Consider the following 123,712-nt stretch of genomic DNA (forward strand, 5'->3'; position numbering starts at 1 on the left):
TAAAGCACATGAATGAACTGAATGTATACGTGTTAGACGTATGTGAAAGCGAAGCGCTTTTATGACGTGACCTTTGGTTTTAACTTGTTCGGCTTTGATTACACTGATGATTCATTTTACTCGATAACTTTTAATAGAACTTCTGGATGTGATCCAATTTTAAATGACCCGCCTTAATGTGCACAAAGTGCGCAGGACAGAAACAACGTCTCCTAAACAAAGTAAATCTGAACAGCTTCAGCAGCATAACATCTAACAAATGCTTACAGTGCTTATTGCCATGAATGAAGGTGTCACAAGATGCTGTTCCAGTTTGTTTTACTACTGATGTTGAGGAAAAAAATAAACAACAACAAACGTCTGATACTAAGATTATTTTTATACATAAACACAAGTTCTTAAACTGATATATAGAAAAACACCTGCTTTATTTAAAAGGCTAGTGGTCTTAAGAAAAACAAGGAAGGGTGAAAGCCAGTCCAAACAATAAGGCCAGCTAAATTGCATAGAACTTGAATAGTGCACTGATGCATCAAAAGGCTGTGCTCCTTTCCTCTGTCAGCTTTGGCAAACCCTGCAGAGTTCCCTCAGAAACCAACAGAAAACCCAACACAATTTGTCTCCACTTCTTTTTGTCTCCCCAGCAGAAGACACTTAAATTCCCCAAAACCCCAGTTTAATTTGGATTGCAAGTAGCCCAGCTGGGCTCAAATAATAATATAAAATGTTCAAATTAAGAAGACCCAACATTTTGGAATCTAAAATAAATATTCAAAAATGTAAAAGGTGGATATATTTTTGGTGAATAATGTATTCGTTCTCGACTAAACAAGGAGCACAATATGTACTGTTGTCAATTCCTTTAGAAATAAAGGATCGTAATAGGGTAGAAAAAAACTTCTCGGTCCATTTAAAATATTTCTTCTTCTTATCCCAAAAATGATTTAAAGCTCTGGACGAGGATCCAGCGAGGCAGCAGTGAGGAAGAGAGCACAGCATGGTTTCTTTACGCACTCATTATCTCTTTGCCAAGCAAAGACGTTCCCCCCACCACCACCACTTTCTAAACAACAGAAATAGTATAAAAGCACCAGTTCTGGGTCTGCACCAGTGAGGACGACCGAGAGAACTTTAATTACTAGGTCAAACGGGCCCAGATTTAGATTGGTCCGCCTTTCTAGCCGGGCCTTTAAATCCTGTGATAACCAGGGACGGGGAGACAAGTGGAGATGGGACAAAGCCCAGCAATGCAGTCATCAACTAACGGCGACTTCAGCTTCTGCGTCCTTGTCCGAAATCTCATCCTGGATCTCGTCTGTGTTCCCTGAGTCGCTGCTGGCCACAGAGCTGACAGAGGGAGAGTTCCTTCCGCCTTTAATCATCCGTCGACAGGTCTCCATCTGAACGTCAAGGCCTCTCTTCATGCTGCACATCTCCATGTACTCATGCAGATGTCTGTTCATGTCACTCTTTGCTGTGGCCAGTTCCATCTGAAAGCATAAAAAACAAGATTCAACACAGAGAAGAAAGAAGTAGAGTAAGGACGAGGCCAAACTAAATGTTTATAGGTGGGTAGAAACCTCTTGAATCATCACCTTGGATTAGCATGTTAAGATGCTAAACCTTGCTAATGACTGTAAAAACAAAGCTGAACTCTCTGGAAATACAATTAAAAATGTCACATTTTCTACTGTTGATGGGGGCAATAAGAAACAGCTACTGCAGTTCGTTCTAAGGCAGGTCCAATTCCAAAGAAGAATGACTTGAAATAATAAAATTAATCAAATCAAAAACTTAGCAAACATTTTTCACCAAGTTTATATGTCTTCACCTCATTTGGTCTCAATCAGTCATAACATGCAAGAGCATAAGTTTATAATTATCTGGTAGCTAAATAAATCAAAGCCAAAGGAATCTTTGCACTTTACTTATCAGGCATGACATTTATGCCTGATAAGGCATGAATCAGCCTTATTCCAAGAATGAATCAGAACTGGGCTGATTCATTCTCTGGGAACCCTGATTGTGCAGATGTGGTGTGTTGCAGTTTTTTATCACATTTTAGACATTTTTTATGTATTTGTAACCTTTCAGTGTCTCATTTAAAGGTAATTTAAGAGAAATTTAGCCACATTTGACTTATTTTGTATCTCTCTTGATTGTTGCCTGCTACCATTTGGTCTAACATACAAAATAAGGCTCCTTTGAGTCACGCTGTCTCTTTCTAGGATATAAATTTAGATCACCACCCAGTGTAAGGTTCATGCAACAGCTGCCCTAAATTAACAGTATTGCTTATTAATAAAATATATTTGAATGTTTCTGTAATGGTTAATCTATTAATGGTTACTGGTTAGGATGTACAAGTTCTTGAAATGAAATGCCATTTTAATGCTAAATTATTATAAATTTTTCTTAATCCTTGAATTTTCCAATTTATTCTTTTAGAAAAACAAGGATAAGAAAAAAAACCTCATTATTATTTTTTGATTAAGATGCCAAATTAAAGTTTTTTCCTTTCATTCCTGAGGAGAAAAAATGTTTTAGTGGTTGAATGAGCATGTGTTGTGTGGTCGCTGGTAGGTCCGCCTACCTCGATCTGGCCGATGGTCTCCTGGTACTCCTGCTCTCTGGTCTTAAATAGTGACTCTGTTTCGTCAATGAGGCTGCCAAGGCTTCCATCCTGGGAGTCCTTAGAGAGCACAGACAGAAACCTCATTCATCATGCATGAGTAAATGTCTTATACAGCAGCCACAGCAATGATCTATACTGTGAATTGCATGACTTTAAAAACCCCATGCTGTCAAATCATCTAAATGCACACAGGACTCACTGGATCCGCAGCTTCGCTGGTGCCCTCACGGGGGCAGGTGGTTGTGCTCGTCGGCGCCGCGAGGGTGTATGGCATGTTGTAGTTCGCGAAGTCTTCCCACAGCAAGAGAGTCTCCTCGTTTTCCTCCCACGTCAGACTGTCGCAGTCGTCGTCGATTTCGAACGTCTCACGCCTGGCAACAAAGGAGTTATCTGAACAATGTCTGTGTAGGACAAGGTCAGAGAATGGAAAGGAAAAGAAAGAGAAAGATGGAGGAAAGCATAAAAGCCAACATATTCAGCAAAGGTCATTGGAAACAAAAGAAGTGCTCTTAGGGTAGCCAAAAAAGGGAAGTAGAAGGAACACAGAAGTAGCAAAGGAAAGAGGCAGAAACTGTAATGTTTCTTAAATATTCTAAGTGTTGGTGGTAAATAAATGGCCATATATTTATATCTGTTGTGTTCTGCTGAAGGAGCACACTGACTGTTAGCTGCAAAACTGTGAACACCAGAGGGAGATGAAGGAACATGCCAGAAACTATACTGGCATGCTGAAGGTGCAGAGCTCATTTAATTTGATTCAAAACAAAATACCAGCTTTACTTTTGGTGCATGTATCCATGAAAAGTGTCGCTTACAGCTGGTTAAGCATGCGTTTCATTTCATCCGTGATGTTGAGAGACCCGGGGACCTCCTCCTCTGAAGTACTTGGCTCGGCATCCATCTCTGAATTCTCCTCATCGGACACGGCTTTGCGTTCTTTTCTCTTGCAGCAGGCCATGGCACCCTGAAAAACACAAAGACCGTTTGCATCTACAGAGAACCTAATATATCTCATTAAGCATAATAATGGCAATTTAGAGCACGCAGAAGTCTGTCAAATACTGAGCAAAAGGCCTCATTTTCAGTCATGAGCCTGCACTCATCAGAAGCCAGAAAGACGCAGTGCAAGACATGTATGCTTAAAGTTAATATACAGCTAATAAAATAACGTAGAAATTGATATTTTATAAAAAAAAAACTACAGAACAGACTGTGTTTTTCTGCACATGTGCATGTATCTCTTATTCGCATGCATTTTACAAACATGCATAAATATTTTACGCTGACAGCAGGCTTCATAAACTCATCTACAGATCAATATTTATTGGCATATAAAAATTGTAAATTGACAAATTTCATTAAAGGTAGGATCGTATATAACATGTGGTACATGAGAAGTCACCAGCTTGGTTCACGGAGGATTTATTCTTGGGCTTCAGCCAGCAATGTCGGCGCAATGTGATAACCTTGTGTGCAGCGAAAAGTTGGCAGGTCAGCATTTCATCTTTTGTTTATGTGTGTCTGTGTGTGTGCGCGTGCATTCTGTACATAAGTCTTCTCCATGTCTATTTTTACGTGTTTGCATGAGAGCATATTTGCGAACATGCAGCTATGGACTGATGCCCATTTAGGGCGGGGGGTGTCATTCAGTGCATGATCAGCTGAGAAGGAAAGTAACAGTCACCACACAGCGAGCACCTGGCAGATTTCATCTCATCAGTGCCGAATTTCTCCTTCACAATACAATTTAGCTTCTTCCTGCATTTACTATCGGCTCATCTAAGAAACTGGGAGAGAGCAAATGAATCCGGGGCAGATGGACACTTGCCTTCTCAGGAAGCGACCTTGCGGGACTAACGTTGAACATTTTTGACATGTCCTCTGAGTTGCGTTGCTGAGCCACATCGCACAGTTTGGCCGTGATGTCAATCCGCCTGCAGATGTCCATGTCCACCCTCCTGGCTTTCTCCTGAATCTTGGAGTCCAGGTCAGACATTTGCTGTATGAGGACAGAGAGCGGCTCTTTAGATGACGTTCATACCGTCGTGATTATCAGCTGGTGTTAAATTGCGTCCCACATTTCCATGCCGACTCTACCCACACCAACATAACACTGTCATTTTTATCTGAATTATTCATCTCAACAAGCACTTGCAAAATAATGTTAGTGCATTCATCTATGTGCAGTTCAAAAACTATACTTTGGCCTATTTATTATCTAATAAAAAATATGCAAATTCTGGTCTGATAAGTATGCAGAGGCAGACATGGAGCATGGAAATATGGATATTTTTTTCTGAGCAATTATATCCAGAGGCACAAATACAGACTGTCTAACCATTGTAAGGCTTTAACTAATCTATGCCTCCTAAAACATCCTCTACTTCTGCATCACTTACCCTTCTCTTAATGCAAATAACAGGGAGTAATGTAAAGCACACAAAAAGAGACAAAGAATTGAAAATCCATGAAACAGAAGCAGGCTAAACAACAGTATTTTACAAAACAAAAACAGCATGTGCATATATTTATCCCCAAGCAATTGCGAGCTGTGACGTGCCCCCCTGCAGTTTATCACAAGTGAACTGTATATCAGTCTGAGCAGACTTGCCAGGGAACAATACAGTGCTGCACAGAACAGGAAGTGCTCTGGATCTACAGCTGCTGTCTGAGCTATTTCAGGAATATTGTCTTGGATGATTTATAGTATTTTATATATCACAGATATATATATAAATTTTATACCTGTATGCTACAGGAGGGGTCATGCAGGGAAGTAACTGTCAATGTTGTCAACTCTTGAACACTAACCTGATTTATTTAAGTTTGGGAGCCAACACAGTGAAAGGAAAACTGATAATGACTTCACCCTGGTGCTAAACGAACACTTACGTCACTCATGAGACTCTTGAAGACCACAAGTTCAGCCTTCAGTCTGTCCACTTTCTCATTAAGATCATCCTGAACCTCTGCTGCCTCCTGGGCGCTCTGAAAAGGATGTCACAGAGAAGAAAGTAAGACCAGGAGGTTTATATTTGCATGATCAAACATTTGCTTTCACTTGAGGCTATTTGCATTTTAGGATATTGACCACAGTGTATAAGGACAGGAAACTAGATAAACTGACTAACAATTTAAGAACCTTATTTACTCAGATAAAGGGACTGACACCATTCTCCTGCCTACAGCCAGCTTACTGGCTCAAAAAGAATCCATGAATTTACTGTACCTACAAGCACCACAAAGTTGTTATTTTATCCGGGCCTTTATGTGCTGTACTACTATTTCCCAGTCTCATCCTCACTGTATATTTTCAGGTAGAGCACAAGAAGCACACAGTGTGGGAGTAGGATAATTTTTATTTTTCATCTATCTCTCAGCAAACAAATAAATAACAGTATTTTCCAAAATGTCAACCCATCCATTTAAACTCTGCACTGGTAGTTATACCTGTTTTTGAACATTACGTTCACTACTCGTATAGTATTTTCTTAAAATCTCACAAACCCACAAAGATGACTATTTAGCAAGTAGAACTGAAAGGCTAACAGTTAAGCCCGCCTTGGTTTAATTCACCACCAGAGGAGTACCAGCTTTTGTTTCTGTGTAGCATACAGCCCTCTGGCTCTGGGCCCTGAATATAAATGGTGCTTTTGCACAGAATTTACTGCCTTTGCAGAAATCCCCACCTCTTATGCATACAGCGACATCAGCCTGTGTGCTCTAAAAGGTTAAAGCCCCTAGAGGGATACCACTCCACCTCTCTATCTGGGATTTTGCTGACCCAGAATCTAAGACATACACGGATGCTGTCCCAGATCGATTTGCGCAAAAGCCGAAAAAAGCAATGGATGCCAGCTGGTTGAGACACTAACAGTAGCTGGGACTGTGTGTGTTGCAGTGTCAATAGAGCCTCAAGGTGTGACACTTTAAATTGATTTTACCTCTACATGTATTCCTTTCAACTCCTCTGAGCAGAAACATAATGGTGGAGTGTTGGTGATATTTGACGTTCGTATCTATATCAAGGCCAGCAGGCTCTTCTTGATGGGTTTGTAATCAGGTTTTTCTAATCTGACAACCAATCAAGCATCCTCCTGGTTATAGCTGCTTCTAGTCCAGCTGTGCTCACACAGCATAACACTGTATGTTTATGGATGTGTTGTATAGCAGTTTTGCAAATGCAAATGCATGCATGCACATGCCATTTTCCAGATTATTTTATATATTCCCGTCTGCATGTACTAAATTGTCCTTACCAAGCCATCAAATAGCTGTGCATCAGTATGTTAGTAGAATATATGTTATTGTTTGTGTGTTCTTAGTGTTTCCCAACCTGCTGCAGGGATGTCACCGTTGACTCCAGCTGCTCTCGTTTGGACAGTTCCTCCTCCCATCTGCAACACAGAGCACAGAGGTGGGTCAGTTACCGTCGGCCTGTCCCCAGGGGCCCAGCAGACAGTGTAATGGTACTTTTGTGGAGTTAATACTCCCATCTCTGATTACAAAATGTCCTTGACAGACTGGGACTACACCCACAACCCACACACCATCCCACCACCCCATTTTTCGATCTTTTGTCTCCTTCTTCTTTAAACAGTGTCTTTAAAACCACGCTGCTTTAATGAAGACAATAAGGAAGAACTGAGTCCCATCCTTCTACAAACACTGCTCGTGAATAGTCTTTGAAACATGACTGACATGCCACCATGCTTCAGTGCTGTCCCAAGTCAATCCCAAGTTTGTGAAGTCAGAAATGTGTTTTAATGTTTCTAATGTTTGGTCATTATACATTTGAAGACACTTGTCAACACTTACTGAAATTCCAAAATGTATTAAAGATAAGCTGGGCTGAATTCACACCAAACAATCTAGGCCGATAAGTCATGCTTGTGCTTAGGAGAAAAAAATATGATGTTTAGCAGACATAAAAGAACATTTTGCTCAATAACAACCTCATGGTCAAATTATTTTCCACCTGTCTGCTATTAATGACTTTGCAGCATTCAGTGCCAATAAACCTACAAATGGTGACTCTACCATCACACCAACTGCCACTGCCATCTATAGAGTCACACCACCAGTGCTGCTAAAAATAAACCACCAGACCCCCCCTGTTAGCTGAAAGCTATGATTAGCAATGCAGGTCTTTCCTCCCTTCCTCTGTCTCTCTCGTCATATAACTCTTCCGCACCATGGCAGCTCTGTATAAACAAAATCAGGAGCCTGCTCAATTTGCAGTATGAAGCTATTGCACACAAAGCACAGGAGGCTCAGGCTACTGCGTCGGTCAGTTCAGCGTCCTACTAATACCCACTGTTCTTGTGCCCCAGGATGAGAGACAGCAGATATGCTGAGTCACAGATGCTTTCCAAAAGCCACTCAGAATGAACAAGACACTCATTCAGGAATATGAAGTAGCTGCACAGTATGAGACACTGTGGGCCACAGAGGAGGATAAAAACAGGAGGGGATTTCTGTGAGGTTGTGCGAGAGACCGAATAAGCCAGTGGGAAGAGCGGTGTAAGCAGCACATGCCTAACCATACATGTTTACTGTAAGAGAGAAAGCTGACATGGGATGAACACTGCTTCATTGTGGGTTAGATCATCTATAGCCTTCACAATGGAGAGGCACACCACAGCCAAAAGTCAGAACATGCGTCACTAGAGATTCACTTTTCCAACAAAATAGGCCTTGTTTCCATTCAGGATCCAGTGAACGTACACTGTCTAATTAGAGAGAAGTATTCCCTGGCAGGGCGTGCCAGCATGCTTCGTGATTGAAGCCTTGTTGTTCTAAAAAATGCTGGCAGTGGTGTTTACTGTGTCCACAACACTCTGCCCGTCTGCAGCAGAACTCTGGCTAAGGTCAGTGAGGTTCACAACTGCATCACATCCTCTGCAGACACAACAGCACCTGCATTACGCGCTGTCTTACTTGTGTTGTCACTTCCTGAATGCACACTAGAACCTTTTCATTCAGACTGTTGGTGAAATCATGGGAATATAGGATTCCCTTGATTTATAGGAGTAAATCAAGGAAATACATTTTTCAAAGCTATATATCACCTATCAAAGTTGCTTCCACATTATTTGGAGCCATTACAAATCACCAGTCCATAAAAGTACACCTCACCGACCTCAGACACCATCATTGTAAGCTTCTAGATAAAAATGGCTAACCCAAACAAAGCTGACATTCCAGCAAAGTTACTTCATCTGACCCGTCTGCCATAGCCGTGGCTCTGCTTTTCATGTTCCTTTGGCATGACTTAATCAAGATGAACACCGGGAGTCTCCTTACAAGGACAAAGACAGCAGGAGGATTAGAGTCTGTGTCAGCTCATGCACATCTGTTTACTGCCAGACACAGGCTCTGAATCACCGCCTAATAAATTAAAAGGTATGCTGTTACAGATGTGTTTATTCTGCTGAGAACGTCAGCTTGAATTTTAGCAATATATCAAAGAGATTTCATTTCTGTCATATTCTGACATCTGAGATTTGCCAGTATTATTCTGATTTTAGGACCATTCTTTGGACATATATATATATATACATATGTATATCCGGGTGTGTGTGTGTGTGTGTAGGTAGGTAGATAGATAGATAGATAGATAGATAGATAGATAGATAGATAGATAGATAGATAGATAGATAGATAGTAGGGGTGCAACGATACACAAAATTCAGGTTCGGTACTTTGGTGTCACGGTTCGATATTTTTTCGATACAAAAAAAATGTTCATGCCTTTTTAATTTGTCATTTATTAAAATTGTAAATATATAGTTTAACTCAAAAGTACAGTTTTTAAATTTAATGTTGCTGAAACAAAAGTAATTAAAAAAATAAATATATCTCAGGGCTCTCAAAATTTCAAAATCCCTGGTAGCCCTTTGGGCAGGGACTCTTCAGTTTTTGGTAAGGCAAGGCAAGGCAAGTTTATTTGTATAGCACAATTCAACAACAAGGTGATTCAAAGTGCTTTACAGAGACATTAGAAACAAGAACAAATAAAAAGCATGATTTAAAATTGATTAAAACAAGCCCACAATAAATTTAAGTAGCCCGAATAAAAAAGAGAGCAATTTTTTGATTGATGTTTTGTTTCCTTTACAATATTATACATTAAAGTATAATATTGTAAAGGAAACAAAACATTAGTCAAAAAATTGTTGAAAAACAAATTACAACATTGTATAAAAAATTACAATCATCAACTCAAATACTTGGTTCTAATTGAACAGAAATTTCTATGAACTTGTAAGAACTGTGTAGGACATGAATCAGTCTGTGTCAGATCCTGAATTTGAAATTTCCACTGAAGTCACGGGTGAGAGACAAGTGGAACCAAGATCTAGGCCATTTGCTTTTTGAAGTTTGCAAAGACGGCTAAATTTTGCCAGTGGTAGTTCACTCTTTGCAACATAGTACGCTGTTCTAAACAGATTTTTCAGGTTTATTTTTAGTATGTTATTTGCAATTGGTGTTTGTTCTGGGAAAGATATTGCAGACTGAGCAATAATGCATTTCTTGCATTTCTCATGGGTTCTAATGGGGGCCTTTCTTAAAATGACTGGTCCCAGTAACAAAGGCGCTTGTCGACTCAGAAATCGAGAGAAAACCAACAACACACCCGGCAGAACATTATGTTATTTACACGGGTGCACATAAGTGGTCCGCATGTGCGCATTCGCTGTCAAAATAAAAGACGCGCACCAGATAAGAAGTTGCAACGCGCGTTTGCGTCCATATAAAAAGCACTGTTTTTGTCCGCTAGAGTGGGATTTTCACGGCACATTCCGCACCACATCTCTGTGCGTTCATCATTTGTTTGAAGCCAGCTCACCCCCTGCAACCACTTTTCCGAGAATACGCGCTTCTTTTGTGGTTCGGACTCCTTCTGACATTTGTTTGGAGGTGGAGGAACACCAACTAATTGCTTAAAGGATCTTCTTCGACATCTTTAAGAGTTTTAAACAAATGTCTGTCCTCCTCCAGAAAATCTTATGTATGCAAACACGCGTTGCAACTTCTTATCTTGTGCGCGTTTTTTTGTTTTTGACAGCGAATGCGCAGCTGCGGACCACTTATGTGCAGCCCCGGTTATATAGCTCGTCATATTGCAGCCACAGAAATTCTTTTGTCCATGAAACCATAAAGCTGCACTTTCTTTTTGCCTTATAGTCTGATTTGTCATAACTTTTCCGTTTTGTGGTAAGCTTTTCTTTGGCTGTCACTTCTTCACCCTGACCTGTCTCATTTGGCTCAGCAGAACTAAAATATATATATCCTGCTGCTTTTACACACACACACACACACACACACACACACACACACACACACACACACATAACGGTCAGCGATTCTCTGCGCGATCAACCTCTCATATGTTTAAGCTGCGGGAGATTTTCACTTGTCATGCGCAAATTATCATCACTCACCAATCAGTGCTGTCGCTCTCTATACACAGTTCGCGCGATTGCAAAGTGAAAGCAAAAAACGAGCGCAAATTCAAACGCGATTTCAATATGTCACATATTGACAGTGGCTCATCGATGCCAATGACATAATTACCCAGCTACATTTCCGAAAGAATGCAAAAGCATTGACATATATTTTCCTTCCTACAATAGCCCGACGGGCAGGGCAGAGATAGATTTTGGTAGCCCGACTGGAAAAATCGCTAGCCCCGGGATGTCGGGCTAGCGATTTTGCAAGCCATGTATCTGATTGAGGAATCACTCATCTTTGGAAAAGAGAGTTTATTACAGAGAAATGGCTCTTTCCAAAATAAAAGCTATACTATACGCTTCTTCTGGGCTATATTCTCAGTAGCATATTTTAGCAGGTCAGGGCTGTTCGGGGTTCTGTTTGTACAGTTATGTTTTGTTTATGTTGCCATAGTGACGGGTGACGCCCTCTCGCTGCGACGGTGTGTCCTTCCGGGGTCAGAGGGCGCCCTGTGTGTTGTTGTTGTTGCTATGCGGTTGCCGCGCTGAGCAGTTAGCTAGCGGCAGTGTTCTTCTGCAGATGTCAATAAACGGCTGTGCTGCTTGGCTAGCTCACGGGAAGCAAGACCAAACGACACCTCCGTCTCCTCCTTGTCTGAGCTCGCCACATTGGTGTCAGAAGTGGGATGATGGTAGCACCCCATGTTCTGACCCGAGTGACTTTTCTCCCGCCGGTCGTGACCGGCCGGTGCGCCAAAAGAAGGCACTTGGACATTTGCAGGACTTTGTGTGGGGTAATGGGGTCGTTGGGGACGACTGACGCCTTAGGTGGGGGCTATGTAGCGGGTCAGGGCTGTTCGGGATTCTGTTTGTACAGTTATGTTTTGTTTATGTTGCCATAGTGACGGGTGACGCCCTCTCGCTGCGACGGTGTGTACTTCCGGGGTCAGAGGGCGCCCTGTGTGTTGTTGTTGTTGCTGTGCGGTTGTCGCGCTGAGCAGTTAGCTAGCGGCAGTGTTCTTCTGCAGATGTCAATAAACGGCTGTGTTCCCTGGCTAGCTCACGGGAAGCAAGACCAAACGACACCTCCGTCTCCACCTTCTCTGAGCTCGCCACAATATTAAACATATCAGGTCCCCATAAGGAGAATCATGTGCTAACGGCTGTCTAAATGACTCGGATAAAGTTTGTAGCATGCTTGTTGTTTTTGTCTGCTTCCACTTGTCTTTGCACTAGGATGATGTTGGCGTAAATGTGCAGTCATATTCGTTGTGTTCCCACTAGTGCTGTCAGCGTTAATCTCGTTGAAATGACGTTAACGCCACAACACGGCAAATCTCCGTTAACGAGCTACCCCTGATCGCCCCGTGCGTGAGGCTAGACGGCCAACACGTTAACGAGCTAACTGCGCTAACACACTAGTTCCCACCCATGTAATTGACCATTGCGTGGCACATCCAACATACTGTTTTACTTTAGTCCATGACTTGCTTACCTTCAGGGTCATACGTCACATGAAAACCAAAATAATTCCAAACGCCAGATCTGAATGAGGGTGGGGGAGGTTCAATTTGCCATTTTGCAAGGAGAGCTTAACTTCTGTCTCGCTAGCTTGCCCTGTGCTCTTCCTTCTGATGATGCTGTCTAGGGCTGCTCGATTATGGCAAAAATGATAATCACGATTATTTTCACTGAAATTGAGATCACGATTATTTGACGATATTTATTTAACCCTTTAAGACCTACTATAGAACCAAGTCCACCAGAGCTTATATTATTTTTTTTACATGCTGTAGTGCCATTTGTGGGAGCATTTCAAGTTGCTATACATCAATACAACTGTTATAGCCCATATTTTAATAATATGTATGCATTAAGTCCATAGTAATTACATAAATTGCAAAAAAGTGCAATAAACTACAAAAAAAATTGAAAATCGCTTTTGTTTTGTTTACATATATTTCTACTTGGAGAAATTTAAGAGGCTTATCCCTCAAAACTTTAAATACAATAAAGTTGCAAAAAATAGTTTCCCACCACAGGAAATTTATTTTGAGTGTCTTCATAGTTTTATTTTGGAGATACAGCAATTTTTATATACTGCAGGAAAAACAAAAAACAATCCTATGATGCAAATTTGCAAAGAAAACAGCATGTGCATCATTTCACTGTGGGAAGTGTTACGAACAGCTGATAGGAACGGCAAAGCTTGTTTCTGGAATATTATGTTTTTGTTCCTGCAAGCGCTTTTTATGCAATTTTTGCAAAGCTATATGTGGAACGAGACCGAGGACAAGCTGATGGCATCAGATGCAAGTACAACTCCTCCGGTTTCATATGCAAAACAAATTATTGCGCTAGCTTACACGGTTCAGGTTCTACAGGGATTTAAAAATAGTTACGCAAAATGGAGCGTGCTGCCCTGACTGGCTTTAAAGGGTTAACAATAACTTTAAAAAAATAATATAAAATAGTGTGCAACACCACTGAAGTTTTTTTTTTTTAAACTCTCTTTTCAACCAACGGCAGTCACTCTCCAAATAACTTCTGCTTAGCTTTCCGAGCTTCCCTCGGGTCCTCTTAATCAGCGGTCTCCAACCTTTTTTGCGCCACGGACCGGTTTATGCCCGACAATATTTTCACGGACCGGCCTTTAAGGTGTCGCGGATAAATTAGGGAGGGGCTAATAATAGATAGATAGATAGATAGATAGATAGATAGATAGATAGATAGATCTATATCTATCTATCTATCTATAATGTGAGAGTAGAAAATATTTTCTGCATGCAAGTTTCACTTCGCTTAGCCATTAAAAGCACTCTACACTGGTGCTTTGGCATCAGTGTCAAGAGTTTAATTATGTTAAGTAAGATTTCATTCAGTCCAAAGATGTGCAGTGGGGTGAATGCCCATATGGGTGAATGTGGGTGGGAATCTGAGTGTGAATGGTTGTTTGTCTCTATATGTTAGCCCTGTGACAGACTGGTGACCAGTCCTGGGTGTACCCTGCCTCTCGTCCTATGGTAGCTGGCATAGCCTCCAGCTCCCCCGCAACCCTGCAAAGGATCAGTAGAAGAGAATGAATGGATGGATGGAAGATTTCATTCTATCTAATCTAATAACATAGAGTAATATAAATCAGCACTACATGCTTTTTGCACTGGAGTAGAACATTTTTAAAAAGTTGCTTGATTCTTCGTGATTCATGTAAATCAGTGATTTAAGAGAATACTGCAGTGTGGTACTGAAAGAGGAACCTGAAGTGTATCACATCAAACAGACATTTCTCATATGTTTGTCTGTTGAACAACAGCTTGCCAAATAACCCTCCCTGCCTTGTGTGGTGTGTCTGGGAGTTACATTTGCACGCAAATTGCCTCAGTGTTTTCCCACTACAGCGCCCGAGGACACGGAGCATGCACCCATCCAAGTCTTGATCCGCACCTGATTCTTTGTAACAATAGTGCTCAAGGTGATAGTTTTATGCCACTCGTAGTGATTTACTGGTGAAACTGTCAGAGTGAAAATAATTGGAGGTGACTATCCAAAGATTATTATCTTAATGATTAAATGTTCATCAGAAAGGTCCTAAACACTTATGCAATAGGCGGTAACTATTAAAGAGAGCATGGAATATGCAGTAAACACCAAAGAGAGCACCAAAGAGAGCATAGGGAAAACTTTGAGGTGTGGTTGCATAATATGCAACCACATATTATGGTATGATATTATCATACCACAAAGCCTCCGTCGTTCATCGCAAATAAAGTTTTAGTTCAGCCAACACCCTGTTTCAAGTATGTGATATACTGGAAAGTGTTTGTGTGTGGAAGCTTTAAGAAACCAGGCAACAAATTACAGACTCAAGCACCAATTCTACATATTAGAGCAGATTAAAATCCTGCTATTCAGAATATTTTTCTGAAGTCAAAAGCGGCTTGCTCTTTTGTTTCATAATCTTTCTTCTATGTTAGGTCTATATATCACTTGAAAACTGGTATATATAAGAGGGAGACTTCGAAATTAGTAAAAATGTGTTTCTCAAAGATGCAACACATAGAAATGTGCCAGTGATTTACAAAAAGATATGTTGGTCTGACTGAATTCCTGTATGTTTAGCACAATATTATCTAAAACAATTAAGTAATTGAACTGTGAAAACTATAAATCACATTCCTTCTTTATTAATAAAGTTTAAATGTATAAGGGCACAAATCAGTGTCTGCTTTCTCAACTAACTCCGCAAAGGGGAACCTTAGGCGAAACTCTATTAAGAGATTTTAATGGCACAGTGACAATAAATTCTCACGCGAGCGGAGAGAGAAAAGCAGGAAGCCCTGCATGATAACAGAGTGAGGGATCAATACATGGGACTACGTGCAGGACAAACACTTAGCCATTTAGTTGAGCTGCTTGTATGAAATGAGGCCGCTGACAGCTTTGATAAATCATGTCTAAACGTCCTGAGTACTTGTGATTCCTCCGGTGGACAGCTAGAGGTGTCTATGCGATGTCTTCTAGATGACACAACCATTCGCCATTTTCATTAACATTGAATCAGCAGGCTAGTGTCTCTACATTACTCCCCCCCCCCCCCCCCCCCCGAAAATTGCCCTGACAGGATCAGCTTCCTGGGAAGACATGACTATATCGCAGTTATGCAAAATAGAGAGAACAATGTGATCTTCGTTACTCTGTCACTGGGATCATCGACTAAGTTTGGTGATACTCTGTAATCTATAGCTTCCCCAGACTCCACTGAGAGACATATGTGGGGTGCAAATGAAGCAGTTGCATGAAATGGATCAGGGCCAGCACGTAAAGCAGCTCAGAGGCCCACTGACGACAAGACACCACTGCAAGGTTGAGGCGCGTTTCATTTCTGTGTTCCAATTAACCACCTTCCTCTCTGACCTCAGTACATGTCAATAACACACACACACGCTTATTTGTCTTCTACTGTCATGTAAGCTGTGCACAGAGAGGCCCGTTGCTCACTGACTGGTGATTTTTCTGTTTCTGTGTCTTAAATATAGCCCTCCTAACCCAGACAGGGCACAGAAACCAGCAGGAGCCACCAGTGTTGCTAAGTGACCACAGATGAACATGCTTATGTTTTACAGGAAACACAGCATGTTTCAGTTCTTTTGATTTCTCAGAATCTTTTTTTCATAAGAGGGGTTTTGTTGTTTTCACTTTTTTTGTCACTGATTTTTTTTAATTACATGTTGTGATGGATTATCTTCTCCTCCTCCTTGAATATGTTTATATTTTTTTATAGGTAAGATTTAAAAAAATGTAAAAGTTCTAGTTTTCCACTTGTTGTCCTTGCAGGGACTATTTAATTTATTAAAGTGAATCACAGTTACAGCCCTGACAGAGGACGAAGACTCTACATCCATGATGTTGTCTTAAGCAGTGCTCTGTGCTCAAAAACAATGCCTGCTAACCTGACGATGATGCTAACAATACTGACGCTAGCATGCTGAGCTGGTATAACATACAGTGTTTCCATGCTAAGATTTTTAATTAGTACTCAATGCAAGCTATAAGATGAGCCTGAGAGGACTGCCATTATGCTGTAGTTATTAAATTAGCTGAACATTTTTAAAACCCTGAGGACCACAAATCTATGTACCAAATGTAAACGCTGGTTTATTAAAAACTAACTGACAAATAAAATCCTACAACACATATTTAATAATAATCAGCTACAAAAGCACATGGATGAATGGATGAACGATTCAAATGATTTGGGTAGGTACCCCTCATGAATCCAAAAGACATCAGATGGTGTCTTGTGGTGTCTGATCATGTAGGGTCTGATGCAGGGACACTGGTAGCAGATATTTTTGGTCCCATGGGTTTTGGTGTGGGATTGCTGGATTGAAAGGTTACGTGTTTGGAGATCTGTCTTGGGGTATTTGTCATGTTCCTTGAGCAGGGGCGTGGGAGCAGTGGGTTTCTTCTGCTTGGTTTAGATGATTTAGATGATTCTTACGCTATTTTTGTGAGCACTACGAAGTTTTTGGACATATAGTACCTCTCACTGAGATAAGCACATTTCTCTGAGTTTATTCAACTTCAAATTATGTTAATCGTCTGGCAATGATAATTTTAACACTCCATTTTCTTTTAGTACAGTTGTTTATTTTAAGTTAAATATCTTCCGGTCTGTCTGGGAATACAAAAACAGACAAAAGACAATGATGAAGCCGAAATCCACCTAAAAAATAAATAGAAACAACCTTTATGCCAAATTGGTCTTAAATGTACTTTGGAGAGAGTGAGAGGTCTGAATGATCACACCAAATTAGGGCTGCAGCTACTGATTATTTTAGTAATCAAGTAATCCATCAATTATTCCATTGATTATTTGTGTAACAGGATAAGAAATACCTTTGTCTTGTTAATAAGCAATAATAAATATTCAAAAGAGAACAAAAACACCGTTCTTTCAAAATCTAAAAATCTAAAATAGACTAAGGCATAAATGTACCTTTACTCTGTCTTCTTGAAAAGCTTTCTGACATAAACAGGAGGCACGTATTTGTGCTGCTGAAAACAGATGACATGATGGTCTAGATGTTAATAATTAATATAAATAATAATTCAGTGTTCCACCTACTAACCCTCAGGTCCGTGGCTCAGAGTTTAATGGCCCATGTACATTTTATTGGCTTGTATAAAAAAGCTTTTATTTCTATATTTTTGAAACATTTATGCAGTTGAATTAATGCAATATTTTATAGTATTTCACTTTCAATCTGAAAAATGTTACAAGAGCCTTGAAGTTAATATGGTCTAGTGCAGCGGTCCCCAACCCCCGGGCCTCGGACCGGTACTGGTCCGTGAGTCGTTTGGTACCGGGCCGTGAGAGTTGAGGCTCAGGTGTGAAATGTATGGTTTTCAGGGTTTTTATCGGTTTTCAGCGCTATTTTGTTATCATTTTTATCGTTAACTCGGTTTTCCTGGGTCTTTTCACGTGTTATGAATAAATGTTTTTTTTTTCGGTACCGGTACTAGTTTTATTTTGTTGATGCTGTCTAGGGCTGCTCGATTATGGCAAAAATGATAATCACGATTATTTTCACTGAAATTGAGATCACGATTATTTGACGATATTTATTTAACCCTTTAAGACCTACTATAGAACCAAGTCCACCAGAGCTTATATTATTTTTTTTACATGCTGTAGTGCCATTTGTGGGAGCATTTCAAGTTGCTATACATCAATACAACTGTTATAGCCCATATTTTAATAATATGTATGCATTAAGTCCATAGTAATTACATAAATTGCAAAAAAGTGCAATAAACTACAAAAAAAATTGAAAATCGCTTTTGTTTTGTTTACATATATTTCTACTTGGAGAAATTTAAGAGGCTTATCCCTCAAAACTTTAAATACAATAAAGTTGCAAAAAATAGTTTCCCACCACAGGAAATTTATTTTGAGTGTCTTCATAGTTTTATTTTGGAGATACAGCAATTTTTATATACTGCAGGAAAAACAAAAAACAATCCTATGATGCAAATTTGCAAAGAAAACAGCATGTGCATCATTTCACTGTGGGAAGTGTTACGAACAGCTGATAGGAACGGCAAAGCTTGTTTCTGGAATATTATGTTTTTGTTCCTGCAAGCGCTTTTTATGCAATTTTTGCAAAGCTATATGTGGAACGAGACCGAGGACAAGCTGATGGCATCAGATGCAAGTACAACTCCTCCGGTTTCATATGCAAAACAAATTATTGCGCTAGCTTACACGGTTCAGGTTCTACAGGGATTTAAAAATAGTTACGCAAAATGGAGCGTGCTGCCCTGACTGGCTTTAAAGGGTTAACAATAACTTTAAAAAAATAATATAAAATAGTGTGCAACACCACTGAAGTTTTTTTTTTTTAAACTCTCTTTTCAACCAACGGCAGTCACTCTCCAAATAACTTCTGCTTAGCTTTCCGAGCTTCCCTCGGGTCCTCTTAATCAGCGGTCTCCAACCTTTTTTGCGCCACGGACCGGTTTATGCCCGACAATATTTTCACGGACCGGCCTTTAAGGTGTCGCGGATAAATTAGGGAGGGGCTAATAATAGATAGATAGATAGATAGATAGATAGATAGATAGATAGATAGATCTATATCTATCTATCTATCTATAATGTGAGAGTAGAAAATATTTTCTGCATGCAAGTTTCACTTCGCTTAGCCATTAAAAGCACTCTACACTGGTGCTTTGGCATCAGTGTCAAGAGTTTAATTATGTTAAGTAAGATTTCATTCAGTCCAAAGATGTGCAGTGGGGTGAATGCCCATATGGGTGAATGTGGGTGGGAATCTGAGTGTGAATGGTTGTTTGTCTCTATATGTTAGCCCTGTGACAGACTGGTGACCAGTCCTGGGTGTACCCTGCCTCTCGTCCTATGGTAGCTGGCATAGCCTCCAGCTCCCCCGCAACCCTGCAAAGGATCAGTAGAAGAGAATGAATGGATGGATGGAAGATTTCATTCTATCTAATCTAATAACATAGAGTAATATAAATCAGCACTACATGCTTTTTGCACTGGAGTAGAACATTTTTAAAAAGTTGCTTGATTCTTCGTGATTCATGTAAATCAGTGATTTAAGAGAATACTGCAGTGTGGTACTGAAAGAGGAACCTGAAGTGTATCACATCAAACAGACATTTCTCATATGTTTGTCTGTTGAACAACAGCTTGCCAAATAACCCTCCCTGCCTTGTGTGGTGTGTCTGGGAGTTACATTTGCACGCAAATTGCCTCAGTGTTTTCCCACTACAGCGCCCGAGGACACGGAGCATGCACCCATCCAAGTCTTGATCCGCACCTGATTCTTTGTAACAATAGTGCTCAAGGTGATAGTTTTATGCCACTCGTAGTGATTTACTGGTGAAACTGTCAGAGTGAAAATAATTGGAGGTGACTATCCAAAGATTATTATCTTAATGATTAAATGTTCATCAGAAAGGTCCTAAACACTTATGCAATAGGCGGTAACTATTAAAGAGAGCATGGAATATGCAGTAAACACCAAAGAGAGCACCAAAGAGAGCATAGGGAAAACTTTGAGGTGTGGTTGCATAATATGCAACCACATATTATGGTATGATATTATCATACCACAAAGCCTCCGTCGTTCATCGCAAATAAAGTTTTAGTTCAGCCAACACCCTGTTTCAAGTATGTGATATACTGGAAAGTGTTTGTGTGTGGAAGCTTTAAGAAACCAGGCAACAAATTACAGACTCAAGCACCAATTCTACATATTAGAGCAGATTAAAATCCTGCTATTCAGAATATTTTTCTGAAGTCAAAAGCGGCTTGCTCTTTTGTTTCATAATCTTTCTTCTATGTTAGGTCTATATATCACTTGAAAACTGGTATATATAAGAGGGAGACTTCGAAATTAGTAAAAATGTGTTTCTCAAAGATGCAACACATAGAAATGTGCCAGTGATTTACAAAAAGATATGTTGGTCTGACTGAATTCCTGTATGTTTAGCACAATATTATCTAAAACAATTAAGTAATTGAACTGTGAAAACTATAAATCACATTCCTTCTTTATTAATAAAGTTTAAATGTATAAGGGCACAAATCAGTGTCTGCTTTCTCAACTAACTCCGCAAAGGGGAACCTTAGGCGAAACTCTATTAAGAGATTTTAATGGCACAGTGACAATAAATTCTCACGCGAGCGGAGAGAGAAAAGCAGGAAGCCCTGCATGATAACAGAGTGAGGGATCAATACATGGGACTACGTGCAGGACAAACACTTAGCCATTTAGTTGAGCTGCTTGTATGAAATGAGGCCGCTGACAGCTTTGATAAATCATGTCTAAACGTCCTGAGTACTTGTGATTCCTCCGGTGGACAGCTAGAGGTGTCTATGCGATGTCTTCTAGATGACACAACCATTCGCCATTTTCATTAACATTGAATCAGCAGGCTAGTGTCTCTACATTACTCCCCCCCCCCCCCCCCCCCGAAAATTGCCCTGACAGGATCAGCTTCCTGGGAAGACATGACTATATCGCAGTTATGCAAAATAGAGAGAACAATGTGATCTTCGTTACTCTGTCACTGGGATCATCGACTAAGTTTGGTGATACTCTGTAATCTATAGCTTCCCCAGACTCCACTGAGAGACATATGTGGGGTGCAAATGAAGCAGTTGCATGAAATGGATCAGGGCCAGCACGTAAAGCAGCTCAGAGGCCCACTGACGACAAGACACCACTGCAAGGTTGAGGCGCGTTTCATTTCTGTGTTCCAATTAACCACCTTCCTCTCTGACCTCAGTACATGTCAATAACACACACACACGCTTATTTGTCTTCTACTGTCATGTAAGCTGTGCACAGAGAGGCCCGTTGCTCACTGACTGGTGATTTTTCTGTTTCTGTGTCTTAAATATAGCCCTCCTAACCCAGACAGGGCACAGAAACCAGCAGGAGCCACCAGTGTTGCTAAGTGACCACAGATGAACATGCTTATGTTTTACAGGAAACACAGCATGTTTCAGTTCTTTTGATTTCTCAGAATCTTTTTTTCATAAGAGGGGTTTTGTTGTTTTCACTTTTTTTGTCACTGATTTTTTTTAATTACATGTTGTGATGGATTATCTTCTCCTCCTCCTTGAATATGTTTATATTTTTTTATAGGTAAGATTTAAAAAAATGTAAAAGTTCTAGTTTTCCACTTGTTGTCCTTGCAGGGACTATTTAATTTATTAAAGTGAATCACAGTTACAGCCCTGACAGAGGACGAAGACTCTACATCCATGATGTTGTCTTAAGCAGTGCTCTGTGCTCAAAAACAATGCCTGCTAACCTGACGATGATGCTAACAATACTGACGCTAGCATGCTGAGCTGGTATAACATACAGTGTTTCCATGCTAAGATTTTTAATTAGTACTCAATGCAAGCTATAAGATGAGCCTGAGAGGACTGCCATTATGCTGTAGTTATTAAATTAGCTGAACATTTTTAAAACCCTGAGGACCACAAATCTATGTACCAAATGTAAACGCTGGTTTATTAAAAACTAACTGACAAATAAAATCCTACAACACATATTTAATAATAATCAGCTACAAAAGCACATGGATGAATGGATGAACGATTCAAATGATTTGGGTAGGTACCCCTCATGAATCCAAAAGACATCAGATGGTGTCTTGTGGTGTCTGATCATGTAGGGTCTGATGCAGGGACACTGGTAGCAGATATTTTTGGTCCCATGGGTTTTGGTGTGGGATTGCTGGATTGAAAGGTTACGTGTTTGGAGATCTGTCTTGGGGTATTTGTCATGTTCCTTGAGCAGGGGCGTGGGAGCAGTGGGTTTCTTCTGCTTGGTTTAGATGATTTAGATGATTCTTACGCTATTTTTGTGAGCACTACGAAGTTTTTGGACATATAGTACCTCTCACTGAGATAAGCACATTTCTCTGAGTTTATTCAACTTCAAATTATGTTAATCGTCTGGCAATGATAATTTTAACACTCCATTTTCTTTTAGTACAGTTGTTTATTTTAAGTTAAATATCTTCCGGTCTGTCTGGGAATACAAAAACAGACAAAAGACAATGATGAAGCCGAAATCCACCTAAAAAATAAATAGAAACAACCTTTATGCCAAATTGGTCTTAAATGTACTTTGGAGAGAGTGAGAGGTCTGAATGATCACACCAAATTAGGGCTGCAGCTACTGATTATTTTAGTAATCAAGTAATCCATCAATTATTCCATTGATTATTTGTGTAACAGGATAAGAAATACCTTTGTCTTGTTAATAAGCAATAATAAATATTCAAAAGAGAACAAAAACACCGTTCTTTCAAAATCTAAAAATCTAAAATAGACTAAGGCATAAATGTACCTTTACTCTGTCTTCTTGAAAAGCTTTCTGACATAAACAGGAGGCACGTATTTGTGCTGCTGAAAACAGATGACATGATGGTCTAGATGTTAATAATTAATATAAATAATAATTCAGTGTTCCACCTACTAACCCTCAGGTCCGTGGCTCAGAGTTTAATGGCCCATGTACATTTTATTGGCTTGTATAAAAAAGCTTTTATTTCTATATTTTTGAAACATTTATGCAGTTGAATTAATGCAATATTTTATAGTATTTCACTTTCAATCTGAAAAATGTTACAAGAGCCTTGAAGTTAATATGGTCTAGTGCAGCGGTCCCCAACCCCCGGGCCTCGGACCGGTACTGGTCCGTGAGTCGTTTGGTACCGGGCCGTGAGAGTTGAGGCTCAGGTGTGAAATGTATGGTTTTCAGGGTTTTTATCGGTTTTCAGCGCTATTTTGTTATCATTTTTATCGTTAACTCGGTTTTCCTGGGTCTTTTCACGTGTTATGAATAAATGTTTTTTTTTTCGGTACCGGTACTAGTTTTATTTTGTTGTATTTATCCGCGACACCTTAAAGGCCGGGCATAAACCGGTCCGTGGCGCAAAAAAGGTTGGGAACCGCTGGTCTAGTACACCCGATGGCCCCCTTTAGATTCACCCCTGTTTGCTGCTGGTATCACCTCCATGGAAAATAGGACGGCCAGCGTCAGCCTTCAGCAGTCTGTATGATTTAACCAGTCTGCTATGACACTGGTTCATCTGCATATTTTCATACAACTTCTGGAGACTTACTGCAGATTTTATTCGCACGCTGCTCCTAAATACTTTTTTTATTGCAGGTCTGTTTTTAGTCGCAAATGTGGGTGAAACGCTCACGTTTACATTGTTCTTTACATCGCGTGCATCAAACGAAACATCGAATCAAAGAATTTGTATTGAGAACTTTTTATAATCAAATTATTCACCAAATTCGTATGTATTTATTATTATTAGTTTATTAGCTAAGATTATTCATGGCATTATCTAATACACACATGTGCTTGGATGGGGAAATCCAAACCAGTTATTTACTTTGCACAGTTACACATCATCACATGGTGTCTACGCACACACGTCTGTTATCTGGTAACCACAGTGCATGTGGCATCTAACATTTCAACACTTGTCTTTTTATCTTCTCTTATTTTATTTTATTATCTTGAATGCGTTGACATTTTTTTATTAAAAAAAAATTTTCATTTCAATTTTAGTACTTTTTTTTTGGTCACAGTATATTTACACTATATTGAAATATCACTACAGCAACATTTTAACATTAATTTACATTAACTGGTAAAGAAATTCACACATAACACACGTAACATTTCATCCACTATTTAATTAACTGATGCTGAAATATGTTTAGGCATTAACACGCTGCAGTTCTGTACTTGCAGACGTTTAATAAAGCATTTTTTTATTACACCGAGACTAGTCCAGAGATGTAGTACTTCTTTGGAAAAGGACTGGGAAAACAAATAACATTTAGGATTAGAGGTTAGGTACTGGAAAATATAATTAGCGAGTTTGATGGATGTTCTGCCTAAAACCAGACATCTGAGTCTTAGTTTAAATTCCTACAAAAGCAGTGAGCATCGTCATAAGCAAGCATGGTTAAAGCTTCTATAAGCTTTGTTTACGTCAGGGCAGTTTCACGGCTCATATAGCTGCTGCATGTCTTTACTCGGTGGACCAGCTTTTTCAAGATGAACTTGTTGCACCACAACAGGGCACCATGTAGCTTGTGCATAGCTCATGTTCCTGGGTTTTGTTTTTCTTGGATACTTAAAGTAATTTCCACTGATCAAAGCATCTATTTGAATAGAAGGCTTGGTGCAACTCCACTTGTCCTCCCTTCACATTAATGGACTGAAAGATAATTGGGAGCAAGTGTTGTAACATGTCTGACCTGTGCCCAAGCCTTGCTGCACTGGCTTTTCCAAGGTGTAAACTTGACTTGTTTGCACTAAGCACATGTATTATCTAATTGCTTAACTCTCAAAGCCAGTCAAGGGCCCCTTTTCCTTGCCCTGAGGCATACTACAGGAGAACAACCAATATAATGGGCGTTCACAGGTAATTATCAGCAGATTCCAACTCTTTGACCCAAGTTCACCCTGAAAAAATGAATAACTGCTGTAAAAGCGAGGTGTTTATGAAGGCAGTGATTTTATGAACTGCATGGACTTGCAAAGGTGTTGCCACTGTGAAAACACCCCAACTTAATAGTTTGTTTATGCTTACAATAGTTGGCAGTTAAATGTCTGGCGGAAAGACCGAAGAGTTTCCATGAGTAACAGTTTCATAATTACTGACATGAACCTGAAAGTGAAATTTTTACAGTGAAGTCGATTATTTTTTTCTTAATTGTTCTTATGCAATTCATTGGCCGCATTAATGTTTTTCTTCTCAGAACTCAAAAGAGGAAAGAATACAAGGATTCATCTGCCTGCGTATCATATTTGTGCAGTATGCAGGAGAGGGAGCGACAAAGCATTGTGACAGAAAATCAGTTTCCCCTGCAGTCTCCATAATCCACACTGCAAACTGACCCCACCCCACATCCTACAAAGAACACTACTCTACTGTTAAGTTGTTATGTTCCCACTGATTTATTCTTGCCCTATTATAGTGCTCTCATAATAGCTCTGGGCTCCTGTCTATTGACTTAACAGACACAAAGATGTTTCGTTGCACAAGAACTGTAAAGACTTAACTGGTAAAAACATCTCATTAAATCCATGTCCTAACAGTTTTATAACTTTGGGAAGGGGGGGGGGGTTCTGCTGTGCAAATGATGTGGATTTGTTAGAATCACTGCAAGTGCATAAGACCACAATTAACAGCTTACAAGTCTGGGCCATGTTTGGGTGGAGTACACAGGGAGTGACATCCCATCAAAGAAATAAAGAAGATCAAGATATTCACTTCTGGCACAAATCCTCACTGGCCAGGGTGTGTACAGTGAAATTATGTGACACATAATAGAACTATGAGACAAACATCATATTGTACGTCTGTGTACATACACCTGTTTCACGATCACTGTCATATTTCAATTAAATCAGTTGCAACAATCTGAATCTAACGGCCTACAGTTCATGACACTGTTTCATAATGCACTGATGCAGTTTATAATGGATGTAAATGATACACCACTTTCATTAAAGGAACTTTAAAAGCATACAACACTGACAGCATGTAGCACCTATGTTACAGTTTAACATCTCAATGTGTGCTCTAGCCGCTCTACCTCCTGAATTACAGCTGCCCTGGTATTTTATTAGAAACACACTTCAATGTTAAAAGTAATTTGCTGATTTTCTTCATTTTTCTATCCCTGTAAACTGGCTACCTTTTTACTTGGGTTGCTGCACTGATGTGTCAAATATAATCACAACTTCTGAATGACATAAACCAGCATGACTTATTCAAGAAAAAAAAAATGAAAAGATCAATCACTAATAAACTATGGTTTTCATGTATTATATAAAGTGTTTCCATGAAGAAACACAAAGACATAAGAAATAAAAGAACATTCACTTGAACACTTGGCCTCTGACCTTGAGGTCGAGATCAATGAGATTCAAATTCTTCTAAGATTTTTTTGTAGATATACCTATGGTATCAATTTAAAGCTCCTACGTCGCGTTCTTCTTGAGCTATCGCATTCACAAACGTAGGTGTCCATGCCGCTCGCCCGCACAGCGGGGTGATGACTATACTCCATCAGCCTTTCATGGCTGATGGAGTATAGTCAAAGTACAAAAAAATCAAAGGCTAGGTGTATGACCTAGTTTAAAATAGCAATAGCATAATGTACTTGTGTACCAAAATAACCTGAGAAAGGAATACCCACTGCTACTTCAATGGAAAGTCCAACAAAGGAAACAAAGAACAAAAACCAGGAATTGAAAATAAGTAAACAGAGACACAAAGAGTCTGTTAGCTGTGGGGAGCCAAAGCAAGAATAATGTATTCAGTGTCTCTCTACAAGTGGTCAGTCACCAGAAGCAAATTACAGCTATGGTTTGATAAAACACTGCTTAATACGTTGATTAGAACTGTTTTGGATTATTTAAAAGTTAAATATGGTGAGGTTGACAGCAAAATTTAGATTTCTACATCTCATTCGAAATAAAGTGGACTTACATCGCAATAATAAAGTAAGTAAGGAAATAAAATTTATTTATATTGTGCATTAAAAACCAAAGAGCTTTACAATAAAAACGGTTAAAAAAAAAGTTCATTAAGGGTTCTCTGAGTGAGTGTGTGTTTTCAAGTTTCATAAATTCAATTTTTATATTTTAAATTTTAAAATGATTTGAAAAGTAAGTAAATAATTCCTGAGACTGTAACTTTAACTCCATGTAGCTATTGTTTTCATTCACTTTCTTCACATTTTTACAAATTTCAAATGTTTGCCAAGTAGATTTCAGTTATTTTGTTGTAATCTGAATATGCAGTCCTGACTATGGTTAATTCGTTACTAACCAACCCTGCTCAAAATCTACAGAAATGAAATTGTTAGGCACTGCCTCAACCCACAAAGGGTTCCTCAATCTTTGCAAAGTTAGGGTGACAGACAGAGTACCTTATCTCCTCCAATTATAAAGGGGAAATTATATCAATGAAACATTTACATAACAAGGAGAGCATGAGATTTCAGTGCCAAATATAAGAGCCAGCTGACTTTCATATGAGAGCTGATGCTAAATTAAAGTCAGGGGTAACTTGCTTATTAAGTATTGCACTGTACTACTGAAATATCTACTGCCAGAGCTACAGCTTCAGCCTCATTCCTCCTACTCATGTGAGGGAAGTTGGGGAGACATGAAAATACCTGTTAATAGCAGCTTTAATTTAAAAAAAATAAAAAAATAAAAAATAAATGCTGCAGTGTCAAAACACATCTCTGATTTATATTTTTAATAACCCCTGATGGTCTTAGCAACAGAGAAATCAACAACAAATGAATGCTTGAATAAAAAGTTACAATATTATCAGCTGAAACGGATGTATTTAGAGATTCAATTTTCTGCGTGTTTTTTTAACAGGTCATGACTAAAAATTGGTGTTAAAATCATTAGTTTAAACAAACATTTACTTTCTTTTGCTGATAATGAAAACGTTGCCACAGAATGTCAAAGCACTTTGGCTACGTTCGCACTGCATGCGAAAGCGTATCAAATCTGACTTTTTTGACCCTATGCGACCCATATCTGATCATGGTATGACAGTGTGAACATCAGTGTGATCCGTCTTTTACGTCACTGACACAAGACAGACGAGTCTCACACTACATTAAGATTTCCACCGAGTTCAAAGGGAGGGCACATGTGGCCTTCTGTGCTGGAAGTTCAAGCGCTGAAACATATTTAACGCCGCTGTCATGCTCTGTATGTTATATATAGTGCCCAAAGTGCCCATATATGTTTTTGGAGTGCCTGGTAAACCAGCACTTCCTCTCGAATAACAAGCTTTAGAAATACAGACATTATTAAGTCAGCACGCTGTGCCAGCATATTAGGAGCTTTAGCTGCAAAAGCATTGCAAACTGAGCAGATCTGAACCGAAAGCCAAAGGCACATTATTAGGTCTATATAAAGATTAGGTCTGTTGATTAATAACTTAATCTGTCTCCTGCTTTCCCTGCAACTGTCGCAAGGCTTTCCAACCTACAAAAAAACCCTTCTGCACAGTCAGTTCAGTCTATATTTGCCATAGCTGCTTACCACCGACAGGTGCATTCCTGCACTTTTAAATATGGCAATGCGCCACTGCTCTCAGCTGTATCGATACCCATGAATAATCAACCACAGCTGCATAGCACAGCAGCAGCTCCAGACACTGAGAGAAGAAAGGCTTGTGAAGGGAGATGGGGAAACACTATAAACTAGGTTTCCTTTTTTGCAACGCCGTTGCTATAGCATTTTCACAGTAAGTGACAGTTTCAGTCAATTATTGTGAACAAATCTCATGAATAGACGAAAAACACTGACTTAAACTACATAGCAATATTATGTATCTACATAAATCTGTCAAATGTAACAAGTTACCAGTAGCAAATTACTTATTTGCAGTCCAAAATCCAAAATTATTCATGATTTTATCAAATAGGCCAGTGCTTCCATTAAAAAACATTACTCACACAGTAGAAAGTAAGGCATCCTCAGGGTGTTCAGACTGATAAACTTTTGGTACTCCTGTGTAGTGGCTACTTGACCTTTCTGGCTCATAATCTTTTACAGCCAAACAATCTCATACCTAAAATACCTCGTCACAAGCTGCATTCATCTGGGGATCTGTTGCCTTCACAGACTCTCTGTGGTGTTGAGAAGAAGGTCCCTCTTCTCTTCCTTCCCAACTTATCTGTGATTTTGGGAATCATTGATCATTAATGTACTTTTGGATAAAAGTTGAGGTGTACAGCAAAGACAAATAAGCAGTATCAGCAGCTCTTTTCCTTTACATATTTCCACTGAGTATAATCCAGGTTTGTAAAGCTTTTAGACCCAACAGAATGGATACGACCTACGATTCTAAAGTCAGCAATTTGCCTTGAAAGATAAAAAAAAACATGTTGTGAACTAAGAAGGAGCATAGACAAACAGTACAGACTCTACTCTGGAGCTCAGTAGCCTGAGAGAACTGATTTCTCTTTCTCTTGCTCTGTATCTCAGCAGCAGGGTGCCTTCCACTTTCAGAGGCCCCAGTTCAGTGCAGCGGCTGATTGCCAGGATGTGGCGCAGGGCTGGCTGGATGTTGAAGCCTTGGTGCTAGGTGACGGCTTAGAGAAAATCCCTCTCCTGAATAGACGGCCTGGATTATAAGCAGGGCAGGTCAGCACCACAGACACACACAAAGGCTCAGGAGCTCATCAGCACAGCGCTTTGCTCTTCATCAGGAAATATGATATTTGAAACGCAATGCAGGCGCTGACTTTGGAATTGCAGTTTACCTCTCCCTGTAATTTGTTAAAGTAGTTTACTGATTTTCAAAGGAGAGGCTCAGCTTCGATGTTCACCTCTTTGACGCACAGGAACCGAGATCAAAGGCTCGGGAAAAGTGTCTTTACTGAATTCTCATCGCATTGATCCACGCACGGCTAAATTCAGCAACGTGAATTATTCATGCCGGAAGAACATACCCTGGAGGCCCAGTGACTGTTCTGCCTCCCCCTGTCTCCACACTGTGATCCAGCAGGACAGTTGTTTGGCCTCAGATCACTGATGAAATAAACAACCAATTAGGAGTGGCCACCACAACGACTGGGAACCGCCGATCTCATATCTCAACTGGAGCTCAGCCTCTCACTGACATGTCCTTTAATGCTGCAGTGGGAACTACACTGGAAAAGTTGGTTATAATAATGCAAATTATACAGCTCTCAGAATTTGTATTCATCAGCTCTACTTAACATAAATGCATGCCGTCTACAGTATCATTTATGTACTTCTCTTTTATCTTATATTTTTATGCACCTATTTGAAAATGTATCAGCACGTTATTTCCAAGAATAACTGCCGTCTTTCACTCCCTGCCTGTCCTCCTGTGCGGCAATCTGCATAATGGCTAAAGCCATCTGGGGTATCTCTGTGCAAAAAATATAAAATGCAAAACTTTAAGCAAATTGCCACCGCCTATGAAGACAAGACAACTGTCACAGTGAACTGGAAACACTATCTGTTCTTAGCGTGTGTTGCCGGTTGTCAGATATGCTCATCGGCTTCAGCAACGCTTCTCATGGCCTTTCAAACATTATCACATAATGACGGCAATTACTGGGAGAGTCACACTGACACCCTCAAGTGATAAAAGCATAATGAAGAAGGAGGAATAAAAACAGTGTGAACTGGGTGTGCTGGCAATGACCTTACCCATCTTCCTTTGCACGGCTGTGACAGAAATGTAACCCCACAGTCCCGACATTGTGGCATTACGTGGATACTCATTTAAGTTGGTTGTCTGATTTGTAGCGCTTCTTCTTTGACAATAGGTGCAGTATGCTAGTGTGCGGGAGACAGACAGTGGGACTGTGTGTGTTTGAGCAGGGAGACTTTTTCACATGACAGCAATGAATTAAAAGAAAGAATCTGATAGGTTAGGTAAGACTTTGGATAAAATCCACACGAAGTTAAGAGCTTTTCCAGATGCACAAATACAGATTAGCTTTGAAAGAACATGCTGTTCTCTATACAAATAGGATTTTGAACAATGGAGAGAAACTGATTTGGATACAGGATTGAGGCCAGTTGAGATTTTTGGAACAATGAATTTTGAACATTTTATTTGTGATAGTGCATCGCACAACAACTCGATTTCTTCTTCTCTGTCTCAGTCTGCACCTGCAGCAGATCTTTCTTAAATGTAAATCATTCCTTAATGAACTCACACTTTTGGTTGCTGAACTGCACTAACTATACACTCATCGACCACCTTCGGTACACCCAGCTAGAAGTGAGTTGAAACTCTTTTGTCTTCAGAGCTGACTTAATTCTTCATGACATAGATTCAAACGGTTGCTAGAAACATCCCTCAGAGATTCTGGTCCATATTGACATGTTAGTATCACACAGTCGCTGCAGATTTGTCAGCTGCACATCCCAAACGTGCTCTACTGGACTGATGTCTGATGATTTGAGCACATTGAACTTTTTGTCATGTTAAGGATGCCAGTTTGAGATGATCTGAGCTTTGTGACATGACGCATTATTCTGCTGGAAGCATCCATCAGCAGATGATACAATGATAAAAAAAAACGATACTCACTTGGTGCTAAGGGTACCATAGAATATCAACCACACTGTATGACCACCACAAGCCTAAACCACTGATGGAAGGCAGGATGGATCCTTGTTTTTAGGTTGTTTACATCAAATTCTGACCCTACCTCTGAAATTGTAACTCATCAGACCAGGCAATGTTTTTCCAGTCTTCTATTGTCAAATTTTGGTGAGTCCATGCGAAACGTAGCCTCTACTGCTGCTAAACAGGTTGTTGTGCATTCAGAAATGTACCTCTGCATACTTTGTTTATAATGAGTGGTTACTTCAGTTACTGTTGCTCTCCTATCAGCCAGAAGTGATCTGGTCATTCTCCTCTGACATTAACAAGAGCTTTCACCTAGAGCCGCTCACTGCTTTAAAGTAGTAGATGAGCAGTTTCTGAAATACTCAGACCAGCTCGTTTGGCACCAAAACCACATCACATTCAAACTCACTTAAACCTTTCTTCCCCATTCTGATGCTTTGATGATGGTTTGAAGTTCAGCAGGCCATCTTGACCATGTCTACAAGCCCAAATTCATTGCGCTGTTACCCTGTGAATGGCTGATTAGCTATTTGCATTTAGAAGACAAACAGATGTACCTAACAAAGTGGTTATCTCTACCTCTTTTGTTGTATTTCATATATTTTCTTTGAGAAAAACATTCTTTTTCTGTGTCTTAGATGCTTTAATGGTCTCCATTAGCACTGCTCACATACATAACAGATGATGAAAAAGGATTTTTTAAAACATTATATAGTATAGTCTATAAAACAATAGAGTTACAACATCTGCAAGCAGGTTTATGGTTGTTTATATTGTAGCTGTTAACCTGTGAATATTTTTGCAAATTTATAATTACTTAAGTTCAAATTTAAGGTGAAATTTAAGTTCAAAGATTAGACAGATTGTTAAAATTTGTTACTTAAGTTTCATTTTGATGTTTCTTGGAATTCTGACCAGGGTTTTTTTTCTATTTCTGTTAATCTGGTGTTTAGCATTAATCTCCCTTCTATGTATTCAAGCAGCCTCTGCAACATAACCTCTCATGAAATTAGTTCAGAGTGCATTGTTTTACCTCTTGGTCAGAAAGAGCTTCACTGTAAAATGTCAGAAGTAAACATCTGAACAGCTCATGGTAACCATGTTGGAATGCAAGCGGCCAAATCAGAAACAAGACAACTGCCGATCCATCTTTTTGTGCGTGTCCACACTGCTAAAACTTTAATAAATCACCCTGAATGTGGGAGAGCACTGTGGTGGCCTCCATGGGGAATGAAGACGCCTTACAAAGCAGTCTGTACCACACAGAGAGGGACGAAGGGGTGGAGGGCCTGCAGAAGGGTGGAGCGAAGGAATGGCTGAACACAAAGAACACAGAACAGAAAAGGCATGGCAGGATGGGGCTCAGGGATTGAATGCTGAAACGTGACAGTAGTAAAGAGGATTTAGACTGGGAGACAGAAAGAAAAGCAGGGCAGTGAACTCAGCGATGATGCAATTATCAAGCTCAGAGCAAGGAGGGAAAGAGAGAGGCAGGCAAATCGATAACAATGATTATTGGCCCATAAAAACATGCTTGGAATGCACTTTGTTTGTCACTTATCCAGGTGTAAAAGAAATTCCACAACTCTTGTGATTTAATATACATTTTAAAAGCAAACATGTAAAGTCATTTTTGCCAAAAAAAGATCCAGATCTTGGATTTCAGCTGCAGGAATTTTAAATCTGGCCACTCTCCCAGTCACTGCACTTTATCGTCCACAGCAGAAATGCACAAAAAAGGATATGCTGGTGTTACAGGAATGACTGGACAGGATATCCAGTTTCCCAGAGGAGTGGGAGAACACACACATTCTGTGTCACTGAGTCAGTGTGCTCACACGGAAGTAAGCGTTCGTCATAGACGACCTCACCGACCAGACAGAGGCCTGTAAAAATGCCTCTCTGCTTGAATCATGACGCCAAACAGAAGCAGGCGGTTGCTTGGCAATCCCCACACCCCTCCAGTAGCCGGCCAAGACGGCCAGCAGTCACACACTCACAGTCAGCTGGGGATCCTACAGTGAGTCCACAGGCGGACACAATTAGTATGACTAAAAAGAGAACAATTGCTGAAAACTGAGCCGTGCAAAGGAATTTCCGCAGAAATGGGAAAAAAACGGGATCAGTTAAATTCATGGAAAAACGTGTTTGGTTAACTAAAGTGCCAAACAGCCACTCGGCTCTGAATACTTCATGGGATGTACTAGCTCAAGTGACACTCTGTCACTGTGATAGCTGTCATCACGCTCCTCTATACCTGTCAGATGAGCATCTGGATATATTGTCTAACCACGTCCACACGGGAGAAGAAAAGCCACAATAATAAGTTAGAAGTGACAACATGAGCCAAAATTACCAATCATGTCTCTTAATAAACTTTTTTCCCCCTTGACAGACAGATCAGTCCTCGTGTTCGGCTAACTTCAATCCAAAGTAAATGTAGAAGTTTATAAAGAGACAAATGTGTGGTTTGTCTTGTGGAAACTTTAAAGACTACTTGAAAACTGGCTGAGTTCCTGCCTAACTTCCCAAATACTGAGAAACAGTTTTGCTCAAAAGTGAACTATTTAACATGTGAGAAGTGTATTCAATAGCAATTATATTCCCAGATTTACTGTAAAGGAAAACATGTTTCCCCTTTATAAACCGCTATCAACTTGACTCATTGAATGAGTCAGACCTTTTGTGTAACTGATTACAATCTAGAGTATAATATGGAATAATTGCAGGTATTGTGTGTCTGTCCGTTACGATATGACATGTCTTTTAAACTTTTCAGTATCTTTGTGTCTGTGCATCTATGTAAATGCAAAGGAAAGAGCTTAAGGGAACAGCTTCCCTATTAGCAGCTTTTTATCAAGAAATACATTTTGGTGGTGGGGGCTTCACCATTCACTCAAGGCCTTAAATTTCTTGCTGCTCCCCTGCAAACTACAACTGGACATATCCTAGCGTGAGATTATTTGAGCATATAAAATACCTGCACACAACTTTCACATTAATAGTGTTTACTTTACTCACTTTTTCCTGTACTCGTCCCTCTCCCGCTTGACTTTGGCCAGCACGTTATACAGAGCCCTCAGTTCTGGGGTAATTGTGTCAATTTGGACACCAACTCCGTCCGGATGCGTCCATGTCACCCCGGGCCCTTGCAGGGTCTCAAAGCGCTCCCCTTGCCTCCTGACGTGGGTGAAACTCCAGATGGTGCCCGGCAGTCTCGACTCGGGACCGTCCGTCTGCACGGCGACTTCACGGGTGTAAAGGTGGCGGTACTGCGGTCTCTGCAGAGCTTGCTGCAGCTGGCTTTCCAGCAGTTTGTTTCTCCTCTCTAACTCGTGCACTTTGGCGAGGAAGCAGCGGAAACGCAGGTTGAGGGTTTTCAGCACGTGGATGTTGGAGCCCAGGTCGTTTCGCAGGGCGCTGGTCACCGCGCCCGACCCGGTGGGAGCGCTGCAGACCGGACCGGACGGAGTATCGGAGAAAAACAGCGAGCTCATGTTGGTAAATAACAAAACTCCGTTCATCCACCTATGGCTCTGTCTGGTTTAAATAAAACAGCAACACTTGTGGTTTCTTTATCGCTGCATATTGCTTGAAAATCCCTCACTCCCTCGGGGTGAGTTTCTCTTTACAATGCAGATGCAGACAGTGATTCAGTGATTGAGCAACTGGAGAAGGGTTGACCATCACTATCCCCGCTGCTGCTACTGGACGTTTAAACCCGAGATATTAACAAAGACCCCCTTCAGCGTGGCGTGGGTTCACACAACGAACCAGAAAAGTCCCTTAAGAGACACAGCGAGCATCATCTTCTGAAGGACCGAGAGGTTTGACGCAGACCGCAAGAATCTCCAGCAGCAGCAGCAGCAGCACTTCCCGTCACCCTCATGTCTCCGTCTGCCTTTGCTTTGTCAGGAGCTGCTGATGCTGTGCGAGTACATATAGCCAGCCGACAGAGGAGGAAAATGGTCCACCTTCTTTCTTTATCATGCCCAGTTTACCGCGGCTCTATCCGGTCTCCATGTGGCGCGGTGTGGCAGGATGCAGCGCCGCAAAGCCCGGCCTCTCCGCGGATCATGTTGCAAAGTGCTAAACTAGGCACTATCACCTCTAGGAGCCCCTCCCACCTCCCTACCCCTGTCTCTCTCACACACACACACACACACTGACGAGAGGGATCGACGGGCTGAGGAAGGCTTAAGTCTAATTAATAGGATAAAGTGAACTATAACCTAATTTCTTTTCTTATGCGCTTTAAAGTCAGGCCTGGCGTTTTTGTGCGTTTATTAGAATAATGAATTGTTTCTTTTATTTAAACAAGTATCAATATGAAACCTTTACCACAATAATAAACGTGTATATTTTTTATAGGGACGCACAATGTGGCAGTTTCTGTCTGCACTGTATTACTGTATTACTCTGTATGTGATATGTTTGAGTTTTAGCGAAGTCACAGTCTGATTTGTTGTTGTTTTTTCAAATTCCATAGGCCTGCAGTATATTTCCAAAATATTGTATTTGAATAATAATAATTGTATAATATTGTATAAAAACACACACACATGACCTGCATTTACAGCATCGGTGCAAAGAAGAGAAATAAGAGAGGGCTATTATGTCCTTATGAAGGAATCATTCGAACATTGTATGTTTTTTTACGTTTATTTGCTTTCGTTTTGATTTCCTTTCTTCTTGTCTTGTCCTAACATGTCTTATGCCTTTTTGATGTTACCTCTTTATTATTATGTCATACAGTATACACCTATAGTCTGTAGGATTATCAGGATCATTATGTGAAAGGGTGATATCACAGTGGATAAATCTATGATTACATCATTTCCGAAGCTGACAAAATGCCCCTCGTGCCCAAACAACTCATAAAGGCCCAAACTTGAACAAGTGGAAATCTTTTGCAAAAAAAACCCAAAGACAGACACGGTTATAAGAGCAAGTGGCTCAAGCAAGTATGCACCTTTGACCATTTTATACATTTGTCACATTCGGCTACTACACTTATGAAGTTGTTTTGCTCATGCGCCACCTAGCGGATTATTCCGTCCATTGTCCTTATTATCTTAGAATTAACTTTGCATCTTCATCCAAGTCCAAAGACATTTTAGTTCAGAAATAAGTGATGCAAACAGACCAGGTTCCTCATTAATTTTCCTTCTATTGGCTTATTATTTTTGCTACAAAGTAAGCCATTTTAAATAACTTATCTTAAATAAGTTGTGCTGCCAAATTTCATGTATTTCTAGAGGAGACGAATGTCTTGCTTATAAACTGCTATGAACACTGGTGTTAGATCTTTAGTAATTTATTTAATTCATGTATTCCATTATATACATTATTTATTCCAAAAGGTATTCAATAGCACATAACAAAATCGATGATAGATGAAGTTGCTGCAATAGGTCTAGGCTGCTGGGGATTCAGATGATGCACTGAATTTTCTTCTTCAGTCACGTTTTTCATTTACTATGCGTTTATACAGCTCTCTGTATTTAGTTATTATTAATTTCTGGCTCTCTTTCACTGCATGTTTCTGATCTGTCTTCATCTACTAACCCCTAACCGGTATAGTGGCAGATGGTTGCCTCTCCTTGGTTGGTTCTCCTGCAGGTTTCTTCCTGTTCAAAGGGACCTTTTCCTCCCTGGGTTCACATATGATTGAGGGTGGCTCGATCCCTGGCTCCTCCAGTGCGTGTATAACATGTTATCAAGCACCATCACTGTGCCTAGTTTGATGCGAAATGTATTATTTAATCCATAGGCTGTTACAAGGTGTCAAACTCTGGCCCGCGGGCCAAATTACTATCAGAGCTGGCCTACTGGTATTATACAGCAAATATATATACTGTTTAGTATTAAGCTTTGCTTGTTCCATATTCAGTTTTTTAGCAAAATGTGTTTGAGTCCATAAGAAAAGATTCATTCTTATATCTGGAGGAATAAATATATTTCAATAAATATCAACGTTAGCCTGCGACTTTGTTCCAGTTTTGAATTTTGGCCCACTGTGTTTTTGAGTTTGACACCCGGAGAGAACCCAGGCAAACACGGGGAGGACATGCAAACGTACAGACACACTGATGGTGGGATTGAACTCAGGACCTTCTTGCTGTAAAGCAACAGTGCTTACCACCGTGCTGCCCATATCATTTAATCTTACTGTGTAATTTATTTCAATTCAGTGTTATTTATATAGCAGCAAATCACAATATCTTAAGGTGACAAAATTATAGAAGTCAAGCATTTATTGTTATTAATACATATATAACGCTTTTTTTATGTCAGGCAGTACACGGTCAGCCATGCTAAACAGAAACACTTGGGGTCCTTCCACTTCACGTGTGTGTGTCTGCTGCTGTGGCATCGTGAGGAGGAATCATGCCGAAATCAAAGAGAGATAAGAAGAGTGAGTAAAGCACAGTACATCTTTTTCAAGTGTAAAAGCATATGGGCGTCGGTGAAGTGTTTTAAGTGATGTTGTATTTGTAAAACTTCTTTTTCACTAGTGAAAGCTACCAAAAGTGAGCTAACTAAAGCTAGCGTTAGCTTAACTGCCTCAGCATGGTTGTACTCCTGGCTGCTCATTGATACATGCACGTGTATACGCAAACTGCTGGCTGACATTTGTTCATCGTGAGTTTTCGCATTTTTCTCCTCAGTTTCTTTAACGAAAACAGCCAAGAAGGGGCTGGAGTCAAAACAGAAGCTAATTCAGGAGGTGAGTATTTTCAGTGCTGCAGTCACCATCTTGTACGTGTTAAGTTCAGCTAGGCTAGGTCTGTTCCAAAACACCTGAAGTACCTAAACCTCATTTCTATTCTTTAGTTGCGGGAATGTGTGGACACCTACAGAAACCTGTTCATATTCTCGGTGGCTAATATGAGGAATAACAAGCTGAAAGACATCCGGACAGCGTGGAAACACAGCAGGTAATAATGACATCTCCAAAAGTTGATTCTGTTCATCTGGACGTAGCGTTTTCAGTGGGAGAAACGTTTCGTCACTCATCCAAGTGACTTCTTCAGTCTCAGCTGACTGCCGGTTTCCCCAGTCTTATAAACAGTACATTTGCATAATGACCGAAACCAGCCCACTGAAGGAACAATGGGGTGGGAGGTCAGTTCCTTCATCATGATTATGCAAATTCTCATGACCATTGATCAACAACTACTGATCAAAGCCCACTGATCAATAGCCATGAGTACCATTCACAGAGAGTTGGGGAATGGCTGCAATCACATCATTGTACGATGGCGAAAGATATACCCCTAGGCCCCCTCCTCGATTCAGAGATGGTCTTTCCCTTTTCACTTCAGGTAATGACATCTTAGGGTTCTGATTTCAAGGCTCAGTCCTAGTACTGCACTAAGGTACAGTGGGGCAAAAAAGTATTTAGTCACAGGGCTCGCAAAATCGCTAGCCCGACGTCCCGGGGCTAGCGATTTTTCCAGTCGGGCTACCAAAATCTATCTCTGCCCTGCCCGTCGGGCTATTGTAGGAAGGAAAAATATATGTCAATGCTTTTGCATTCTTTCGGAAATGTAGCTGGGTAATTATGTCATTGGCATCGATGAGCCACTGTCAATATGTGACATATTGAAATCGCGTTTGAATTTGCGCTTGTTTTTTGCTTTCACTTTGCAATCGCGTGAACTGTGTATAGAGAGCGACAGCACTGATTGGTGAGTGACGATCATTTGCGCACCAATTCCTCTGACATCGTCTTATCAATCGTTAGCTTACTATGCAAACATGACAAGTGAAATCTCCCGCAGCTTAAACATATGAGAGGTTGATCGCGCAGAGAATCGCTGACCGTTATATGTGTGTGTGTGTGTGTGTGTGTGTGTGTGTGTGTGTGTGTGTGTGTGTGTGTGTAAAAGCAGCAGGATATATATTTTAGTTCTGCTGAGCCAAATAAGAGAGGTCAGGGTGAAGAAGTGACAGCCAAAGAAAAGCTTACCACAAAACGGAAAAGTTATGACAAATCAGACTATAAGGCAAAAAGAAAGTGCAGCTTTATGGTTTCATGGACAAAAGAATTTCTGTGGCTGCAATATGACGAGCTAAATAACCAGGGCTGCACATAAGTGGTCCGCAGGTGCGCATTCGCTGTCAAAATAAAAAGAGTGCACAAGATAAGAAGTTGCAACGCGTGTTTGGGTACATAAGATTTTCTGGAGGAAGACAGACATTTGTTTAGAACTCTTAAAGATGTCGAAGAAGCTCCTTTAAGCAATTACTTTGGTGTTCCTCCACCTACAAAGAAATATCAGGAGTCCGAACCACAAAAGAAGCGCGTATTCTCAGAAAAGTGGTTGCAGGAGGTGAGCTGGCTTCAAACAAATGATGAACGCACAGAGATGTGGTGCGGAATGTGCCGTGAAAATCCCACTCTAGCGAACAAAAACAGTGCCTTTTATATGGACGCAAACGCGCGTTGCAACTTCTTATCTGGTGCGCGTCTTTTATTTTGACAGCGAATGCGCACATGCGGACCACTTATGTGGGCGATCGTGGCTCAAGAATTGGGAGTTCGCCTCGTAATCGGAAGGTTGCCGGTTCGAGCCCCGGCTTGGACAGTCTCGGTCGTTGTGTCCTTGGGCAAGACACTTCACCCGTTGCCTACTGGTGGTGGTCAGAGGGCCCGGTGGCGCCAGTGTCCGGCAGCCTTGCCTCTGTCAGTGCGCCCCAGGGTGGCTGTGGCTACAATGTAGCTGCCATCACCAGTGTGTGAATGTGTGTGTGAATGGGTGGATGACTGGATATGTAAAGCGCTTTGGGGTCCTTAGGGACGAGTAAAAGCGCTATATAAATACAGGCCATTTAGCATTTACCATGTGCACCCGTGTAAATAACATAATGTTCTGCCGGGTGTGTTGTTGGTTTTCCCTCGATTTCTGAGTCGACAAGCGCCTTTGTTACTGGGACCAGTAATTTTAAGAAAGGCCCCATTAGAACCCATGAGAAATGCAAGAAATGCATTGCTCAGTCTGCAATATCTTTCCCAGAACAAATACCAATTGCAAATAACATACTAAAAATAAACCTGAAAATCAGTTTAGAACAGCGTACTATGTTGCAAAGAGTGAACTACCACTGGCACAATTTAGCAGTCTTTGCAAACTTCAAAAAGCAAATGGCCTCGATCTTGGTTCCACTTGCCTCTTACCCGTGACTTCAGTGGAAATTTCAAATTCAGGATCTGACACAGACTGATTCATGTCCTACACAGTTCTTACAAGTTCATAGAAATTTCTGTTTTCAATTAGAACCAAGTATTTGAGTTGATGATTGTAATTTTTATACAATGTTGTAATTTGTGTTTCAACAATTTTTTGATTAATGTTTTGTTTCCGTTACAATATTATACGGAAACAAAACAGGAAACAAAACATCAATCAAAAAATTGCTCTCTTTTTTTATTCGGGCTACTTAAATTTATTTTGGGCTACCAAAAACTGAAGAGTCCCTGCCCGAAGGGCTACCAGGGATTTTGAAATTTTGCGAGCCCTGAGTCAGCCACCGATTGTGCAAGTTCCCCCACTTACAATGATGACAGAGGTCAGTAATTTGCACCAGAGGTACACTTCAACTGTGAGAGACAGAATGTGAAAAAAAAATCCATGAATTCACATGGTAGGATTTGTAAAGAATTTATTCGTAAATTAGGGTGGAAAATAAGTATTTGGTCACCTCAAACAAGGAAAATCTCTGGCTCTCACAGACCTGTAACGTCTTTTGTAAGAAGCTTTTCTGTCCCCCACTCGTTACCTGTATGAATGGCACCTGTTTGAACCCATCATCTGTATAAAAGACACCTGTCCACAGCCTCAAACAGTCAGACTCCAAACTCCGCCATGGCCAAGACCAAAGAGCTTTCGAAGGACACCAGGAAAAGTATTGTAGACCTGCACCAGACTGGGAAGAGTGAATCTACAATAGGCAAGCAGCTTGGTGTGAAAAAATCAACTGTGGGAGCAATCATCAGAAAATGGAAGACATACAAGACCACTGATAATCTCCCTCGATCTGGGGCTCCACGCAAGATCTCATCCCGTGGGGTCAAAATGATCATGAGAACGGTGAGCAAAGATCCCAGAACCACACGGGGGGACCTGGTGAATGACCTGCAGAGAGCTGGGACCAAAGTAACAAAGGTCACCATCAGTAACACACTACAACGGCAGGGAATCAAATCCCGCAGTGCCAGACGTGTTCCGCTGCTGAAGCCAGTGCATGTCCAGGCCCGTCTGAAGTTTGCCAGAGAGCACATGGATGATACAGCAGAGGATTGGGAGAATGTCATGTGGTCAGATGAAACCAAAGTAGAACTTTTTGGTATAAACTCAACTCGTCGTGTTTGGAGGAAGAAGAATACGGAGTTGCATCCCAAGAACACCATACCTACTGTGAAGCATGGGGGTGGAAACATCATGCTATGGGGCTGTTTTTCTGCCAAGGGGACAGGACGACTGATCCGTGTTAAGGACAGAATGAATGGGGCCATGTATCGTGAGATTTTGAGCCAAAACCTCCTTCCATCAGTGAGAACTTTGAAGATGAAACGAGGCTGGGTCTTCCAACATGACAATGATCCAAAACACACCGCCCGGGCAACAAAGGAGTGGCTCCGTAAGAAGCATTTGAAAGTCCTGGAGTGGCCTAGCCAGTCTCCAGACCTCAACCCCATAGAAAATCTGTGGCGGGAGTTGAAAGTCCGTGTTGCTCGGCGACAGCCCCAAAACATCACTGCTCTCGAGAAGATCTGCATGGAGGAATGGGCCAAAATACCAGCTACTGTGTGTGCAAACCTGGTAAAGACCTATAGTAAACGTTTGACCTCTGTTATTGCCAACAAAGGTTATGTTACAAAGTATTGAGTTGTATTTTTGTTATTGACCAAATACTTATTTTCCACCCTGATTTACGAATAAATTCTTTACAAATCCTACCATGTGGATTCATGGATTTTTTTTTCACATTCTGTCTCTCACAGTTGAAGTGCACCTCTGGTGCAAATTACTGACCTCTGTCATCATTTTAAGTGGGGGAACTTGCACAATCGGTGGCTGACTAAATACTTTTTTGCCCCACTGTACGTGTGTGTGTATCAAGGATCGGGTTGCACTTGGTTTTCTTGGTGGCATTGCCACCTCTACTTATGTTGGAGCCCTTCGAGAAAGAAATTATTACATGGACAACCCCAATTTGTAAGATATTGGGATGCTGTGTAAAATATAGATATGACGTGTAAATCACCTAAACCCATATCCACAATAGAACTTAGAAAACGTATCAAATTTTTTGAACTGAAAAAAGGTAAAAATCTAGCTTAGTTTGAATTTGATAGCAGCAAAATATGGACGCCCTGTTTTCCAGACTAAAGAACTTGTTATCAGAACTTGGGTAAAAACCTGGATCAGTGTCTACATGTTTGGAAAGTACTCAGAGGTATATAAAGGTTTAAACATACTCCCATCCATCCATGTTTCAGCAAGAAAATGCTAATGCATATATTACAACAGCATGACTAATAAGTAGAACAGTCTGGGCGCTAAAGTAGACTGTCTAATATGTAGACCTATGACCAACTAAAAGCATTTGGCATGAAAAATATGACAAAGAATGTGTGAATGTTAGATAGAAAACACTTAGAGATAGAAAACAGTGCATGTATGAACGTTTATTTGAATTATATATGTTGTATAAAGCACTTTGAATGCTCAAGAAGGAGTCCATTTACCATGAAATTTGCAAAATATTGCTTTAGGTTTTTCCTTGTCTTAATTTTATTTGAGTGCAGTAGTGCGAGCAGGTATATGGCAAGGTCATAGAAACTTTAAAAAATTCAGATTTTGTGGCCAATTTCCTCTAGATTGCATGTGTTCTTCTTTAGGTGTCAGTTTTCCACTGTCGAATAGTATGAGGCATCAGTTACAGTCTCTAACGACTACATTTTCCCCCTCATCTTAAGTTGCCTGTTAGTAGGCTTGATTATTTTAACAGAGCCAGTAAGTAGGATGTACTTCTGCAGTTACAGTCAAGTGGAGGTAAAATTACATCAAAGAGAAGAGGAGGAGAAATTGAATTAAAGGCATGAAACAGAGTTTTCTATAGGTTAGTCTTTTGTGTGTAGAAGAGATACTATTTTGGGGGTTTCTTGCTTATAACTCCTTTTTAAGTATGGAAATTAAAGTTTTTGGTAAAATAGTACAATTAATATACACGTTGACTATGGGATAAGGAACATTACTGAATGGGTACAATAGTGTGGATTTTTCTAGAAGAAAAGTAACCATATTATCTCATAGTTAAACATCTTGTCTATTGATTGTTATTGGTCAGCAATCAGCTTAAATATCAATCATTTTTTAAAAAGTCAGCATCATTATGATTTGTGTTTTGTTTTTTTATGAATCCTATCTTGCAGCATGTTGATATGAACCAAAGTTCTCAAAAATGTTAAACAAGTATTTGGAAAGAGCCTATATTTATTCAACAGCGTAAATGATCTCATCTCTGTTCCACAGATTCTTCTTCGGCAAAAATAAAGTCATGATTATTGCTCTGGGGAAAAGAGATACAGATGAATACAAAGATAATTTGCACAAGGTAAGCAAGATCTCAGACAAACTTGAAAAGTTACTGCTGTGGTTTACTGCCGCCACTCAATATGTTTATTCCTTTTGATAATGTTCAGGTCGGCAAGCATCTGCGTGGAGAAGTGGGTGTACTATTCACAAATAAAACAAAGGAGGAAGTACAAGAGTAAGGCTTTGCTAAATTCATCTTTGTTGCTGTGATCCTCCAATGTCTTCATTGAATCACTAAGCGATGTTCTTTACCCACAGATATTTCAGTCATTTCAAAGAGGTGGATTATGCTCGCGCAGGAAACCAGGCTCAGATGGATGTGACGCTGGATGAGGGACCCCTTGAACAGTTTACTCACTCAATGGAACCCCAGTTGAGGCAATTAGGGCTTCCTACTGCTCTAAAGAAAGGTGAGATTAAAGGACTGTTCTCGTCACCCACTACAACACCGTGGCTCAATGGATTTTAACTTTTTAAAATTGGTATTAATTAATGGAGGTCTGTGACTTGACGAATCACAATCTGTATATAAAAGATGGTTGTAGCTTCCAGGACTGAAAAGTGTAATCAATGTGGAAGTGGCTTAAACTGACGTTCTTTATAATGATCAGCATGTGGCATCTGGTTAAAAAAAAAAAAGACTGTACAGAAGTCCAAGTAAATGCTTCCCTGTACTACAGAGCTGTTACTTGCCCTAACATTGGTAATTATGCTCAGAAGTCGCACGAAGGTGATTATCAGCTCAGTAAAGTCAGCCCAGAGTTTCCACCATCAATCCCCAAAAAAGGCAATGTTTGCAGCATATGGTCACTCACAAACATGGACAGGTATTGTTACAGCAGACTGGCATACTTTACAAATAAAAAAAGTAAAATATGTTAGATCAAAAAAGGTTCAAAAGCTCTCGAGGAATATATCTGTGCGTTAAGTGGTGTGGTTAGCAAGATTGTAAAAGTGGGAAGTAAAATCTATTTATTTTCCCAGGAGGGGAAACGTGGCAAAGACCTATCAGTAAAACTGCCCTGTCATTAAACATGGCAAGCTCTGACTGTAATTACAGTTAAATTAAAGTGTTGCCTAAGTGTAAGTAGTTTTCCCCAGTGGTTTAGCTGCAACCCCAGTGGTTTGAAACAGGCTGTATGTGTGCATAAAACAAAATCGTACTTCAAACTAGTAAGTGGACTCATTTTTCTGAAGTCAATAAGTTCAAGGTTTAGGATATTGCTGTATTAACAATTGTAGAAAATGTCAAATTACTTGCCCGTATAAAATTGTTAGTAGAAAGCAGGAGAGAAAAAATGGATGAATAAAGTTGCTCCGAGGAATTTCTTTGGACCTTCATGGAAGGACAGACTTGATATTTGCATCTGTGCTATATTCTGGAGAAATGATTGGTCACTGGTTTTGTGTGTTGATCTCTTATCTTAAACATGATCTGCTACAAAGCAGGTTAGGGCTGATGTTACCATGGCGATATACCGTAGTAAGACGTGAACAACCTTTGTAATGTAAAAACTTGAAGTTGGCTTAATAAGCCCCAAATCGTTTTTCCGTAGTATAGGTGAGTTTATAGCCTCTGTCAAATGATGTTCAGCTTGTGAATAAGATGCATGTAAGGTGAAAAAGGACGATGAGACAGAACAGGGCAGACCAAACCTGTGACTGACAAGTGGCCATCGTGTGACGGTGCTGTGTCAGTCTTTTGTTTGTTAGTTCCACCCCTCACATCTTATTTCAATACTGAAAGATGGCAACAGCAGGTTGAGGCTTCACTATAAGTGGGAGATGTATTGTAGCTACAGTATATACAGTCTATGTAAGCAATATCAGGCTTCTGCTTCAAATCAGGTCCGAGTCGGTATTAGTGTGTTCACGAAATGTGTGAATTCACTGCTTTTAAATATAAAGCCAACTTCTTTTATCTTGTGCTACAGGAGTGGTAACACTGCTGAAGGACTATGAAGTTTGTAAAGAGGGGGACACGCTCACTCCAGAGCAGGCTCGTATTCTGGTGAGTTCTTGTTTTTTACTTGATTAAAAATGTTGACTGTCACACACTAAATGTATTTCTGTTGACTGAGGGTTGTTTTTTGTCCACAGAAACTCTTTGGTATTGAGATGGCAGAATTCAAGGTGCAGATCAAGTGTATGTGGAACTCAGAAACAGGCGAGTTTGAGAACTTCGCTGGTGAGGAAGAGTCTATGCAGGATGAGGAAGATGATAACGATGATGAAGATGATGCAGAATGAAACTTCTGCAAGGCGGGAGAATTTTTAAGAAAATTCCTGCTTTCAAAAGCAGACGGACATTTCATTTAGCTTTCATCCTGACAGCCAGTGCTGCAGTCTGTAGTCTCTCTGGTCTTTTTATACCTACAAAACATGAACTTCTGTCCTTCATCTTGAATTTTAGTTTTGGACAATGTGGACTGTATTCAGAGGATTAAATCGTTTGTGATGTCATTGTTCTCCAAGTTCCCTCAGCACAGTGAGGGACTGATATTGTGTGGAAGTCCCTTTCCTTTCAAACACCAATGTAAATCACTGTTCATGTTAAACCAACACTCATGAATAATATACACGTTTTGTTGATGTGACAAATTTAATCCAGATTCTTCAGAAAGTTATTTTTCCACAAAAGAGTATTAATGGGGTTTTCTTTTTGTATAGACATGACAATGAAGTGCTCTTTGATTAAAAATGGAAAAGGTGTACTGATCTATTCCAAGGACAGAAAATGTACACTTCAGGGGAGAATTCAAAAAACCTAATTAAGTGTAATTAGGGAAAAAAAATTCTGTAAAATTAAATGACCAAGAAGGTTCTCATCTGAAGTAGTCTGGACAGTCGTGGGCTATGAGATTCCGACACTGCTATGGCAAGGGTTTCATGAGATTATAGCTCGTAGTAAGGTTATGAGCAGCTGTAGCTATTTAATATAAATACTCAAAACAGGAATTGCACAGCTGGAGTCTGTTAATTTATTAAGAGATGTATATGTGGAGGATTTGTTACAATTTAAAAATAGGAACAAAATCTTGGTCATTACAGAATATGTAGTTTACGTGCAGCATCTCCTATTCACTTGGTATTTTGTGGTATTTTCTTTCTAAAAGAATCCATTTCAAATATTACAAACCTGCAGACAATAAGAAAAACACTCGTGTTTTGTTCTACCTCCAGTAGGGGCATTTCCACTGCACTAAAACATAATTACAGTTATTAAAAACTAGTTAAAATCTTTCAGTGGAAAAACAAAGGCTGTGTAACTACTGACTCTTGGGATAGTTTTCAGAAAATAAGAGACTTCATTTCAGGCTTACTGGTACATCACAGTGTTTCAGTGGTAACTCATAGTTCTTCATTTTCAGGTTTCCAATAGTAGCAATTTGAAATGAAATTATTATTATTTTAACCGTATGGCTAATCTTTACCTGGTGAATACATAAATTACCATGAGCATAACATTTTTTGTCACTGCAACTGTCCATGTGGGTACCTTAAGCTGAGAGTGATGATGCATCCAGCGCATAGCAGCAGAAGTCAGTGAGGGTTTCTCTGACCCGTACGCTGTTTCCAAAGTATCTTCCACAGAGCAGGAGCACAATCACGGTTATGGTTAACAAAAACAACATAAAACAATTTGTTGGTACAGATCTTCACCTGTCTCTGTATGCTGCAGCCCAGCTGTTACCAAAGAATCGTCCTGCAGGCTGGGAGCCATCTTTATCTTCATAGTGATACTTCCCTGTCAGAAGGCCACCTGGCAGAGGACTAATGTCAGAACTCAGTACAGTATGTACTTAATGCTGTCACTCACCCAGGGCACATTTTAGCTCACAGGTAACGTTAACAAGGCAAAAAAAAAAAAACGAAACAACAAAAACCACTAACTAAAGCAACTACATACCTTCATCTGTGCCTTTGTTATTATATGTGCAGGAACGCTGATGTGGTGAAATTAACAGGTGACAGACAAACAGTAACATTTTTTGGACACTAATATTAGCACCAGCTGTGAGAGATCAAATCATTTTGATATCCCACATTCCTTACAGTTGGGGAAAAAGTGTTTCTTACTTTCACTTTGCACTCTGCAGCACATGTGAGTTGTGTGATAATAACGTGTGTCACTAAGACTAAACAGGAAATATTGCATATACATACAGAGCACCGTAGATCTGCATTCTTCCCCATACTAATTTGAATAGTTAGCTATACTATGAGCTTATTGCAGTTTTACTTATTGCTGATGATTTCCACTGAAAAACAATGTTATGGAATATAACACATTTTTTACAGCCTGACTATTAAATACTGTACCAATTCTAACCTCATAGCAAGACTTAACTATATGCAACTTAACCAACAAAATGATTTTAAGGAATGATGTCTTTGGTGAAGTCAGTCTTCCAACACCGGCCACATGTTACTGATTAGATCAAAAGGAATGTTGGGGTAACCAAAGGCAGCGTTTCAATGAACCAAAGAATCTGAACTACACTGTGGTTTTGTTGTGTATTACACCAAGTAATGTCTCCCTTAATTTTGGTCTATTTCTCTGCATGTGTGCAGGCTGTGACTGTTCGTGTTCAGATATGCACACAAAGTGCATATAAGTAATAGTAGTAGATTTGTATTGGTCAAGGCAACTACCAAAGACCTCCCATGGATAGACGTAAGACCATTTAGACTTTTTATGATTTATTGACTGAGTGGCTCTCCAAACATGTAAGTAGAGGAAGTCACCATCACTGAGGTAAGAGGGCTTCAGTTTGCAGTGGAAGCAAAAACTCCTTTGGAAAACTGGAAAACATTTTCAGAACATACAAAAGTCACTCAGGTTGAAGATCAAACCTCACATTCTGCCTCTACACTCCACATGCCTGAGTATTGTGAATGGAAAACATAAACCCATCGTAATTAGATGATATTAGCCTGAAACTAAAAGATATCGGAAACAAGAAGGATGGAGTCAAACTGGAACAATATGTAAAGGCAACCAAACGTTTGCTGTTCTGTGCTGTATATTTGTATAGCACAGAACAGCTGAGACAATGGGCTGCAATACTGTGCAAGGGATGGATATTAGAAACCACTGTCACATAATCCCAGTTTCCCACATATGTATTATTTTAAACAGCTGTTGTACTTCACTGGCTGATCACTGTGAAAGAAACAGTTGCTGATATAGTTAGGAATGCATTTCATGTCACACAGAGCCACATGGCACCAATATATTCATTAAAATTACACAGAGAGCACAAACAATCAAAGACCACCAAAGACCATGATGAGAGTGCACAGCAGCTAAATGATCTGAATTAATGAAATACCAATATCTGATGAGCCAAATAATTAGTAGTGACTGATACTGTTGACTGATATTGGTCTATCTGCAGTGGGTGATATTCACCTGTTGCTTCACATTGATTTTGCACTGACTAAATGTTCAAATATTGGGTGATAAAGAGCTAAAATGCTTTAAAATAGGCTACTAATTTCTTTCAAATATAGTTTTGTTTCCCTGGCTCAATAGTGGGAATAATAACTAGAAGAAAAATACAAGAACCTATGCAGGATGTGGAAGATGGTGATATAGACGGGGATGACAATGTAGAATGAAACTTTTGCAGTTTAGGACGATTTAAAAACTTTTGCCAGACATTAAATTTTGGCCATTTTATCGTAACAGCCAGCGCTGCAGTCTGTAGTCTCTCTGGTCTTTTTATCCCTTTCTTTTCAAACACCTACATCACTGTTCATGCTAAACCAGCACTGATGAATAATACACATGTATGGGAAAATGTTTTTTGATTTGACAAAATTTAATGCAAATTCTTGAAGAAGTTATTTTTCCATGAAACACTATTAATTTATTTTACATTAACAATGATGTGTTCTTTGATAAAAATACAAAGAAGGAAAAATGTACATTTCAGGGGAGAATTCAAAAACCCTAATTAGGTGTAATTAGGAGAAACATTTTTCTGCAAAATTACATATAAAGTGATGATCAAGAAGGTTCTCATCGGAAGTAGTTTGGACACTCGTGGGCTACGAGATTCCAGGCTTCTTTGAAGGCGTCGACCACTCTCTCATCCAGAGGACCCTCTTCCGCAGCGGCCATGTTTTGCTGAAGCTGCTCCATGCTCGACATGCCAATAATGACTCCATCTCCAAGATCACCCTGGAGACATGAGTTGGAGAAAATTACTCAAAACAGGAATTACACAGCTGGACGTCTGTAGATGTCTTGAGATTTGTATTTGTGGAGGATTTGTTACATTTATTTAAAAAAAAAAAAAAAAAAGGAAGAAGAAGAAAATCTGGGTGAGTAGAGAATTTGGCATTTTTTTGACAATACACGTTAATTTAATCACTTTTGGGGTACTTCTTTTCTAAAAGAATCCCTTTCATATATTACAAACCTGTAGACAACATGAAAAACATTGCTGTGCTTTGTTCTACCTCTGGTTTTGCATATGGTGAAAGTTTGGGGGCATTTTCACTGCACTTAACATAATTAAAGGAAATAAAAAATAGACCTTAAAATCTTTCAGTGAAAAACCTCAAAGGCTGTGTAACTACTGACTGTTGGGATAGCACTGAAAAAAATCAAAGGCTTCATTTCCGGCTTACTGGTACACCACAAAGCACAGTGTTTCAGTGGTAACTCACAGTTCTTAATTTTCAGGTTTCCAATAGTAGCAATTTGAAATGTTCTGTTTATTACTAAGGGTAGGGCTAATCTTTTTACTCAGTGAATACATAAATTACCATGAGCATAACATTTTTTGTCACTGCAGCTGTCCATGTGGGTACCTTAAGCTGAGAGTGATGATACATCCAGCGCATAGCAGCAGAAGTCAGCGAGGGTTTCTCTGACACGTAAGCTGTTTCCAAAGCCTGCAGAACCACCTCTATGGCCTGGAAATGACTTTTCTTCCAGTATCTTCCACAGAGCAGGAGCACAATCACGGTTATGGTTAACAAAAATCTCATTCAACAACATAAAACAATTTGTTGGTACATATTTCAACAGCAGTCAGCTGATGTTCACCTGTCTCTGTATGCTGCAGCCCAGCTGTTACCAAAGAATCGTCCTGCAGGCTGGGAGCCATCTTTATCTTCATAGTGATACTTCCCTGTCAGAAGGCCACCTGGCAGAGGACTAATGTCAGAACTCAGTACAGTATGTACTTAATGCTGTCACTCACCCAGGGCACATTTTAGCTCACAGGTAACATTAACAAGGCAACCCCCCCCCCCCCCCCCAAAAACCACTAACTAAAGCAACTACTAACTATTCAGCATCAGGTTATTGTGTGCTAGCAAAAAGGGATCACCAAAGTGAATAAAATCCATCTCCAGGGGGACATGAATGCATGTATGGAACATATTTTAATATAATATATTCATTTTGGGATAACTCGAGGATAGCTTTTATCCCTCCACATTAAGTGACATCTTTTTCACAATCACAAGTGCTTTCTTTTGAATAAAACTTTTTAAAATGGAACTGCAAGGTGTACCATGAAAGACTACCTGCCAGAGGATTGTATGCATAGAATCGCATTCCATAGTATCTCAGACATGGCAGCAACTCTGTTTCCACCTGTCTTGTTGTGGCATTGTACATTCCCTGTGAAAGATTGGAAGAATCTGAATTAGAAACAGGTGAAAAACAAGTAACAGTATAGCAGACATATAAATGTTCAGTCTACAACACCTAATGAAAGATTAAATCTTCAGTGATTTGCTGAACAAAAACCACAGAGATGAAGAAGTGTGAAAGTTTACTCTCATTCAACACAAGATGGCTAGTATGGCCCTCCTGTAATCAGTAGTCTGATTATTATAGGATGAGGCTACTGAATTTAGATAAAAGTTAAATATCCTTAGAACAGGATATATTACCTGATAAACAGTGGGAACTATCCAGTTGTTGTGCCTGCAGATGCATACTATTTCAGCCACTTCCCAGGATACATAGTTTGAAAGGCCGAGCTCCTTGAATTTTCCCTGGGGAGTTGATACTTTCCATTTAGTATTAAAACATCTCAGGACTACAGATGGACAATAAAGTTATTTTTTTCCTGTGTGTTATGTTAAAGCAAGTTATTTAGCTATATGTTTATATATTCCCTGGTCTGCTAACCTCTTTGTGGAGGTCATTGCAGGCTCTGAGAGTATCCTCGATAGGGTTTTGGTGGTCAGGGGCATGGAGGTAGAAAAGGTCCACACAGTCTGTCCGCAACCTCTGAAGGGAGGTTTCCAGCTGGGAGCGCACGCTCTCTGGCTTCAGCGTCTTTCCATCCCAGGGATTGGCCTTGGTAGCTATGCTTACTGTGAATGAGTGAGAAGTAGTCAGGTTAACACAGCACTGCTCCTTCAGTGTCTGAGACAGACTGACACTGAAAGCTAGCCAGGCTCTTATTGCAGCACTTAAACTTTGGATTCATTATTGCTAGAATGTTTCAGTGACATCAAAGCTGTATGGCCTTCATTTAAAACAAAACAAAACCAAAACACACACACAAAAACAAAACTTTAACGAGACCAAGAATGAGGTCACACCAAAGTATTTCAATTTGATATACAAGTCAAGGCTATGGACCTTGACTAAGCAGCTCCAAAACCTTCATTTTAGTTTTGAGACAATCAGAAGTGGTTTTAAAAAAACACTTTTTAAAAACGTGTTTTAATGGCTTCATTAAAACATATGTTTTAATGTTGCACAATATGTTGCACAACATATGTTTGATGTTGTGCAGCACCCTGGTCGATGTTTGTTGTATGCTTTATAAACAAACTTGGTTACCCACAATTCAAGGTGGGGAAACCAACAGGCACGCTGGTTGGTTACCCGGTTGTTGTTAGCACGCTAGGAACATGCAGCATTACTGTGTGCTTATAAAATACCTGTTTTGGGGAGATTCATGCCTCCAATGATGGTCTCTGACTTCCCATCGACGTACATGAAGGCTGTGTCCACCTGGTTGTGTCCTCTGTCCAGGAAAGCCTTCACCATTTCCAGGCTCTGCTCGGCGTCTGCTCGCCCCCCGAAGCCCATAGTTCCCAGTAAGGACACCGGCTTTTTAGCTGGAGACGACATGTTTCTGCGAGCCACACACTTCGGCAAATGTACAAGCACGTCTTTGATAGCCTTACTTTGTCGGAGTGTGCACAGAGGTCGTGTTATTACCCAGAGCATGCTACTATAGCACTGCGATCAGGCGACAGAGGGCAAAGGTCGTATGTTAAGGGAGCGTCGTAAAGTTCCTTAAACCGTTTAAAGCGGAGAGTGCTGTTCAGATGATCAATTAGTACAGCTTTTATTAGGCCGCTTTTCTTGGCTGTAGTTCAGGCAGTGCAAAGTTCGCCTTTTCTAACTACTTCCTGTTGTTGTTTTTTGGTTAATATTAACAGGACTTGTCATACTGTGTAAGTTTTAACTTAGACCACAAGGTGTCAGCAAATTACCGTCCATTCTTTTGTGTCAATCAGATAAGCTGATATAAACAGTCAGATAAAATGAGATATAATGAGTGTAGTTTTTGGTTTTTCGGTGCATCTTCATATATATATTTGTTTTCCAAATGTGCCACTTCAGGACTGGCTTAACCCACATCTTGGCCTAGGACTCTGACATACTCAAATTTACCCAGACTATTTCCCCAGTCTCAAAAGAAACTGCAATTACTGAAACACCACTTGCTGTGGTGTAATTAGATAAACGCACATTAGGATATGCAAGACGTGCACAGTGTCTCCAGATCGCATTAGTTGCCGTCTTCAGTATTTTAGTAACAAGTCATATCACCAGACAAATATTTGTCTGGCTTTCGTGCCTATAAGGATCTCAGGACCAGGGTCTATTCTGTTCTCTGTGACTTTTAATGGAAAAACAACATTTAAATCAAATCTTTGCATCTGCGCAATTTGTTTATTTTAGATATCGGCGTTTTCTTCACGGTCAACAACAGATATATCCTGGACAAGTTACGTCCCTGAAATAAACATAAGCAGAGTCATTTAATATTAGATTTGTTTTGGTTGTTGGAAAGGAAGAATGAGAACCCGTCCCAGTTTTGACAGACTTCATAGATGAGCTCTGCCTAATTCAAACAGCATGTTTTTATATAGCTTGTAGCCCCCGAGGCTGCACGTACCATCTCTGACCCCGGACTTTTTCGGGTCATGAACACATACATGCTATAAAAGCTTTGTTTAGAAAGCAGCAGGCCTGGCTGCTGACCCTTTGACCGCCCCATCAGCTGTTTGCCCTGCAGTGTGACCGCTAGCTGCTTCCCTTACCTCAACAACCTTCAACATCCTCTACTCGTGATGGTAGGCTATGTGACTTCGTTTTCAGGCACGTCCGTGGCTGTAATGAACGCGCATCTTATGTCGTGCAAATGCGCTCCTGCTCGCTCAATCTGCAAATATTATACGTATAATAAAACCATTTTCTGTGCACGTGGGTAATGTGATCATTTTGTCTTTAAGGCATTTAACCACCTATCATCATAACACATTAACGCACACATCACAAGTCCCGTGGAGACATGGTGACACTGTCCAGAGAAAGTTTGAAAGTTGTCAGTCATGAGAGAGAAAAGCTCTTACTATGATCGCACTGTGCCGGTGGCTGCAGGGTGTCTTGCAGGGGCTGCTGACGCTTTGAATAATAGATGGCTCCCTGTGAGCCCCCTCATACCCAGCCCAAATCCCTGCCATCATTACCAAGTCAATAGAGGGAGGCAGAATGCGCTCTGCCTACACGAGGTTTTTTTTTTCTTTTGCGCGTCAGTCCAACATCTGCAGCGACCTGTTGTAGGTGCGCAGGAATTTTCTGAGTCGGATAGCGGCTGCGACGGAGACGCTACACGCGTGGGATGGCTGTGTCAGTTTTGGACTGTGTTGGGCATTTTCACGAGGAAGATCTTTTAAGCGCATGTTAGGTTTCTTCAAGTTGACACGTTGGGAGTTTTTTTTTTTTGTTTTAGATTTTTTTCTCTTTTTTTAAGTCCTGGGTAGTGATGGGATACACTCATGAATGACTTTACAGTTTTGAAACTGTAGAGTGACCTAAACAGAGGAAAATGGACAGTGTTATTTTTTCCCTTGTCATCGTATTTATTATAGAGGCGCACGCATTCCGTTACGGCTTTGCCAATAACCTCCAGCCTTTTATGTAAGTAAAGTTTTGTCACATCCTTATATATTTATTTAATCACAGGTATGCATTTAGGGTGGCGCTCACTGTATCCAGCTGCAGGTACTTTTTTACAGACTCACATTTCCTTTGAACTTCGACATAACTGCCGGTTCACCTGCACATCCATAAATCTGTGACTCAACCAGAGGTAGAAAGCAGAGGCTTAGGAAGTTCTTCTTCTTTTTATTATTATCATCATTATTATTATTTAAAGTGATGAAATTGTGAAATTCTGGCACAATAACAATATTTGGTAGCATTTTCTAATAATGTTAAACTATTAAGCATTAGTAAGGTTAGTATGGTATTAGCCAATGCTTAATTCATCATTTATATATCATTACTCCTCTTTAGTATACTATTTATAAATACAGATATGTTTATCCATCTGTTACTATAACACCATGTACAGCTATCGCTGCTACTAAATCACTGCTAGTGATAATCATAGTCATTGTTATAAAAATATGTCTATGTTTATAAATAGCATACTAAGGGGAGCAATGCTATATGAATGATAAATTAAAAAAATTGCTAACACCTTATTAATACTTAAATAATGGTCAACAGTGTAACATTATTATAAAGTGCAGCACAATGTTATTTGTATGTTATGTTATTTATTACTCCCACTAGTGATCCAGGGAAATGAAACTATATCATAAAGAAATATCAGGCTATTTCTTTTAGCTATTTATCACTGACATTTATTCAGTGCACACTCAGTGTGAAGCAATAGATAAATATCACCTACTGTTCTGTAAATATAAGCTAATTTGCACACAGACCAATCCGTTAACAGTGTCAGCCACTACTGATTATTTGGCTCATCATGTATCGGTGCTTTATCAATCCAATAAATTTTGCTGCCGTGCACTTTCATCACGGTCTTTAGTGGTTTGCAGGAATGCTGCCAGTGTATTTTATATGAATGCACTGACTCCATGTGGCTCTGTGTGGCATGCAAAGCATTCCTAACTCTGTCCATGACTGTTTCTTTCACAGTGATGAGCCAGTGAAGTATAACTGCTATTTTAAACCCTAAAATAATAATAATTGTGTGACAGTGGTTTCTGTGCTGCTCCCTGCCACTAACAATAAGGTCTTTCACATTAAATTATGTGTACAGCCGAAGGTGATAGTGATCACTGTTATTTATGAGATGAGCAGCTGGATGTTGTCTTAGGATTCCCGCTGATCTCCATGTGCTGAGGCTTTCTTTCTATCCTTGGAGAGTTATGGAAAAAGTAAACGTATCAAAGATCGTTTTGGACTTTATTTTAAGAAGGCCTGTGAGGTGCAGTGAATGGTGCAGTTAACTTAAACTTAAGTTAAGTGTTTCAAGGCTTATTTTACCTGTGCTGAGATCTGTTTTGTGTTCTTTCTTTCTTTCTGTCTTGGAGCGATGCTGCTGCGTAAACACTTTAACAGTTCCACTGAATATCGAGTTTAAGTCAGAGCAGGTTTACTTTGTAGCTCATCATCCTGAAAGGTGATGCACGAGGAATTCCCCTTAAGTCTTTAGAAATACCAATAACTGGTCATCACACACCTTAGCACAGGTAATGCCCTCACAGGACTTGCATTGTTGACAACTAGAAAACGCCTCAAGCAAGTTTTTTTCTTTTTCCCGCCTGTCTTTGCTGCAACATCTCTTTAAGTGCTCATAAATTGCTCTGCTGTCGTCTGTACATCTGTGAAAACACTGCTCAACATCTTGTCATGTTAAGTATTTTTTTACCAATCTTTTTTTTTCCAGGCCCAATGTGTGTGCGGAGAAGGAGGTGACGCTGGTCGCCCAAAGGCAGCCATGTGTGCAGGCCTTCACACGCATGGTTAAAGTTTGGAAGCAAGGCTGTGTGGGGCAGTCGTGGTGCATGGGCTATGAGAGAAGGTAAGTAAGACTTGTTATTTCTCATCTGTCTGCTCCCCCCTTTCTGTACTCAAAGCCTCTGATTCTCCTCTTCTGTGAGCACTCCTGACCTCACCTGCAGGGGATGTAGTGCTTTGCTGATTAAGCTCTGGCTAGAGCAAAGCATTAATTACTTGTTTTGAAGTAGTCTCTGTGACTCATGCAACCGAAAGAATTTATCGGAGAGGCCAGGATTCTTCGTTTAAACTCCATTTCCAAACATGAGATCCACCTTCCACTTCCCTCTTCATCTCTCTCACCCCTGTTCTGTAATCACAGCTTTTCAACCTGTTATAGAGTTAAGTGCAAGGTGTAGCCCCACATCAGCAGCTATTTAACATACGGACGTCTTGGCAGCAAACATTCCTTTAAAAGAGAGACCCAATCCTAACATTTTCGTCCTTCTCTGGGAGTCTTCTGCTGTGTTGCTCACGCTTGCTTTCCCCACATTAGCTGCTGGGTTACAAATTCAAAGGCTGCTTTAAAGGCCGCTAAGCCCACAATTACCCGCTGTAAACAAAACGTTTTCACAATGCATAATAACTGTGGAGCAATGACAAGGGTCCCAAAGTACAGGGAGAGGCACTGTTCTCTGAAGTACAGTCTGCCGTTCTCACACTTTAAAACAGCGCCTTGAAGCGGATTTGTGCTGAACATTATAAGACATGATACCTCAAAGGCCCTGAGCTGTTTGATCAGTGTGCCACGCGAAAAAAATTAAAGATTACCCTCATAAATATTTGGCGAGATACTCCTGTTCGTTTGTACACGCACAAAGCAGCGCTCTGCTGTTGTGTAATGACATGTTAGTTTTAGTATCGCTCGTGGCTGCAATTCAGACTGAATGTGATTGAACGTTTTTTAACATGAAGTTTGTCGTGTTAACAGGACAGCCTACTACACTGCATACAGACAAGTGTACAAACAGGATTACCAGACTGTGTGCAAGTGTTGCCCTGGATGGTCCCAACTAAACGGAGAGGCGGGCTGTCTTTATCGTAAGTGCCATCAGTTTTTCTATCCTTTATGAGGTTTGTTTTTTTCTTTCCATTGACTTTGACCTTCTTGTGTGAAACAGCGTCTGCAGACAGGCAGGTAGAAGAGACAATATCTCTTTTCTGACTAAGCAGGAAGAAGGGAGCTTTAAACATCGCCTAACCACTCGCCCAGACTTCTCAATCAAAAGGGTTCAAGGAAAGGTCAAAAAGGTCTAGAGGTTCTTTGCCCACCCACTTTTGAGCAGATGTTATCGGTCAGTGTCATGGACTTGTGTCACTGCAGTACTCCAGCTAGGTTCAAATGTGGATACTGGGACTTCCATTGTAGTGGTTGCACTCGGCAAAAGACATTTACAGTCTCAATGAGGACATGGCTCTACAGTGCTACTTTAGTTTATGATAGATAGCCTGTCTGGCTGTCCACTCTTTCTCAGCTGGATATTTACTACAGCCTAGTTAAGCTCCACCTGGTCGAGCTGTGACCCTACATTTAATTCTTGGCTCACATCCACAGAGCTGTTGTTGTAGACATCACCTCTTTTCTCAATTAGATGTGTGACATGGTAGTGCAGGTCAAAAGCACCTGCGACCTGTCGCATTTAAGGCCTCCCGAAGATTAGAGAGACCACCTTCTGATTTGCACAAGAAGAACAAAGAAAACAAATGAATGTTCCCACCACCAAATCCATGTATGGAAAAGTAGTTCCTCTGGTCATATTGAGACTGCCAACAGCTCATCTCCTCCTGGTTAAGCTTAGCTTCACACCACTGGGACCAAGCAGTCTCCTTTGATGGGATTTTACAGCCAGTGATCCAGATCGCATAGCCTGCATACCACACAGAGACCCTTGGTAAAGCCTTCCTGTAAACAGTTAGTCCCCGTCAGGTAGACTGACAAGAAAGTTCCCACTTTCCTGTCATCCTTCCCCACCTGGAACTGAACCACGTTCTTAATGCCCAGCCCCTTACACCCACAGCACAGGCAGATTACTCTGTGGGATAGTCGTCTGATGGGAAGTGAATGGGACTGGGAGTTGGAGAAGATATCCTGGATGTTCCTTTCATCAGTGCCTTATTATGGTCTCTATGTCCTTTTCAAAGAGCCTCTTTGTTTCCAGGGAGAATGTTGCATTATTAAATTATATTAGGAGGCATTGCACAGTCGCTCCTAAATGAGCCTGGTTTGTTTTAAAACAATCCAAACGAAATGTCTTAAAGAGACATTCCTCATGACTGCACAGTGTCTCCCCTCACTTAAGTTAGACAGGGAGGGGGTTGTTTCTCTGTTTCGCGTGACAATGGCCGGTCTCTTCAACATGAGGGAGGGCTTTTATCTCGGTAACCAAAGACGAGGCAGCACTTTGAGATGGGACAAACTAATCACCCTATTCTCTGAGCCATTGAACTGGGATAAAAGGAAGCTCAGGCCACAATCCTCCCACTCCTGCACACTTTGCTATGTGCTATCTGTACTGTACCTCAGTCAGCACAATGCAATCTGTGTGTCTGTTTTCAACAGCACCTCCGACATCCAAAAGGGAAAATCTGCTTTGCGAAATGTACAGCTTTAGCAAATCCTCTGAAAACCCCAAATGAGTGGAAGATGGGAATGCTTTGACTTCAGATAGTGATTTACTGCCTGCTGCTTTTGAGGGTTTTTTAAAAAAAATGTCCTTTGTTGTCTGTCTTTTCTCTGTGTGTGTTCCCCAATAAAAATCAACCAGTCAGTCGTTGTAAGGTAATTATGCTACTGACCTCACTTTATTGTCAGACAGTTAAGGGTCTGGTTCTATCCATCCCCTGCACAGTTTTGCAGCCCATGGTCTCAGCTGTTCTGCGCTCCAGCATTCTTCACTTAACATAATTACATATTTGGAGAACGAGTATACCACAGCACAGAAAACGTTTGATTGCTTTTACGTTTTGTTCTTCCAGTTTGACTCCCTCCCTCTTGTTTTCCATATCTTTTAGTTTCAGGCTATTATCATCTAATTATGATGGGTTTATGTATTTTCCATTCACATAATAGCATTGATTCATAGTTCTTGTGCAGTTTGCAAATACCTGAGATTTGGCATTTTTGCTTTCCAAGTCTCTCCAAGGTCTGGTGTTTTCAACTATTATGGCACAAAGAATGCTCACAGGAGAGAGTCAAACTGAAAGACTAAACCTTTTTTAAAGCCACTCTTTTCACTTTATGCCCCTCTCTCTGAGATCTTAGAGCCCCCTGTCTATTTTTTTCTTAATGCATTTCATGGCTGTTCTCTACCAAAAGTCAGACAGGTGGCTTGTGGAGGCAGAACGTGCTGTTTGATCTGCAATGTTTAATAATAAAGGTACAGATTATTGTGCCTGGCTGACGTCTGTATGTTCTGAAAAGGCTCCAGTTTTCCAAATGAGTATTTGGTTCTACTGTGAACTGAAGCCCTCTTAACTCAGCGATGGTGACTTCCTCTACTTACGTGTTTGGAGAGCCACTCAGTCAGTAAATTAAACTGCTCCACAAGTAGCTACACGAGGGTTGAGGATGGACAGGGTTATCCAGCAGTGGAAACGAGCAGCTATGTTGATTGACGGCAACAAGCAGGCTTTGTGAAAGGGGCTGAGGAGCAGGGACAATGGCTTCTCCAGTTTGTTGTCCTCGTTAACTGCTGAATAGGAACTGGCCTCTTTTGTGGCCACACTGGCCAAAGTATCAACAAGTGAAAAAAACTCAGTGGCCAGAAAAAGTCAAAATGGTCTTCTGTCTACCCATGGGTGGTCTTTTTTGTTGGTCGGTGGAACTACTTTTTGGTTATCTGAACACGAACAGTCACAGACCCGCATACATGCAGAGAAATAGACCAAAATTAAGGGAGACATTACTTGGTGTAATACACAACAAAACCACAGTGTAGTTCAGATTCTTTGGTTCATTGAAATGCTGCCTTTGGTTACCCCAACATTCCTTTTGATCTAATCAGTAACATGTGGCCGGTGTTGGAAGACTGACTTCACCAAAGACATCATTCCTTAAAATCATTTTGTTGGTTAAGTTGCATATAGTTAAGTCTTGCTATGAGGTTAGAATTGGTACAGTATTTAATAGTCAGGCTGTAAAAAATGTGTTATATTCCATAACATTGTTTTTCAGTGGAAATCATCAGCAATAAGTAAAACTGCAATAAGCTCATAGTATAGCTAACTATTCAAATTAGTATGGGGAAGAATGCAGATCTACGGTGCTCTGTATGTATATGCAATATTTCCTGTTTAGTCTTAGTGACACACATGTTATTATCACACAACTCACATGTGCTGCACAGTGCAAAGTGAAAGTAAGTTTGAGTTGGCCAAATACTTCCCATTATGGGGATCTTTTTACCCTGAATGGGACTGAATGACACTCTCCTCTACGTACCAGTAAATACGAACACTAAACATTATGTCTGTCTATGTGTTTTACTGTCACACAGCTGATTACTGCATTTTTATTGTTTATTGTCAAACTGACCTGGTATCCAGCTCAAATGGGCATTATGATTCACCACGGCTGATTCTATTCTTGCTCACTATTGTGTCTTACGAGAAAAAGTGGGATGGTGCTCCCAAACAAAGCAAGAGAGAGCAGAATTGCATGATGCTGCACAGATTGCCTTCTGACTTCTCTTCCTTGACTAAATTTAAACACAGTACTTACAATGTAGTAGTAATAATAATAATAAATGATATTTAAAGTTTTTCAAAGAAACCTGTTAGAGAATATCTGGCATAGCTCTGTTTTTCACAAGAGCTCCTTGAAATGACACATCTCACTGAATAGCAAAATGGGATTTGCAGCCTCAGAATATTGTACCATTTATGGCCCCAAACTCAGGCTTATGCACAGGCCTTTGTGTCCATGAATCACCCTGACTCCAGTTTCCAACTGGGTTGCGCTCTTGGGGTCAAACAGATCGACAGAGTCTAAACAAACATAGGGGGGCCTCGGTCTTGATTCACTCAGGAGCTGTAAGGGCAACACCTGCTTGTTGGTTTTCAGCTCCTCCGTGCGAGTCGCTGACCTCCCGCTCTTTCTGTCTCTCCTTTTTTGTAAGGTGTCTGTGTAAAAGAGTGGAGGCTTTCACAGGAAAAAAGATGAGATTGGGCTAGAAGAGACACGCTGCATGCCACATTAAGGAATTATTTCAGGGAAGATTAAGCACCGTAAGGGGTTTAGGAATTGGGCTGCCCATAAATGCCCTGGTTAGCTGCCAGCAACCTCTGAAGAGGGAATGTACACTCTCCTTGTCGTCGCTTAGTCTGAAGTCTCTCTGAGAGACCTGACCTTTTCATTTGTGCTTGGTGATTTTGTACATTTAACACTTTCCCCTCCCAACTGTAATGAGGAATGTGGGATATCAAAATAATTTGATCTCTCACAGCTGGTGCTAATATCAGTGTCCAAAAAATGTTACTGCTTGTCTGTCACCTGTTAATTTCACCACATCAGAGTTCCTGCATATTATATAATAACAGAGGTACAGATGAAGGTATGTTCAGCTTTAGGAGATACTGTTGAATTATAAGATGATGTGCACAACATAGATGCATTTAGAGTGCTGGTGCATTTTGTGATATAAGCAAGAAAAAGTCATTGATGTGTTTCTGGTGTATATGTATGGGATGTGTGGTGCAAGTGATCTGGATGATCCAACTTTTAAGCAGGTGTCTGCAAACGGAGCCAGATGACAAGCGGATGTTTAGGCTGACAGAGCCATCTGAATCTGCTGAGAGACATACATGAAATTGTTCCGGCTCATCTGTGTTTATTGGAGAAACTGCTTCTTGACATCCATCGCCTTTGTCTGGAAAAGTTATGTTACTCCCCAAAGTGCAGCTAAAGCCTGATTGCAGATACACATAAGCCATCTTATATTTTCACACCCCGAGGCATCTCTCCCTTGCCTAAGCTGATCTTCTGTCTTTTTATCGTACATCTGTTGAAAGTTAGTAAATGTTATGAATGTTATTGAGTAAGGGTGCAACTACTGGCGTTCTAAATGATTGATTAAGCATTTAATGATTATTTTCTTTAAAAGAATGAGTGAGTAATTTAGTCCAATAATATTTTGAAATTCTGGAAAATGCTCAACACAGTTTCAGAGAATCAAGTAAGTAAAGAACAAAAATAAAAGGGTAATTGAAACCGGTGAGTTGGCTTTCTTGCAAATGTTATTAGGTCAGTCTCTGCTTTAATCAAAGATAAGCACTTCACTGAGAATGTAGATCTCAGAGAAAGCCAAAGTATTCAGACAGGCCGGGAACAGTCTTGCATTCCTAAGAGACATCTCGCCTTCTGGCTGCCAAACTCCTTGAGATCTTCTACAACTGGTGATGCCATTTGATTCGTGAGTAGGAGATACTGATACGTGTCTGTTATCTCACTAACTTACTTAAGAACAGGTTAAGTGTGTAGCACTTCTTACTGCTTGTTCAATCAATCAATCAATCAATCAATCTTTATTTATAAAGCACTTTTCATACAGAGAAAATGTAGCACAAAGTGCTTTACATAGTTAAAAGCAGCCCACCCCACCCTCCAACTCACTCCCCACACTCTCAATACACATATATCCCCCCACCCACACACACATACACACACGCGCACACTTAAAGAGTAAAAATTGGGCTGGGCTCGCATGAGCCAAGTGAGGAAACACTATAACAGGGAGCCGTCTGCACCGGGAGCCGGTCACAGACCGCAGCCTCCAGGCTGGGCACACAGCAGGAGGGAGGCAAAGGAGCCCCCCAGCCAGGCTGAGAGGACCCCAGAGACCCAGCAGCCACGGTCAATAACAGCCCCGGTGCAGAGAGCGCCCTCCGAGGAAACACTGGAGATATGACGCAATACAATATATATAGGGTAAAATGATAAAATAAATAAGAACAGGATACAATATAAATATAAATAGAATAAGAAGATTAAAAAATGAATAAGAATAAAATCAAACAAATATTAGGTAAATCCTAAATTAATAATAGAATAACAGGATAGAATAAATAAGCATAAAATAAATAAACGCTAAGTAAAAGCTAAATTAAAAAGGTGGGTCTTGAGCCTGTTCTTGAAAACATGTACGTTCTCTGCGGCCCTGAGCTCCTCCGGCAGGCTGTTCCACAGACGAGGACCATACCACTGAAACGCTGCCTCTCCGTGAGTATGTGTCCTGACTTTAGGGACAATCAAAAGGCCAGTACCAGAGGACCTCAGGGTCCGCGAGGGTTCGTATGGTAAAAGCAGTTTGTTGCTCAAACAGTAAGAAGTGAACCAATGCCATGACACTAAAGGACCGAGATTAAATCCAAAGTTACCTCACCATCACCCAAATCCTGTTTTTTAGTACAACCTCACATCTTCATTTTGATATTTCTGCCTGGCTGTCTGTTAAACAGAAAACAAAAGAGCGAATCTTTTGGTGTTCTGACTGTTACATTTTTTAGTTGAAATGTAAAACACAGTATGAAAGTACAGTGCATAACACAACTAAAATGTGAGTTGTCAGTTTTATTTTTTTGGAAATCATACTGATGTTTCTGTTTAAGCTGTACCGGGCATGCTGAGACCCTCACTATGACCGTATATGGCTAATAAAGGGCATCGGAACCACCAGCCTGATGATGATTGGATATGCTGTTTCTGGTTGGATTAAACAGACAAAAATGCACACGTGGCACAAGATGCTAAGTTAAACTGGCTGACCTCTTTGCAATCATCTTATGAAGGATTTCCATTTGGATTCCTTGGATGATTAGCTGGCTCGACTGTGTTTTGTTGACTCCCAGTGTCCACATGCTGCAGGAACTGCAATGATAGGCATAAGTCCTTTGAACCTGTCATCACTAAGTACTGTATTCTGCTCAGGACAGTGCAGGTCTGGCTTAAACAGCTGTGTGTGGCTTCACATAGATATTACTCTCCACACACATGAGCATACATGTAGACAGGTACACTGCAGCACCCATGTACTACATGAGTACAGGCACAGTTCGAGCTGGAGGGCTGTCATGATTAATGTGAGTGTTGTGAGAGTTTATGGAATGTGATCGTTTACCTTTGAGGTGAATTCACATGCTCAAAGCTACCTAGTGGCTCCCACTGTTTATAAGTTCTGGGATTCCTTAAATTTCTCATCTTAACAGTTTGACTCACGGGGATTTAAGGACTCGGGGTCGCTTGTCAAAGAGATGGATGAGCCTGACCTGTGCCTCTGTGAATTTCAATCGTAACTCACCACGACACATCTGTACAGTCACAGTTTACGACAATAAACAAAAGTTCAGCTCTGCGATCGATGACATTTCCAGGTGATGTTCTCTGACTGCATGAGGAAGAGGGCAGTTTCCCGTGAAAGTCATACAAGCTGTTGTGATCAATCATAGTTAAAAGTCACGGAAACTACTGTTTAGAAATTTCTTGGTGAAAAAACCTTGTTTGTCTTCTCAAAGCCAAGGGGCAGATTCCACTTACATTTGTTAGTGTGAATGGAGGAGAATTCAGGTTCCTCTTTAGTCAGACGTTAATAGGCTGGTGATACGTTTTTGATAGAAAGAGGTCAGTTTAAGAAATCGCAGATGCTGACGTGTCCTGACAACAGCCAGGTGTCTCTGCTTCTCTCATCTATTTATTCTTTCCTCTTGTCTTTCCACATACAGCGGTGTGTAGCTACGGTGTTTGCTTCAACGGGGGCCAGTGTCGGGAAGGATCCACCCAGCTCTGTGATTGTCCCGCAGGGTTCAGCGGCCCCAGCTGTCAGTACGGTGAGTACAGACATCCTTGTAGCGTTTCATATTCAGATTCTTCTCTTTTCTTCTCTTTCTTTTATGCTTGTTTTATTGCCCATTCTTTGTTGTTGTGTTTCTTACATTTGTTACATGTTTTCAGAGTTTAGTAATAAAGCAACATGTAGAGTTAAAGAACCCATTCTCAGCTCTCATTGGACGGAGGTTGGGGGTTGAAAAGTAACTACAGTAATAGCAGGAATCAAGAAAACACCTTACAGACAGATTGAAATTGATTAGTAGGTCACTATTTAATTAAAAAAACAGCAACCCCTGACTGTTTTCTGGAGCCTACATTTCTGATCCACTTCAGTCAGACTGCCAGGCCTCCCCCTGAACTCTGTTGAAGTGATAGCCTTTCTGTAGAGTGAATAGGGAATCTCCTCACATCAGCACTTGGCTTACTTACCAGAAACCTAAGTATTTTATCAGCATCTCCATTGTTAAATTTGAGCTATTGAAGTAACACAGTGGAAGATTCTGTTGTTTTTCGGATAACACCACACGGCAGGAAATTCCTTTTCGGTGTCAAGTTTTTGTTAGAATTGTCCGTGTCGCCCTCGATTCAGACCCTCCCAAATGTTACAGACTTTGTTGCACAAGTTCTAACTGCAGAGGCCGAGTAAACATCACGCTTTTGTTAGGTCTAATCTGCTTTTACGCACTCTGGACAGGATCCAGAATCCTTCACCTTCATCTCAAACTTACCCACTTCTTAATCAACACGTGATTTTCTCAAGACTTCACTGGTGGAACGTGTAGTTTTACAGCCTTCTTGGCTGTGGCTCATGATTAGCCATTGAGGAATCAAAGGTTTCGGTGGCAGCTAAGCTGACCTGTCTCACTTCTGATTACTTCATACTTGAATGAGAGATTAACCATTAAGACAAAGGGATCCGTAAATACACATGCCCACTGAGATCCTGTCCAGCAAAGCTTAGGACCACTCGGTGCCTTAAAGAGGAGGGCTTTAAGAATATTGAAACCATCTGCTTAGGATGATGTTCATCAGTGTTCATGCAAAAAAAAGTATAGGTTTGCCTAAAATGGAGCATATAAACATATTCAGAGGCATGATCGTCTCAGCATAAACAACTAGAAACCAGCTGACTCTGTTTTATAGCTCTGCATTCTCTGTGGATGTAATAATGTATCTGAATGACATGTATTTGGCTTCTTTTATGTTATGTTTATGAATGATAGGATGCTCGCCCTCTTTTGTCTCCGTAGTAGAAGCTCATCAGTCATTCTGAACAGAGCAGTAGCGTGTTTTTTAGTAACACACAATGATAAATCACAGATATGGAGTGTTGAAATGAGGGTGAGTGCGCACAGCATGGTGCAATGCACAGGTTTTGCTCCTCACTATAACAAATAGTATGAAGTTGTGGGAATGATGGTGGCAATCAGCAAGACTTAATCATGAAAAACACAGCTGATGTCTAAATAAGTCCTTAGTGGATCAGTAAGTGATCAGAACAAAAAATGCAATCAAGTAAAAACACCTCTGTTCACTGCACTAGTTGGCTTTTGAAAATATACAACACGCACAGTCTCACCCCTCCTGTTGCTACATTTTAATACTGATTTATCTACTCATTTTAAGTTATGAAATAAAACATAAATATGGGATTTAAAAAACATTAATCTGACACTCGAGTATTCTCTTATGTTTCCAATATGGGGGCTCTGGCAGTCCTTCACCTTCTAACAAGGTGCATAAAGAGGGGAAGAAACCTTCAGAGATTACCTTCAGTTTCTTTTTTTGAAGACAGACATATTTTATCCCTGTCATTGTTCCCCAAACACACTCATTCATGTACGACGTAAAATGCTAAATAGAAATGATTGTTGTGGCTTTTACACACAGGCACACACAGACACACAGTCATAGTAATAATGTTGGATGTTTTGTTTGGACCAATAAACTCTCCACATAACCTAAAAGTCACTTTTAAGGCCCATCCTGTTTTCCATCCAGCCTGTTTCTTTCCATTTCCAAACACTCTGACTCGCCACTGTTGTTTTTCATTGTGAATGATAACTGTCATCAGTGGATACCTAGGGGGCATTTGCTGGTGGGTAGCTATTTAGAGATTATTAGCCTGTAAGCACTCAGGCAGCTATATTTCTCTGTGATTGGCCCTAAATGAGCTGCTGGATGAAGGGTGTGAGGCTGTCAGTTGATTCCTCCTGTCCAGGGGCAATGCTTAAGTTGGTGGGAGGTGGACACAGGCGCTATTGGTGGTACTACATGTACCAAATACGGGTCAGGTCAAAAAGTCCAAAGGCCAAAGACAATAACTTAAGAGTACAAGGTGGATCATTGGAGACTGGTGGCTCATTAATAGGATCGCTTTAATGAATGACTCTGTTCACTGAGTGACTGCTCTGATATATTGATCAGTCCTTCCGAGCATTCCTGCGGTGGTCAAACACATAGCCTTTCGTCGTTGTCACGTTCTTGAGCTCTGGATGAATAACCCTTGTAAAGATTTGAGCGTGCTCCTCACACAAGTTGCCATTATAACGCACTTATTGCTGCGGTCCACACGCTTCTCACAGCTGTCAGCCCCTGTTTGCTCTCTGTTAAGATGTAAGAAAAGAAAAGAAAAGAAAAGAAAAAAACAACAACCTTGAAGCCACAGTGGAGGATGTGGCCAAGGATGAATGTGTGTAGCCACACTTCACTCAAAGATTCACTCATCATTTCGGACAGCTCTCAACAGCATTCCTCTGCAGCTGCACGTGGTGATTCCCCCTTGGAGAGCTTCTGATGTGGTTTGTCCGTGTTTGTGTATAGCAATTGGATTGTGTTTATGTCTTCAAAGGGGCCAATTAGTCCTCTGCTCTCAATAGTTGTCTGTAGCCGTCATCTATTTTGTTTTTAGGACAGCATTGTGTCCTGGTTGTGTGTAAGACAATAATTACTATTTTTTTGTGTTTGTGCCTCAACTATGTGGTTAAGCAGGAACTGGTGCCTAGAGGCCTTCCTAGTCCTTTGATAGATAGTAAATCACATTTTTGAAAGGGTCAGCCTCCACTTACAAAACACAGTGGATACAGTGTTATATTTAATAGTTGCATAATTTGACATGACTGATGGAGACCAGTGATATTCGCTTGCAAATCGATGTCCTGTAATTTTGTGGTTTGTTTGTTTGCGTTAAATATTTCTGAGAACCAATCAAAATTTGACAGCAGTTCTGATGAAGCAGCTGATTTATAAGGCTGTATTTACACTGCTTACAGCCACATCATTCGGCTAATTTATGAGTAAATCTTCTGTTTACTTAGACTGTTTATTTACTCCTCAATACAACACAGTTCCCAATTAAAGCAGAATGAGGTCTATAATGCAAATAAAAACTACCTATAATATAAATCTCTGTCTTTGTCCACAAGACATCAACCAAATTGGCACACGCGTACATCTTAGGCCTCCGAAGGTTGCTATCTGTATCTGATATTAGGACATCATTATGTTCCCCAGCAGCCAACCGTCCAACAGGGTAAAGTGATCCAAAAGATTTGGAATGTGTCCACCTATAACACCTTATGAAAGCATGGTATCACTTTCATTTCATGTCAATAACATGTATGAAAATGTTGGAGCGTTTCAGCAGTGAAGCGGAAACTTATAGCGTACCTTCTTTTTTGTATGAGCTAAGGTCCGTTTAAAAAAACAAAAAAACAAAAAAGAAACCCAGCTCTTCTACTCATCTTGTCTATATCCAAAGGGATTTAGTCACTTGGTCCCTGATGTACTTTATATCCCACCTGTCATCAGTAGGCAAGTGGTATCCTCTGGGATCAGCGGCGTCCAAGGCTTTCAGACCCCTGGCAAGGCAGATGTCTTCATACCAGCTGACATCTGACTCAGCTAGAAACAGACAGATAGACAGAGAGGCTGACAAACACTCTTTGTAACATGAAACTTTACTATGTTGAAGAAGCTTTAAATGTCTTGTAAAAATGCTTTTTGTATCAGATCCATCTGGTGAAAGGCGATGCAGTTATCACTGAACCAATGGCTCATGTGACAACTTGTTTTAGAGTTATTTGACACAAATATGAGGAGTCTGTGATATTAAAGTAAAACCGTTGAAAGCGAAGTAAAAGGTTTTCCAGATTTGATGGTGTTTGCTCAATTCCCACAATGTGCATAATGCCGTGTGCGGTAGACTTCTTTGCTGAGTCCAAAGAAGAGCTGAAATAGCTCTTTCTGTGTTACAGTATCAGTTTCATTTAGATTAGATTAGATTAGATTAGATTAGATTAGATAGAACTTTATTAATCCCTCGGGTGGGTTCCTCTGGGAAATTCGATTTCCAAAAAAAGCACAGCACCGACAGAAGTTACAGAGTTACAGAATATTATATATATATATATATATATATATATATATATATATATATATATATATATATATATATATATATACACACACACACACACACACACACACATATATATAAATACAGAGACAATATAAATAAAATATACGAAGGGGATAAATAGAATAAATAGGAATAAAAAATAAAAATACAAGTGAATTGCACATTTCAAGTATTGAGTCTATTGCACTGTTGACTATTTACAAAAGTATTGCACAAAAGGTATTGCACAGTGAGGTGAAGAGGCACTACAGCTTAGTTGTTCCCCCCTCCTTTGTCCTCCTGTTTCCCCTCCCTCTCCCCTCCAGAGAGGAGTTAAACAGTCTGATGGCGTGTGGGACAAAGGAGTTTTTAAGTCTGTTAGTTCTTGTCTTTGGGAGAAGCAACCTGTCACTGAACAGACTCTTCTGGTTGTTAATGGCCGTGTGCAGAGGATGTCTGGCATTGTCCATAATGTCCATCAGTTTCTTTAATGTCCTTTTCTCTGCCACTGTCACCAGAGTGTCCAGCTTCATGCCGACCACAGAGCTAGCCCTCCTGATCAGTTTCTCCAGCCTGGATGAGTCCTTCTTTGCTGTGCTGCTCCCCCAGCACACCACAGCATAGAAAAGTACTCCAGCAACCACCGACTGGTAAAACATCCTCAGGAGCTTCCTGCAGATGTTAAAAGACCTCAGCCTCCTGAGGAAGTACAGTCGGCTTTGGGCTTTTTTATACAGGTGCTCTGTGTTGCATGACCAGTCCAGTTTATTGTCCACCCACAGCCCGAGGTACTTGTACTTGTTGACCACCTCCACCTCCTCCCCCTCTATCTGAACCGGCAGTGGACCTGCTCTGGACCTCCCGAAGTCCACAACCAGTTCCTTAGTCTTTGAGGTGTTGAGTTGCAGGTGGTTTGTGTGACTCCATGCGACAAAGTTCCTCACCAGACTTCTGTACTCCTCTTCCTGATCATCCCAGATACACCCCATGATGGCTGTGTCGTCTGCAAACTTCTGAATGTGGCATAATTCAGAGTTGTAGCAGAAGTCAGAGGTGTACAGGGTGAAGAGAAGAGGGGACAGCACAGTTCCCTGTGGTGCTCCTGTGCTGCTGACCACTGTGTCAGACGTGATGTCCTTCAGCCTGACGTACTGTGGTCTGTCGGTGAGGTAGTCGGAGATCCAAGCCACCAGGCAGGGGTCCACCTCCATCCTGTTCAGTTTTTCTTGAAGCATACAGGGCCGGATGGTATTAAAGGCACTGGAAAAGTCAAGAAACAGGATCCTGACCGTGCCTTTTCCCCCATCCAGGTGTGAGTGGGCTCTGTGTAGGAGGTACAGGATGGCATCCTCCACTCCGACACCCGCCTTGTATGCAAACTGTAGTGGGTCCTGGGCATGTTGTACCTGTGGTCGGAGGAGGTTGAGGAAGAGCCGCTCTAGAGTCTTCATAAGATGTGACGTCAGTGCCACCGGTCGGAAGTCATTCAGCTCATTGGGCCGGTTCTTTTTGGGGACCGGGACGATGCAGGATGTCTTCCATAGGGCGGGCACTCTCCCCAGTCGCAGACTGAGATTGAAGACTCGTTGTAGCGGCTCCCCAAGTTCAGCAGCACACGCCTTTAGCATCCTAGGACACACCTTGTCTGGGCCTGCTGCCTTTCTGGGGCGAAGCTTCCTCAGTTGTCTCCTGACCTGATCCACTGTGACACTGGGAGATGTTTGGGAGGAGGGGAGGGGGGGAGATGTCTTGCTGCTGAGAGAGGGATTGGAGGAGGGGGGTGTCATGGTGTCAGGAAGGGGGGGAAGCGAGGGAGGTAGGAGAGTGGGGATTGGACTCTGTAGAGAAGGTGAGGGTGGGGGGGTTGTGGGCTGGTCAAACCTGTTGAAGAAGTTGTTGAGTTCGTTTGCCTTCTCCACAGTCCCCCCCACTGTGCTTTTCTTGGTGTTGTGGCCTGTGATGGTTTTCACACCATTCCAGACCTCCCTCATATTGTTCCTCTCCAACTTCTGCTCCACCTTCCTCCTGTAGGTGTCCTTTGCTTCCCTCAGGCAGCGTTTCACCTCCCGCTGTGCTGCCTTCATCTCCTCCTTCACTTTGCTCCTGAAAGCCTTCTTCTTCATGTTGAGGACAGCTTTGACTTCCTGTGTTACCCACGGTTTGTTATTAGGATAACACTGTACCGTCTTAGCAGGGGCGACCGTGTCCACACAAAAGTTGAGGTAGTCTGTAAGACAGTGTGTCGCCCCCTCTATGTCCTCACCATGTGGGCTCAGGAGCACATCCCAGTCTGTGGTGTCATAACAGTCCCTCAGAGCATCCTCCTTTTCTGGGGTCCATCTCCGGATGGAGCGCGTTGTGACCGGCTGCCTTTGGACGAGGGGTGTGTATTGTGGCTGTAGGTAAACCAGGTTGTGGTCTGACTTCCCTAGTGGGGGGAGGGGGGTGGCTCTGTATGCATCTCTCACATTAGCATACAGTAGGTCAATTGTCCTGTTGCTCCTTGTGGGACAATTCACAAACTGGTGAAAAGCAGCCAGAGTAGAGTCCAGTGTGGCATGGTTAAAGTCTCCAGATATAATAATGAAAGCCTCAGGGTTTTGTGTCTGAAGTCTTGCTGTGACTGTGTGTATTTTCTCACAGGCAGCTGTTGCGTCGGCCCTCGGAGGGCCTTGTTCTGAGCCATAAGCTCATATCTTGCCTCAGTTTGTGGTCACTGCGATGCCAGAAGCACCAGCTTGTTCTAGACATCACTCAAGAAGAACTGTACTGTACTGATAGCTATCATCGTTAACATTGTTCTCTAAGGCTCTAAGGCATGCTTTTCTCAGCCACTGCCATGTTAAGCTTTCAGTCAATCCAAATGCTTTCAGTCAATCATTCCAAGTTTCTTCGAGTAATCCATTCAGAGCGGGGTAAAGTTAAATAACAATTATTTTCTCCTTTTAATAGAACAGCAAAGGGATCAGTTAGAACAAGGAGATTTTGTAAAAAGTAATACATACAGCCTAATACTGCTAACAGAGTCTGTTTCAGTCAGAGAGCTCGCCTAGGTTTTAGTGTGGCTTATACAGTTGATTAAAGCTCTAAATAATGAGGTCAGCTATTTCTGTGGGGACTTTCGGTGCATGACGCGTCCTCCACAGTCTAGTGGCTGGTGCTGAAATACAACGGGGACACACTGAGAAGCTCACTCTAATCAGCTTATCTGACATAATTGATTATTTTTCCACTGAGTATGCTTTTCACAAGTTTTCTGAATCTTTCACTGAGATATTTTGTGATGTCATATCACATGGGTCATGATTGTATAATAAACTGGGGTGAAAAGTAACAACTCTACTGTAATCGAGTACAATTTTAATACTTTACACAGTCAAATTAAATAGCAAAACATGAAGCTTTTTTTACTTTATTATATGTTTTGGCAGTAAATACATTGTTAGGATTATCTACCTACTATAACGCTGTGCTGTATATCTGCATCTGTATTTGATGCTCAGTACTTTTTATGTACTAAAAGTTGAATTTTTCTGATAATGCTTTTGTAATTTTCCCTCAGTATTGCATTAAATGCAGGACATTTACTTCAGAGAGGAAACCAAATGGGTCAAATCCTCATTTGTTTTAATGCAGAGGTCTTCTTACCTTTACTGTTCCTTTAATCTTGTTCTGGCTTTGTGAAGTTTTTTGGTCGCATGTTTCAAGGTCGGAGCAGCAACCCTGGAGCTATTGTTGGAATTTATAGTCTTGTTAAAGGTCACTTGTTGAATTCCACACAGCTGGTGATGTACACAGACTTGAACTAAAGCCATCTGGTCAAGGGGCTATAAGCAGAAAATGTCTTAAGTGTCTTCTGGCATTTAAAGAAAGAACAATAGAAAAATAACAAGGTAACCAAAATGTCATATTTTTCATTTTTAAAGTATAAGTCATGGTACCTTGGCAGTTCAGAGGGATGTGATCGTGAGTGGAAACTTTAAATCATAGAAGGAAGAAACCTTCAGACCATATCACATACAGGCTTTTCTTTAACAAGTTATATGGTCTCCATACAGTTTATCTGCTCATGTCTTTCTTGCTGCTTCTGACCATCTCTCACTGTCTTTTTGTTAAGTCAGAAGTGTAAAACATAAGGCCCGGGGGCCAGAACAGGCTCAGCAAAACTTCCAGTCTGGCCCACTGAGAGCCTGTGGAAAATGGGAAGGAGTTCATAGATTTTGAACATTTAAGTGTAGTTTGGAAAGTTTCACTGCTTTTCCTATTGATAAAGACCTCGCCAATTTCCATTCATACTAAACAAAGTAAAGTAATAGATAAACAATTAGATAACAGAAAAGTTCCTGTTTTTCACTACCTACTATAGAAAGATCTACTGAAAATATGTCTATGCGTTGGGCTATCATAGCCTTTTCTGTAATTTTACACATTTATCATATAGAAAAAATTAAATGTACTGTTGAAATTGTAATTATTTTCCTCATATTAAGACTAAATGAGTTTCACTGGGCTCGCCCACTTAAGATCAAAGTGGGCTGAATGTGGTCCACGATGTAAAATGAGTTTGACATCCTTGTGTGAAGCTGAAGCTCTTCAGAGGGATTCATGAATCTGGTTTTCATGTAAAGTATAAGCAGTGTTGGGACTAACGCGTTATTAAGTAACGCGTTACAGTAACTACGTTATTATTGTGGTAACGAGCACGGTAACTAGTTATTATGCCAAAACCAGGAACGCGTTACTCGTTACTGGGATTTAGATAGGCTCGTTATTCGTTACTTGTGTGGTGGCTATCGCGGAGCTTCCACAGATTCAATAATATTAGCAAGTGGTGGAAGCCAGCAAGTGGATGAAGAAAAAGGGAGGCAGGAGGAGAGACCCGAAGCGGCCGCTGGTCCGAGAGTGTCAGGTGAACTGAACTTCAGGTAAGAAGTTATAACCTGCAGTCCATCTGGGTCAGATATGAACCAAGTTTAGGTGGAGTTTATTTTAGTTATGCTGACTTTTTCGTACTGCGTGCTAGCTAGCATGACGGAGTTTCTATACAGCTGGGTGGGTGCTATGATACTGATGTTGAACTTTATTTTGTTCATAAGGTTAATTATTAGAGTTGCCAACCGCCCGTAAAAAACGGAATCGTCTCGTATTCAGAGAAAATATTAAGCGTTTCGTATTGAGGTGAAAAGGAACAGTTTGTCCCGGACTTCAGCTACAATGAAAAAGACACAAAGCTGGAGTTATTCTGTGTTTACGCCGCACAGCTGCCTCTTCTTCTCTCATCCTCTCACCCTCCCTCTCCTGTTTCTACTTCAATCATGAAACTGATCAATGATCAGCTGATCGGCTTTTCTCTCTTGTTTGTTTATCGCTCACTTTGCGCCAGAAAGAGGAAACCAGCGGATGTCGCGGTAAACAACAGCAGCACTTTTAAGCTTGATCAGCTGTTGTTAGAATTTATTTAATATTAATTTCTAGTATCAGCTGATGTTTGCTGGAGCCACAGCTGTAAACCTGCTGGTCATGATGTCGGTTTGGTTATGTGGTGAGAGGGAAACATGAAGATGAAACCAGGAGATGTCCTTACTGAATCATCAGAGCTGAACAGGTGATGGAGAAACAGGTTTACCTTTTAGTTAACATGAATGAGTTGAAGGGAAGTTATGAACTGTTTCTGAGAGACTAATAACACCAGGATCCTTTTCTAAGCAGCTGACAGCTGGTAACTGTGCAGGGGCGGGTCTAGCAAAGTGTTGCCAGGGGTCCATGTAGGGCATTAAAAGGGAAAGGGGGGGCACAAAGAAATACTTTCTTATTCTCATTTAAAATGTCTCACTTTTAAAAAAAATAATTATCTGAGTCTTGCAACAAACAATTGATAGATTGATACATATATACCATCAGAACAGTGTACATCACTGTCACAACAGTGTTTATTTTCATTCAAAGGCTTTATGATTTTTCCTATAATGGTGGGCCGGTCTCTAGTCAAAATGCCCAGGACGATTTTTTTGTCCCAGTCCAGCCCTGTATGCAGCTCATCTGCAGTCTGGTGTTACCTACATCTTCCTATTCAGAAGGCAGAATTTCCGAGTTCTGAGTACAAGCACCACGACTGCAGTTTTCGTGTTTGATGTAAAAAGCAGGCTAGGATAGAATCAGGTGTGGGATTTCTCTTGTGGAAATGTGCACATTATTTTTTCCTTTCTATTGGTAGGTGGCACAGTGCACTTGTGGCAAGTAAGCAAGCTAGAAGACCGGCAATCTTGCTGGGTATCCAGTTACGGAAGCAACACATTAACAAGAGAATTCTGAGTAAAACCAAAGTTACTTTCCCTAGTAACTAGTTACTCTGAAAGTAACGAGTAACTTGAAGTAATTGAGTTACTTTTGATAGAAGTAACTAGTAATGTAACTAAGTTACTAATTTAAAGTAACTTACCCAACACTGAGTATAAGCTACAGTTTATCTGTTGTCATCATCAAGCTTTAGATTTTAAATTTAGCTCTTTTTGCAGTACTATTGTTCCTCTTCTCATAGCCATTCTACTTTGTTACTGGTCTTTCCTTAAAGACTGTAACCAGATAGGCAACAGTCCAGTTGTCTGTTTTGTTCTCCTCCCCTTGCTGCACAAAAATGTCGTTTTTCTACAGGAATTCTATTCCTGGTTCATGTCTGTTGAATTTTGATAAAAGTGCATCTCTTTCTCAAAAACCCAAGATGTATTTCTCTTTAGTGAGATTAAATGATTGTTATTCAGGGCTCCCAGATGTGAGTAACCACATTAGTGGCTGTTTGGTTGAAGGTCTATAATTGTTTCTGGGCTTTAGTCACTGACCACGTGTTTTGTTTTGTTTTTACATTTGAATGCAGCAAGGCATTGCTGTGCAAAGTTGAAGAGTATCATTAGTGTAACTGTGTCTTTAAACAATCTGATTTATGTGACACCACTGACTTTTATGGTGTCCTTCTATGCTGGAGACTGCGAGGGAGCAGAGAGAGCCAAGGTCGAGCCAGCATGTTGATGCAGTTTGTGCCCTTTTAAACTTGAGCTGGACTCACAGCAGAAGTGCTGCACGGTATCTCACCATGCCTGAAAATGTTGGGTAACTGTTTGTCACCGTTTGCTGACTGGTCTTTTTCTTGTGCTACAAGTCTCTGCATAGAGTTGATCTTTTCCCTTCGTGTTTAGGAGCACTGTGGAATGTAACGAGATCACTGCTGTCGGTATGCAGGCCTTCAGACCTTTCCCATTGTAAAAATAAATCCCTGAATGGTGGGTATGATTGAATGGTTTTTACTTGGGATCAAGAAAAATATTTGCAAAACCTCCATGCTGAGCTAGCTAAGTGCTTAAGCGACAAAGTGCTCCAAAATGAAAGTCATGTGTGCACCATGGTCTGGATATAAGATAGCTTAGATGCTCGAAACACCGACTTAGTACATAATCCCATTGTTTGACTAGCCGTAATATAGATTGGGCTTTCTTTAACTAAGGCCCAGCAGATGTTTTTGATGTGCAGTGAGCTGGTAAATGGTTCAGGAGGAAAAGGAAGAGAGTGTTCATGGTAGTTTAGGAAAAATGTAAGATTTCACAGTAAAGCTCTAAAGACTGTTTGGTGTAGTACTGCCATTTTGACAATTTGTTATGCTTTAATACTGAGTACAATATTGTTATGACTAGCGCAAAATCCTCTTTCGCTTTTGGCAAATTCATCACAGAAGGGATTCCTGGAATATTGCACCTTAATTTTTTGTTCCCTTGCTCTCAAACTGCATCACAACTGGGAACGAATGGATCGGTTGGAACCCTTTAACAATGGCCCATAACTCATACGATTATCCCTCATTTTGGTCAGTGCGACCGTGAAAGACTGTAAATCCACCAGAAGATAAAGTAGCGAGATGACCAGCTGCAGCAGTTTGTCACTTATGATTGGTGTGTCCATCTTCCAAAACGAGGTCAAAAGCCTTGAGTTATCTCATATAGGGACTCATAACATTTGTTTTATCTGCTTATAATCTTACCGTTTTAGTTTTAGAGCATTTTTTAGTTGGACAAAAAAAAGAAAGCTGTAAAAGTCAAACAGCTGACAATGGCATTGTAAAAGTCTAGGGAATCTCTGACAGTTTAAATCATTCGCAGGGTTTCCCTTTTGTTCTGTGATGGGTTTAACAGGCTGCAGCTGAAAGGACCGAACAAGCTGAAGTCTGTTTTTTCACTTTGCTTGGAGAGAGTTGTGATGTCTTTCATTCTTTTCTCAAAAACACAAACGTAAGGTTAAAACAAGTTAATCAGATCTGATTTAAAAACACTGAACAAGGTCAGGTGGTTGCATAATCTTGCTATTATTGCTTCTTTTTAAAAAAATTTACGAAACACTTTCTCTCTAAAGTGGAGTTTAAATGTACCAATAAGAGTCACTGGCATGTTTTACGTTTTTTAGCATTTGAAGGTTTAATCTTGTTCTTGTAGCTTTGTTAGCAACCAACATAGCGAGAAATCTAGATGGGCTCAAATGAGGGATGCTGTGCAGTACAGGCTCAGGAAAACAGCAGCAGAAGCTTTTATTTTTCTCACACATTTTTCACCTCTTTGTTCTTTTATCTCTTTACATCCATCTCATTTCCCCTCTCTAACCTTTTTCTCTTTCTCTCACAAGCTCAAACTCAGTTGTCTCTTCTGTCTAAGAAGCATCTATTCTAGAAGCTGTAGCTAAAGTTAAATAATGGCTAAGTCTTTGGTCTGCATGGTCGCCATGTTTCTTAACCTTCATCCATTTTTTTGTGTCTTCCTAACAGTCAAAACCAAATTTTATTGAAGGTTAAATTATACATATATGAGAAAAACATATTGGCACGTTTAAGAAAATAAAACCAGCAAATGTTTGGCTTTTTCTTTTTAGATATAACTTAAAGGCATAGCAAAGATGAACACAAGTGGTTTCTCACAGGTGGCAACAGTACTGGGTAAAGAAATCCAGTAATAAATATTGATGTAAACAATAGAGAATTTATAAAATTCAAGAAGAAAACTTTCTCAAACATTTTTTGCCCTCACAGACACACATGATGCATTTTTGTGATTAGCCTGGACTTCGTTTACCGGAACATTTTTGCCATTTTAAGAACCACTTATGACAACCAGACTGTGTGTTGAAACAGGAATGAAAAAATAAAAAATAAAACCAAAACCACAACATAAGAAAGACACAGTGCAGCTGACTCAAAGCAAATTAAAACAATGATATTGAAAGTAGAGGGCGGCTCTTTTTTCTGTTAGAGCAGTTGTTTGGTCTCTCTTTCACACAAGAGGACGTCCTGTCTTCTGTTCCACACTGAAAACCAAAAATTTACGTTCAGCCCTGAGAGAGAACAGCGCTGTTCCTGTGAAGTCCTGAAAGACATGTCTAATGAGAGGGAGTGCAGTCAGGAGGAGGGGCACATCTTTGCCTACCTACCTGCCATTGCATCCTGCACGGTACCCTAATCTCCCATAATTGTCCGAGATTCTGGGCTCCCACCCCATCTCATTAGAGTCTTTACAGCATTCCTGATAAAAGGTCGCTCCTGGTCTCTCAGGGGCCGACTGCATCTAGTTTGTGTAAATCAGAAGTGACAAGAGTTTGCAAAACAGAGTTAAAGGCGTAATCAGTGTGGACTGATCCTTTCATCTGCCAGCGGTGCCCCGATTCTCCTGATCTGGGCTACCTATTAATTCAGATGAACTCTCATATCTTCTTCTCATTTTGCTTTTTTTGGCCTTTGTTTTTCTTATCAGCTCCTTGTTTATTCAACATTTTGAACCAAATCTCTGTTTTTTCCTCCATCTGTGACATTATTTCCACTGCTGTGTGTTCATATGGAAGCCATTTAGCTTCAGCAAGCATTCACCCAACAGTGTTATCTTTCACTGCGCTGCCATTCATGCTGATGTTACTTGAGGTGTGAAAAGCACATGTTAAATGTGAAGAAAAGGCCCTTTCATATACAAAGGCTGTATTTAAAAAAAAATCAGACTGTAGTTTGATTTTCTTTATCTAAGTTGAAGCTTTAAAAAGCGATAGGAATCACAAAACAAGAAAAGACGCTATAAAATATATGTGAGAGGGTGGTGCAAGTGCGATGGAGAAAGATTTATCCAGTTCTCTGTTTAGTTTATTAGCATTTGTCATAATTTTAATGTGTGGACTGGTCGTACAGCTGAGTCGCCCTCAGAGCTGATCAGAGCGAGCTGACTCAGAAGCTGACCTTTTTTTTAAAACAGCCAACAGACCCTATGATGCATCCTGTTTATGTTAACATCTATTTCAATTTTCATTTCAATTTTAAACAATCGCAACACCAAAAAAGGCCTATGAATCACTGATCTTAATGACAAAGGTTTTGAGCTGTTCATTCATGTTCTTTAACATATATGTCATTTCAGATTAGCATTACTCAGCTTGCTGGTCGACTCACATATTAATCAACCAAGATGTCCTATGCAGAATGTCACAGCTGTGCATCAATCGATCCAAACGTCAATGTTTTCAGTGTTTATTCCTTCTCTTGACCATGGTAGCCTGTCACGTACCTGCCATCTTTTGCCCTGAAAGCACTTGGCTCTGGGCGACTTTCCCTGCACTCATGCCCTGTGCATACCTTTGTAGTGTGTGCAGCCAAGACGGAGACAGGCTGGAAACCACAACAAGTAATTTTTGGATTCCTGCAGACCTCAGTGTGCTTTCCCAGGCGCTCTAAACTCCTGGGTCAAAGCTTGAGAAGACAGGTCCTAACAGGTAGAGCGGTGAGAGAGCACGTGCATAAGGGTCAGACGGCAATCCCTCAAAGTCCTCTTGTTCAGCTGTGTACATCATAAAATGTTATCCAGAGACATGCGTGGCTTCATGCAGCTGCAGTCTTCTGCTTTTATCTGTAACTTTTACTGAAAGTAAGACTGAGTGACAGATGCCAGAAACCTTTAATTAACATCTTTATTTTGAACGGACAGACATCTCTCAGAGCTTTCCGCTCTGTTAGCTTCCATCGGATCATTAGTCGAAACAGCACTATGGAAGAAGATTGGGGTTGTCTAAATCAGGTTGCAACACTTCAGTTTGGGGTGACTGGCTATTGCATGATTTTGGGATTTTTACTAATGTCACTTCAGCTGTTTATGTCTGGGAACAAAGCAGTTCAGTCATCCCTTGACACATAAATACACACTAGGAACACTTCACTCAAACCTTTGCACATTTATACGCACAAACATTTAAAAGCTTGCCTATCAGTGCAGTGAAATGGATCATCAAAAGAGGGATTAGAGGAGTTTAGGACTCAGTAGTGCAGAATGTTCACTAAACAAACGTAAACACTGGATTTAGTCTATTTGATATCGCTTAGAATTCTCTTGTGGTCAAATGTGCAAGAATTTAAAAAAAGAAAAGGAAACAGGTCTCAGCAGTCATATGCTGTGATAAGCTGCACACAGAGTGCTGCAGACTACAGTCATTTGATTCGTTTTTTGACCTGAGAGTCAGACAGCCTCTCAGTGATTCTGTCAGTGTAGCTATCTGCTGCTTGTCTCTTCCTCTTGTCAACACATGCCTTTGGACAGAAACTGAACAACAACAAAACACAACTGTTGGAGTCGACAGATAAGCAGTGAATTTACATTCTGATCATCTGTTTTCACATGAGAACATGAGAAAAACACCACTGTTGACTTTATGAGCTGTTTAAAGAAGTAAAGACAACAAAAGTCATTTCTTTTTAAGCTGGTACCAAGAATTATTTCAACCAATAAACATTTATACTTCTTTTTTACAGTAGTTAGCAACTTTTCTTTCCTCGGTGTCCATAGCGAACTGACTGGGAACCAAGTGCTGTCGTGCTCTGGAGGGTCAGTGTTGGAGGTGCATTTATTCATGACTTTCAGAGGCTTTTTGTGCTTGGGCCCAGAGAGAGTGGACAGAGTCTGTTCACTCCACAAGTTGAATGATTCATCTTGAAGCAAACTTTGACTTTAGTTCTTGCCTGGTTACGAGGATGTTTTTTTCTTTTTAGATTTTAGAAGTACTTTAAAAGGTTTTAACTACACTTTCCTCCATGATACAACTTTCTACTCAAGACCTGATTCAGATTGTAAATGACTTCATGGAAACGTTAGCGGTTTGTCAATAGAAGTAAATACACATCATAGAGGTCGTTGTGTGGTTTTCATTAAAGGGTGTTTTTTTTACTTCTCTGGATTAAGGAAAGCCACACCACGTCCTATTGCCAGTGCCACTTAACAAAATCTCAGCAGCACGTTGGCCACAATTACAGGGCTTTGGGAAGAAACCCGTGCCTCAAACTGGCACTAAGAATGCATTAAATATGACTAAGGGTGGAAATTATAAAATGTTTAATAGGGCATGCACTTTTTTTCTGGTAAAAGCCAGTGTGGCACGCCAAAGTGAAAGATGTTTTATCAGAACAGGCACTTTGATGCGTGCGGTTTTCTTGGACTGTGAATTGTAGCAGCTGTGTTTTAGTTACAGGATGAATAGGAGCAGAGCTGGATCGCAGCGTGTCAGCTTAAGAAATGGCTTCACACCTGGATGCTACTGATGTAGCAGAAGGCTACCAGTAGGGGGCGGTTTTGAACTTGAGCTGATGACTTGCAGAGGTGAAGGAAAGAAAGACACATAAGTATGTGGAGTTTCTTTATTTTTTACATCTGATATTTTTTATATTAAACGTGCTTTGTATTAAATCTGGGCAGCAGGACTCATCTGAAGAGTTTCTCAGCAATATTTATAAATATGCATGAAATATCAGACTTTTATAAATCTATTAACTGATTTATTTAGACCTGAACCGAAGGACTAAACATCAGAATGACACTGCCTGCTTCTTGAGATTAAACTTGGCATTCCAAGGAATTACTGTGTTTATAAAATGCGAACTTTGATGATATTTTTGTGAGCTTTGTTGAGCCCATTTCACCAGTTCAGGTTTGTGCTCCTGCCTTTCCGAATGAGCCTTTTTACAATAAACATTTTATCGATTGGTTAAACTGGAGGTCAAAGGAGAGGATGATTTTGAAGAGTGTGAAGTGGGCAGTGAGTTCATAGGCAGTGAGTTTCTCAGTTGTAAACTGTGATTCACCTTGCAGCTCAGTCTCAGTGATACTTCTGACTCAAATGCATCTCATGCAACCTCGAGCCAATCCCATCTTTGCGGCACCTGGTAAATGAAAGCAGCTGTGAGGACTGTAGGGAATACAGCGAAGAATGAACACTAGCAAAGCACATTTCTACACCAGCAGGGTTTTAGATCAGGGCCATAAAAGGAAAAAGCTTAGTGATATCCACAGTGTCCCCCCCCCCCCCCCGATCTTCAGTGAATGCTGCAATTTTTCCAGCCCGTGACCCCCTCGAGATAATATTATAGGCCTGGTGGTTTTCTTTGGCACAGCTAGCCCAGCAAGACATGAGCCGCAACCTACTGGGAGCAGTGGTCATCTTTATCTGAGGAAGTCACACAATACAGCGCAAAAATGTAAACTCGAAGATCTGCTGCAGCTGAACTTTCATAGAAGAGATATGTCCTTCTGAAGAGGCATTAAAAAAAGTTTTAGAGGAACTTTCATTATTTTCTTATTCTTTACAGGTTGCTTTAGCACAGAGTGTCCACTGTGAGGAAATACATAGTTTTCATACATTTCCAAAGATGTGTTTTATTAGAATTCAAGAAGACATAACAGCTCAGTTTGTCTTTCATGGCGATGTAGCAATGACTGTGTTGACTTCAGAGAACAATGAGAAGAAACTCCACCTTTATTTATACTTGAAGAGGTTAGAAGGTAAGAACCATTTCCAGGGTTTGCTTGAAATTAATTTTAATGATGCTATTAGTCATTCCTATGCTCGGGGTGTCTTGTAGTCAGTGTAGTTAGTCCATGATGAAGTAAATAAGTTAAAAATAAGTATTTGATAAAATAGTGTCTCTTCTCTCGTCGCCTTAATGGTAATGTAATAATTTATGAGCTTTTTATTTCATGGTGTTAGAGGAGATGGTCTTGGTTTTGGGGAATGTGGCCCCACTTCTTCTATAAACATCAGGAAGCTCTCAGTACACTGCAATAAAATACCGAACCACTAACTACAGCCTCCAAAATTAGCATGCAGTTGGATCAGCACGTCTTTGTTAGAGGGCTAATATGAAAGTAAGCCGTAGTAAATTAGATGTATTTTGTTTTCAGGATGTACGTTGTTTCAGTTTCCACCAATGAATATCTCAAATTTTACTCAGTAACAGCTCCACAACTGTAAGAAAAGCCTTGGACAAGAGGATTGGGTGAAATACTGAGTGACATTTGAAAAACCTCTGGCAAAACAAGTATTTGTACTTTGGTCAAAATGGCAGACATGTGTCTGGACTCTCTGTTTGAGGCAGGATGAGGAGGTTGGTCTTTTGTGAGGGGCTCAGAGCCGTCACTTCTCCATATTGAAAGATCTAGTTTAGGTGACTCAGGCAACTGAGTAGGATGTCCTCTGGGTGACTTAGGCATGAGGTGCTTTGCCTATGCCCTACCAGCAAGAGGGGAGAACTTGGTGGTAAAAATTCTCAGTGTAATTCTACCAAATTTGATGAAAAGGAAATAAAAATCAAGCATATTAGATGCGTCTGTGCAGCTCAGTGCCTTTTCCTTTTTTTATATATTCAACTCATCACTTTAGCATATTGTGATTGGCATTTTTAACATTTTATGGATAAAATAATTAAAGGCATATATTTTTTTAAACCAAGAACAAGATATGATTGACATACGCTGCTGTTATCTTTTGTTGTGCAACACTGAGCTAAGTGATTGTCTCATCTAACTCCTTGAATACATCCAAAGATGAGATTTTACCATCAACTCAATGATTTTTATTTTATCATATCATTTCTGGTGTAAATTCAGTGATGTTAAAATTGACGTATAATTGGTTTATCTCTAAGAGAAGTGTGTGCTGCATAACTGACACAGTTAGGTATCTACCATATGGTGAAATCGTCTCATGAGAGACCACATGGGTTCAACCCTGAGCGCTGCCCTTTGACTGAGGGAAGAAGTTGGGCTGCAGACACACCGCTATGTTCCAGGCATCTGATCTCATTTTGGAAAAAACACACACACTCATCCCCACCACAGAGGCGCAGAAGAAACCTCTGTGATCTGATGTTCACGGGATGGCGTTGATCTTTAAACGCTTCCCTACTTTAAAGCTCTTGTTTCAGTGTCTGGTACCTCTGCTGGAGGTTCAGTCTGGTGACGGTTTGATAGATGGGTTAAAGTGCAATGGAAAAATATATCACCAACCCCCCATCTAGGTTAAAGTAGGTTTGTAACCTCTGTTTCAGCCACCATATTCAGCTCAGTAGTCATTAGGTTTAAAAATCTGAGATAACTTTTGTGGCTGGTTTACGTGGCAGTTTTGGATTAAGTTTAGTTTAGTACAGGGGTCCCCAATCCCAGTCCACGAGGGCCGGTGTCCCTGCAGGTTTTAGATGTGTCCTTGATCCATCACAGCTGATTTAAATGGATAAATTACCTTCTCAACATGTCTTCAGTTCTCCAGAGCCCTGGTAATGAACTAATCATGTGATTCAGGTGTGTTGACCCAGGGTGAGATCTAAAACCTGCAGGGACACCGGCCCTCGTGGACTGGGGTTGGGGACCCCTGGTTTAGTATGAACGCTATCATAGAGATTTTGGAGTTTGTTTTATCTACTGTGTTTTCAAATACTCTCCATTGCAAAAGGAAAATATATACAGTGTTTAATATTTATATACCTAAAATGTAATTAAAGCTCCATTTCTGTGTGCAGCCCATCCAAAGTCTCGCTCATTAAAACTGCCATCCTGATGGAGAAATAAGGACTATGTGGTATGTTACTGAGCCAGGGGAGACATTCAGTATTCCACTGCTGCTTTGTGTATTTTCTTCCTGACCCATTGAAGTTCCACATTCCTGCTCTCTTATTGGGCAGAAAGACTAGGGAGAATGATGAGCGTGACAGTGACCCCGCTCAAACCCCTGCTCAAGCTGCCACAGGTGTGTGGCCTGGGGATGGAGAGGGGTCGTCAGTGCTCAGTTCTGACCTTGACTTCAGGTCAAGTTGCCTGGTTGTTTTTCTGCATCGAGACTGCTGTTTTCCACGGTCCATATATTACAGGCTAAATGAACTGTAGCAAAAGGTGGGCACTCTCTCTTACCCCAGGACCCAGACCCATTAATTTAAGCTCTTGTGATGTAGGTCCCATATAAAAATTGGTAAGGATCACAAATTAGGTCTCTAGCTGTACTGCTTCAAAGAAGGATCGGTGTAATAAACTGATTATAAATTACGTTTCACTGTGTAATAAAATTGTATTAATGTTAAAGGTGACATCTCACTGCCAACAGAGAGTTCGCTGTTTTCAGTCCGAACATTTCCAGATGTTGTAAACCGAGAGGGAAATGGTATAATTAGCTGGTTAGACGCTGGCACTGCGACGTGAGCAAGATTTGCTAGTAAAGGGGAAAAAAGCTCTAATAAAGCAATTTTCTCTGCATTCGTAGTCGTCAGTCTGTACAGTAACTCTCCTCTTTTTATGAACGTGGAGAAAGTTTACAAGGTGCCAACTTCCAAGTGAATGTTCCCCCTTAATTTTTTCCATAGTCTTCAGTTTTCAGTCCAAGATTCCTTCTGCTGGCATGGCAAGTAAAACACCCAGTGTCATCAGGTATAAAACTTTGCTCCGAGCATGATCTCTGCTGACAATGTTCCATATGAACTAAATTTAATAGTAATGCAGTGAATCCGCATCCGTGTCCTTAAACTGTGGTGTAAACTGAATAATCTGTTACACATTTATCTGTTTATTCTCAATTTTAACATCTCCTCATTATGTGGAATCTCTGCTGCTTCAGTTATGATACGCTGGACTGTCAGCGCCTGTATCTGACCCTGGTCATTATGGGTAGTTTGGGAACTGCAGGGAAAGATTTTATCTTGTGTCGTTGATGACAGATTTGGCAGCACGTTTAACGATTGGGAATGAAATGGAAAGCAGTGAGCTTATGTGGAAGTGTTCAGGATGTTTTGCATGAACAGGACAAATCCTTACTCTGGTTCATGTTGAAGTAGGTTTGCAGGTAAGAGTGAATGAGGGCAACATGTTACTGCCTCATATTTCCATTTGTTCCGCTTAATTAATCGCTGTTTATAGTTTGATTCTCTTCTGGATATATTCTACCTTTTCTTTTCTTTTTTTCTTCTTTTTTTCCCCTATTTTCCTTCAAGTTGGTACCAAGAAACAAACTGAAGGATGGAAAAAGGGCACCGAGTTTACCACAGCGATTTTCTTGTAGTTCCAGGCCCTTCAGTACTTTTGACACGTCCAAGTTTATTCGCGCACGACATTTAAAACACAATAGAACAACATGAAAAGGAAGTGAGAGTCTCTCATGCTCAAAGAAGCATAACCCTGTTTTATCTTAGACACTATTTCAGTACATCCTTTTCATTTAGCATGATCTATCCTTTGTTCTTCTTTCTCAGAGGTTTCACTTTAGTTCACATGTAAATAATAATAAGGAGATTAAAAGCGAGGAATAAACATTTCATCAGTGCTTTGTCGTATTTTTCCCCTGTCAGATGTGAATGAATGTGAGGAGACCAATGGAGGCTGTGAAGCTCTCTGCTGTAACACCATTGGAAGTTTCTACTGCAGGTGTCCTCCTGGACAGAAACTGAACGAAGATGGAAAAACATGTCAAGGTCAGTGTGGTGTTTAATTTCAAAATGGCGCTCTGGGAATTTGACACATTTTAAGTGCATTAATGGCACATAAATTATCATAATTACAGGGCATCCACACAGGAAATGATGAAGGTTACCTAGGCAACTGTAGCCTGAAAAGTACACTAGTATCCAAGTGTCAGCAACAAAGTGATATGTAACAATGTGTGGATGCCCCTTAACAGATTCAGTCTCTTAAAACAGTTATATGATGGCCTCTGTGGGTCTGGAGAGTAAGGGAATGACCAGAGGCCACAAGAAGTCAGTTACATTCAGGGACATCAGGCAAGAGAAATGACTGCTGGTGGCCCAAAGTGGGCAAGTTAAATGGTTTGAAGTTAAATGTCAAGGCAACTGATTGAACTAAATGACAGTGAAGGATACTATTGCAAAGTTACCTGGGGTAGGTGACAAAGACTTTCCCTTTAATGTCTGTATGGGCTACAATTGGTCTTGTGACCTAAAGGTTGGTGGTTTTAGCTCCAGGCAGGAGGATAGAAGAAGTAGTGAACTTCTTCCAACGGGATGCCCTTGAGCAAGCTTTTTAACCCTGGAAGTTATTTATTTTTATAGCGGCAAATCACAACAACAGTTGCCTCAAGGCACTATTAGCAAGAAGTTGGCAACGATGGGGAGGAGGAAACTTCTAAAAGAATCGGGTTCAGAAAAGAGCTGTGCTCTCAGTAACACTTCATCTCATAAACAAACATTATGAAAAATATGAAAATAAAAAATGAGATTATTTATGATGGAAACATTGAGGTTCTGATTGTCATATGGTTGGTTTTCTGATACAAATATTCTCAAAATAATCAGCTGTGAAGCTGTTTTTTTCTTTTTTAACTTGTAGTTGTCTCTGTGTAGATAACGCCTAAAAGCACGAGTTACTCTGACATTACAAATGATCCCTTGTAAAGGGAACATTCGTTGCCATTTATTAGTTTAATACTACTTGGAAATGTCACCTCATACCAAAACAATCTGTCAATTTGAGTGAACCACAGTACCAGCTATTTTTACATTGCACATCATAGATAATAAAATTATCTTGACATCTGCTCTTCATGACTCAGTGTCTGTTAAATAGAAAACTGTAGCTATCTATCATGAAGTCCAGTATCTCTGCCCTGTATTTCATCAAAACTGATATTTTCCCATGAGATTTGTTTTTACTTCATGATAGTTTGATGTTTCTGGTTAGGAAATCTCTGCAAGGGCTTTAATCAGAATAATGAATCCTGTGTGTACCAGCCAAGCCCAGAGGAGAGACGCTGGAGTGCTCGGTGCTACGGCTGCAGGAGGAACCAGAGAGAGATCTGATCCAGGTCACGGTTATTAGGAGAGCTGATGTGAACGTTGTCACAGCTGGCTTTCATAGCTGTCTGTCTTTGCCACCGGTGTGTACTGGAGAAAAACAGCTACCCTCAGCATTAATGCCCTAATTGTCTGTAACTGACAGGAGTATTAACAGAGGTAAAAGAAACTGGCTAGAAGCTTTCAATGTTCGATGCTTTAGATATTGAAGCTAGAGTTGTGTGTGTCTCGCACTGTCTGTGGAAAGTGATCTGCTTTTCATTTCGATGACAGCCCGAAGCTCAGAGGGCTGCAGAGGCGCAGGAGTCCAGATGAGAGACAAATCAATTCAGTTAGCTTTTCACATGCACTGTATATGAAAGAGAGACATAACTTGTTGGTAGGAACAGACTTGCCTTAAGGCTCTATTCTTTCTAATGGCCTAAAGGAGGCGAGTCACAAGCCTCATTTAATATACTAGGATATCATTTAATAAATTATAGTAGACAAAAATAGATAATAAACCAGGGTATGATTCATAACCCAGATATAAACATGCAGGATTATTTCTTTCTCCAGCAAATCCAACACCCACTCATGACGTCTGTTTTTTAACAGAAGAAGATGGTAACTGCCAAAATGCAAAGTTCGAAGCAGTGGATGGCATCAGAGTATCAATGTCCATCTGTTATTTACAGTCTATGGCCCTCAAGAATAAATCACTCTGGGTAGGATTGTAAACCAGCCCGTTAGTGCATTGGGGAACCTCGTTTTAAACAGTTAGCAAAATGCTCAAATTTCTTTTTATTTATTTGTTAGGACTCTGCAGGACTGACACAAACAGTGCTGAGAGAGCCAACAGTAACAGTTGTCATGTTGAGTGTTGAGCCGTAGTGTCAACACGTTAGCCGTCATGTCAAATTAACTTTTTAGCTCGGACCATTACAAACTGGAAGAGTAATACTTAGCACACGCCAGAATAATCCCAAACTAAAATCAGCAGGTACTAGATGTCCACGCTAACCCAGAGAACAGAGCGCTTACTGTAAAGATGATTTTTAAAGGAAAACACCTTGGTGTTGCCAAGTTTCTCTTTGCTGGTACTCGATCCATATTTCCTTTTTACTCTGGTGAGTTGTTTTCACAGGCTTTGGGCTTATTATGCATACTCCTTACTTAATCAGGCTTATTTTCTTTTCTGGCTGGCTTCATTGTCCCAGTGATTCTAATATTTGTTTAGCATAAATGTACAATGTTGCACACTTCTTAGATGCTTGCACAAAGACTTTAAGGATAAATTATTAAAAAGAGGAGTTATAAAAGTCATAAAAGAAGCCTCTTCGTATCATTTCTCTTCCAATGGGTGATGGGATTCTGATCATAAGGATGATTTTGCACTTTTTCTTTACAGCACTGTTGGGGTCGTGCTGCGGTGTTTGTATGTGTTGGCATCAGATGAGAGAGAACACAATGGATCTGCTATTGAATAGCCAGTGAGATGCATTCCTTTCTCAGATGTTTGGATTGAAAATACCGAATTTGACTTCTGGCACTCGTCAAATCTGACGTTCCTTTGGTGACAGACTTTTTTGATACATGTCAGTATCAAAAGAAAAATATATTAGTCAGCACATCCTCTAGACGATTCACATTCCTTCTCCAACACCTGACTTATGAGCGCTCATAAATCCTTTTTACACACACAATATTCTTTGAAGAAATGTAAAAACACAGTGGCTGAGTGAGCAATATGAGGCAAAGAAATCAATCACTCCTGGCTTGTGAAATACAGATTTTTTTTTCTAAATCTATCTATGTAGTTAATGTAGTACTGGATGTGCTCCTTATAGTGAAATGTGGGGACAAGTGGGAAAGAGTGGGAAAGAGAAAAAGGAGGGAGAGGAGGATCTATGGTGTGATGGACATCGAGGTTTGGGAGGGTGAAGTAGAGAGAGGGAGATGGAGGGAGGGGGAAAGAAAATTCAGGAGACAGAGTGAAAAAGAAGTACTTACCATGTTATTTCAGACCAGTCTTTACTGGAGCATGGTCGTCCATTGCCAGCCAACAAACAAACTTATTAGCCTTAACAAAAATGTTGACAGTAGATCTTTTGCAACAGATCTTTGGGCATTTCTAAAATCTTTTTTTCCCCTTTTGTTTTAAATAGTTTTTGATTTATTAAATCTAAGCCATGGCTTTGTCACCAGGAAGCTGGATTTTTATTTTGGTGGTCATTGTAGCAGTGGTGTCTTTGACTTCTGCTGCAAACTATCCATACAGTCACTATAGAAGGATTTGCTATAGGCCACACTGTTACCATGGATACCGTGGCTACAACTTTGGCTACCTGGCTGCAGGTAAGTGATCATTTCTGAGCCAAAATACAAATGAAGCAGTGGCAGCAGCTCTAATGCTGATTTTGGAATAAAATTTTAAAGAAATGCGAAGGTTACTTATTTAGCAGCGCCGATATTTAAATTGCACACCTTTGTGTTATTTTACAATATGAACGTTTTGTATCATATTACAGAAAATTCAACAATTTGCATTTCTCTTTTAAATCTTTAAGCACATTTCTTTTTACAGAGGGCTAAATGGACATGTAGGGAGTTTACAGTAGCAGGAGGAGTTAATCCATCTGACTGATAATGTGTCTGCTCTGTCTGGCAGCGTTCAGCTAATTTTTCTCTCTGATAAATGCTTCACTTTTATCAGCACATGAAAAAATGAGCTTCATTGACTATTGCGGTGAGGGATAATCCCTATGGTCCCTTATGTAATTCTTGGTGGTGAGTCAAGACTGTTCAAAAATATTTGTTCTAATGTCCAAATTAAAAAAAAAAAATCATCTATCCTAAATGGATCCTAAGTAATTTTCCTTGAAGACAACACCGTGCTGTAGGTAGCTACAGGCAGAGAATTAATACACCCTGTTTAAAAGCCAAGTGCTGTTGAGGCTTTGGCTGGAGATCGAGGAGGATTATGTTCTGGATGTGGAAAGCAGGCTGGAGTTGATCCGCTGCCTGTGTGCTGCAGTCGGCACAGGAACAGGAGTTCCACAGTGTTGGTCCCGTTTCATGCAAAACCAAACCAGAGGACGACATGCAGCATGGACGGAAAAATGAAAGTAGGGGCTCTGCCAGCTTTTCTGAGTAAAATGAAGCTAAAGTGGGCAGCAGAGAGCAAGAAAACGAAACTTGAGAACCATTTTTCAGCTCCGGGCACTATAACGGAGGATGTTGCGGGATATTACGGAGAGTGGATAAGTTCAGCTGAAGGATATTGCTATAATTCAGCTTCTTGGGCTGGTTTTCATAAGAACCATTAAGCATGAATATCTTAGTCCCTTTATGCTCATATCATTCATTTATGTCCTTATTCTAATCATATGCTTCTTTTTATTATCCTTTTTTGTTATCATAATAACCACTGAGATTTCATAATTTACAACACAGCTTTCCACCATCGTGTGCTATAACGTCAGGTGACAGACTTTGGGTTCTGATTTATGTGTCACGAGTCTATACTGTGGAAACTTGAATACAGTGTTTGCGTGAAGCTCAGATTTGGATTGTGAGGGTGCCACACTGCCTGTATCCCACACAGTGTGACACGAGCACATGGAGACCAAATTTTGATTTAGAGATTGATATCCGTACTTACTCTTTTCACAGACCACAAAATGTACTATCTCAGCTGCCATGATCAATATTTTTACATATTGTACTAAAAGACTTTGTGCACGTCTATTGTGAAATGGTTTACTGGCTCACACAATCTCAGAGATTCATAACCCAGCTCAGCACATCCCCTCAGGTCTATTAAAAGCTGTAGTTCTGTCAGCTTTTAGCTACAGCTGTTTTGTTTTTTTGGCCCGCATTATTCGTTTTCAGACGCAACAGCCAGCTGTTTTTGGTAAAAAATAAAAAAAAAAGAAATGAAAGAAAGAAAGAAAGAAAAAGCTCTGATAAACCCACAGTAGTTGTAAATGGGGAACATACTGAAGCGTTAAGCATTTACAGATATCCCTTAGGAGTACGTGAGAACCAAAACACAACACAGAGTGAATTTTGAACTTGAATTCACCAGATGAGCTAAAATAAACAGTCTGTTTAACCCAAAACCATCATCTTTTCCTCTAACCAAGTACTACTGTGTCCTAAATCTCGCCAAATTTGTTATCCACCCGTCCGCCGTTCATCCATCCATTCATCCATCCTCTACTAATCCCAGTCAGACATAAGTCTGGCATTTTAACTTAAAAATTAATGATGCAGCAGGACCATAATTGTGTCACTGTATACATGAGTTTATATTCAGATCCTTCTTTTAGTTTAAGTGCACTTGAAGAATAATTAATCCTCATCCATCATCTCGTTTTCAGTCTATTATCTAATTTTTATTCTTCCATCCACCCAATGCATAGTTCTTGCCCCATTTACATTTCCCATGAAAGAAGTTGCAACTTAAACAGCTTCCCAGTCCATCAAAGGGTTTGTGCATATATTCTGCTTATGTTGACATCAAAGGCCATTTTAAACTTTGCAAATTACCCTATTTGGCACATCTAACAACTGTGGGAGTCAATGCAAAGCAAAGCCATATATAGAGGCGTTTGCATTTATGCATCAATGTCCACATTTTTCTTTTCACCTAGAGAATGAAAGTGTCTATTTTTAATGTGACGGAGAGTTTGCACCATGATGAATGTTGATTAGTTATTTCTAGATTTTATTTACATTTAACTGTTTACAATGTCTCTTGAAGACCAGATGTGTGGTCTGTGAAACGAGGCAGTCAGTTATGTGAAATAAATGAAATTAAACTAATATTTACGTTCAGTAAATTAAAATAATCAGCTAGTTTAGGGAAACTTTCAGAAAACTCTTTCCAAAGGAATTCCAGTGAATTCTTGAAATAGTTCCTTGCTGGATGGCCGCCTGAGGCCAGGACTGTTCGGAACAATGCATTTCTCAACCAGACATTTAACTTGGCGCTGAATAATAGTATTTAATGATTTGTTGGCTGTTTTTACAGGCATCATCCGGCAGCCAAAAAACATTCACACTCACCTTCTTAATGTGTCACATCACTTGTTGCAGTCGACAACCTTTCCAGTAACTCCACTGTGATGATTCTAGTAATATTAAAGCAAAAGGGTGACTTGTCACCAGCCTGGGGGTTGACTTAGCGTCCAGCAGAACCCCAAACAGACCTCATAATTCAGGACTCACAGGGGGGTCTGCTGTGAAACACACCAAACAATTTATTTGCCTGTGACTCCTAAAATAAGAAGTGTTTAAGAATGTGGTTTGTTTCATTAGAAATCTGGTCACACTGTGAGTGATCGTGTTTCTCTCACCGCTGCTTCCGCCTTCTTTTGTTTGCTTACCATCCACATGCTTGGCTGAGAGGAATGTGTATGTTTTGCATCCTCCACTTTAACTTTCCATATGTTTTTCCACCTGAGGGGCTTTGACAAGAAGCGCAGGAATTTCAATTTGGTTCTAAATGTGCGGTAGTTGTTACCACATGGTGGGATTTGTTTTATTTGAGCTGCAACACGCTTGTAAAATACTTTTCCTTCTCATCCATCACCTCGTCCTCGCCTCCTGGGGTACATCTTTACCCTAAAACCCGTATTAACTTCCTCTCTCAGCTTGGCATCTCATCTGGTTTTAGTCTGGTAACCATTCGTTTTCTCCCATAATGAGAAGATTTATTTAAATTGCACTCATTTCTGTCTTTTGTCCCGCTTCAGTATTTCACTTGTATCCCTCCTTCCATGCAGATATTGATGAATGCCAGGTCCACAATGGAGGTTGCCAACACAGATGCATTAACACCAGGGGCTCCTACTATTGCGAATGTCACCCGGGCTCCCGGCTTCACGTGGATGGCCGCACCTGCCTCGGTGAGTGATTTTGTTGCTGGTTTGCTGCAGATGAATAACAGAAATAGCATTGTAGGGTTACAGCACCATATATGTGCTGTAATCATAATATGTATGTCAATGAAAGTGCAAAAAGGTCTAAAAACATCATTTATAAAAGTTTAAACACAGTAACATGACGATAATGATGATGGGGAAGGTCTTTATTTAATCCCATTAGAGGCAGAATGTGAAGACGTCCAAAGGCACTTTGTAATCTAACCTCATGTAGTTCAATACTCACACAAACAATGAGACAGTGGTTTGGAGGAACTGAGCTACTGGAAGCTTCTTTGAGTCTTTGAGTGTTATTTTTTTCTTTTGGTCATTATTTCATTGAAGTTTAGCCACATATGGTTTTTGACATGGGTACTTAATCATCTAAACCACATTAGTTATGTTTCAGACGACCCCTTTGGTTCTGACAAAAAGCCCCATTGTGGTGCGGTTCAAATAACATTTGGTGGTGAAGCCAGATTTAGTCGGTTCATGAAGTTTTTCCTTTAACTGGATATCTTGTACAAAAGCCATTTTTAAGCTCTCCTGTGAGAGAATCAGACCCAACGTCCCATCCTGGAGAAAGCTTGTAGTATGGTTGCATCCATTCTTATTATTGTTTAACTTCTTGGGCCTTTATTTATTCATGTCCACTTAAAATCAATTTTCATTGTAAGTACAGTAAAAACTATTAAAATGTAAGGTTAACCTTTACATGCTTTGGTTTGAAAATGAGATGAGTTTGTCCACCACACAAACTACGCAACATCAACCTCAAACTACGGCAACAAACAGTTAAATTCTGTGTATCTCTGGGATGCAGAGGGCTAATGTGCTGGTTTACTTCTCAGTTACTTCTCAAACCCCAAAAGATATTCAGGCTATAATCACATAGGACAAAGAAAAGCAGCAGATTCTCACAACTGAGTATCATGATGTAGCTCCATCCCACTGCTTTTCTGTGTACAAGAGCTCTATTTAAAGAAGTTGTTTGAATTTGTCCTGCAGAGCTTCTGCTGTCTCTGCTGCATCAGTTCAGTGTTTTTAATGATTTTGTTGCTCTTGCTTTGCGTGACTGGATAAAATAGCTTAAGGCCACTAATAAGTGCATCCTACCATTTTACTGTGTAACCAACATTGCCGATATTGACCATATGGATCTACTTCAGCTCCTCCGGACATCAAGTAGTATTTAGCATTAAACTGTAATAGCAGTTAACCAAAGTGACTTCCTTTCTTTATATGTGTTACACAGCCTCAGTGCTCAGAAAGAAAAGGGAATATGAAAGCCTGCAAGCTTGGACTGCTGAGGATGAAGTGATGGAACGAATCAAATCAAAGTGGTCCTCTAAATGGACATTTTGCTCTTTGCAGCTAGTTCATGTTTATGTTCGTGGCATCGCAAAATGAAATAAAGTTATTTAGATGTGACAAAGTCAGAGAAAATAAAGAAGACCTGAATACATATATTCTTCAAGTACTTAAAAAAACTGAGTGATGCAGGGATTACAATAAGTTAGAATGCTATTATGGGTCATTTTTTCCCGAACGCTCACCTGAGCTTGATTCCTGCCGCCTGTGTGGCGACTGTCATATGACCTGTGCACTGTTTACTCAGTACCTGTGCATTTTTCCTCTAATATCAGATATTTGTGGTTTAGAAGAAAAAAACATCTAATAGACAAAAAAATATAAGCGTGCCGCTGGCTTCTACGTCAGGAATGCACACAGAGTGTCCTGGATGACATTCAGAGGAAAAATCATTATGTGTTTTTTGGCTTCGTAAAGTAGTTATTTAATTTTCTTATAGAGCACATCTGTCCCTGAGAGGCTCTTATGTGACAGCTGTTGCATTAAGAAATGACTGATTACGCCAACAGTTCACAAGTGGACTGACTCCAGGCAAATGCTGCTTTTCTGGGATGCTTCATATCCGTCTGTTAAAACTGCGAATTGTGTCCATGTTCAAAAATACATTTGGTGCTGAAATCTCACTGTCCATTACAAGCGAGTAAACGATTATGTCAGTTTCAACTATGTGCCAAACAGCATGAAAACATACATACTGGAGGATAAAGGACCACACATAGCAATCAACAAGTCAGTCTCCCTCTCTGTGCTCATCTCATCCAGCTCTTGATCAGCCAGCAGAGGTTAGACGTATCCCACACACTTAGCGTGAAGCTGCATAATATTTGAGCTGGAAAGCACTCTGTGGTTTGACATGTGCTTGGGATGGGTGGGTCTTGACTCTGGTCTGTGAGCATGAAAAACAGCCTTTTGAGAACACCGGGCTGTTTGGGCTTCAACCTGTTTTTTTTTGCTTTTTTTCTGTGAGGAGATCCAGATTGATCTGTTGCTACAGGGAGAGGAGACTCAGACAAGGAAGCGCATTGAGCTCACACCGCTCTCTGCCTCTTCACCATATGCTTGCTGTCCACCGCAGGCGCGCTGCCATTCAAGTTCCTCTGTGTTTTTTGGCGTTTCTGCTGTGATAGATCTCTCATTGCTCAAAGCATAGCGGCTCACCGAGGTGTTCTCTGAGTGTAGGAATGTCAGGAGTGTGACTGCTCTGAGAAATTTAAGATTTCTGTTGGTGTGAAACATCAGTCACAAAGACTAACACGACAAATCAGGGTGGATTGATTAGCTTCTGAAAGATGCTGGATTTTTTTCAGTGTTGTCCTTTTATCCTATCACATCTTTCTTTCTCTTGCCTTTTTAGCTGTCCTTTCATGTGCCGTTAGCAACGGAGGATGCGAGCACTACTGTGTGCAGCAGTCTGTTGCTCATTTTCGCTGCCGCTGCAAACTGAACTACGCGCTGTCGGAGGATGGCAAGCATTGTAAATGTGAGTGCCCATGTTTCTGAACTCTGTTGTAGGAAGCACTAAAATCACACGTTCATATGACACACTGCAAAAAAATGAAAAGCCCTAGAGGAATAATAATTTGATGGATGATGTAGAAAAGCACGCCAATGAAACTGAGCACTTTGGATGATTATGAAGGTGTGATCCTGCAGGTTTGATCGTAACATTAAAAACACATTGCCTCAGCATCTGCTGCCAATTATAATTATCTTACAGGATGTCTGAGCTGGAATATGACTAACTATCTTTCATGGGATAAGATATTTAATTGGAATGAGTCACAGCAGTCTTCGTTGTTTTTGTTTCTCAAATTGTGTTTTGATGGCCTTGCTCGTTTTAATCACTCCGATCTCTGAGGCCGTTAAGTCAAATATGCTTCTCAGAGGGTGGAAAATTATACATATATGTATTTTAAATTGCTGTCTTCTAGATGCTTTTACTTTGTAATTGTTGGCTGCAAACAGCTTCCTCTAATTTTTGCAGGAAGGTTCTTATCCAAACTGGACAGGCTTACACAAGTTAAACACACACACACACACATACAGCTATGAAGAGCAAAGAGCTGGAGGTGCTGGGTGGATGTAAACCCCCTCCCTCCACTTGCTATACTCTGCTTTAAGATGCAAAACATTCGGTTTTTACAGTTTTCCCCTCTGCTGTGTTTGAAGCTTTCCTCACTTTACTGTCAGCGTGCGAGTTTATGTGTATGAGCGTGAGCTTTTTTGTGTTACAGTACAGGATCCCTGCGCCGATCAGAACGGAGGCTGTATGCACGAGTGTCGAGCTGATGGTGGCAAGGCCCACTGTGACTGTAAAGTTGGCTACACCCTTGCTGCTGATGGGAAAACTTGTGAAGGTAAACTGACCAGTAGTGAGTAAACTAGTAAATTGAGTGGCAAGTGAAACTAGTTTGCTAACAAATATTCATACATTCGCAAGGAAAATGTTCCCTGATGGTAAAATTGCTCCATCAACTGACGTTTTCAAGGTCGAGCATCATACATCATGTAGCTCTAAAAGTTTAAAAGAAAAGAAAATAATTAGCTTTAAAGAACAACAGCCAATAAATGAGGAGCAGAAGAAGCAGAATTTGGATACCATCAGTGTTGGGCAACAATGACTTTAAAGTGTGCAAAAATAACTGGAATAATCTTTAAGCGCTGACGGAGATGGAATAATTCACTCTGTTTTTTTCAATGCATTTTCCTCCAGATATTGATGAGTGTGAGACAGAAGAGGCCAACTGTGCTCACGGCTGCCATAACACTCTGGGCTCTTACGTCTGTGTTTGCAACGCTGCCTATGAGCTGGGATCTGATGGAAAGCAGTGTTACAGTCAGTTTAAATCCTCATGCCTGCATATAGTTACACGAGTGGATTGCAGCACCTTTAATTTCTGTTTATAAAACATGTCGTGTTATTAACACACGTCGGTTATTTTATTGTGTACTGAAGGAATTGAGATGGAAATTGTGAACAGCTGTGAGAACAGCAACGGTGGATGTTCGCATCACTGCCAACATTCAACCAGCGGACCTGTGTGCACCTGTAACCATGGTTACACGCTAGATGAAGACCTTAAAACCTGCATTGGTAAGAGAGTGTGATGCACTCACATAAACTTAACAATACTTAGTTGTTTACTAAATTAAGGGAGATAAACAATAATGTATTGAGCGCATATGAAATTATTAGTGTATGTTATAATTTATTCCTTTATTAGTAACTGGTTTATTTAAAAACAAACAAACACCTGTTTTACCAACTTATCAGAATTTGCAAAGCAGCAAAGAAACTACAAAACTTTGGAGTTCCACTTTGGTGATTTTGACAGTTTCACAGTGACTCGTTTTTGTTTGTCGCTCAGTGTCTGTGTCTCTGTGCCGTCTGTTTTAGGGGTTCTGTCCTTCTTGTTTTTGGCAGACATTTTTTTGTGTTGTTATTAAATTAAAGTGCAAATATCAATTACGCCACACCTTTCAAAAGTGGACTTATTGGGCATGCATAAATGTCAATCCTTGAACTCATTTGTTAGTCCTTTAGTTTTAGTTTAATTATTAAAATGCCTAATGAATTTATTAGACAACTATCCGATGTAGGTTACCTTCTTTAAGTTAACAATATTTTTTTATGTTTCTAATAAATAAGAATACAATTTATAATTTTAAACATGATTTTTGACAGATTTCTAAAATGTTTGTTTGTTTGGGGTTTTTTGTTCTAATGACAGGTGGCCTAAATTTGTTATTCCAACAGTTTTATTAAACTTATATATTTAATTTATTATTAAACATTTATCTATTAAGCTGTTGAGACCTAAACCAACAAATACTCATCTTCCTGTGTATTTTGAGCAGTAATGTTAAACTTTAAGTCTACTGGAGTAATCCTAGAAAATATACAAACTGCATGAAGGTCGTTGTTTAGCTTTAGTTTCTTTTTTTTTGGAGACACGTTTTTAAATGACGTCAGTCAACATAACCGCATTGTGAATTGGCCTTTTTGTGATTTATGGCAATGCTGTGAATTAAACTGAATTAAAACTAATCCAGTCAGTTTGCTGCACCAGAGAAAATGTGGAGAAGGTGTGTGATAACTGTAATTGCAGACAAGCGTAAATAGTCATTTTTGCATTTACTGGAGACGACGGCGCAGTCGGCGTAGAAGTTCACATACAATAAAACTAGAAAACAAGAGAAAGCGAGACACTTTATACAACTCGAAAATATATATTTTTAGTCCTCTAATAAAAGAAAAATGTCCTTGTGGTCAGGAGGTGGAAGAGTATTTTTGGAAAACAGGTCTTTGCTCATACAAGCCAGAGTTTGCAAAGAAAATGAGCAAATTCGCTTGTAATTTTAGCCTTAATTGGCTGTTAAACCCACACAGTTTAAATTACCTCATAAATTTTCCCTCATGGAGCAGGGAAGCATATCACTACAGTTGGATCATAATTTTTGTCTTGCTGCTTGTTGTGCTTGGCAGATGTTGACGAGTGTGGAGAGGAGATCTCCTGTTGTGAGCAGGATTGCACCAACTACCCCGGGGGTTATGAATGCTACTGCTCTGCAGGATACAGACTCAACTCAGACGGGTGTAGCTGCGATGGTAATGTTTTACCTTCAGTCCAAGCGTGGACGGCACTTACATTTAAATGAGACGCAATGTTTAATCCTGCTGAATTCAAAAGGAAAGTTTCGGTTTGACACGCACAATGTTGCCTTTGTTTTAGTGAGGAAAAACAGTGGCCGCTGTAAGTTTTTCCTTCTGACGCATTTGATTCTGTGGTGCGTCTGTGTTGTTTAGATGTAGATGAGTGTCTGGCCGCTAACGGTGGTTGCGAGCACACATGCCAGAACAGCGCCGGTTCCTTCCAGTGTTACTGCCACCGGGGTTTCCGTTTGGATGAGGACCGGCATTCTTGCATCCGTGAGTATCAGCAATCATGTGTAAGAGCGTGGGCGAACGGGAATCGCACCAGAAACATTCCAGTGGAAAATCCTGGCAAACTGACACTTGTTGTGCAGTAAAGTCATTTAGACAAAAAGTTTAAAAAGAGGATATGAAGAATGGAAATGTCAAGCTAGGCTAGGACTAGTGTAATCTACAATGAGATGCAAGGAAATCCAACTTTATTTGGCATAGGTGTAGTATTTAAACAAACATTAATGAGCCAGCTTCAAATTTGATGTCAAAACTGGAAGAATCAGTGGGATACTGGTATTGCCAGAAAATTAGAGCGGCAGTAGCATTGTCCTATTTAGTGTTTAGTGTGAGAAAACCAAATCAAGCAAATCAAGCTCAGATGCTATCCTGGCAGATCAGCTGATCTCACTGCCAGCCCACATCAGCTGATGGCTCAGCTGATAGCCTTCTATGCATCCAACTGGCAAATCTCACATGGACTGCAGTGTTGCACTTCTACCAGTGATTTTCCAACCTACAAGAACCCAGCTCTTCCTTTTCATGCTGTTTGTGTGTCGAGGTGAACAGAGACAGAAATAACAGCATTCCTTTGAACCACCATTGTGTTTTACAGACACATGGTATAGTAGCTGTACCAATGATAAGTAGCACCTTTTAAAGTAATAACATTATACTAATAGCATGATACTGACATCAGTGAAACTAACCAACCAATTTCCATGTGTTCCAGCTTTTCCTTTCCTTTTTTTAACATATCATTACATTCACTCCAAGTAAACGCTCAGATTGGCTAAAGCGCACTTGGAATTGTCAAAGGATTTATTTCCATATGCAGTAATGGATCCCTGTGGAGTTAACTATAAACAGAGACTATGTTTTGTAATCCTGTGGCCTGACAAACATGCTGAATGCATTTACTTTGTTATAAAAGATTTGCAAAGTTTTGCATCTGCATTGTGTACGTCCAAGTTCACCAGCAGCTGATTTTATTCCTCTCGAGCAATTCTGCACACCTTAACCTCTGGTCAGTTGAATATCAAATAGTCTGTAACATATGCTCACCGGCCACTTTGTTAGGCACACCTTTTAAAGTGATTGTTGAACAGGTTCTAGAGGATTTTCTGAAGTTTAAATAATGAGTATGAGTAACAAAGGTGATTTAAGTGACTTTGAATGTGACACAGACTGAGATTTTCCCACACAGGAGAAAATATCCTGTCTTTCTTGTGATGGTGATGTAGGGAATGCCAAAGGTCAGAGGGGAATGGCCAGACTGCTTTGAGCTGTTGGGAAGGCAACAGTAACTCAAATAACCACTTGCTATGACCAAGGTACACTGAAGAATATCTGTGAATGCACAACACGTTGAACTTTAAAGCATCAGAAGAACACCTTGGCTGCCATTCTTGTCAGCTAAGAACAGGAAACTGAGGCACAATACACTTGGACGACTGGATAAACTTGACATGGTTTGATGAGTCTTGATTTCTGCTGCAACTTTCAGCTGGCAGAGTCCAACAACATGAAAGCACACTTTGGGTTCCTCAGTACCAAATGAGCATCTTCTAAATTCCACAGCCTACCTGAGTATTGTTGCTGACCGTGTCCATCCCTTTGTGACGACAGTGTAATCATCTTCTGATAATTGTTTCGATCATAGCATAGCATAGCATAGCATAGCATAGCATAGCATAGCATCTTTATTTATAACGCACTTTACATCCAACAATGTTGACCAAAGTGCTACAAATATAAAACAGAGAGGAAACAGTTTAAATTACATATAAAATATCTTAAAATTAAAAATAATATAATTAATAAGAAATGTATTAAGAGACATCAACAAGTCCTGCTGTGCTAAAAGCCAAGGTAAATAAATATGTTTTAAGACGTGATTTAAAAACAGATAAGGAAGGTGCCTGTCTAACATGTAAAGCCAACTCATTCCACAATTTTGGTGCTGCCACAGCAAACGCCCGATCCCCTCTGAGCTTACGATTAGTCCTGGGCACGCTCAGGAGGAGCTGGTCTGCCGACCTGAGGGACCGGGAAGGTATGTATGGATGAAGAAGCTCAGAGAGGTACACAGGGGCAGCATTGGACAAACATTTAAAAACAAATAAAAGCAGCTTAAAATGGATCCTAAAATGCACGGGCAGCCAATGAAGTGAATATAAAACTGGGGTGATATGCTCGTATCTACGAGTGCCAGTTAAAAGACGTGCAGCAGCATTCTGGACTAACTGCAGTCGAAAAACAGAAGATCGACTCACCCCAAAATAAAGAGAATTACAGTAATCCAGCCGAACGGTTACAAAAGCGTGGATTACTGTTTCAAATTGCTGTCTTGTAAGAAAGTGCTTAATTTTGGCCAGTTGCCTCAGATGAAAGAAACTAGACCTTACATCCAACCCAATCTGGCTTTCAAGCTTAAGCTCAGGATCCATTTTAAAACCCAGATTAACAATCTCTGGTTTACAGAATGATTTCAGGGATTGCAAATCAACACACGGAACAGCAGTGGAGGCAGGTCTGAACACCATTACTTCAGTTTTAGAATCATTAAAACAAAGAAAGTTTAGCGCCAACCACGACTTGATGTCCTCCAGACATGTTTGTAAACGATTTACAGACGACCCATCTTTCTTTTTAAGAGGAACATAAATCTGGCAGTCATCTGCATAACAGTGAAACGAGAGTCTGTGTTTTCTAAAAATTGAGCCCAATGGAAGTAAATAAAGTGAAAACAGGATAGGGCCCAGAATGGAACCCTGTGGCACTCCATGAGACAACGGAGCACGGGAGGACTCACAGTTTCCTAAGCGAACTGAAAAAGTTCGGTTTGTTAAGTAAGACCTGAACCATTTCAGAGCCACACCTGTTATACCGACACACTGCTCCAAACGTGAGATTAAAATTTCATGGTCTACAGTGTCAAATGCAGCAGTTAAATCGAGTAAAATAAGAATGACACTTTCACCAGAATCACATGATAAAAGTATATCATTAAAAATTCTTAAAAGTGCTGATTCAGGCATATGCATTGCTTTAAAACCAGATTGAAAAATCTCCTGAACATTTTGTGCATTCAAGTATGAGATCAATTGGTCATATACAATTTTTTCCAAGACTTTAGATAAAAAGGGCAGCTTAGATATTGGTCTAAAGTTCTCAACAGCGTTTGTATCTAGCCCAGGTTTCTTAAGAAGTGGTTGCACAATTGCATCTTTGAAATTCTTTGGAACCATACCTGAAGTAAGGCTGCTATTTAAAATGGTTAAAATAGTTGGACCTATGGTAGAAAAAACTTCTTTCAGAAAAAGGGGAGGGATAGGATCATAAGGTGAGCCTACAGGCTTTAAATGATCCACCACCTCCTGTAGAGAGTACTCCTGCAAGAGTAACCGACTCAAACTGTTGAAAGACAGCTGAGCAAATTGGAAGATCAGAGGGGTCAGATGTGGGCAAAATAATCTGCGCCCTAGCCGAGGCTACCTTGTTTATAAAGAAGTGCAGAAACCTTTCACACATTTCAAGTGAAGGCTCAAAACTAAGAGGGAGGGCTTAAAATAGTCTCGATTGACTTAAACAATATGTGTGGTTTCTGATGATTCACCATAATAATGTTTGCAAAGTGTTTCCGCTTTGCTTCTTTTATTGTAAGCTGATATAAGGCCCAGCACTCTCTTAAACTTTGTAAAGAGACCTGTAAGTTATCTTTTTTCCATCTCCGCTCAGCCCTACGACATTCACGCCTCGCAGCACGGGTTTCATCGTTCAACCAGGGTTCAAGCTTTGTCTTAGGATGCTTAATTTTTAGAGGGGCAACAATATCCAAGACAGTCTGACAAGTGGTATGAAACCAAAAACTGAGTTCCTCTACGTATTGGAGTGTCTCAGGAATGGATTACTGATTATAGTAGGTGGAGAACCGTGCTGCCGTGGAAGAATTTAACAAACGAGATGTCTTTATGGATCATGCAAACAAGAATAGGACCATTTATTTCAAATAAACTACACAGAGTAGCTTTAAAAAGCCATCAGTTCTTACAATGAATAATCTGCATCACTACTGCCCTCTTCATTTGATTTACATAGCATACAATCGTGTCATCATGTACAATATTACTCAGTTGCCACATGAATAAAAATGAAAGATTCTTATAGTTATCTTTTTTTATACATACAATATATTTAAATGCAATGATATAAAACACATGATGTTGGTATATTTTGTATAATATTTTTTTTTTCTCACTGTAGCACTTGAAGATGCAGTCGAGGCCCTGTCCAGCGGAGGCTCTATTGAGCTGCCACTCATTCGCCCCCAGCTCACCTTGCTGCAGGACTACAGCCAACCCCTGGAGCGCTTTGACGACTATGAAGATGACGAAGGGGAGCTGAGGGCTGAGAGTAACCTAGCGGAAAAATTTGGTGAGTTTCATCTCAAACCGCTGTTGATTTATTATCATTAACAGTAAACCTGCATCTGATTATATGGCTCCTGTGAAGCTGTCTAACAGACTTACTCAGTGATGGCAGGAACACATCACACGATGGGGGCAAATTATTTTGCTTCATGCTTCCAGAATGTTTGTACATCCTAATTAACTACCACAATGCCAGGCACGTTGAGGGTTATATAGTCTGGCAGCTGCTCTGAGTCTGAAGCAGGAAGTCAGAGGTTCTGCTTTTTGTCGCTCAAACGTGACAAAAAAAAAAACGTGCTGAACAAGCGATTTAATGTAACTGAAAGCTGAAGAGTAACACCTGCTAATATTTAAATGTATGATCTTTCAGTCCTAGTGCAATGCTTTCATTTATTACATTTGTGGTTTGGAGTTAGTGTACCAATAGAAATGTTTCTGAGGGTTAAATATCATGGAAAACACACAAAAAACATATTTTTATTAAAATGAGATTAAGCATAACTTGCACACTTAAAGTTGATTCTTGTGTTTTCAGTGTGCTTGGATGACACTTTTGGCAGCGACTGTAGTTTGACGTGCGACGACTGTTCTAATGGAGGAAAATGCAATCTGTGGAAAAATGGCTGCGATTGCCCCGACGGGTGGACGGGCATTATCTGCAACCAGAGTGAGGACTGAGCCCACAAACAAACACTGACCCTCCTCACACACACTGTCACGGGCCAGGCTGCACAGCCATGACAAAAAGCGAGATGCACACAAATGCTGCTTAAAACTGTTGTGTGTAGTTAACATGATCAATGGTGTAAATGAGTGCATGGGTGAGGAAATGGTGTATGCAAAAAAATCCAACCGCACACCAAAGAACCAACCAAGCTAAGAAGGGTATCTTACAGTAACTGAGCTTTGAGGGCTTTTATAGAGCACTGGCATGCTGGGCCCAGGTGTTGCCAGTGTCACTGATGGGAAACGAGCCACACCAATCCTGCAATGTCTCCAGATGAGACGTGCCACACACAGGCCGAAAGGAAGGCAACAAAAACACCCATGGAAACCTGTCAACCTTGACTGTTTAAGCTGTAATGGATCCTTTTTTATCTTTCATCCCCACAGCGTGCGCTGAGGGACATTTTGGCAAAAACTGCTCCTTCTCCTGCAAGTGTAAAAATGGTGCCAGCTGTGACCCCGTCAACGGAAACTGCCGCTGTCCTCCTGGTGTGAGTGGAGACTTGTGCCAGGACGGTGAGACGCTTCTCTTTGTGTCTTCACTTAATGCAGGTTTTCCTGCTAAGATAAAATCTAATTATTTTAAAGGCACACTAGATATCTTGCATTTACAGAGAAGTATTTTTTTTGGTTCAGGTTGTCCTAAAGGCTTCTATGGGAAGCAGTGCAACAAGAAGTGTAATTGTGCCAATAATGGACGGTGCCACCGCACCTACGGAGCGTGCCTGTGTGACGCCGGACTCTACGGACGCTTCTGTCATCTCAGTGAGTCCCACCGCTTACGCGTCAACAGCTTCTCATGCCGAGCTACAAATTACAAAAGGTCAGGCCTGCTGCTACTTTCACTGTGACTTAAGTATCCATGATTCCTTCATCTTCGCCTTCAGCGTGTCCCAAGTGGACTTTTGGACCCGGCTGTTCTGAAGAGTGTCAGTGTGACCAGCAGAACACTGTCGAGTGTCACCGCCGCTACGGCACCTGTGTCTGTAAAGCTGGTTACCATGGTAACACCTGCAAGGAAGGTGAGCACAGTCACAAAGCACAAGTTGTGTTTGTGTCTTTATCTGTATTCTTGTTGTTTATTACAATTATACAAATACAAAACTCAGAAACTGCAACTTCCACTGGAAGGGCAAGAGCTATACCGAAACTTTGATGTTTTATTCTGTTAATATGGGGATTTAGTGCAATATGTTAATCTTTTTGAAGTCTTATAATGCTGTTTTTTAGTAAACAAGGAGAGTGCTTATGTCCCCCAATGACTTATATTTTGCTTGAAAGTTTGAAGATAATTCAGGGGAACCTAGAGCTTTTTCCTAATTTCTGTGACCTTAAGTTTTGACCTATGACCTTTGACCTTAAAGCAATACATACTAAAATAGTGTATTGTATCATCTTTACCCATACAATTGGAGCAGAATTGTCAGAAATCTTTTGCTTTTAAAAGCTGTAAAAACTTGAGATTTTCAGATATATTCATGCAGTGTGTGATTTTTGAAAAAATGTATGGTGTCACTGTGACACCATACATTGTGTCACAGGATGTCGTACTGAAAAAATAAAAAGTGTGTTTTACAGCTTGCTCCATGCTCTTTAATATGACACATTACTCGGTGTGGTTTTCCTAAAAAAAAAATTCAAGGTCCACTTTGACCTTGGGCGCTAACAATGAAGGTCGAGATCAAATACCAACCTAGGTACTCGTGTCCCCCGTGGCCTAGTATATTGTTGTGAAGTTTGAAGATGATACATAAAAAATTTGTGGATGATATAAAGTTTCGACTGATTTTCACATTTGGTGTTATTTGTATCGAGCTGACACAAAGGAAATAGAAAAAATGTATATAGTTGTAAGTCTTTGTTACTGCAATCCAGTATTTGTTTCAGTGACACTGTAATGCAAATGTCCTCTCAGGCTAAAATTGTCCACACTTGCAAAGTTCTGAAATATCTGATAATATAACACAAATAGTTCAAATTCATTTTACATTAAGCCACATTGTCCATATATAAAGTGATTTGCTGATCAGGCCTCACTCTGCATCCAACTGTTGTCACTATAAAAGATGTTTAACACTCTGACTGAACAGGCAACCCTGTAATGTATTGATAATTCCCAGATTCCTCACCAACTTTTCACATTGTCTTTAGAATGCAAGCCAGGCACTTATGGAGCCGGCTGTGAGAGGAAGTGTGCCTGTCCCTCAGGAGTGTCGTGTCACCACGTGACTGGAGAGTGCCAACGAAAATGCCCTCCAGGTGTTCATGGGGAGAACTGCGATCAAGGTGGACGGCTTGATTTTTGCATGCTTTAGGCTTATTTGTGTTTGTTTTCATGGTCCTGCATTGACACGAATCCTTCCTGCGTGTCCACTGTCAGCCTGTCCAGAGGGAAGATTTGGGCCCGGCTGTGTTCACTCTTGTAACTGCACCGGCGCACCATGTGACAAAGTGACGGGACAGTGTCAGTGTCCAGCAGGCACATCAGGACGCCACTGTGAAAACTGTGAGTGCTTACATTTTTTTATATAAATAAAAAAAACCTAAACAATTGACTTAAATTTTACATGATAAAAATCATGAAAATGTTCATGATGATCTTTGCAGTGTGTCCGGAGGGTTTCTGGGGTCTAGGCTGTGGAGAGATCTGCCCGGGGTGTGAGAATGGCGGCATATGTGATAAACACAACGGATCGTGTAACTGTCCTGCAGGATTCATGGGAAGACTCTGCCAAAATTGTGAGTAGCAGCATTTTAGGGAAAGTTTCCATAGCAACAGGCACTAAACAGTGAGCCAGATGAGAAGGACGACAGCACTGTGGAATATTAAAATGATGCAGTTTGGATGTGAAGTGAAGGAACATGGTAGAAGTCAGAAGGGTAATTTTCTACAAATTCATATGCTTGAAGCCATGTTTTCACTGGAAGAAGAAATATAACTCCACTTCCACTAACCGCTGGCTCTTCAGTGTTCACTCACGGCTGAATGGCAGTGAAGAAATGTCATGGGAACTTGGTGCTTTTCTCATGTAGTTTGGAGCAGATGGCTGTGGTAGATCAGTCTTTTTTTCTTTCTTTCATGCAGTGTGCCCGAGTGGACGTTTTGGTCAAAAATGCCAGATGAAGTGCATCTGCGAGAACAACGCTCGCTGTGACCCTGCGAGTGGGCGGTGCACCTGTGCTCCTGGTTGGACTGGGCACAAATGCAGGAAAGGTATCATACTGAAGCACGGAAGCAATCGCTGCTGAGCTAAACAGAAGGAGACGTATATGTGGAAAAACCAAATACAAAAAACTGAGCTCATTTATATGATTGTGTTGCAGCTTGTGATGCGGGACACTGGGGGGCCGACTGTTCACAAATCTGCGACTGCAGAAACGGAGACGGAAGCTGTGACGCTGTGACAGGCCAGTGCAACTGCGAAGCTGGTTTCACTGGAACGCACTGCCATCAGAGTATGTTATTATAGGTTTTTTTTTAAAGTGACTATACTTTAACTTTCTCACTATACTCACTATTTAAATAATGCTTACAGTACATCCTCAGATTGGTGCCCACATTTCTCCAAGTTAACTTATTCTCACATGTGCAGCGATCATGCTTTGGTGCTTTCTGGAGGTAGCACAAAGTAACATTGTTAAATGCTCCTTGTATAATTTGTGTAATATGTCAGTGTGGTCTGTTACATCATATTTTGTAACTGTGCTGTATGTGATATTCCTTCAGAGTGCCCAGCAGGTCTGTTTGGTCTCGGGTGCCGCCATCGGTGTCAGTGTGAGAACAACGCATTGTGCGACCATGTGAGCGGAGCTTGTACCTGCCAGAGGGGATGGACGGGGACCTTCTGTGAAAAGCGTAAGAGGAGCTGCTTGATCATGAAGCCAAATTCTCTTACTTAGCATGTATGTATGGCAGTAACAGAGAGTCTTTACATCTGTGTGTGCGTTCTAGCATGTCCTGGGGGTTTCTACGGTTTGGACTGCCAGGAGAAGTGTTTGTGTCAAAACGGTGCGACGTGTGATCATGTCAGCGGCGTTTGTTCCTGCCCCGCTGGTTGGATCGGCCCGTTCTGCAACCTGAGTGAGTAACAGGTGCACCACAGAGACTCGTTTAACTTAACAGATGCGGTCCAGTGTTGTAGGAAAGAAAAAGGTGAAATCAAAGACTCAGCTTGTTTGTATCGTTGTATCTGTTGGCGCTTCATATGAAGTGAGGACACCTTTCAGACGCTGAATCACAGTAGAACAAAAGCACGCTTGGTTTCAGAGTTATTTGGGAAAGCCCATCCCGGTCACACATGAGAAAGTACCAACCTGATGTTACCCATGCAGAAGCCGGTATTATTTACCAGATACTGGAATTTCCACTTTTGATCAGCAGGGTTCAACAGGAGGTAATGATATTGTTTGTCTCTCACGTGGCAGCGTGCCCAGCTGGTTTCTATGGGGAAGGATGTAACCGAAACTGTAGCTGCCGTAACGATGGCATCTGCCACCCGGCCAGTGGGCAGTGTGCATGCACGCCGGGCTGGACCGGACCCAACTGCACAAAAGGTGAGTTTATACATCAGAGAGAAGTGATCACCTGTACAACAGGTAAAGAACAGGTCACAAGATGTTTGTTTTTGGGTTGTTTTTCTCAGAGTGCCCTGCTGGGTTTTATGGAGCAGACTGTCAGCAGCGATGCTTGTGCCAGAATGGAGCCACTTGTAATAAGACCAGTGGAAAATGTGCATGCGCCAGCGGCTGGACAGGCACAGCCTGTGAACTGGGTAAGACTGAAGGATGGTGTGAGTAAGAGTCTCCATGTGTTACCACTAAAGCACTCTCACATGGATCAGGAAAAAAAACTGATTTATTGTAACTTGAGTCTTATTTTTGTACTTTTGGCTGTCGCTAATAGAAAAAGAAGAACACTATGCTGAAATCTAAAAAATGCTGACATAAATCAGTTCAGTTCATTTTATTTATATAGCACCAAAATTACAGCAACAGTCGCCTCAAGGTGCTTTATATTATTAAGGTAAAGACCCAACAATAATACAGAGAATACATAAAAAACCCAGACAATCAGATGATACCCTATCAGTGAGCACCTGGCAACAGTGGGAAGGAAAAACTTCAATTAAATAGGAATAAATCTGCAACAGAAGCAGGCTCTGGGAGGGGCAGCCACCTGCTGCAACCGGCCAGGGATGAGTGGCGAGAGACAGGATAAAGACTGTGGAAGAGCCAGAGATTAATAATAACTATTAAATGCAGGGTGATGTATAAACACAGAGAGTGAAAAAGGTTTGTGAAGAGGAAATACTTACCGCACGATGTCCAGCAGCCTAGGCCTATTGAAGCGTTAGGGGATTCAGGGTCACCTGATCCAGCTCTAACCACATGCTTTATCAAAAAGAAAGTTTTAGGCCAAACTCAGAGCTGGAAGCTGAAGGCTCTGCTTCCCATTCTACTTTTAAATATCCTAGAAACCACAAGTAAACCAGCAGTCTGAGAGGGAATCGTTCTGCTGAAGTATTACAGTACTGTAAGGTCTGATTATTCTTAAAATTAGATTCTGGATTTAACAGGGAGCTAATGAAGAGAAGCCAATATGGGAGAAATATGCTGTCTTTCTAGTCGCTGTCAGCGCTCTCGCTCCAGCACTTTAGATCAGCCTGAAGCCTTTTTGGGGAGCTTTTTGGAGCCCGATAATGATGAATTACAAGTCCAATCTAGATGTAATAAATCATGAACTAGTTGTAAACCCAGTGAGGTTAAGCCTGTTTATCTGAACAATTTCATTTGAAGCTAAAATTGAAAAATGAGCATGTTTGAAATGTTATAAATAATCCGTCACCGTGCAGGAAAACCGCTCACAGGTGTGACTGTCCTTTGTTTTAGTCTGCGTGGCCATCTTCTTGCTTGTGTTTCTCATTGTTACCATATTTCCAGATTGGAGCAATTTTCTTTTTGGATACATTCAGAGATATACAAAACACACCAACCCCCGAAAAGATTGACTGATTTACCAACATCAGGATCTCATACAGATCTGGATGTATATATATTCACACCTCTGTTTTTAATTCCAGCTAAAGCAGAAGATCAGCCCGTGAACTAGCATCCTTATGAGACTGTACTTCTCTATAGCGGTAATGTGATCATTTGACATAGCTGTATAGATTCTTATGTGGTAATTCAGCCTCATCTAGTTCCAAACCACCCCCTGAAGCCACAGAGACGTCTGATTTTTGTGAAGCTGCAGTGATGTTGGTTAGTCACAACAGAAACGCAGAAGAATAAAATCACCTGAACCTTGAAGTAAACATTTAAAACAGTGGCCTGTGGTTGTTTTACTTTGCTCAGGAAATGCATGAGACTGAGTTCAATTTGCTGCCTTAGCTCATTTGTTTTTGCCTGCAGTCTGGTTATTTGCTGGCAGCGAGCGCATTTCTGCACCACAGACCGTGCTCCTTTGCAAAAGTCTCTGTCGACCTGGCGATGACATTCCAGCTCCTTCTCCCTCTGAGCTCCACATCACACACTATCCTCCCTCTGTGCCTGTTACAACCTTTCCCCATCAGGCTGTGCCAGGCCCAGCCCCCTCTTTGTGCTCAGGAAACCTCTAATCCTGTCGCTGGAATGTCTTCCCCCTCCAAACTCTGTGGCCACTACCTGTGATTGCCAACTTCATACTCAGTCCAATTATAAACTGTTGGGGGAAAAAACGAAGCCATTTTTGAACTCCTCAGCAGAAATGTGACAGAGCAACTTCCCCTTTTGTGCGCTGTTGAAATCAAGATGTCTCTGTTCTTTCTCTTCGTCTGTCTCACTTGTGTTTCTTGCTGTGCACGCTGCTCTGTGTTTACACAGAATGCGTGACCGGCCGATTTGGGGCGGACTGCCAGCAGCGGTGTGAATGTGAGAACGGCGGCCAGTGTGACAGACGGACTGGACGGTGCAGCTGCAGCGCTGGCTGGATTGGAGAGCGTTGTGAGAAAGGTGAGACCACGAGTGAAAAACGAACTCACCTACAGAAATTTTGACGTCATGGGGAAGTGCTGCATTGTGGAAACTCTACCACTCTGATTGCAGTTCTGAGGGGTTTTGTTAATTATAGCCTCTCATTTGCACATTTTTCTGCTCAGCGTGTGATGCTGGACTGTTTGGCGTCGGCTGCCGGGAGCGATGCCAGTGTCTCCATGGAGCTTCATGCCACCATGTCACCGGAGAGTGCCAGTGTCCACCAGGGTGGAGAGCGAAGCTCTGTGATAAAGGTAAGAGCCCACAGTCAAGGAAAATCTCGTGCTCTTGCAAACTCTAGTGGGCGAAACTTGCACTGTTTCAATGATTAACTCTATATTTGAATTTTTTTGCATTCAAGGGCAGAATAAGGGAAAACGAAACGATTTCGATTGAGCTCCTTGACCTATTTTCGCATTTTTTATGCAAGTTTTCATTTTTTTCTGAGCTGTAGTTGTGCATGTTTATCCCTTTAATTCATTTCTTATTAAATATAAGGCACACAGGTTTTATTCCAGTCCATTTATCGTGGCCATGTCCACCTACTGTATGTTACTCCTAATTGCACGTGTGGCCTATAAGAGTGAACACTCCTATGCAACTCCTTTTCTCTTTTTTTTAACTGTTTTAATTCCCATGAAGAGTTAAAACTGGGACATGCAGAACTAAATGTCGCATTCTCTTTTCCTTCCACATCCTTCAGCATGTTTGCCGGGTACATTTGGAAAGGGCTGCATGCAGCGCTGCAGCTGTGCACAGGGCACGTCCTGCCACCACATCTCTGGAGAGTGCGGCTGTCCTCCCGGATTCACTGGCAACGGCTGCGAACAGAGTGAGCTCCCCAGGACTAACTTTTTCTGACAAATTACATTCAATGCCACAGTCCTTCCTAAGAATTATAAACACTGCAAAATTAAAGAGACATTTCTGGTGCCTCAGAAAGTAAAAATGTCTTTAAGCATACTGTTTATTAATTATTATAATGAACCTTTCCTTTTTATCAGCTTGTCTGCCTGGAACATTTGGGCAGAACTGTAACCAGGTCTGTCAGTGCTCTGAGACAAATCAGCTCTGCCACCCGGTGTCTGGATCATGTTACTGCGCTCCAGGTTACCACGGCCCCAAATGTGCTCAAAGTATGCATAAACAGCATATTCATACATAAACACTAAACCAAGGGAGCATAATAAAACATTTTTACCCCTTTTATTATTCATTTTTAGTCTGCGGAGAGGGTCGGTATGGTCCAAACTGTGAGAGAGAGTGTCAGTGCGAGAATGGAGGGAAATGCATTACTTTCACTGGAGCCTGTGAATGTCCAGCAGGATTTATAGGACCGCGCTGCAACATCAGTGAGTCCGAGTCAAACTTTGATGATGACGTTAATTAAATAAATAAGTGTTACGGTGTGGAGTGAAAAGGGTGTGATGCATCCTTGTGGTCACAGCGTGTCCAGCTGGGCGCTACGGTGTCAACTGTGTCCGGGTGGCATTGTGTGGAGAGGGAGCCCAGAATGACCCGGTCACCGGTCGATGTGTGTGCGCCCCCGGACGCAGAGGAGAGGACTGTGGAAATGGTGAGCTTTCATTATTGCTGATACATTTGTGTTGTATGGCCTGTGAGCTAGATCTCTGGAAACAGGCCCTCTGTTGATTTCAAACTCTTCTTTTATGTTTCCATTCATGTAATAAGGGCTGTGTAAGTATTATATCATATATCCAGCTGTAAATAGTACTAGGACAATAGAGGTACAACAAGACGGTGGATAAGTTGTCTATATAGAAAAGGCACCCTAGAAAGGCTGAGTCACTCTGAAAGACTATTTGTATATTTCATCATCTACAGTACATCATTTAATGAATAGAAAACTTGAAGTCTGTAAATAAAAGACAAGGCTGAAAACTAATACTGAATGGCGTAATCTTCTGAGATTACCTGCTGTGGTGGCACCGCTTTTAAACAGTGCACAGGAACAGCACTGGCGTTCACTCTGCTAGACCTCATTGAATGTGTGGGGTTACGTGGGGGGGCTTTAGTACACATAGCATGGGATGATGTCTCTTTCAAGGCTCTGCTTATTTCAGCAACACACTGACGAACTCCATTCTTCACTTATTACAGGAGCATGAATCCACAGTAAGAGACTGGGTGCTAACCTGGCCCTCCCACAGTCCACACCATTGAAAACATTATGAAAATACAACAGGAGGCTCCAGATTACTGTTTACCTGTAATCCTTTATAATGAGCAAGAATAGAAGACTGTGCTTTCAGAGCTACAGCATGTTATGACACTTGCCTGGATATTTTCTTAAGTTTAATTGGAGTGTGTGTTTGCCTCAGGCTGCCCTGCAGGCTGGTTTGGGGCAGAATGTGCTCAACGCTGTAACTGCAGTAATGGAGGCGTGTGCGACTCTGTGACCGGCAATTGTACCTGTGGTCTGGGCTGGACTGGTGCACACTGCAACAAAGGTGATCACCTACTCTTTTAAAAAAACATCAAAATATTGTATTATTGCATCTGTCCATTACCACATATTTGATCTGTTGTAACATGTTGAATCTAAACATAATCAGGTGTCACAGCGAGTCATGTCCTCTGTTTTATTCTTCCTGTCCCAGAATGTCCCGCGGGAAGATTTGGTGCCAACTGCCAGCTGAAATGTAGCTGTCAAAATAATGGCACTTGCGACAGAGTGACGGGGACGTGTCAGTGCGGTCCAGGCTACTATGGGCATCTATGTGAACATGGTGAGAACTGAACACGCACACAAACACAAAGAATGACCTCCGTTGTTGTCCAAAAACATATCAGTAAGTCATGTAGTTGCACAACATCCTGCTCTGTTAATGCTTTTTGTATATGTTGTATTTTTTTTTTTAAATATCTTCTGTTCACGGTTGCTGAAGTTTTGAATGAAGTCAAGGCTGTGTGAGAGATTGCAGTACATGTAGTGAAGAAGAATGTACACATGAAGCACCTCAGTAGTATTTAAGGTCCTGATGGGATCATTCATGCCGATGCACAGATGTCACAGTAGAAGAAGTCTTTATAAAATCCTGAAATTTAACTTGTATTTATCTGAACACACTGAACATCAAAAGGCTTCGAAGGTTTACATTTCGATCAAATCAGCCCAGCATTTGTACTCTAACCTTAAAGCTCCACTTTAAAGGTGTCAGATTTGAGCCCTTAAGTTTACAGTCATTTATTAATTAATGCACAGGATTTAAACTTTAAAGGTCGACTTTTATTCTCCTCCCATGAATCCCCCTCCCTCCCAAACTCGTTAGCCTGCCCCCCTGGTTTCCACGGCCCGCTGTGTCGGATGCAGTGTGACTGTATGAACGGCGCCTCCTGTCACCCGGTGTCGGGTCAGTGTATCTGTTTTCCAGGATTTCACGGAGCGCGCTGTCACAGAGGTCGGTCTGATCTGTTCTCCCAGTTGAAATCAAAGAATAACTGGCGTGTTTTTGCCTATTTTATTCTCATGTTTTCAATCATTCACTCAGCGTGCGAACGGGGTCGCTACGGTCAGGGCTGCGTCCACATCTGTGACTGTGAAGACGACGCTCAATGTGATCCTGTGTCAGGAAGGTGCCTCTGCTCCTCGGGGAAGACTGGACCCAGATGTGACATTGGTAATCTCTCACGCATTTTTGAGAATACACAGCCATCAAACGCGTACTGCATTTCATCAGTGACATCACTTTCAGCTGATGTGCCTTCATTACTCATTAGCAATGATGAGTTATGCAACAGAGATGCTGCTATGATGAATGCACTGTATTTACTTCAGCATACATGTGATGATGGCAGTCACATACACAATCAGCTTGTTCCTTTAATATGGATGGAAGAGACGAGTATTTCAGAGAAATAAGTGGAAGAATTTGTTCAGGTGACGGTTAAGATGAAAGGCTACAAAAGCAACTATGATATAGAAATTGGAGAATGTAGTAAAAACACCCCAAAGCTACACGTGTATGCTGGGCCGGTGGAAGGAGTGAAACTCTTGCATTGGCCAATTCTCCAGCTTAGACCCTAACCCAAACTGATTTGGTTTAAGACTTGAAGAGAGCGAGTGTGACTCACTGCAGCGGCTAGCCTGAACTAGCTTGCAGGCGTCACATACACACACAGCTTTCTTACCAGTAAAGGTATTATTGTATAAATGCACGTAAAGAGTTGGTAAAATAGACTTTTAGTAAATACTTTGATGCCTAAAAATGGCTCCTGTCATATATAGTGCCCAGCTACATTTAGAAACAGAGGAAAACCGATATTACAATATGAAAAGACAAAATCAGAGACATTATTCATAATTTAATTAAATTACCATATGCACCAAAATTGCAAAATATTTGGAGATATAGTGGGCATTCCTTGTGTTGCACTGAATATTTTTGGATATTAGTGTTAAAAAGTGTTTGTTTTATATTATTTGAGAACAAGATTTGACATTTTTATATTCTGACCTCAAATGAAAACATATGAAGCAAAAATGTGTTTCCCTCCACTGTCAGCATGTAATATACGCTGATCAGGCATAACACTGAGTGGTTGGGATGTGTTGGGAGCCAGTGAACATTTTGTTCTGAAAGCTGTTTTAGAAGCAGGAAAGATGGAGGCATAAGGATTGGTGTGAGTTTGACAGGAGCCACATTGTGACGGCTTGATGAGTGACTCAGAGCATCTCTTAAAACTGCAACTCCTGTGAGGTGTTCATGGTCTGCGGTGGTCAGTATCTATCTAACATAGTCCAGGGAGAAGTGAACCAGCGACGGGTCATAACGTTGCGCTGGGTCGGTGTACAAGCCTATTAAACTCGTAGGGTTTTAAGGGAATTTTGAATCCTTAATGTAGCCAATACAAAAAAGATGATGTGAAGTCAGCAGTACTTCTGTTTGAAGTACTTTTCTACTAAAATTTAAATCCAGTTTTCTATGTTTAAGAGCTTTGGCTAACATTCACACACTCATGCTTCCTGGATGCATCTGGGAAAACTAGCCCAAGGATATGTCTACATGCAAACCAGGGAAACTGGGGATCAAACCACTGACCCTTCAACCAGTAGGCATCCCACTTTACCTCCTGAGCCACAGCTGCCCCGTAAACAATACTTGCGCTCGATATTTGAGTAAATGTACTGCGCCCTCGCCATTTTGTAGCTTTATTAAACTGCTTGGATTTTGCTTTTCACCGTTGGCTGTCAGACTGCAGAGAGAATCGTTACGGGCCTGACTGCTTAGAGACCTGCGAGTGCGAGAACAGGGCGCAGTGCGACCGTCGCAACGGCCGCTGCGACTGCCTGCACAGCTGGATTGGACCGTCCTGTCAGGAAGGTACAGCAGTGACTAACACACACTCACACACACCCTGCCGTTTTAACACTTACGTCATGAAAATATCCACACGGAGGGCAGGTGAAGGCCTCCGCTCGCCCTCGAGTGAGAACAGAAGTGACAGATCTGCTGACCTGGTGAAATGGGAGTAAGTAACCAAGTGTAAGTGCTGACAGTGTTTAGTTATTGTTTGTGAGGGGCAGAGCTGCAGAGGCTGCACTTTCCACTTTTTTGGGGGTTGTTATTCTGATCAAATGTGAATGCTGTGCGTTTGCTGAGCTGGATTTCTCAGCTCGTTGTGTCCGTCGCCTCAGGTGGACCTCCGCGCCTCACCTATGGGAGCAGCTCAAGACAATCACGGCACGACAACTCATTATAGCAGCTCCAACCAGCATGAAATCTCAACTGGGACAGGAGTTTTAAACTGAAGTGACTCCAGTGAGTGAAAGCTCATGACAGGGAACTGTAGCAGCTGGGAGATTCATGGAAACGGACGCTCTGATGAGAACTGCAGTTCCATGTTTGCACCCGTCTGGATGATTTTTTTTTTTTGTGCCAAAGTGTCCTTTGAACTGTTGGGGTTAAACTGTCACTTGCAGGTTGTGATTTCCAAACATAACCCGTCTCACCTTCAGGATAAGCATTTCTTCTTCCAGAGTGCAGTGCGAGGAAGTCGCGGTCAGGTTTGCTGCACTTTCAGCCCATTGTGTTTTTATATGTTTGCCCTCAAAATACAGCAGAAGGTACTGTATAAGAAAAATACTCTACTTTTGTAAAGATGTTGGCGATATTACTGAATATGATGCAGTTCTGTCATTTCTATGAAGTTGTTTTCAGTCTATACAACATGAAGTATGACCCTTGGGTAAATGGTGCTATGATGCTTTACTGTACAACAGATTCTATTGATCCTCACAAGCTTTATGCTATATGACAGTAAAGCACACTCCTGATGACTACACATGCTGTAATGACAGTTTTTAAAGTTCAATGTAAACCACTTCAGATCATTTGCACCTCTTTCAGGATTTTTATTTTTTGTATAAATTGCCTCATATTTATATTTCATAAATAAGTCATAAATGCATCTTTTGTTTTCTACTGGATAGAAGAGGCTTGGACGCTCTAACAAATCCAAACATTATGAATAAAGATGCCAAAATAAAAACAGACACAAGTTGGTGGTTTTTAACCATTCTTATTTTTATCATTAATTCATTTTCATTGAAGATCATAAGCTGTACATCCTGTCTAAATCTCAGATTCAAGCACAGTGCAGATAGCAACGCCTGCAAAATGAAATCAAAATGAAAAAAGGCAAAGGTGATCACAACCAGAAATATATACAAAGGTCAGAGTATGTACAGGAGATACCAGGCTCTCAATACGTCGTCTTCAGGGTGAATTCCACACACTGTTGCATTTGAGCATCATAATGCACACACAACACAAAGATTGCTTCTTTTTGTCAGTCTTCAAATCAATACAATACCGATAGGAAAAATGCAGCATGATGACAAAAATAAAAACAGTTCTCTTAATTCTCTCTACTGCATTAAAGGCTAGAACATAAAAATATATTCTCTGTATAACCTAGGACCTTCTGTAAAATAAGCTCTATTCATCTGTGGGTCTGTTTCATTTGTGAACTAGTCGTTAACATGTTAGAACAGCAAATATGATGAAACTAGGACCTCTTAAAGCATTATTTTCTCCTACATGGGTGAGGGCACCAGACAAATACACACAAGCTTCAAAAGTTTCAGTTATTTCTACGTTGTGCACGTGAAGCTCGTTACGACACAGCATCTGTGTCGAGCGGGTCGGCACGCTGGGACACAACTGATGGTCAAACTAAATGCACAGCGATAAAGTTCAAAGGGAAAGTCTGACATCTTTAGGGGGGGAAATATGCCACATCGGCATATTTGCTGCACAGAGACTGGAAACAGCCAAACTGCTTTTCTCATCATCAATAATACATTTAGAAAAGAAATGATTCCTGAAAATAAGCGTGTCACGCCTTGCCACTGCAGCCTTAAATTATTTGTTACGTGGATGGAGAAACGGCACGGTCCTCGCTGCCACGGGAGCGCCGAGCCGTCCTCGACTCAGGTAACGATACCGTCACTTCACCTGTCTCCCCTTTCCTCTGCTCCCCTCCATGTGTCCGTTTATCCAGCAGAGCAGAGATGCACCCACACAGATGGTGAAAGGGAGAGCACAGGATGAAAGTGCACACACAGCACGGACTTGACTGCACACTCAAACACCCGATTATGTGTTAAATAAACCAGGTTCCCAACTGAGAGTCTGAAAAGTTATCCTTACAATATCTCAATCAGACAGTCCTTGGTGAACACAGTACGAACCTTTGAACGAGGCTAAAACCCTCTGACTACCCTTATCTGTAAAGCTTAATAATGAATGGCTAATATGTTCTGTACAGAAGAGAAAATGAGTGTCTTCTGGTTTCCAGTCTGTGTGTTGAGCTAATATCAGTTCAGTATCAGACCTTTTGTAATTTTGGGTGAGAAAAAGCACATTTCCCAAAATGTCAGACTCAACCTTTTAAATCTCAGACTTCTTCTCCGCTCCCTGCAGATGGAAATATTAAGACACAGAAACTCCACAGACTAATGAACAAAATGTTCTTATCTTTTTTTTTTTTTTTTTTAATTCTGAGAAAACAGCATCAGCTTGTGCCTGTTATTATTTACTCAGACTTACAAGAGACACGGCAAATCAGCCGTATTCAGGGATCAACTAATACAACAGCACGGGATTAGTTCAGTTGTCCCCCAATCCCTCACACCTGAACTCACTCACACTCCCTCTCTCGCACACACACACACACACACACACACACACACACACACACACACAGCAGATCTTGAATCACTTTGCTGTGATTTAGGAGTAATACTCAAGCAAAACCTCATCCACACAAACCCCACACAGTGATGTTTATCCCCTCCACTCTAGCTGAGCAGCTTCACCTCATTCATATCATTCACACTTATATAAGTTATGTTAATTTGCACTTGTTTTTTCCTTCTAAGAATCAACAGTTTATCAACTGTTAGTAAAGACTTGTTATCTACACGTGTTGGTAAGCTTGAAAAGCATCACCTTGTTTGTCCCATAGGTACTGTAGGCTGGGTGAAGAGGGTCCATGCTTAGAAGATGTAACATGCTTTCCACTTGTGCTTTAATCACAGTAAGAGAGCACCCAAAGGACAACAAATGATACAGGGCGTTGTCAAAATGTTTGCAATAATACTTCTGACGCGTCTCGGGGCGTCTGCCGCCTGAAACAAACCTTACTGATCCTAAAGCACTTAGTTGTACTACGCATTCTGTATATGAAGGACATACTTGTTAACTAGTGTAACAGCTCGGTCAAGTAAAGATATATTATGGAGTAAAGTCCATACCATAGATAGATTACAAGCTGGACAGCACATGCGTCAAGATGATTTCTATAATCTTGTAATAGTGAAACGTTGGGTTGTTTTCTCAAAGAAAGAAAGAAAAGAAGAAGATCTTTGGCTCAAGCCACACTAAAGTGTCCACACATGAGACGAAAACAGATAACTAAATACAACCTCCTGACTTTGTGCACGCCAACACACGACTGAAACTGCCTGCTCCGTTCCCTGAGCTGCTGCCACTCGCCGATTAACCAGACACACGACTCCTTCCCCCCCAGTCAGGGAGCAACAAACACCACTTCCACCACTCAGCGGTCCAGTTTATACCGGGGACACATGATCAGCGCAGAGAGGCAGCTGTCGAGCTGCTCGTCTACAAGCCCAAAGCACAGTTTGATGCAACTCTAAATAAGGCAAAATACTTGAACTGAATTTGATTGAGGAGAAGTTTCCATGAGATGTTGAGCCAACACTGATATGAATATTCCCTGTACACCAAAATCCTCAGCCTGAAAAAAAGCGAGAAAAGCGGCCGGGAAGCACAGTGAAGCAGGCCGCTGCGTTTGATATAACACGACTGCAGTTCCTGCTGTTAGGGAGGAATAAACTGCTCATCTCTTCAGTGGCACGCAAGTTGCCCAGACACATCAGCCTGGCTCCTAAGCTCCATCATGGCGGGTGGTTCACTGTAAGGACG

The 123,712-nt window shown here is 40.8% G+C and overlaps 4 protein-coding genes across 4 annotated transcripts; 2 read left to right on the top strand and 2 right to left on the bottom strand.

The window, feature by feature from the left end:
• Positions 1 to 1,256: 1,256 nt before the first annotated feature.
• On the bottom strand, positions 1,257 to 35,883 carry iffo2b (intermediate filament family orphan 2b). The gene is made up of 8 exons (XM_085354301.1): positions 34,852 to 35,883; positions 6,972 to 7,032; positions 5,528 to 5,623; positions 4,464 to 4,634; positions 3,451 to 3,599; positions 2,835 to 3,036; positions 2,594 to 2,692; positions 1,257 to 1,490 (listed from the first exon to the last, which is right to left on the bottom strand). The coding sequence occupies exons 1-8, from the start codon at positions 35,352 to 35,354 to the stop codon at positions 1,257 to 1,259; spliced, it is 1,515 nt and encodes a 504-aa protein (XP_085210427.1). The 5' UTR covers positions 35,355 to 35,883.
• A 2,293-nt stretch (positions 35,884 to 38,176) lies between these two features.
• Positions 38,177 to 47,085, top strand: mrto4 (MRT4 homolog, ribosome maturation factor). Its single transcript, XM_085354302.1, has 8 exons — positions 38,177 to 38,248; positions 38,502 to 38,560; positions 38,668 to 38,771; positions 44,376 to 44,457; positions 44,546 to 44,613; positions 44,697 to 44,848; positions 46,373 to 46,449; positions 46,539 to 47,085. The coding sequence occupies exons 1-8, from the start codon at positions 38,221 to 38,223 to the stop codon at positions 46,686 to 46,688; spliced, it is 720 nt and encodes a 239-aa protein (XP_085210428.1). The 5' UTR covers positions 38,177 to 38,220; the 3' UTR covers positions 46,689 to 47,085.
• A 3,265-nt stretch (positions 47,086 to 50,350) lies between these two features.
• akr7a3 (aldo-keto reductase family 7, member A3 (aflatoxin aldehyde reductase)) lies at positions 50,351 to 53,820 on the bottom strand. The gene is made up of 7 exons (XM_085353308.1): positions 53,364 to 53,820; positions 52,600 to 52,787; positions 52,359 to 52,463; positions 51,987 to 52,083; positions 51,502 to 51,601; positions 51,264 to 51,393; positions 50,351 to 50,628 (listed from the first exon to the last, which is right to left on the bottom strand). The coding sequence occupies exons 1-7, from the start codon at positions 53,653 to 53,655 to the stop codon at positions 50,467 to 50,469; spliced, it is 1,074 nt and encodes a 357-aa protein (XP_085209434.1). The 5' UTR covers positions 53,656 to 53,820; the 3' UTR covers positions 50,351 to 50,466.
• Positions 53,821 to 54,776: 956 nt separating this feature from the next.
• Positions 54,777 to 120,451, top strand: megf6b (multiple EGF-like-domains 6b). Its single transcript, XM_085353307.1, has 38 exons — positions 54,777 to 54,791; positions 57,422 to 57,556; positions 58,463 to 58,572; positions 66,247 to 66,351; positions 88,405 to 88,527; positions 95,634 to 95,756; positions 98,497 to 98,622; positions 99,377 to 99,499; positions 99,856 to 99,978; positions 100,099 to 100,236; positions 101,629 to 101,751; positions 101,950 to 102,072; positions 106,333 to 106,503; positions 107,035 to 107,166; positions 107,613 to 107,741; positions 107,862 to 107,990; positions 108,113 to 108,247; positions 109,377 to 109,511; positions 109,606 to 109,731; positions 109,833 to 109,964; positions 110,311 to 110,439; positions 110,550 to 110,681; positions 110,953 to 111,081; positions 111,178 to 111,306; positions 111,651 to 111,779; positions 111,869 to 111,997; positions 114,087 to 114,215; positions 114,362 to 114,490; positions 114,940 to 115,068; positions 115,241 to 115,372; positions 115,460 to 115,588; positions 115,684 to 115,812; positions 116,579 to 116,707; positions 116,858 to 116,986; positions 117,530 to 117,658; positions 117,749 to 117,877; positions 119,453 to 119,581; positions 119,896 to 120,451. Exons 2-38 carry the CDS (start codon positions 57,495 to 57,497, stop codon positions 119,958 to 119,960), a joined length of 4,632 nt encoding a protein of 1,543 aa, XP_085209433.1. The 5' UTR covers positions 54,777 to 54,791; positions 57,422 to 57,494; the 3' UTR covers positions 119,961 to 120,451.
• Positions 120,452 to 123,712: the final 3,261 nt, after the last annotated feature.

This window comes from Diplotaxodon limnothrissa, linkage group LG5 (assembly GCF_057381915.1).
Source record: "Diplotaxodon limnothrissa isolate DT_005_m linkage group LG5, D_limnothrissa_male_GT1.1, whole genome shotgun sequence".
Classification (NCBI taxonomy): Eukaryota; Metazoa; Chordata; class Actinopteri; order Cichliformes; family Cichlidae; genus Diplotaxodon; species Diplotaxodon limnothrissa.

Bases quoted from the DNA above. Each gene is read 5' to 3' on its own strand.
- iffo2b (XM_085354301.1), bottom strand. From the start codon at position 35,354: ATGAACGGAGTTTTGTTATTTACCAACATGAGCTCGCTGTTTTTCTCC. The intron at 3,037-3,450 runs GTAAGCGACACT...TGTCCTACACAG, and splicing joins AAACGCATGCTTAACCAGCT to ACATTGTTCAGATAACTCCT. The intron at 2,693-2,834 runs GTGAGTCCTGTG...GTGCTCTCTAAG, and splicing joins CCAGCGAAGCTGCGGATCCA to GACTCCCAGGATGGAAGCCT.
- mrto4 (XM_085354302.1), top strand. From the start codon at position 38,221: ATGCCGAAATCAAAGAGAGATAAGAAGA. The intron at 38,249-38,501 runs GTGAGTAAAGCA...TTTTCTCCTCAG, and splicing joins ATCAAAGAGAGATAAGAAGA to TTTCTTTAACGAAAACAGCC. The intron at 46,450-46,538 runs GTGAGTTCTTGT...TTTTGTCCACAG, and splicing joins CAGAGCAGGCTCGTATTCTG to AAACTCTTTGGTATTGAGAT.
- akr7a3 (XM_085353308.1), bottom strand. From the start codon at position 53,655: ATGCTCTGGGTAATAACACGACCTCTGTGCACACTCCGACAAAGTAAG. The intron at 51,602-51,986 runs GTAGTCTTTCAT...GTCCTCTGCCAG, and splicing joins TGCATACAATCCTCTGGCAG to GTGGCCTTCTGACAGGGAAG. The intron at 50,629-51,263 runs GTACCCACATGG...TCATGTCTCCAG, and splicing joins ATCATCACTCTCAGCTTAAG to GGTGATCTTGGAGATGGAGT.
- megf6b (XM_085353307.1), top strand. From the start codon at position 57,495: ATGGTTAAAGTTTGGAAGCAAGGCTGTGTGGGGCAGTCGTGGTGCATG. The intron at 88,528-95,633 runs GTCAGTGTGGTG...CCTTCCATGCAG, and splicing joins AGATGGAAAAACATGTCAAG to ATATTGATGAATGCCAGGTC. The intron at 102,073-106,332 runs GTGAGTATCAGC...TTCTCACTGTAG, and splicing joins GGACCGGCATTCTTGCATCC to CACTTGAAGATGCAGTCGAG.